The sequence below is a fragment of the Antennarius striatus genome, chromosome 9 (genome assembly GCF_040054535.1).
Source record: "Antennarius striatus isolate MH-2024 chromosome 9, ASM4005453v1, whole genome shotgun sequence".
Classification (NCBI taxonomy): Eukaryota; Metazoa; Chordata; class Actinopteri; order Lophiiformes; family Antennariidae; genus Antennarius; species Antennarius striatus.
Window position 1 is genome coordinate 2,582,989 of NC_090784.1, and position 144,179 is coordinate 2,727,167.

A 144,179-nucleotide genomic window follows, 5' to 3' on the forward strand; every position below is an offset into this window, starting at 1 on the left:
AAAGTGAAATCATCATAAGGGGTCACTGAAGATGAACCACATCTGACCCATCAAATTTAGAAAAATATCAATCAACTTTCAATCAATCAGCTTTTATTTATATGGGACTTAGTCACATCTGCAGACATTTCAAAACGCTTAAGACAGAAAGCCAAAAGTGTCCTCCAGAGCAAGCACAAGCGACAGTGGCGGGGAAACACTCCCTCATTGAGGAAGAAACTCCGGCCAGGACCCAGACTCTAGGTCCTGCATATGAAATATAATTATAATCACAGCCAACCTGAAGTATCAGAGTTTAATAAAGACACTGAATCAAAAATCTACAATGTATCTATTTATTATTTCATCGCCCTACAGGTTTTGCATACCTACTGCTGGAGCATCGTACTCATCACCCAGTAGGATTTCCGGTGCAGAGTATGCCAGAGATCCACAACTGGTTGTCAGCTTTTTCCCTGGTTGAAATTTGTTACTGAATCCAAAGTCAGTAAGCTTGACCAATCCTTGCTTCTCAAAGAACACCACATTCTCTGGCTTGAGGTCTCTATGCACCACGTGGAGCTGATGGCAGTAGGAGATAGCATGAACAATCTGAGCAAAATATTTCTTTGCCAGCTCTTCATTCAGACCTTCCTCATGTTTCATGATGTAGTCAAACATATCCCCTCCATCACCTAGCTCCAGTATGAGGTAAAGTTTGGTCTGGGTGTCGATCACCTCATACAGGCGCACAATGTTGGGGTGCTGAACCAGCTTCATGCAGCGGACTTCCTGGAACAGGTGACCCGTCGCCACCGTGTCCAACTTAGTCTTGTCGATCACCTTCACCGCCACTTTCTCCCCAGTGAAGACGTGGCGTGCCAGCTTGACGACAGCAAAGTGGCCACGGCCCAGCGTCTTGTCCAGGTCGTACAAGCCAGCGATCTTGCCATCGTAGCCACGCTTGAAACCTGCCATAGCTTGAAGGGGCAGGTCGGTAGAGTCGTGAGTTTCCACCTTAGTTTAGTTCATCAAAGGCTCAAGCAAAAACCCATGGCTCCAGCTTCCTAAATGAAAATGAAGCAGAAAAAGATAGAAACAAAACATGATTTCCATGATCGTTACACATGAGAGTTGATGAAGAGTCACACATCAAATAAAACAAACATTTCCCATCTTCACTTCTTTGACTAATCTGACAGAAATTTCCTAATACCATTACCCATTCCTAAATCAAAGTACAATTATGTTTCATTCAAGATATTGTAAATATAATAATGTATAGGTTATATGTATAAAATTTCATATTTATTGATAAATCCTGGGTTTGTTTCCTTTCAGAGGTGTTGGGCTTGTTTTGAAAGGATGACTGCTGTGCTCACGTTAGCTTATGTTTAATGTGCTGCCTCATGGCTCTAAGACGAAACGAGAGGAAAACAAACAATCCAACACCAAAAATGTTTTTCAATAGTCGTGTGTTTAAGAAGCTGTTCTTTTATTACGGCTAGGTTTAACAGACTGAGCCAGCAGTGGCTCGTCCGGGCCCAGGGGCAGCACCGCCGCGGTAGCCTCACGCCACCAGCGGCTAGCCGTCTCCATTGATCGACCCGCGTTAGCTCAGCGGCTCCGAGTATTTCCTGCTTTCCCGCTTTGACGTTTGCACATCGTCCTCTGTTTCATCCAGGGGCTTTCTCTAGACGGCCACGTTTCTCCATTTGACAGACTACCGGTGTGAGAAGCGCACAGGTGCCGCTTCGCCAGCGGTACGTGAGTTAGCATGTAGCAGGCTAAAGTTCTCCGGCTCGCTCCGCTCACCTCCCCGGGCTCCCTCCAGTCAACATACGGCCGCCAGTCCGCTCCGCTCCGGCTTCCTCCCGTTCTCTAATGAACCTTATAAAAAATTATTTGAGGAAACAAATATGTTGCTGCTTATTTGAGGTGGCACTCGCACGGTGCCTGTGCCCACTGTGCATTCGTACAGCTTGGCGCTGCATCGTTTGTTGGCAACGGGAGCGACTAATGGAAATCGCTGCGTCCTCCCAGCCGAGGCTGTGGGTCTGCGATGCTGCATTCACGGACCGACAAAAAGTCGACATTTTTACGACGTTTTCAATTTGCCTATGATTACCACACAAAATACATTAATCGCGCCCTTTGTTCAAGAGATATTAATTAAAGATATTTACTACGCTTAATGAAGTCACGACATTCAGCGTTAATATCAGTCATCCATAAACTCATTTTCAAAACCTTTACCAAGAATATAGAATAATTGTCATTTTTGAATACTATGTGTCTATGGATAATTATCTATGAGTCGATGTAACATATTCATAATGTAGGTTTTGTAAAAATCTAGCTCCTTCCGAAGGCCATTGAAGGCATCAAGAAGCATCACCAACCGCATTCGATTTAAACTTAGATATTTTTTTTACATTTGGAAATGTGTATAAACCTGTTCATACCTGATAAGAATGATTAAAAAAAAAGAAAATAAATGTGCAATACAATAAACAGAGGGCAGATGATGCCAAAGTATTAAGATCTTTATCGTAGGTTGTCTAATATTTCGCCTCACATGTCATAGAAGAGGCGATGATTGACAAAATAAAATATTTGTTCCATACTACGTGATGCAAACAAACTGCACAGTTGTGCGATGGACTCAGTCATTGTCCGTGTTGGTTTGTCTTCTGAAAGAACAGCATGCAGTGACACCTAGTGTGAACACAACAATAAGGGACTCACCTCTATGTTTATCTTAACCTTATGTTAAGATTAAAAAAAATGAAACCTGTGTTTAGAGAAACTGCAAGTTATCCGGCCGCAAAAGATTTAAATGGTTAAATCTCGGTCATTGCCCTGACATTGACTTTTTGTAATGCATGATATCTTATCAGCAAATACATTTTAATTTGGAATACATTGTGGTTACTGTGATTATGTTTGCAAACAGTAACAAAAAGATGAATAGAATATTGTCATTTTATTTACAAGCAGTAGAAGTACTGTCCACAGAAATTCATGTACTGATTCATTCCAATACTAGAAAGCATTCTAAGTGTGAGGGATTAACGAAAATAAAGCATGGAAATATATGTATTGATAGAAATACAAATGTACTCAGAAAAGGACAACATATGGACAATGACCATACATTTTGAAAAGGACAGCAGGAAAAGGACAGTTGTAATTAATAACAGCAGGGATTAAATTATGCCCATAAGCCACCTTGCACAATACCAGCATCAGTCACACATAATTGAATGCAAGCTTAACTAATTTTATTAGTCACTGAATGAGTACAGGAACACAAAGGTGCTTCCATGGAGTCACATTAACATACTTAATCAATTATTATCCTACCTGTCCTATCATCCTATCCTTCTGTGGCATCCTTAAAAGTAATACACAGATGAAATCAACTTGAATTTAAGATCAATACTGAAAAAGAAAATTTGGACAAAAGGAGTTCATCCTTCCTAAACATTAGGGGTCTTTAACAAAAGGCACTAAACTGCTCAGACTTTGCATCTATTCTTCAGTTTGTCACGGATCTTTTATGTGTTTATATTTTTTAAGTCAGAAGGATGAGGACAAAATGACCTGAGTTTTAGCTGTTCTAAATATGTAACGTTTGAAACATGAAATCAAATCCTGGCAGTAGTGGGCGCTTTTCTTTTTCCAAACTCAAGATGGGAGTGTTGCCTCGCATTTGATTTGACATCTCACCATACATTATGGTTGGAGGGCCCTCTCTGAATCTGGTGCCAGTGTGTTTATTTAATGCCTTCACTGAGATAATTTATAGGAAATCAGCATGGACAAGCGAGGGATAATTAGTAAACTGCACTCGGTATTCTAAACCTAGAGCACCCACACCCATTTATTGGGCGGCAGTGGCTCAGTGGTAAAGCGGGCGGTAGAGCGGGTCGTCCTATGATTTAAGATCGGCGGTTCGATTCCCGCTCCCGCCCCCCCAAAAATACCCGGAGGTGAGCTAACAGTGGGAGGTGTCAGCTCATCTCCGGAGCACTGCCGAGGCACCCTTGAGCAAGGTGCCGTTCCCTTTACAAATTGCTCATTTGAGGCGCACCAAGAAGGAGCTGCCTGCCACTCTACCTCCCCTGCATGCCTACAGGCCCCCTTGTGTGTGTGTGTGTGATACAGGGGCCTGTACTCACAAATATGTATGCATGCGTTTGTAATCAGTAGCTAGAGTGTGCTGTCTTAATTTCCCTTCGGGGATCAAACCAGTATATAAAATTAAATTAAAAAAAATTATCCTTACAGGAAAACCATGTGGGTTATAGCACAGACCAAGTGGACCATATAGAACAAATATAATATGTTTTATTGTTATACATTTTATTATTATGTTATTACTATTTTGGAGGGATCACTTTCTGTCACAGACACATGACTGTCACATAGTCATGATACTAGGATGTTGAGTATACCTCGCTAAGGGATTTAACAAGTAAAATCAGACATAAAGCTTTATAACAAAGAGACAGACATTCAAAGCGTGTGTGACACTGGTGTCACTGTGGGTCCTTTAGGGTTAAATTACATTATTTTAGTTTTTCACTCTGCTAACAGGTGTGGCCTGTGAAGACCGTATTTTTTGTTTGAAGAGCAAATGTTTCAACCAGAAGCTTCCATGATGTTTCCCTAATGCACATTTGTCAATCTCAAGGCCCAGGGGCCAAATGTGGCCCGCCACATCATTTCATGTGGCCCGCAAGAACATGATAGGTCTAAAAATAAATTGGTCAAAAGCGCACTCTGACCAAAAACCACATTTCCCTCAATGCAGTAATTAAGGCTATTTTAACTTTGACAAAAAACAAAACAAAATTTATGTCCTAACTTGTGTTTATTATTGTGTTATTTTCATTGGATAGTTTGATCCTTGATTGATGGAGTTCTGTGGGTTTAATAACCTGACAAATTAAAAGGATTTAAGTTATAACAGAGAAACAAGCAAGCATTATTTTTCTGTGCAACTGTAATGTTTGTAACTTGAATAAGCAATAAATTCAGTTACAGTAGTTAACATTAAGGAGTAGTTACATTTATTTTACATTTATCTTACATTATATTAAGTTACATTTAGTCAGCTTTATAAGTTACATTGGGCCCTTTGAGGACAGCCAATATGCTGATATGGCCCCTCGATGAAAATGAGTTTGACACCTCTGCCCTAATGACACAAGACAAACTGCCTGCTGTTGAAAATGTCCATGCTGATAAACTCTTTACTTAATAATAGATAAAATTTTCGTTTTAAAATGGAATTTACAATAATTTGACAATTTTTGACATATTCTTCTGGATTAATGTCACATCACTGATGTGACTTTGCTTGCCTTGATTCCTGAAACACAGACATAAACACGTTTCTACTCAAGTATAAGTGTGAAAATTAAATTCTGAATGCTCGCATTGCTCGTAACTTCAGGTAATGGACCCCAAAACCTCTTTATCGATCTCCGTGATTGACTATACAGTAATTGGCACTTGCACGTGTTAGCGGGTGTTCTCGCGAGATCTGCGCGCAGGATTTCGCTCAGCGGTGGGCGGAGCCTTGTCTCGGCGGACTGGAGTCGGTGGCCAGCAGCCTCTCCGTGTCGGGCTTACTGACCGCCCGGCTAGCCCGCAAACCACCGCAGGATGTCCCGGCTGTGTCCCGGAGGACGTAATGACTGAACGCGGCGTGTCTTTATGTTCCAGGCCGCCTATGCGCGGCTGTTCTTCCGTTCGTTGCCACTGCGTTCCCGTGGAGGAGCGTCTCCGCCACACGCTGCTGCTCCCCGGATGAGCTAACGTTACCCTCCCCGCTGTCTCCAGAGACAAAGCAGCGCTCCCCCCGTCCCGAGGTAAGAGCTGTCCTCCAGATGATGGCTGGGCTGGGCTGTGGAGCTCTGTGGTCACTGGGTTATCTGTGCAGGTGGGGGCACATGAGTGGGCTCTGCTCCTGCCTCCCCCCAGGCTGTCAGATTCATTCATTTACCATTTACATAAACGTACAGATGTGTGTGAGGACACACTGAGCCTGGATCTGCACTTAAACTGATGGCGTGTTTTAATACAGTAATCTAAAAGAGTTCCATGTAAATACGTGTGAGCTAGTAAGTGAATACACCTGCTTAGATAAATATAATAAATACAAATAGATTACAATTGATTGCATTTTCAGAGCTGCCTGAAGACATTCAATGTGCTTTTGCCCCACTGGTGTAAAAAGTTGTGAGGTGGGAATAAATGGGTGTGATAGCAGCATCTGTCCCCCAGGCTTCATCACTATCTTATGTCAAGAACTAAGTGTGCTTTAATTGTCTTACCCACATAACCTTAAAAAGGATGTTTCAGTATGATCTTGCCTCAAATCAAACTTTGTATATCAGTAAAATTCCCTGGTTTAGGACACATCTAGGAATAAGAAGCTGTATCTTGTAAGTGTGTTTGCTGGTTCCATAATAATTACACTAGCGCTGTGGAAATGAAACACCAGGCTGATTCCAGCCCAGTATTTAATGTTAACTCCTGGATCAACATCCATTCATGCACCTAGTATTTTATTTCTTTTCAGTTTGTTTTCTGACTCTTAAGATCCATAAGTTGTAGAAAATTAATTTAGATCTAATTAAAATAGAACTATTCCAGTCCTCTGCTAGTCTTCCTGAATTAAGAATGATGTTTTGGTTTGATATTTGCTCAAAGTTCCTTTGAAATATTGTCCAAAGCATACTAACTCTTGTGATTTGATATAATTTGACAATTTCTTCTGTTTCCCTTGCACTCTTTTATTCTTGAATTGATTTGAGATGTTCAGCAGAGTCTTGAGTTTCAGACCTGGAGTTCACCTCATTATGCCGGCACTTTGATGTGTATTTTTCTTGTCTTGTCTGGAAAAAAATCAAACTTTCTATGCATCTGAAATGCTGACTTGGGTAGTAAAAGTTGAGTTTGGATTACCCTCAATGAATACTCTTGCATTTTGAAGGGGGAATTTGATGGAAATCTCTCAAATAACAGATTTTCATGTTTTTCAACAATGCACTTATTGCTCAGTAGATTTGACTTTCATGGTTTTTCGAAGACGGCAGTGTGGATATATTCAGTGTGGGGGTCAGTGAAATACTGTATGTAGAAAAAGGCTCATACATTAGAAGAAGTCGACAAAAGTTTTTCTGCAAGGTTGTACATAAACATTCTGCAGAGATTTGCAGTGGAGGAGCTGATGCACACACCGACACTGTCGTCACTCCTGTAGGCTGGATTTGTCACACAATGACCTCAATGAGCAGTTGGAAGTGGCTCATTTAACAAAAAAACGTTTCTTTCAAAGATGTGTGTTCTGTGTGGAAATCTACAATACAGCAAGAGAGTTTATTTGAATTTATTTTCTAAGTCTAACATTGCTTTTTGTAATGTACATACAGGTGTCCTGGGCTCAGTTGAAACAGTCCTGGATCAGATCCAGAGAAAGGCTGTGGGTTCATCTGAAGCTGAGATGGGGAAGTTGACCAGATGTGAATATTTGCAAAACAAATCAGACCTACTCTGCTTCTCTTGGCGTTTTTGGGTGACGTTGGATTTGGTGCACAATGAAACAAAGATATTGCACAGGAAAAGCTAAGTGACACAAAAGGGATTCATGATTCATCTGATTTCATTTTTCATTTGTGCCATCTGATGTCTCAGGGACACCAAAACTGAGTCAGAAGTGTTATCCAGATGAGGAAAAGACAAGTGAAGAAGAAAATAATCACACTCACATTTTACACTGGTGTGTGGCTGTTATCTTTTTAACCTCCTTAAACTTCGCTGGTGCTCTGGTTGTGTTAAAGACACCAACCTGTTTTATTTGTAATTTGTATCCAGCACTGAATTGCCTCAGTACCTGTAACAAATGCTTCATTGTCCCACATTCATCTGCCTTTGAGGATCGATGGGATTAAAGTTTGGTCAAAAAGTCTGAGCCGTTTTGCTGCTCACAAGCGACCAGCATTACTGCAGTTTATGCCCACAATCAATTCATTCTAGATGAATCTGTTGTTAGTTTTCAGGATAAAATGATAGTTCAGAAAATGTAATAATAATAATATTAATAATAATAATAATAATATTTTAAAAAAAACAAAGAGCCCAAAGTGACATCCTAAAATTGTTTCTTTTGTTCAAGCACAGGTCAAAACCAAGTCATTTGATAATTTCAGCAAATCCTTATAAAAAAAACACTGAGAAATAGTTCACTTTTTCTTAATAACTGAAATTTAATAACTGAAATTCCTTTTTTTAATGAAAATGGTTCTCCACTAGTTTACTTTAGGTCATCGTTTTCAGTGGCGGCATTATCAGTACCTCTACTGTTGCATGCAAACAGCAAACAACCGGTGAGTAGTTGGCAAAATGTCCGTATATCAACTTGTGGCTGATGTGAGGATTTTAGAGGGACTTTGTCGCTTTTAGGTGAACTGTGAGTTTAATGTCCTGACATGTTTCCTCCATATTAACGCTAGCAGATTGGTGCTAACAGAAAGGAGGCCATAGTAAACCATCAGACATGCCATCAGAGATAGACTAGACCCTATGAGAATCCAAATCAACAAGGATTGTTTTTTTAATTAAAAAAGTGTATTTTTGAAAATACAAAATGTTACTTGTGTATGCTAATTAACTTTTTTATTAATTGCTAATTGTTTAATTATTTGAAAATAAATGTTCCTGGTAAGATTAGGATAATGATCTGCATTTTCCTGCTGTTTTTTTTTTCCCTCTTTAATCCTCTGGTGTTGATGTCACATTGAGAAAGTCAGGTCTTGTCTCGTTAAATCTGTTCATATTGTCTGTGCTGTCAGGGAATTATACACAGTGGTGTTAAAAGCTGTCCACACATCTTGCTGGCCCTTAAGGATTCTAATATACTGAAATCTGTAAAAGATTATATAGAGCTTGAATGTAGGGCTTTTGCTTTTGACACCATGTCCCTTTAACAAAATTAAAATTCTAAGGTTACATCCAAAATTAGCAGGAGCACTGATTTAAGATCCCAAAAACCTGCAGGCATTGTCTTCCATCCAGCTTTGGTGTTCTATTTCTGTCCTTTTCTAGAATAATGTCTGTTGTCCTGGGGCAGTGCTGAAGTGCTGCGCTGTGGTGTTCTTGGAGGACATCCATTTCATCTGTTTGTTCATTGTCTGCGTGTCATTTCTACACAAACACAGTCTGCAGAAAGTCCAGATCAGCCTCTGTTCCTCTGATGTCCCTTGGGAGGCGAGGCAGCACAATGTGATGCACAGCCACTAGTTTATATCGTCTGCACTTCAGCCAACGTAGTCGGTCACTGCTCGTGAATGATTCAGAGAAGGACACCAGTGTGATGCTAATTGGAAGTCTATCCATCAGACAGGTAATCAGTTTGGAGTAGGTGATAGTCAGACGTGATGTGCCCGACGCTGACACTCACTGTCAGTTATTATGAAGCAGACATGCACCACATGATGGATGGCATTGAATTTATAGAACAAACATCTTTATGTGTGTGCCTGTCTGTCAGTGAGCTGCTAGCAGTTTGATCCAACCTCACATGTCACACCTGGTCCTGAATTAATGACGACAGTGAATAAGGATGCATCGCTGCAGGTAGTGAAGAGAAGACCAAGTTGCTAAGGTGAAGGAGCAGCTGGGGGAGGGAAGAGGAAAAAGAACCAAAGTGACACTGGCAAGTCTCTTCTTCAATTCTTTTGAAGAAATACAACGTTTTTGAGTCTAAATGGGATGAAATGCAGATGAAGAGGGAGGATTAGCACCAAAGATGGGGGTTGGTGAGTTTAAAGGACTGATGAACACCAGGGGCTGAATAAGCTGCCACAACGCAGGGCTACTCCCACAGCAACTCAGCTCTGGCTTTCCAGGATTCTCATTAAAATACATTAGACTTCCCAGACTGCCCCACTCCACCTTCCATATCATCGCCAGGGTGTTATCAGCCCACAGCAAACAAATGCTAGCCAGGAGCACCACGGATTACTGAGAGAATGTGAATGACAGACAGATGGACCAGTTTTATGAAGATGGTGAGGTGGATGCATCCTGATGAAGGCACACACTCCAAATAGCTGGAAGGGATAATCAGACATCAGAGTAAAAGTATTACTGCCTCAACTTTTGCATCAGTTTAATGTATTTTTGAACATGTGTATGCAGTTTATAATTTCAAAAATAAATTGGGGCGTAGTTGTTTTTTGAATTGAATTCTTGCATCTGCTGCCCTCATCTACTGTGGCATTAACTGTGCAAAGCCAAATATACTCTTTTAAGTCTGATTTTTTTACCAGGAGACATTGCTGAAAGTTGCCTAATCCCAGAACCATTTACATGAGGACTCAAGTCACCCAGCTACCGTATTTTTGGCTTCTAGATTCAAAAATCATTATGGACGATTTCCTGAAATGTATTTCAGCTCTGACCTTGAACTCATCTTATTGACTCAATGTGTGGGATTTATGGTGCTAAGTTAGCAGACATGGGCAAAATAAATATCACAATTGTATTTTTAGTAGTGTAAAGAAGTGTGAAAAGAAGAATGGTGTTTTTGTTACCTTTACATCCACAGAGAGTGCCCTCTTTCATGGACTTCATTATGTTTTCCACAGAAGTCCTGAACAAAAGAGGCACCGGCTCCACAGAGACCTTGTTCTTTTTTTTTTGTTGCATTTTTTAAAAAATTCATAGTCCAATAGGGGAGGGTGAAACCAGGGGTATTGGTGCTAATCTGTAGTTTTTGAGCTTTAATAAGAGCTTGTATAGTTCACAATTTCTTTTTCTGATAAGAGATAACGGTCCCATTTCTTGCAACAATGTTTTGTGGCACATCATTCGTTTGCCGTTGTACAAATAAGTAAACTTGAGTAATTCCCAGGCTATTTTCTCAGTACAGAGTCTTTACCTGATATCTTTCCATGACCTCATGGCGTTTCCATCAAGATCAAGTGTCTAAAAGAATGTAGGACATCATTGACTGCAGCAATGGTCTCCTCAGATTTATTTTTTAGTTGATTTCATTGGCTGATGTTATCAGAATATTGGGCTTTTATTGTTTAATAAAAAACCTGAAACAAACATAAATGGCAAGTGTGAGCAGTGTTTTGTCCCACTAGGAAAGGGTTGATGCTCGGGCAAAGGATGGGACCTTTTTGCTTGTGTGTTGGTTTGTATGCCTTCCAAAATGGACCTGTCTTTACAGAAACGTACAGTGGGTTTGTGTTGGCTATTGGGCAACAATGCAGTCTCATCTGACTGGAGAGAATTAAGCTGCACTGTTACCTACTCACATAAAGGACTGGGATTAGGACAGACAAAGGTGTCAATGTCTCATGAAAGCTTTTTTCAGTTTTGTTCTAGTGACACAACCCTGTAGATAGATAGATAGATAGATAGATAGATAGATAGATAGATAGATAGATATATACTTTAATGATCCCAAGGGAAATTCAGGTGACATCTGCTCGCAAGAGATACAATAAATACAATAAATACACACATGACAAAGTATAAGTAACATTATATACATGCTGTTACATAATTATAGCAACAGGAAAAAGAATAGCCTAAAATAAAAGGAAGGAAGCATAGGCACATGGGAGAAGAAGAGAAGAAAGAGCATTGGATGTAGATGAAGTGTGATGAGTAACACGTGGATGAACCGAGCTGTGAACTGATTAAGGACCCCCACAAAGTGTCCCACAGTGCATCCACAGTGCGTCCCAGGCCCCCCACGTCTATCCCTTCTCACCTGACCTTGATGACCCTGCGGCTTCAGACCCCCTCCTCCTGAGAGAGTGGTTGTGCCCTCTGATGGCACGAGGCACAAAGGAGGTCCTGAGTCTCTCAGTGGAGGAGCTTGGTGACAGCAGTCTGCCACTGAAGGAGCTCCTCTGCTGGGTGATGGTGGTGTGCAGGGGGTGGGTGGTGTTACCCAGGATCGACCTAAACCTGGACATAGTCCTCCTCTCTAGGACAGTCTGTATCGAGTCCAGATCCTGACCGATCACAGAGGTAGCCCTCCGGATGAGCCTGTCGAGTCTCTCTGTGTCCCGTTTCCTGGCACCACCACCCCAACACACAATGGCGTGAAACAGCACACTGGACACAATGGACTGATAAAATAGTCTGAGCAGATTAGAGCTGACGTTGAAGGAGGGCCAGCCTCCTCAAGAAGTACAACCTGCTCTGACCCTTCTTGTATACACAGTCCAGGTTGTGCGACCAGTCCAGTCTACTGTCCAGCTGCAGCCCCAGGTACTTATAAGTCCCCACTACCTCCACTTCCTTACCCCCGATGACTACTGGCTGTGGGGAGGGTGGTGCCCGCCGGAAATCCAGCACCATCTCCTTGGTTTTGGAGATGTTCAGCTGAAGCTCGTTCCGCTGACACCACCCCACAAAGTCCGTCACCACTCTCCTGTACTCCCTCTCATCACCCCCCCTGATACATGCCACAATTGCAGTGTCATCAGAGAACTTCTGCAAGTGGCACGTACCCGAGTTGTGTTGGAAGTCTGTTGTGTAGAGGGTGAAGAGAAGGGGGGAGAGTACCGTTCCCTGCGGGGCCCCGGTGCTGCTGGTCACCACTGATGACAGACAGTTCCCCATACGGACGTACTGTGGTCTGTCTGTTAGATAGTCCGTGATCCAGCTCACGAGGTAGGGATCCACAGCCATGGATGACAGTTTCTCCCGCAGGAGCCGGGGCTGGATGGTGGTGAAGGCGCTCGAGAAGTCGAAAAAGAGCACCCTCACTGCACAACTCCCGACATCCAGGTAGGAGAGGGCCCGGTGGAGGAGGTACAGGACTGCATCATCAGCCCCAACTTGTGTCCGGTAGGCGAACTGGAGAGGGTCCATCGCGCCCTGCACCAGGGGACGCATGAGCTCCAGGACCAGTCGCTCTAGGGTCTTCATCACGTGCGACGTGAGAGCGACTGGTCGATAGTCGTTGAGCTCAGTGGGGCGTCTCCGCTTGGGTACAGGGACGATGCAGGATGTCTTCCACAAGGACGGGACCCTCCCCAGCCGGAGACTGAGGTCGAAGACCTGGTGTAGGGGTCCGCCCAGTTCGGCAGCACAGGCCTTGAGGAGTCTAGGGGGGACCTGGTCTGGTCCGGCCGCCTTCCTTGGGCGAAGCCTCCGCAACGCAGACGTCACCTGTTCCACGGTGATGGCCGTGAGTGGGGGCGTGGCACGTTGATCCCTCCGGCCGGGGGGTCCGGCAGTTGGGGTGGGGGAAGGATCTGGGATCTGTAGTGTCAGACTGTAACTCCGTTCCAAGCTGGGAAGAGGTAGATTTATACCATGGACAAGGTCAGCACCTTCACTGTTCCATGGTCCAAATTTGAAACACAAGTTGATCTGCATGTTAAGTTTTAGACCCAAAAGTAACTTTGTTGAGCTTAATGCCTACACACACACACAAGTAATTTTGCAGCAATACAATGCAACCTCAAAGAATACATTTTATTCCTTACTACATGTAATTCATGCAAGCCTTCAGGCAGTTGGAAAAAATGTGTTCTACATGTAGGCGGACTGCTCAAGGTTTGCAGAGTGGAGGAATCCAACTGCTAATATACAAAAAGTTTGTGTGCTTTGTAGCTCAGCTCGTAGTCATGGTGGTGCTCAGATCGCCAGTGCATGAGGCAAAGGTGTGTGAGGCAGAGGTGTGCTCAGCTGTGGATCGAGACTCTTGGAGTGTTGCTGAATTAACTGAATGCTTATGTGGTTCGTACTTGTGAAGTTCATCGTTATCCTGTTTTTATACCATTTGTACGTGCCGAGAAGCGCTTCATTATTTGCAGCATATGATTGACTGACAACAGGAAAACCGGTATGCTGATGTCTCTTCGTGGACATCTTTGTTTCTTTTTCACATAGAATAGTTTATAATGCAGTGGTAGCTTGTGGTTGTAGAAGACACGTAATAAAGTGGAGGTAGCTTGGTGTTAGGGTGTATGGAACGCATTGTAACGGGCCATTGGAACAACAGCAATGAAATCACAAGGTAGTAGCATCTGCATTTATTGTCTTTTATATATGGGAGTTGATGTTGTCTTCTTCTTAGAGGGTAAGGAACACCTGGGCTGTGGTGTCTTCCCTTGGATAAGGCAGTACCCCATTTACACAGCCTATTCAAGGAAGGACTATCTGTTATCATTCACCATTCTGTGTAAAAGTTATCAAGGCAGTTTGAGTTCATTGTTTTCCCACCTCTGAGGCGACAGCAGAGATGGTACCGAATTGATCTCTGCCTAAAAGGAGTAATTTGACAAGAGGGCAGGATAGGATGAGAGTGTGACATTTTGACAATTTGTGCAGCGTACAACCTGGAGATGAGCTCAGTAAAGACAAAAATCAACCCACAACAGCTTCCAGGTGGGAGACCATATAGGGTCCGATAGTTCCCCACCTTCAGAGCAGAAGCTGGCACATTTTTACTGTTAGTCATTCATGAAGCACTGCCCATTGCATATGTAAGCTGTAGTTGGTAACACTGTGGTGCCGAACGATCTCAAAGATGTAGAAGCCCTGGGACATAGATGTGGTCAGAGCAAAAAAAATCACTGTCTCTGAAAAGGGACTTGTTTTCATTTGCTTGTTTTTGAATCTTGAACACCTCAGCGGTGGGTGAGACACAACACATTATCAGCGCGTCTTTGTCCTGCCATCCTTTACTTTTTACAACACTTTTGCTCTGTAAGTATACGGTGCGCCCTCACGCATTGACACCTATGTTCACAACTTCACCTCATCGCGGATTTCTAGTAGGCAGTCACGTGATACCGTACGCGCTTTCTATTGGCTGACGGCATCCGGAAGTGCGCTACATTTCGTGAGTCTCAGACTTATGTGAGACACAAAAGTGCTTTAAACAGTCTATTAGAGTGTGAGAAAAGTTAACACAGGTAGAGGTAGTTTAATATTGGTATGGGGAGGGTCATAAACGTTTACATTACCGTAAATAATAAGATAAATAGTTTGTCGCTCTGTCTCGGAATTCGTTAATCGCGTGTGGTTCCTGGAACGAGGGCGCCCTGTATTTTCTTGCATTGTTCATGAATTTCTACTATATAGTGTTGGCTCAGATTGCATACTGCCACAGTGTGTGTACACAATCAACATACATCATAAGACATGCTAAGAACTTAATGTTACTTGTTGTTGGGCCTTTCCACTACTAACCATTGTGTAAAATTCATCCACAAATTATTTTTTTTTCCTTTCAGTATAGAGCCCATTCCATGGAGGCATCTTCTATCACTAACAGACTTTAAATATACAGTATCTGCATTATTGCTTAGGATAGGGGAGTAATATGATCTGCTGCTGCATGTAAGTTTGCAGTAATGACTCAAACGTCATTATATCCCTTAACATGATTGCCCCAAATAGCCTGATTCTGTTTGTGCAGAGAGAGAGAACATTCACTTAAATTTTAAGGTCAGTTGCATGATGGAAGTAGAGTATTGCTGCTGCATACCTCAGTACTGTTGCAGAGCCTGTGCACTTTCAGTGGTGATGGAGGATAAACATGCAGTAACCGTGGGCTCAAACTTCGCTCTATTAAACTGTTAGACTGTAAAATGCATTAGCACTGGATGACGTCAACACACTTTAGAGCTCAGAGGATAATTTGCTTCATTATTCACAAGACGATACAAGCAAGAAGTGTGTGGATTGCTGAAAAGTGTGACACAGTGTGAAGTGTGAAGCCCTCTCCAGTGTTTGTGTATAGCTCAGGAGATGGATCCCATTTAACATCTGATTATATTTGGAACTGCTCTGACCTTTACCTAATTTGAGCATTTTTATTCTTGGGCTTGTTCCTTCACTCGTCTTCAAGGTCAATTTAAATGATTGCACACACACACACGTACGCACGCACACACACACACACACACACACACACACACACACACACACACACACACTGCATTGAAACCCCTTCTGATTAGGTGTTCTGAGGTTTGATTCAACCTGTGTTTTAAATAACTCCACCATCAACGTCTCCCTGTCACTGTCCAGATCTTGCTTTTATCCGGTGATGTGGGATGGAATAAATGAGGGTGTGTTATGCATTCCATGGTGTCTTGTAGGGGCTTTGACATTTCCAAGTTTTCTGTTGCTTGGGTCGGACAAATTGCTGAGGGTTTTCACGTGCAGCCCTGTGAGAGCCAGCGAGGGGGATTTAGCAGCACTGTTTGCTTCTCACTGCCCTCGTCCTTGTGGAGTGAAGGAAGACGCCGGATGGCTGATGTTAATCTCACCAGCAGCCTCATCTTTACACTTAATTCCATGTTATTTTGGTTGCTCCAACAGTATCAGGGTGCTGCTGTTAATGGTGACAGTGGCATTGTGATACATTTACTGTCCATGACATTGTGTCCGAGAAAACCAATGAGCTTTCTGTATTGGTTCATTATGCAGGGAATGAAGACAAATCCTTTCTCGGTGGTCTACACAACCTGCAACGCTTTCTCCTTTCTGAGTTTGCCGCATTTATTTGCATACAAATATTTAATCTTTTCAGTAGGTGTTTGATACTGAATCAAATTCGATCCTATTTTTTGATCTTGATGTTGTCACACTACTTACCAAACAACATTTTTTTCATTAACAGTAACAATTGTTTCTTGCAGGAGGTGTGTGATTTTGACAGGAAAGATATATAAATAAAAAATAAACATAAAACAATTATATGTATACAATTACTGTATATAACATCCTCCCTTCTCAGGGAAAGCTTGTTGTGTTAAAATTTATCAAGCATGTTTTTTTCATTTATTTAATGACAGAATTTCTTTTGTTTTGCCATCTGTTTAAGTTCTGCTGAATCTATTTGGCAAACTTTTCTGAATGTGATTTTTGTGCTGGTAGCTTGGCTGTTTCTTTTCCTGTCACAGCTGACTCCAGAAGCTTTTCATATTTGGACCTGTGGTTTGTTCAAAGACGGTGAAACAAGTTGGTCATGGAGCTGTCGTTAAACCCCACAGATCTTTAGATCAACAGCCGCCTTTTCAAACTTGGGACTAAGGAAGATCACTGTGTTGGAAGTGAATGCTGATAGTGGTTAATCAATAAAAAGTAGATCCAGTCCAGTTTGAGAGATCACATTAGTCAGTGGCCATGTACTTCCATGCGTGTCTTGTGCTGGCATTGATGATGAGCAATGAAGAGTCACAGGATTCCACTACAAGTATAAATGTCCAAATAGTGATTCTTCAATGTACACACTCACAACACTGTGCTTTCATTGGTGTTTGCTGCCTGAGTGACATGCTCAAAAATGTGTACTCACACAGCATCAAAACACAAAACAATTTTTTTAATATCTTTTTTTTTTAATTTACTCTTCTGATCCCCTTTGGGAAATTATTAATCCACTATATTATGCAAGGGTAATTTTATATATATATATATATATATATATATATATATATATATATATATATATAATATAGTGTTTGTACAGGCTCCTAACACACACACACACACACACACACACACACACACACACACACACACACACACACACACACACACACACACACACAAGGAGCCTGTAGGAAATAGATCCGCTGATCCTGCGATCATTGGATGACCTGCTCGACCAACTGAGCCACTTCTGCCAAACAACAAAAAACAACAAACAGTACGATATACTGTAGTTGTAGATGGTGATCATTGCTCACCCCACCTTCCCTTCCATTGTCAAGTCAAGGTCATTGAGTGTTCATTCACTTGACCTCTGCATGCAGCTTTGACCCTGATCTGACTGTACCTGCCATGCAGAAAGATGTCAAAGACTATGTGGGACACGGGGGAAAATGGCTGCTGTTGGCATCTTTTTTATGTTGGTGTCATATCACAAAAAGGGGAAATGAAAAAAATATTAGAATTTTGTTGTGCTTTACTCAGGAGTTTTCATCAACACAATATAGTAACAGACATTGTGCACACCACACATTTTACTTGTCACAGTAGCTGCAGTGCTGGACTCTGTATCCCCCATGTGACTTCTTCTGGCTGGGGCTCACTGTGATAGCAAGAGAGGCACAGGCAAAGTTCCCTTCCTTTCACTCAGTTCAACCAGTTCACCTCCCATGGATCATACTAATGTGAATATATTGAACATCTCTTCTGTCACACCCTTTCTTGATCCTGTTGCAGCACAACTCTCCACTTCTCTTGTAAGACTACCAAACCATAAAACTGGCTTTCAACAATCCGCCCTCCAAAAGTATAAAGTTTCTATCATGACCATTTCTATTTTGCAAACAGCAGTTGTTGGTCATTAGTGACTCAGATACTTAAACATTCACACTGTTTTTGTGTCCAATCCTGAAGTCTGTTCATGTCAGATTAAAAACTAAGTTACATTTCAGACACAACCTTCTGGTTTTTGTGTCCGGTTTAGATACAATGCTGCTAATATTGTTTTAATCATGACCGTTGCTTTTTCAATGTTTGTCAATCTGCCTAGAGAGGCAAGACTTGGCCGTGTTGGGATCATTAATAGTCTGCCTGTGTGTTTGATCACAGAGTAGTCCTCTTGATAGCAACACATTGTGCTTACAGGGATGTTGAAAACAGCCTAGAGCCTCTGCTCAGCTTCTGCAGAATGGGCAGTATGCAAGAGAATGAAGGAGTGGAAAGAGAGGGCATGACAGCCAAAGGCCAAAGAAGCATTGGTGCAAATAAAATCAGTGTCAGTGTGTGTTCACCAAGGCTTATGTCTTCATTTAGTCTGACCTGATTTACGCTGCTGTCTGCAAAATCATTGAGAGAGGGAAAGAGTGGATTCCTAAATCCTCTTTTGTCACATATTCATTGTCAAACCTGAGCACAAACTTAGCTGTGTAAAGGTGCATGTCAATATGTGCAATCATTTTACGCATTTGCAAAAGAGAGGAATAAAATTGCTAATCATTAAATGGTCGGACACTTTTGTTTAAAGGCAGCGAGGCTAGCCCTCACTTGGGTATGGTATTTAGCATGCAAGTTGCCTCGTATTTGCAGGCAGCAGTTGGTTTGATTTAGACTCTCTCAATGACTCACTTGTTCTCTCAATATGCAGATGAGCAGAGTTGAGGGCAACGGTCTTTTTCATTTCTCTGTGCCACCTCAGTGCAATTTGTCTCAGCATATCCAGGGGTTTGACAGGAGGAGACGAAGGTTAGGAAAACGTCTCATTTGTTCACTCAACCTAAACAACAACTGTTTCAAAAGGGGAAAATTGAAACCTGCTCAGATAAATCACTTGGATTCTATCACAGAAGGATCTCTGTAGCATTATTAACTTTGCTACACATTAGGTCATTGTAACTGTTTGTTTCTCTTCTGCTTATGTCTTTACATTTTTCATTCTATAAGATTACTTTGTTCCTAAACTTGTCCTTTCTTTTTTATCCTCACCACCCTTCTCATCTCCCCTGTCTTATCCTCCCCCTTCCCCCCTGTGACAAAACCATTCCTCACCCTTTTCTCCCCGACTTTAAGTGATTTCCTGGTGTTGGATGTCTCCTTGCCTGCCTCTGAGGTCGGAGGCCTGTTGGAGTTGGGAGGTGGGTCCCTGGATGCAGCAGTGATGCGGGCTTCGTTAGCTGCCTGCAGGATGAGCGTGGGCGCGCTGCTCAATGGATTGCTCGTTTCTGTTGTTGCAGCTCTGCTTTGGAAATACTCCAAGCTGAGTGAGCATGCTGCCCTGCTGGAGGAAGAGCTGCACATGACACGACAATCCCAAGAGCTGTCACAGGCCCGCATCGACTACCATGTAGCCCTACAGGCGCTTCAGGAACACGGCACACGCATGGTCTGCACGGGCAAGATGCACACCGATCGCATCTGTCGCTTTGACTACTTATGCTACAGCTCTGAGGCAGAAGAGTTTGTTTTTTTCCACTCCAATTCCTCTGTCATGTTGCCCAACCTGGGGTCTAGGCGCTTTCAGCCTGCCCTGCTGGACTTGTCGTCAGTAGAGGATCACAACACCCAATACTTCAACTTTTTAGAACTCCCAGCTGCTACTTTAAAGTTTATGCCAAAACCTGTGTTTGTACCAGATGTGACACTGATACTGAACAGGTTTAACCCAGACAATCTAATGCATGTGTTCCATGATGATCTGCTCCCAGCCTTTTATACTATGAGACAATATTCAGACTTGGATGATGAAGCACGTTTGGTTTTTATGGAGGGATGGGGTGAAGGCCCACATTTTGACCTCTACAAACTTCTGAGCAGCAAACAGCCACTGCTCAAAGAACAGCTGAGGAACTTCGGCAAGCTCATGTGTTTTACGAAGTCATACGTTGGCCTGTCTAAGATGACAACCTGGTACCAGTATGGCTTTGTCCAGCCACAGGGCCCCAAAGCCAACATTCTGGTCTCAGGTAATGAGATTCGTCAGTTTGCCAAAGCTCTGATGGAGAAAATGAACCTAACAAGGGTGGAGGAGGTGGAGAAAGGTGACGGCAGTTCTGAAGGTAAGAAGGACAAAGAGAAAAAGGATGAGTACATTGTTGTGTTCAGTCGGTCAACAACAAGACTGATACTGAACGAAGCAGAGCTAATTATGGCATTGGCCCAGGAGTTTCAAATGAGAGTGGTGACATTGTCCCTGGAGGAACAGTCCTTCTCTAGTATTGTCCAGATGATTAGCAGTGCTACCATATTAGTGAGTATGCATGGAGCTCAACTCATTACCTCACTCTTCCTACCCAGAGGAGCTGTTGTGGTGGAGTTGTTCCCTTTTGCTGTGAACCCAGAACACTACACCCCATATAAAACCCTTGCCTCCCTTCCAGGCATGGACCTTCATTATATCTCATGGAGGAACAATAACGAGGACAACAGCATCACCCACCCAGACAGACCCTGGGAACAAGGGGGTATTGCTCATTTGGAAAAAGAGGAGCAAGAACGTATAAAGATGAGTAAAGACGTCCCCAGGCATCTCTGCTGCCGAAACCCCGAGTGGCTCTTCCGGATCTACCAGGACACGTTGGTGGACATCCCCTCCTTCCTGGAAGTTCTCAAAGATGGCATGAAGACAAAGCCCAGCCTGAGAAAGTCAAAGCCGTCTGGTACACTCCACCCGGGCAGGGTCCGAGAACCTCAGTGTCAAACTTCAGTTCAAACCAGCAATGAGGCTAAACTCATAGTCTCCTGGCAGATACCATGGAATCTGAAGTACCTGAAGGTCAGAGAGGTGAAGTACGAGGTGTGGATCCAGGAGCAGGGAGAGAACACCTATATGCCTTATATTCTTCCCCAGCAGAACTACACTTTCTCAGAGAATATTAAGCCCTTCACCACTTACCTTGTGTGGGTCAGGTGTATCTTCAACAAAAACATCCTGGGCCCGTTTGCAGATGTACTTACGTGTCGGACTTAACTCAAACACCTCGCCAGTTTGTGACGGTGCAGGATAAGGTGTGTTTGTTCCAGACAATCAAATTGGAAATGTGTAATGTTTGATGACAAATGTGATGTGGCTCGTGTCTACGGTTCTTTGAACAAGCTGTTGAACTTCTAGAGATTGATGCATCCTTGACCAGCATCAAGTAGATGAAAGAGTCCTCTGAATGAACTGCATTGGACTTGACCTATGTAGTCAGAGCTGTAAATGAATGAGAAAGTATATTTCCTGTACTTAGGAAAAAAGGGAAGTGTTAAAATCCAACACTACTGATGATACATTAATTCAAATCAGCAGATTTATTTATGTAGAAAGTACTGTATTGGTAAAAACACTGGTTCTTTACCTTTTATAGTGTGCAATGTAGCTTGTCTGTGGAGAGCAAAAGAGATTTTGGAGTAGCAGGATTTTTTATGTTTTCTGACTTAATGTCTTCTGAGCGTATGATACCTGTGTGACGTCATTCACCCACCAGTTGTTATTTACATCCACTGTTATTTGCAGAACTTTGCCCAAACCAAAGCGACATCATCCACATAGGATCAGCCAGTCATCATTCATGCAACATTACTTTTTCATGTTTTCTACCTCTCTGTATTTCAGTGCTTGAAGAGAGCTGAAAGTGTAAAAAAAGAAGTGTCACATAAATTCTCTTTTGATTCTGAAAGCAAAGATATGTGTGGTAAAGTACTGAAGGGTGCATTCTGTTATGAAAGACACTTCAACAACACTGCTTTGAAATTGATCTTTTAAATGTTCTAAATATAGGAGCACTCAAGTGCTTTCTGGCTACCCAGCCAGAAATAATTTACATTTATTTTCCTTCGTGAATAAATTATATCCCTTTAATTGGCACAAATTTCAGCAGTAATAATCCTAATTTCCTGTGGAGAGCGAACCTATTGCTGCAGTTGATATGCTGTTGGACAGTCCATTCTACTACTTTGTGCAAAAGTATTCTCATTGCAGGGCAAAACTCCACTGTCTTGTGTAAAGCTCTTAATTAAGATAAAATTCCCAGTCATGTCTGTTAGCTTTCCTCAGAGGCTTTCTAGTGGATAAGAAATCCAATATTGGATTTTATATCCAAAGCTGGTAAAGTTGTTTTTGTGTATTTGGCTAATTAAGTGTTTGTTGATGGTTACATTGCAAAAAGTTTATTTTTTAGACATGTGAAATGGAAGTGTTAAAATGTAGTACTGTGTGCTATGCAGAGAGAGGTATACAAGGCTTATGGGACAGTGCAAAGTTAACAAAACACTGTCAACAACATTTTTATCTTGTTTTTTGTTGCCACTATTAAATGACCTCATGTAAACATTACACCAGCCTCTCGGTAATATTTTGTTCTGAAGCTGCTTTTATTTCACACAAGATCCTAATGTTGACTGATATTTTTTTTTATCCTTCACTGAACATTTGTTTTTTAGGTTCTATGATGCAGTTTTGTTTGTCAGTGCATGTTAAAGAGATTTTTTAAAGTCATTGTTGTGTATGCAGGATACAATGGTTTACATATCTGTCTTGTTAGATTTCTTTGTGGCCCTGCCATCATGCTGTATGTGCTGACTGAAATAAGAGTGGGCAGATTTAGTTTTTCTACATTAGCAATATCGCAAATAGCAGTTTTTTCCCAGTGTCTGTGTTTGAATAAAGTTTTTTTTTTCTTATGGTATCTGTTGTGTGTTAACAGGTTTTATAAATACAAGAAAAAATGCTGAACCCCAGGTCATATATCATGGAACAGAGCAATAAGACCGAGGAAACAGACAATGTAATGGGTAAATGGGAAAAGGCTTTGATCAGATCCTGTTTCTGCCTTCTTTCCCTCAGCCTGAAGAGCTGATGGACCATCTCTACTCTGCTCACCACATCAGACAATGCAAGCAACATTAATGTATTGATTTTGATGAATGACAGGTGGGCCAGTGACCTTTGCATGCTATCAGTGTGACATCACTGCACAGATCTATTCATGCTGATGTAAATATGAACCATATACAGTGCGCCCTCATGCATTCGTGCATCAACGATTGCAACTCCACCTCATCGCGGATTTTTAGTAGGCAGTCACGTGATACCGTACGTGCATTCTATTGGCTGACGGCATCCGGAAGTGCGCTCTGTTCCGTCAGTCTCGGACTTTCGTGAGACACAAAAGTGCTTTAAACAGTCTATCAGAGTGTGGGAAAAGGTAATACAGGTATAAGGTGGTTTAATATCAGTATGGGGAGGGTTCAAAAATGTTTAAATTACTGTAAATAATAAGAAATAGATTGCGATCTCGATTGCAGCTTCCTGCACTGTACAGTATACCATCCATCCATCCATCATCTACCGCTAATCCGGGGCCGGGTCGAGGGGGCAACAGTCTCAGGAGGGATGCCCATACTTCCCTCTCCCCAGACACCACCTCCAGCTCTTCCGGGGGGGGTCCCAAGGCGTTCCCATGCCAGCTGACATAGTCCCTCCAGCGTGTCCTAGGACTTTCTTTAGGTCTCCTCCCGGTTGGACATGCCCAGAACACCTCCCCAGGGAGGCGTCCAGGAGGCATCCGGAAAAGATGCCCAAACCGCCTCAGCTGGCTCTGGTCGAGGTGGATGAGCAGCGGCTCTACTCCGAGCTCCTCCCTGGTGAATGAGCTCCTCACCCTATCTCTAAGAGTGCATGTCCAGCCACTCTACGGAGGAAACTCATTTCAGCTGCTTGTATTCGGGATCTTGTCCTTTCAGTCATGACCCAAAGCTCATGACCATGGGTGAGAGTAGGAACGTAGATTGACCGGTAAATCGAGAGCTTCGTCTTACGACTCAGCTCCTTCTTCACCACGACAGACCGATACAACGACCACATCACTGCTGCACCGATTTGTCTTTCAATCTCACGTTCCATCCTTCCCTCACTTGTGAACAAGACCCCAAGATACTTAAACTCTTCCACTTGGGGCAGACTCTCCATCAACTTGGAGAGGGCACGCCACCCTCTATAACCAGAAACGTGACACTGGCCATCTTTTTTATGGCAATTGATCCTTCATCTCCCTGATTTTTGAACACATTCATGATTGTTTTTTCCTTTCCTGTGAGTTAGCTCCTACTGGCTGTGCCTTTTGTTGGTCACACATATAAGACATTGTAAGAACATCTGGTACCAAAGATGAAGCTCTTCAAATGACTTCAAATTTCCAACCTCGTCAGAGGTGTTTTTAATAGTCTTACAGGCCTCACTGTGACAGGATGGAGACATGTACTTCGCATACCAATACCATTTAACGATGTCAGACAGTCTTCACAGGAAGTCAGTGATGGTGGGTGTGTTCAACTGGCAAATGGAATTACTGCAATGGAGAACTGTTCAGTGTATGAGCACCAGTACAGCATGTGGTTGTTCCGCTTATGAGTCAGGCTTTTTTAATATGTTGAGAAAAAATTGTCTCACACCTGGGCTCAGTATGACACCTCTATTTTATTAAATGCCAGCTGGGAGCCTCCAGAATCCCTTCCTACTGAGGAGTGCTCTTCTTTCTAGTTGCTCATTCTAAAGAGACCGAGTTGTTTTCATACAGGTCATGTTCACTAACAATAAAGAGAAAAAACTGTGAGATAACCATTTTAATTACAATTATCACTCCTCATACACCTACAACCTGATATTATGTGCTTTCAATGGTTCAGTAGTGATGTTAAAATTCCAATATTTGTGGTGAAAGTGACATAATCAATAATTTCTCTTGGTTGCTCGTTGTTATTCAAGATCACTGGACCTGAAGCAGTCTCCAGTCCAGCTCACCTTTATATAATTAGACCGTAGGCACAAGCATTCAGGGGTTACACGTCAGAGATCACCTGTCTCTGAAGTAATTACTGAGATCTGGAAACGTTCTAAATCAAGACGCTTGTGTTCTCACATCGCAGCATGATACGTGATCGCAGAGGAAGACCCCAGCCTTCAGCCTGAATGATAAAACAGCAGCGAATTTTCATTTCAAACTGTTATCACAGGAGCTTTTAAAATCAGAGCTCAATTACTCTCAGATGTTGGGCTCGAGCCGTTTACTTATAAATGTGAGGTTCTTTTCTGAGAACATCAATTTTTCTCATGTTGATCAATCAGTTATTTTTAGTAGCTTTGGAGACCTAATTTCCTTAGGATATATTTTCCATTAACTCTTACTGTTTGCATTTGTTTCTGCAAAATCACACAAAAGTTTAAAATATGATCATTGCTAGAGAGGCTTCAGCCTATGAGGGTGTGTAGATAGGGTGACTCAAGTGAGCAGAAGTTTATTAAAGAGGTTAAACAATAACTAACTATAAATTGGGTGTGGGAGCCAGTGGCAGTGGTGTATCAATGTGTTGGGTAATGTATGCCTGATGTCAGGCAAAACAAAAAGACAAAAACTCAAAAGCAAGCGGTAGCATGGCTTTAGGAGGGCAACAACATCTGCAACCACTGCTGCAACTGGGAGTGCCACACCCCAGTGATGATACCTCAACTCCAGCCAGCTGAGGGCCTGCAGGAGTCAGAGCAAACACAGTCCCGACAAAAATGAGATCCAGTCAAAGAACGAGATCTGGTCTCAGCTGACGTAGCCATCCGCCAACACGTGATAAAGAACAAGATCCAGTTTCAGTTGATGTTTCTGACAACCTTTTGTCTTTGGTAGATATTTGATAATTTTCATACAGTAGCTATAACACAATCCTTTTTTAGTGTGTGTATATTTAAAAAGTGATCAGCGTAGCTATAACATGGTGCACACATCCTGGCGGCTGTGTGTGTCAACAGTCAAAGTCTCCTAAAAAGCATCACTGTTTAGAGCTGTGGGCTTAATGGGATCTATTTTTGTTGCTTTCATTTCAAAGGAAGAACGGTGTCTCTTTCAGAATTGGCAGACTAGTGCTGAAATATTGGAAATTGCTGTTTTGAGAAGAGCTCACTATGGATGTGAGATGATATCTTGGCAAAATGAATCTTCTAGGTGCGTTTTGAAAATGATGAAGTCTGATTTCCCTGTCACAGTAGATGTGGAAGGTGAGATTAGCACACAGTGATTGTCAAGTATTTGAAAGGATTTTGCTTTTTCTATTAAAATAAAAGAAGTTTATTAACCCTGCGTACTGACATTGTGTCTGCATTGTGTTTGCTGGCAGATTTCACTTTAGCCTCACATTACACGTAGGATTAGAGACACTATACAAGAAAAGAGGATGATTAGAGTACTGTTAGAAAGAAAATATTAGCGTTATAGCAAGACTTCACATTCTCTCTGTGAAAATTTGTAAACCAAAAAATATATATATATATATATATATATATATATATATATATATATATATATATATATATATATATTGTGTTACCTCTACTTACGACATTAATTGGTTCTGGAAGAAATTTTATTAAGTAGAAAATTTTGTAAGTACGGACGTGTCTTCCATGCAAATGCCCTAATCCGTTCCAAGCCCCCCAAAATTCAGACAAAAATGTTTTATAAAGCATAAAAATGCAGCACAACAGGTAACAAATACATGTTACAATTATATTATTACACAATAAATGAGTTGTGCATAATTTAAAAAACAGAATACAGTAAAGAATAAAAATGATGGTCATTTACCTTTTAACTGCTGTCCTCATTGTTTTTTGCCCTCTTTGGTTCATGCCCTCTTGCCTCACCATGAACAACAGATTAAATTCCAGTCCTCCTTTTGAACTTCTCCAACCACCCACGCGACGCCTTAAACTCCTTAAACTTCCTTTTGTTTTAATAACGTGGTGATTGTAGATGCATTACGGCCATATTCTTTGGTGAGATCAACCAAACGCATCCCTTTTTCATGCTTTTCTGTAATGTCTTGCTTTGTTTGTACGGACAAAAAAACTCTTTTCTTCTTCCTCTTTTCTCTGTCACTTTCTTGGAGTCCATAGTGAATACTCAAAAAAGGTAATATATTTACGTAAAACAATCAGAACACCTCATGAGTCGATGGCCGAATGACGAGGACGCTGCATAGACACCTACTGTATCTAGCTCCACACACAGGTCCCTCTTAGCCAGTGGAATGCCAGGAAGACTCTAGGTAATAGCCAATGGCATAGCAGCTATAAGAATATTGCGTTCAGGAACCTTTGCGAGCTGCGAGTAGCAGCCCATACTGTATTTTTGCTAGTGCTGTCAGGCGATTAAAAAAACGAATCTAATTAATTACAGGATTTGTAATTACAGTGATACCTCTGTACTTGACTGCCTCTATACTCGACCAAATCGGTGCTCGACCAAAAAATTCGAGTAGAAAATGTATCGGACCCCGAACAGATTTTCGGTACTCGACTAGCCGAGTCGACCCGAACGCGCTCCTCGGCCGCGCTCCTCGGCCAGCGGGTAAGCGTCAGTTCGACTCAGACCGCCAGCGGAGTAACACGTACGCAAATTACGTACGCAAAGACGTACGGAAATTATAGCAAAATATGAAAGTGGTGTACGAGTGTCCGACCTCGCGTCGCACTACGAAATGGCAAAGTCAACCATTTCCACTATCTTGAAGCAGAAGCAACTGACAATGGACAGGTTCCTTCTTAAGGAGAAGAGGAAGGCTACTGCCCAGCCAGATTCACCTCTACGGAAGAGAGAAGGGAGAAAACCCCTGAAGGCGCGTTACCTAGCGTCATCATGGAGGGGATTCCCCTTCCATGATGACGCTAGTGCCATCAACCACTCTCGAAAACGTAAGTAAATTATACAAAATGGTTTATAATGCTTTATCTTTGTCATGTACTGCTTGTGCACATTTACGTCTTCATTGTTGTTTAGATACACGTTCTTATAATATTTTAGGTATTTTTCTAAATGGTAAGAACGGGTTAAAATACTTTTCATTATTTCTTATGGGAAAATTGGTTTCGGTGTTCGAACAAATCGGTGCTCAACCACCACCTCAGAACGGATTATGGTCGAGTACAGAGGTATTACTGTAATCGAATTAATTTGCATTTTAATCGCATACCTGCTAAAGGCCCCTAAAATAAAGAATTTGAATTTTAAGACATCACAAAATTGTAGTGCATGGCTAGTCAACAGAATACACCAAGAAGAGAAGATTTGAAATCCACATTTTTATGGGTTAAGTGTTGCTTTATAAATGAAATTCAAAAGAGTAAAGGCCGAGCACATCAGCAAACCAATTAGGCCAGGTGCATTTCTCAAAAATGCAATACAAATACAGTTAAATAAAATAAGCAAAATTCAGAAATGAAATAAGGCTGAGTCTCAAATAGGCATATAAGCAGACTGTCAATCAAAATGAATACTAAAGCTGACTCAATACAGCAATTCAAAATGAATAGTATAACATGCCTCTATATAAGGCAACATCAATAGCAAGATGCCAACAGGCCAGTGGTTCTTAACCTTGTTGGAGGTGCAAAGTCTGTTTCTGTTGTTTTCCATCAGCTTAAGGAAGTGTTCCTTTATTTTTGCCAGTGCGAGACTAGAGTTGCTCAACTTGACATTGTAAATCATGCAGAACGCTGACTCCCATCACATTCCGATATACAGTACATGTAAATTCATGTTGCACATATTCGTCCGACCACTTTCTTATTTTGCTCAACAAAGTTACTATGAATTAATAAAAATATTAAAGCAATCAGATGATGTACCATCATGACAGGCATAAATCGACTACTGAGTACGCAAAATCCCATGTAGCACAGGTAGGCTAATCGATGTAGCATGATCACCTGCAGCCAGTGATGGCTAAGGGGGGGCGGGCGTGTCATCACGAATTGACACGACGTGTCAAACGTGCACAGTGATTTGTGTATGTTCGGCAAAAACACCCAAGTGGGCTTACCTCGCTCTCCTGTGTCGCGTCCCTCTCTGTTGTCAGCCTAACCCTGCTTTTAACTAGTGGCGCAGGAACGAAGTGACGTGCCACTGCAGCCTACGGGTCCCTCAATGGGCCAAATTTAAAATGGACATTGACTCGCCACTGGCGATTAATTGCCTTAATTTTTATAGCGCATTGATTTGCAGCGTAATTAATTTATCTAATTAACACGTTAAACTGGCAGTCCTAATATACATATATTTATTTATTTTATTTTATTTATTTATTTATTTTCAAGTTACGAAACGCGTCAACAGGAAAATATTGCCTCGTTACGAAAGAAATTTCAGGATACGAAAGGTAAAAACTAGGGAACACTTCCTTAAGCTGCATGGAAAACAAAAGAAACAGACTTTGCTGTGAAAATGACATAAGAGTAGCACTTGCCAAGGTGAAGCCACGCATATCTGAACTGGTCTCTCAATAACAACAGCAGAAGTCACACTGATTTGCAGGCAGGTCATTTCATATGAATTCATGCACTGTCTTGGTTTTGTTCTTTGAAAAAGGTGACATTAATGCACAATTCATTAAATACACCAGTAAAACATATACCGGTACTTATGTCTTGAATTTGAAATTTTATTATTTTTTTACTAAAGAAGGGTTTGGTGAGTGAGCATATGAAACGTTCGGCACCTCCAACAAGGTTAAGAACCACAGGCCTGTTGGCATCTTACTTTTGATGTTGCCTTATTTAGAGGCAATTCATTTTGAATTGCTGTATTGAGTCAGCTTTAGTATTCATTTTGATTAGGAGTCTGCTTATGTGCATATTTGAGACTCAGCCTTATTTTATTTTATTTTATTTATTTTATTTAACTGTATTTGTATTGCATTTTTGAGAAATGCACCTGGCCTAATTGGTTTGTTGATGTGCTCGGCCTTTTTAAAAAATTTCATTTATAAAACACACTTAACCGATAAAAAAGTGGATTTCAAATCTTCTTTTCTTGGTGTATTCTATTGATTAGCCATGCACTACAATTTTGTGATGTCCTAGAATTCAAATTCTTTAGCAGATATTAGATTAAAATGTGATTAATTAGATTAATTACAAGTCCTGTAATTAATTAGGTTAATTTTTTTAATCATGTGACAGCACTAATATATATATATATATAATGTGTGTATATATGTCTTCGGTCTACATGTTGGTGAACGTCCCCATGAGCATAAATACATCGTGGGTTCGTTTCCTGCTCAGACGTTCACAGAGATGTGGAGAAAAGAAGGAGGAAACGCTGCAGATGACGCCAGCAGGAAAGAAGAAAAGACCACATGAAGTCTGACATCAGAGCAAACTGTTCACTGTCTGAGGTTTGATGAGTCATTTTAACATGACGTGACATCTAAACCTTTGGAGAGTTAAGGTTATGTTTTACTGACTTATGATCAGGCCAAATCCTCTTGCTATGTTGGTGTGATCGGACCTTAATCAAGGTCCTGAAGCCTAATTTGGACATTTTCATCATCTTCATCTTCCACATTGTGGCTGGCACAGAAAATTAAATGTTTCAAGTCTTTTTTACCTTTGTATTAATTTTAAAGTAATTTTAAAGTAATTTTATTGTAAAATGAAACAAAATAAGCTGGAATTACTCTTTGTGGATCCATGCTAAAATCCATCATGCTCTTTTCTGTCTGATTCCACATCCTTCCACATGTCTTTGTAGAAACCCACCTGGCCTTACGGTTTGGCCGTAAGCAAGACAGAAACAAATGAATAAATGTGAATAAATGGCGCAAGAAATGATGTTAGCACCTAATGAAGATGGATGATGGATTTCATCTTTGTCTAAAGCAGCGCTTCCTAAATAGTGGGAAGCACTGCAACAAACCACCGCGTTACAGAGGACCTGAAACATTGAGCAGGAGCTGAGAGTTCAATATCATGCTTCAAACCTCGCTTTGAAAAGCTGTGACTGAATGAGTTCATTGTAGATTAATCCTTATTTGTATTTTTTTTAAAATCACAAATTGTTTTACTCAATTTTTGTTTTGTAGGTTAAGGTGTTTTGTACATTGTCCTCCTCAGTTAATCTTGCTGAACTGAATTTGATTTTTTCTTGATTTTTTCTTGATTTTATTCAATTTTATTTTTCAGTATCAAATGGTGCAATAAGTTGATCAAAAATGTTTACAGGTTAAACAAGGTTTTTTTTTATTTCATGCAAATTGATGCACTTAAAATTTTTCTGTTATAGACTAAAAAATTGTAAATTGTTAATAAAAATTATTCTGTGTTATAAATTTATATATTTTTTCCTTTTTTACTTTAATGTTAATAAGAATACATTGTTATGCAGAGGTGTACTTAAAACAAATTTAGACAACTGATATTACAGTCGTGGCGGAGCGCGACTTTCTTCTTGCCTGGGGGGGCGCAACAGAAAATAATTGAGAAGCACTGGTCTAAAGCAAGAAAAAGAGGAGAGCAAATCCCTTTACCTGTTTAACCTCATCTCAGTCTCATCAGCAGTTTAGGATCTAGCAACCCCCGTGACCCTCAAATTAGAAAAAGCAGCTGTAGGTGAGATGACAATTATGCCATCTGCAAGTGGATGGATGGACGGATGGATGGATGGACGGATGGATGGATGGCTCACACAGGTGATTGGTGCTTTGATAGAAAGACAGTGACAGGCAGACGATGGATAGAAGCACTGTGGTGAACGCCTGTCATTAGTGTCCATCCTCTTCATGCCCTGATGCCTCCACAGAGGAGCTGATGGTATTTTATGGAGGTCAGTATTTTGTTCAGCAAACAGGTGAAGCACTAATTAAAGCTGAAGCGTTCCCAGCAGCGCAGTGAGCCGTCGGGTCTCAAGGACGATGGGCCGATTTGCTCGGTCTGAGCTGATGCCCGCTCCTGCCTAGCTGCTCTCCTCATTTCCCAGAGTGCACTCTGTTCCCAGTGCTATTTTCTACCAGCTTTACCACAGTGATGTGACGCTGCCTGACAGGTGCAGATGGGCGGTGCTCTGCTAAACGACAGCGGCCTTCCCCGGAGCCATAGACGACAGAGGCCACAGCAGTACAGAGCCGTGGAAAGTAGTGTAATAGACTGTGAGTGTGGAGGCAGTAAAGGGAATAAAACCGGTGCATTTTGCACTTGGATTGCAAGCAGGGGTGGACAGTAACAGAGTAAATTTACTTAGGTACTGTACTTTTGTACAGATTCTGAGGATTTTTACTTTACTCAAATACTAGAATTCTTTCATACTTATTACTCATACTTGAATACATTTCCAAGGCAAAGATTTTTACTCTTACTCGAGTTAATTTCTGAGAAGGCTCATGAATACTCGTTACTTTTAGGTTTGCCTGTTGTTGTTTTGACGCCACCCCCCCCCCCCCCCCCGAAAGTGCAATTGGCCACACGCAGTGTTCATCAAAGAAGGAAACCTATCACAGTACACGTTGTCAACTGGGACTTACCTAAAAGCGGAAATACGTCATCCCCTACCCAATCAGCTCAAAACAAGACCTCGGTGGCGACTGCCGAAGAAGCCTCCGTTGAATCTGATGAACACGATGAGCCTGAGTTTTATGAGGCGGAGGAAGAAACCCATGGCCTCATCTTAAAGATATGTTTGAGTTTGTAGAAATGAAAAAGGACAACGCGGACTCAGACAAGAAAAAGTACATTTTCAAATGCTTATTGTGTTCGCCGAAGAAAAACTGACAAAAGTCTCACCTAGAGACCTCTGGTCACTTAATTTTACAGAACTACAGACTGACAGAGACTGGAGGACACAGGGCCACAGAGACACACAGACTGGGGGAGGAGACAGAAAGACAGACAGACAGGTGGGGGGAGACAGACAGTCTTGGGGAGACAAATATTGTAGTACTGGGATATGTCCTTCCTGTAAACATTGAGTTGTTGAAAGCAGAGATTTAGTTTGTTGTAAAGCAGTGGTTCTCAACCAGTAGTCCACCAGGCTGTCCTTTAAGGGTTGCAGTTGGTCCCCAGTTAAACGGGTTGGTTGGGCCTGTATGGCTCCATTTGGTCTTGTGTGTGTATGGAAGGGGGGAATTGTTTAATAAAATGTGAAAATGACATAATTGTCCTCTGTGATGATTCCATTAATTTTATTTCCATTTTTATAGATGTTGGCGAAGGCTTGGTTCAGTATAACATAATGGTTCTACAGGCAAGCACATCAGTGCAGGTGGTTTCAAAGAGTTTTTTCTGAAATAAGAGATACAAGGTACTATATATAAAATTGTAAAATGACAGTAATTCAGTCAGGTCCATTCTCATCAAAGATAAAAAAATAGGAATTTACTCTTACTCTTACTTTTACTTTAAGTACATTTAAAAGCAAGTACTTTTTTACTCTTACTCAAGTAATGTACTGACTGGGCTACTCTTACTTGTCACAGAGTAAATTTTGACCAGAAGTATTTGTACTCTTACTCAAGTACTGGGGTCAAGTACTCTGTCCATCTCTGATGGCGAGAGTTATTGACCTCAACTGACTGACAGTCAGCGAGGGCAGCAGTGGGAGGTTGAGCGTATTGTGGGCCTCAAATGAATTGAAAGCTTGTTTTTGCACCTGACAGGAATAACAGTGTGTTTCCATGAGCCTTTCATGGGTGTTTCACAGGAGCTGCATATTTGATTAGCTCCCAAGAGTACGTTTATCATCATTAGGGATGTAAATACATGAAACCAACCTTCCAAGAATGTGTTTTCCAGCCTCCACTCTTCATCAATGTTTTATGGGCTTTGGTGAGAACACAGTGGGTCCAATGAGCAACGATTGACTATCTGGCATTCTTTTATTTTGTATTATTTCTATATAAAGCTACTCATAAAGAAACACAAGGAGAAATTTGCATAAATAATTGTTGCATAATTTTGCAAAAGGTTCAGGAGAACAGCTATAGGAATTAGATTGTCTTTCAATCCACAATCAAAATGAAAATCTTTTGTGACTAATTCACACAGATCCTTTTATTCTGAAGATCTCGTGATAAGAATTACTGCCTTCATTTGCTTCAAACATCAGTTTTTCTTGCTTCCATCCTTTGAATCTCCTCTCACAGTCCTCTAAAGGTTCTTTACATTTACATTAGAGATGGCTCAGACTCCTGGTGCCTGGGTCAGGGTAGTCCCTGTTGCTCAATCTAGGATGTGAGGCAGACCTGAAGGATGGTGAAGTCTGTCTGGAAGAGTTCCTGACTTTATTATTTTTATATACTTTGTCATAGTGTATGGATCCCCACACATATCCACAGCAGCACAAACACACACATACAGTGAGTGGTGGTAGAGTGGAGGGCATGCATGAGGCGGGGGGGCTATGACCTTGCTCAATGACATCTTTGCATTGATACTGTGGTCCATTATGGAGCATGAACCAGTCCCCAAGCCAAGACCCTTTGGAATGAGCCACTCCTGCCACAACCTGATTGTGTAGTGTTGATTTTGTTCTTCTGTTTCTGTCCACTGCCCTGACACTCATATTGTACGTGAGGACTGTTTCAGAAACCTTACCACGAAAATGCAGGTATGTGCAAAGAAAACCAGCAAAATGTTTCAGTGTAAGAAAGACCAGAGTTGCTTTATAGTGTCAAGCATTGAGGTGACTGCTGCAAAAGCACACATCACAATGTTCACAGTGAAGCTACACGGTGCAGCCTGTTGTATATTCTAGTACATCTCAAGCCAAGGAAAGCTAACGTAGGAATCTCCTGTACCATTAGTTGTAGCAGATAGATAGATGGATATAAACATTATTAAACCCCTAGAGGAAATTGCACAGTACATTGTCAAAGTAGTACATTGTCAGATGAACATGAATTCTCCTGCATGTTCTCGCATTCTTTAACAGTGCAATGTCCACACCCGTCACTAAGAACACAGTAGGAACAGAGCCTGTCTCGTGACACTACATCATTAAACCCTTGCTTTCGACTAGGGTTTTCAATTTGATGCCTCCACTTATCTTGTTACTGAGTAGATGGTACAGTACTCTCAGCCTCCTCCTGGTCATGAACCTCCAAAAGAGAGCCTGGACTCACTTATGGCTTTCTGGATTTTCACTGAAACAGTGAGCAGCAGTGAGGAGGGGTGGAAGGTTAATCTCTCTGTGTTTGAAGTCAGGGTTGTGCCTCATTGACTCTCCTTCTCTTGTCCTCACCCCCTCTCCCCCTTCGCTGCAGCTCTAACTCACACACCAGTGCTTTGAACTGAACTAAAGCTTTGTGGCGTCTCACTCGGTAGTTTTGCTTTGCCCCTCTTTGATCTGTGTTAAGAGGTTAAGGTGACTTTGGGGGATTAGATGGGGTAGGGAGTGTGTAAAGTTCATGTTTGAGAGTTTCTGTCCGTGCCACCAGGTGAACAATAAAGGTTTTCATCTCATTAGCATAGACTAGAAACACTTTCATATCTTGTATGGCTATTTTAAAACCTCAATAATGAAGACTTCACTAGTTTTCTCACACATGCTGCAGGTGTCAAGCAGCCTGAGATCCTGACCAGAAGCATTTGTATTTCACAGAATCTGGTGTGATTGTGTTCAAGAGGAGCAAAATAACACAATACGACACAAGCAGCAATGTTCACATGTGTGGTGTCCAAATTTTGTGTAACTGATTAAACTAAATTTCTGTTCAGAAGAAGAAGAATACTTTATTGATCCCTGCAAGGGGAAATTACATGGTCACTCAGGTTAGCTGACAGTATACAGGGCTCCTGAATACAGCACACAAGGGGGCCTGTAAGCATGCAGTTAATATATTCACATCAAACTACACACACATTGGGAGGCAGAGTGATGGGCAGCGGCTTCGGAAAGCGCCCCAAATTGAGCATCTTGTAGGAGGGACAGCACCTTGCTCAAGGGTGCCTCGGCAGTGGCTGGGATGTGAGCTGACACCTCCCACCGTCAGCTCATACTCCTGGTGACATCATGGCGGGAGCGGGATTCGATCCACCGATGGCTGGGGCGATCTGTCTACGAAACATCTGCTCATAGATAAATTTGTTTTAGTATGTGTTCAAGGGCATTTCCCCTGATGGAGAAAAATCCATCTACCCGACAGAATTAGCGCATGAAGATGCTGATCGAAGATTACACAAGTGTGCATTGGGAAAGTCACAATAAAAGATTTCTAAAAATGTACATTTTTATCACACACACAATGCCAGAGGTGTAACAGATTCTCCAGGTGGCATACAATTGTTAGGAACTGGAATAGGAACCAGAGCGTTTGCTGGTGGTCTGAATATCCAGTTCTCTACAATAACCCATCTTCAACATTTCCATGAAAATGCCAAGACACCCAAACTTTGTGAAGGCTGTGACCTAGATCACTCCAGACCTGAGAGATCCTCGCAGACTATCCATCCATAACTGACGTCAGTGGACAAAGACTCATCTTCACTTCACAATTCAACCCAGGGCTCCACTGCACGGGTGGACGGGTTCTGTAGACCAGTGGTTTGCAGCTGGTGGTGGTGGGGTGATGACAGCGATGTGGTTAGGGTATGGGCAGGCAATGAGCTATGAACCAAGAACACAGATGCCCTCCGTCAGTACTTATTTGAGTGCTCTGCAGTACTGTCACAAATGTCTGAAATGTTTATCCACCACCTTCGCCCTGTGTTGCAGCATGATGATGAACATCCCCATGTGGAACGATCTGTATCCCTGTGTTAGCTTTCTTCCTGACACTTTGAAGCCTTCAACAACCGTACTTTATTATATCTTAAGGAGCTCATTGAACCATATTGGCCCACTAGAACTCTGTGGTCCCAAAGCTCCGGTCTGCTGGTGGTTCCAAAACCTTCCTACAGCAGGCTGCTGGTCAGAACTTTCAGTTCTCGACTCCTTTTTTCTGGAATCAGCTCCCTGGTTGGATCAGTGGATCACTGATTGGAATGATCTCCACGTTCAAGAGTTGACTGAAGACTTTCCTCTTCAATAAAACCTATAGTTAATCCACCCAGTAGCTGTGCTGTCATTGGTCTAGACAGCTGTGGGAACCACCCTCTACATCTGTTTATTTATAATCCATCAATACATGTCACCAGGACAGCACAGTGGTGCAGTGGGTAGCACTGTTGCCGCACAGCAAGGTGGTTCTGGGTTTGCGTCCCACTATATGTGGAATTTGCATGTTCTCCCGGGGTCTGCATAGGTTCTCTCCGGGTTCTCCGGCTTCCTCCCATCTCCAGAAGCATGCACTTCAGGTCAATTGGCCGGTCCCAAATTGACCGTAGGTGTGAGTGTGTGTGTTCGTGGTTGTATGTGTCTCAATGTGGTGTTGCGGCCGGAGTTTCCCTCACCCCATGGCCTCACTCAGCTGGGATAGGCTCCAGCACCCCGCGACCTGCAACAGCGAATGAAGCGGTTGAAGCTGATGATGAATGAATACACGTAACCAACTTGTTGTCTTCCCTTCCCTTACTTTATATGACTAACATTGTTTTAACTTGTATTTCTAGCCCCAATTAACCATTGCAGTTTTTTTATTTTGTGGTGACTTTGAAGGTTGATCATCTTCTTTATAGCATAAATCCACAACAGACAGGGCTCCACTACTGAATGCCACAGTCATCTATGGATAAAAATGTTAGTTTTCTTTTTTTGCCAGGTGACACTTGTAAAACTAGCCACAATCTTGTCTTTCCGTGAAGCTCCAGAAACGATTTGAGAACTGAGAAGTTTCACCCAACTTTCTATCAATAACAAGCCATTGTCTGAATCTTGTGTTTAATGAACAACTGCTGCAATCTTTTTGCAATTTTTATGCAATTTTCTTGTCTGCTTCCACCAGCAGCAGACAGACTCTGCTTACATAAACAGACATACTGTATATGCTATCTGATGCATCAAGTGAGATAACTTCAGATAAGACCCACAATTCAAAGACTCACCAGGAATCTTAAGCTTCGCAGTAGCATCATTCCCACTGCTTATCATGGGAAGGAGACAACACATCGTTCACTCCGAGTGTGGCAGAGCCCACCTGTGTAGATGTGGTGACACGCTGCTCATCATTGTTACTGAGATGCACCTTCAGGAGGACCTGTATATTCAGTTTGGTTAATGAGATGCTCCCCAAGAGCTCCACTATCGTCTCTCCTTCATAAGGATGGATTACTGCGGAGAGATGCTCCCGCCTCCTCCACTGTTATTCCTGCGCTCTGCCTCTTTGTCGGTGTGGCTCTCTTGGTTTCTTCCTCATAGCTTCCTCATCATCACTTTTCACTCATGATGTATTCTTCTATTTTCTCCTCTGACTTCTATCAATCCACTCCCATCAATCTCCACATTGTACCTTCTGAAAGGGGGGAGCCAGTGAGGAGACATCAGCATAAATAAGGCATGAGGTGGTGCACCATTACCACATATGCAAACACACACACACACACACACACACACACACACACACACACACACACACACACACACACACACACACACACACACACACACACACACACACACACACACACACACACACACCATCAGAATAAGGAGAGTGCACAACAACGGCTCCCAGGAGATGTTTTTCTTCAAGGAGGGAGATGCCAAATAAAAGAAAACATTTTTATGGGAGTGGGATTTCATTCAGCTGTCTGAGGGGTGCTGCAGCCCCTTTTAAATAGATCATTACAATAAATCAATCCTTACTGATATAAGAATACTTTTTTAGTAAAGAGCGCATTGAAATATTTTATATAAAATATATACAGTATATATATACTGTATATATTTAATATAAATTATTATATTATATTATAATATAATATAATATAATTTTTATCCTTATTTATTGTACAGTAATATGGTATGTGCTTTTAATGGTTGACTACTGATTTTATAATTACAATAATATTGGTAGACAGATGTAAAGTTAAATAAAATAAAGTAAACTTCATTTAAATTTTTCTGTATATTCTTTTTTTTTTAAACTAACATATAATTGAGAACAACATAAATCAGAACAATGTAAGGTCTACCTGTAAGGAATGTACAGATGTCCCATCTTTTCATATGAAACATCACACAGTTTTCTTCATTTCAGGCTCCATGGCTTCATTTAATATCATTTCAAAATGCATGAACACAAAAATGGATTTGTTTTCTCAATTTTCTTATTCAAAAGTAGATCATGACTTAACTGATAATTGTTGCTGTTTCTAATTTCAAGGAAGAAATCCTAAGTATGCTTAATTTAATCCCGCAGCTGAACCACACAGAGAGTCATTTCCCGAACTCAGTTAATGTTAGTCCATCTCAAATTGATGAGTTTGGTTTGTTGACAATGCAACAGGCTCTGTAAAAAAAAAAAATTTTAATTGTTCCACTAAAAAAGACTATAAAACAGGGGATGCGAGCTTCCTGGTTTAATTCTCATACCAACCAATTAAAGCAGCAATCCCAAAAACTTGAGAGGAAATGGCGTTCTACTAAACTAGGAGAACACCATTAATACTCTGTGTGGCAAGATAGTTTACATAAATACAGGAAGGCACTTGGTCCCGCTTGAGCAGCCTATTATTCGTCATTAATAGAGGACAATAAAAGTGCTGTTGACCTACAGGGTGCCAGTGGAAATTGGACTACTGTTGGTCGGGCGAGAAGAGGAGGAATGTGTGTTCGTAGGAAGAGAGAGAAGAGGAACGCCAAGAGTATAGGACTGAGAGTAGGGACGTTGAATGTTGGAACTATGACAGGAAAAGGTAGAGAGTTGGTTGACATGATGCAGAGGAGGAAGACAGACATACTGTGTGTCCAAGAGACCAGGTGGAAAGGTAACAAGGCTAGAAGTTTAGAAACAGGGTTCAAGTTGTTCTATCATGGTGTAGATAGGAAGAGAAATGGAGTAGGAGTTACCTTGAAGGAGGGATTTTTTAGGAATGTCCTGGAGGTAAAAAGAGTGTCAGAGTGATGAGTCTGAAGCTAGAAATAGAAGGTGTGATGTTCAATGTTGTTAGTGGGTATGCTCCACAGGTAGGATGTTAGCTAGAGGAGAAGGAGAAATTCTGGTTGGACTTTCACTTCTAGGTATGCAGAACATACCTAGAAGTGAGAGAGTTGTCAGTGGAGCAGACTTCAATGGACATGTTGTAGCAGGAAACAGAGGTGATGAGGAGGTGATGGGCAGGTTTGGTATCCAGAAGAGGAACGCAGAAGGACTGATGATGGTTGACTTTGCAAAAAGGATGGAAATGGCTTTAGTGAATACTTTCTTCCAGAAGAGGCAGGAACATAGGGTGACCTATAAGAGTGGAGGTAGGAGCACACAGGTAGACTATGTGGTTGAATGTTTTAAATACAATAAAATAATACAATAAAATAATATAATAAAATAATATCATTTCATAGAACTAAAGATCTGGATGTTGTGTGTTTCTCAAATCATTCAGTGCTCGTGAAAATGGCACCAGGCTGTCTCGAGGTCATGAAGGCCCTGCATGAATATAATCTACTGTTTGACCATGTTAGGAAATGCTTGCATGACTGTCAGTATCTGTGAATAATTTTGTCTGCAATAGATGTGTCCTCGCGGGGTTCGCGTGACTGATTATGTTGCACCATCAGATAGTTTTATGAAACTGTCGACTTGACATTTTTGTTAACGTCTGGAGCTCATGATGTATCAACTGAAAACCGGTAGAGAACTGGTTGAAACCAGATGTGTCGAGGTTAAAACCTCCCCTAGCCATGCCTTTTAGAGTATAAATGATGTGTGATCTTTTCATATCTTTGTACTTGAACACTGCTGCAGCTTTCGTCTGTAAGTTTTCCTGTACACAGAATATTCTGTAATAAAACGTCGAAGGACTGTCCAGAGATCTCATTATAATAAGATAAGTATTTGTTGAACTTGTCTGTCTGTTTATATCATCGATGATATTATTGTACTGCTACTCAACCTATGCATGATTTGAATTGACAAATAAATATCTTGTATTTATACACCGTGTCCTGTCCTAAAAAAAACGAAACCCCACCACAACTACATCTTATGTAGACGGTGTAACCTGAAGGAGATCAGTGACTGCAAAGTAGTGTTAGGCGAAAGTGTAGCCAAACAGCATAGGATGGTGGTGCGTAGGATGACTCTGGTGGTGAGGAAGATGAACAGGGCAAAGGCAGAGCAGAGGACGAAATGGTGGACACTGAAAAAGGAAGAGTGTTGCAGGACTTTTAGGAAGGAGTTAAGACAGGCTCTGGGTGGTCAGGAGGTGCTTCCAGATGACTGGACAACTACAGCTAATGTGATCAGAGAGACAGGTAGGAGAGTACTTGGTGTGTCACCTGGAAGGAAAGTAGATAAAGAGACTTGGTGGTGGAATGAGGAGGTACAGGAGTGTATACAGAGAAAGAGGTTAGTTAAGAAGAAGTGGGATACTGAGAGGACTGAGGAGAGTAGACAGGAGTACAGGGAGAGGCAGCGTAAGGTGAAAGTAGAGGTAGCAAAGGCCAAACAAGGGGCTTATGATGACTTGTATATTAGGTTGGACAGTAAGGAGGGAGAGACCTATACAGAGATCTATACAGGCTGGCAAGACAGAGAGACAGAGATGGGAAGGACGTGCAGCAGTGATTAAGGATAGGGATGGAAGTCTATTGACAGGTGCCAGTAGTGTGATGGGAAGACGGAAAGAGTACTTTGAAGAGTAGATGCACATGGAAAATGAGAAAGAACAAAGGCTAGAAGAGATGACTTGTGGACCAGGAAGTACCAAAGATTAGTCAGGATGAAGTGAGGAGGGCATTGAAGAGGATGAAGAGTAGAAAGGCAGTCGGTCCTGATGATATACCTGTAGAGGTTTGGAAGTGCGTAGGAGAAGTGGCAGAGTTTCTGCAACAACTGGGTTGTTCAACAGGATATAGATAGTGAGAAGATGCCTGAGGAATGGAGGAGAAGCATGCTGGTGCACAAGGGAGATGTGCAGAGTTGTGGCAGAGTGTGAGAAAGAGGTGTAGAAGCGTGTACAGGCAGGGTGGAACGTGTGGAGAAAAGTGTCAGGTGTGATGTGTGATTGAAGAGTTTCAGCTAAACTGAAAGGAAAGGTGTACAAAACTGTGGTGAGACCAGCGATGTGGTTTGGTCTAGAGACAGTGTCACTGAGGAAAAGACAGGAGACAGTGCTGGAGGTAGCAGAGATGAAGATGCTGAGGTTCTCTTTGGGAGTGAGCAGGATAGATAGGATAATGTTGATAATGACAGGCTAATTATATTAAGGAAGTGGCTACTAAGTAAAGGTAATGCTCCTTTGATGAGCTTTGATGGAATTGGATTTAACAGACAGGAGGATGGTTTAGCTGAGGAGACTATTTTAATCATCTGACTGATCTGTATTGGAGAAAAGACATCCATTGAACCAACAGCTTCAGGAGTCAGATGTGTGCTTTCCAGATCTAAGGAGGACTAGAGTTGGAGGAGGACAGGACGCCATTATTTTTGTCTCTGATGATCATTGCTGTGGAGACTTGATGGAATACTAGGCTCACATGCATTGTGGTTCTTTGCTAGTTTGGATACAATAATTTGTGGTTGTTTTTATTGTCCTCTATTCTTCTTCTAACTGTTTATTGGAGGTACTGATCCATTCTCATTGGAAACGCAGCTGATGCCAGCAGAAGACTGGACTCTGGTTTATGTGCTGTCACGTTTGACAGTGTGAGAAGTCGTGACCCTGCACTCACCTTTACCAGCAAACATCATCATTCATCTTCTTTTCCTTTCGGCTTTTCCCTTCAGGAGTCGCCAGAGCGAATCAATTGCCTCCATCTAACCCTGTCTTCTGTATCCTCTTCTCTCGCGCCAACTACCTTCATGTCCTCTTTTTGGGCTTGCACTAGGAAGTAGTATGACCAAGCCACTGTGGGTCAGTGTAAAAGAATTGAGTAAGCCACAAAAAGCCACATTCTGTACACAAGACAGCGGCGCAGCGCGCTGACGACCAATGCTTGTCGCAGAGGGCGGGGGGGGGGGGGGGGGGCGTAGGGGGGATACCCCCCACAGGGCGGGCACGGGGTGCCTCCCCCGGGAAATTTTTATAGAAAATGGGGTTGTTTTCCTGCATTCTGTGGGCAAAATCTTCTGTTCAGTTTACCTACAAAAATACACTAAAGGCAACAGTTCAAGCTAAACTATCTTTATTTCTATCCTACTTTATGCGGGTATAAATGTGAGATTCAACAATTGAAAACTTGCATTCACTATGTGAAGATACAGTCATACAAAATATTACTCAATGTTTACTTGTAAGTTTTACTTAGACTAGAAGACATTTTAACTTTGACCACCACCAAAACCATTGGTATGCCATAGTTTAGTTTTTTTTAATTCGATAACATGATTTTTCATTTCAATTTAAAAAGGCATGAAAAATAGCAAACGAGGTGAATACACCTCATATATGTGAAAAAGTCGTATCACGAAATAACGTGATACTTTCAAGTTATAACGTGAAAAAGTCATATCACGAAATAACGTGATACTTTCACGTTATAACGTGAAAAAAATCATATCATGAAATAACGCTATAATTTCACGTTATAACATGAAAAGATATTGTTCTAACAATAAACCTTTCACGTAATTACGTGATACTGAGCCTCCTGGTTTTTATTTTTTTGGTCTGGCAGCTCTGCGCTGCCGTACATTTACATACATCGCTGGTTATTCCTGCTGGTCATAGGGATTAAAAGTCTAAGACTACAAAAACGTATTGATAATATCTTTCATTTACCTTCTGATCGGTCTGTCACCACTCCTACCCCCTCTCAGCATTCACCATTTGTTGTTCAATTAGGATTTTAACACAAACTCTACTATATAACACTGGATTCTTAATTTCTTTTGATCGATCGTCCTCTCCTTGTCTTACACCAATTTGCGGGTTTAGCTTGTATCTCCAAAACCTCTAACATGTGCTGTCCCTCTGATGTACTCATTACTGAACACTGTACTCATTCCTGCTCATTGTACTCATCCTGCTCTGAGACTTTAAAAATGACCTGTTGCTAATTAAATGGTGAATAAGCTAAACTGTTGGTTCATATTTTTGTAAACCTGATTATGATTAAATCAGTGCCTCACCAGCCATGAAACTCACCGCATGTCACTGGCACAGACTACAAGCTCCTCTCCAACGTCTTGGTCGACAGGCTGCAAAAGTGATAGAGCAGGTTATTCACGTTGACCAGACTTACTGTGTAATGCGTAGGCTAGTCACGGATAACGTATATTTAATTTGTAATGTTATGGAACTCTCAAGTTCTTCGGGCTCAAGACTTGTTCTTATTTCCATAGAGCAGGAAAGGCTTTTGATAGAGTTGAGCAATCACTCACTGGCACACGCTACAAGGTTTTGGTTTCAGCTCCAACTTTATTGCCAAGATTTGGACCTTGTATGGAGACATTGAGAGCGTACTTAAGGTTAACGGTGGCTTAAGTGCTCCTTTTAAGGTCCAAAGGGTCATGAGAGAGGACAAGCCCCTTGTCAGGGATGCTCTACTCTCTGGCACTAGTCTTTTTTAAACCCACTGAGGGCAGGTCTCTATAGTTTTACAATTTCCTGGTTCTTGTAGTTTTAAGATGTCTGCATATGCTTATGATATTGTTTTTGCAATCAAGAACTGGCATGATGTGGGCTTTTTGGAACGCACTGTACAACTTTTTAGTGAGATCTCCACCAAAGTCAAGACTCCCATGATGAAGCGTTGTCTGCAACACCCGTTGCTTCATCAATCAGGGCAGTGATTACAGCGCAATATGATCAATGAAGAGCTTATGGTGGGAGGTGGGCTAAAGTAGATCGTGCTCCCAGATAGACTCCAATGGAAAACAAACAGCTTGAAATACCTTTGAGTGTATCTGGGAGGCCAGACTATTATGGAAAAGAACTGGGAAAATGTTTCAGAGTAAGTGGAAGGGAGGATAAAAAGCTAGAAAGGGATTTTATCAAAACTGTCTTTTAGAGGTCGAGTTTTAATTATACATAATTTGGTTTCATCAACGTTGTGGCACTGGCTGTCCTGCGCTGAACCCCCATCAATGTTGCTGGCACGTATCCTGGTGGTACCAAGGAGGAAGGAGGGCAGGGACTCATCCATCTGACCAGCACAGGTGCTGTGTTCCAGCTGCAATTCATTCAGCGGTTCCTGACTGGCCCTGAGGACATGGTGTGGCGGCTCACAACACAGGTAGTACTGCCCCAGTGCTGGGGTCTGGGACTTGATCTGTCGTTGTTGTTAATGGACCTGAGAAACAACAGACTGAGAGATCTTCTATGTTTTTATCAGAGTGTTTTTTTGGAATCTGGAAACTTTTGTCCAAGAGGAGACCACAGGATTTTAAAACATTCTATTGGATTTTAAAGGAACCTGTTTTCAGAGGGGGCGGCACGGTGGCGCAGTGGTTAGCGCTGCCACCTCACAACACGGCGGACCCAGGTTCGAGTCCCGCTCTGTGCGGAGTTCGCATGCTCTCCCCGTGTCTATGTGGGTTTTCTCCGGGTTCTCCGGCTTCCTCCCACCTCCAAAAGCGTGCGCTTCAGTTTGATTGGCCGGTCCCAAATTGACCGTAGGCGTGAGTGTGTGTGTGAATGATTGTTTGTCTCTATGTGGCTCCGCGGTACACTGGCGTCGTGCCCGGAGTGTCCCCCGCCTCACGCCCTAAGACTGCCGGGATAGGCACCGGCTCCCCCACGACCTGCGTTAGCAGATTAAGCGGGTTAGAAAATGACTGACTGACTGTTATCAGAGGAGGACTTTTTAATGTGAGAACTATTGCAGGAGAATCAGTGGAGTCCAAATTCATCACAGCTAAAATCTCCAGTTCGATGTGTGGTAGAGATTTGTGGACCCACCCTGGATGATACTGCTGTTCTGTCTTCTGCTGTGGGTGTGACTTCAGTGAGGCTCACCGGAAGTCTGTTGAGGAGCTAGAAGAACCGCACAGCAACTGATTTTGATCGATTTTTATTGTACAGGCCTTTTAAATCCAAATCATGCTGATCCTTTCCCCGTAAAGTTTGTCTCCTTGCTCTAACGACTCCATATCAAACCCGATCAGCCTCAGTGACAGTACTGGCAAAAACATGTAGAAATTGACACACCATGGAGGGTTCACCTTGGTCTGGCGACGGGTATGAGCACTTCATGGGAGTCCTTCTAAAAGCCGCCGTTAACAAAGAAGGTTGGGGATCTCCAATGGAGGGTTTTACACGGCGCTGTGGCTGTCAAGTTTTATTTCGAGTTTGAATCCAAATATGTCAGAAAACCGCCGGTTCTGTTCTCACAGAGAAACTGTTTTTCACTGCTTCCTAGACTGTCAGAGACTCGACAATCTGTTCCTGTTTCTAGAAAGTATCCTCCTCTCATTCGTTGATGTTTTCGACAAACAGGTATGTGGGTCTGAGAGGACTGTAATTTCATCTGTGCTGTATGTCGTGCATATATGGTACATTTGACAATAATGTTGACTATAACTATGACTATACATTAATGGTTTGAAACATAGGAAGAATCAAAATAAGGATTGGCAGATTCTAAACTTTCTTCTGGGCCAAGCAAAGATGGCGATTTATCTAAGCAGGAGGAAAAAGGTTGAAGGTTCGTCTGCAGTACAGAAGCCATTTTAAGAAGAATGTGTCAAGCAACAATCGATTTTAATTATTTCAGACCTATGAATGATTTAGACACTTTTGCAAACCTATGGTGTGTCTAAGGTGTCTTATGTTCCGTGTTGAGTGAGGAACTTGTGTTCAGTCAGTGGTTGGTTTAATTCACATATATTTTACTTACGTTCCTACATTTCATATAATTTGCTTTTGAAATGTAAGTTCCTGTTTGCATGAATCTCTTTTGGATTTTGTGTCAACATGCCTATCTCGTATTCTTCTTCTTCCCTCACTACATCCATCCACTTCTTTGGTCTTCCTCTTGCCCTCTTCCCTGGTAGCCCCATCCTCATAACCCTTTTACCAACATATTCACATGAGTTCAAGAAAATAACAACCAATTGATCTCTACTGAATCCATTAAAGGGATAGTAAACGTATTTTAAAGTAATTTATATTTTGTTTAACATTATCAAACAAATTTTTTCCAGATGTTGGCATCATCCCTGGTGTCAGGAAACCTTAAAATCTGCGCTGCAGCAGCTTCCGTATCCAGAGGTTACGTGGGGTCATACATCATCTGCGACACCCGTTGCTTCATCAGTCAGGGCAGCCATTACAGCACAATACGATCAATGAAGCGATACATCTGATAAAATCATGGTGAATGGTTGTTCCAACACCACAGGATTTAAACAAAAAGATAAGAACCTATCTTTATTCAGAATACCTTCTGGAAAGAAAGAAGAGCAATGGAAAGCAAGGACAAACAGTCAAAATGACCCAAGATCCAAGAATCTGCCGTGAGGACTTCACCCCAGATGATTTTGAAAGAGATTTGAAGGTAAGATCATTTTCAGACAACCCATAGTATTTATTCAGAATTCCCAAGGTTTAGTGGATAATTAATTCATGCCTGGAGCGGAGATATTATATAAATGTTTTTATGAACAGACCACCACGTGGTTATGGCACTCGCAAAAAGTAAACAATATCAAAAGTGATAGACAGCTCAATTTACTGAGAAGATCTGTGACACTGAAATAAAACATACAAAAACAGCATGTCAGGTCCTGATCCTTATACATTCGTAAATACAAGACATATTAATATAAAGTAGAGTTGTTATTAACTCCACACAGCCCAACAGTAACGAATGGCGGTTAGCTCAATGCTAACATAATATGGAAAATCCCATTGAAGGCCTAGCACGTTAGCATCGGTAGCGCAATTAACTTTTACATACAGGAAACCAAAACGGGACATTATAACTAGTAAGTCACCCGAACAATGTGTGCATTCACTCACAGACTGATGAGCCTTCTAGGTCCAGCAGGAAGACAAAGAACGGTGAGTGGAAACAGCTGACATGAGGCTGAACTACAGCCAAGAACTACAGGAGCCTGCAGGACCAACAGCAGCAGCTCAAACAATCCACTGAAACTCCTAGAGGGTCAGCACAACACGATTTGAGATGATTTCTTGATAAATAAGTGTGATAATGTTGGCTTACTATGTTGTCGCTTGCTGTATATTTATATAACATCGCTGACATCGATTCACCGTGATAGCTACGATTGCGTCACTTCCGCTGTGAGTGCATCGTGACTTATAATTTGTTTTGTTTGTGCAAGGTCGCCATTGATCATTAAAAAAAAATAATGCCACCAAAACATTTGTTTAATCATGTACTTCAAATAATACCTCGGGTTCATTTTGAGTTTATTGTCCCTTTAAGGATTATAAGGGGACAGCAGATTGATGGATCAACATGTCACCATCACAGCAGAAGCACATTATGCAAAACTAGACAGTTGAGATGAAGGCTGTGGTCAAATGTATCCTCACCAAACAGACTGCATCCTCCTGTCATGTGAAACAAACACACCACCAGCCTTGTCCCTGTTGTAATGTAGCTTTGTAGCTTTGTCTACTTTAGCCTAAAGAGCCAATCTGTGTTACGCAAACACTCCAAAGCAGACGTATGAAAGGATGGAACAGCATCAGCAGTTTGGGTGCTTTTTGAGTATTTTACTGGAGAACGTTCTAAATCTTTTAGCTAACAATGCAACAGGTTGAACCATCTATTATCTAATTAGTGACACAACTGGTCGTCTTTAAGTGTCTATTTGCACACATGCTGATACGTATCACTCGTAAATACTGCCAGTGTAAAAACTGACTGTTCATGAGCAACCAAGCTTGGAGATTCTTTTTTTATCCACACGTCAATATTGATGTAAAATTACTGGCCAAATTGCTGTCCAAAGACTGCCTCACACCTCAGGATGGCTCGAGGTTGTTGGGGTTTTTTTTGTGATATTTGTGAAACGACTGAATGAAAATTCTGTGTAACCTGAAAATTAAATACACCACAATGACACAAATGCTCCTGCTGTGTAAATGCGAACATAGCCATTAGTGTCAAAATGTTCTATTGCTTTGTTCCTATCTTGTTACACTGCCGCCTAGTGGTCAATAAAGATACTTATAAATTTAACAAAGGATCCAGGGAAAGACAAACCAGCGTGAGCCTCTGTGGAGGCTGAAGTCAGCGTCTGCTGCTTGTCCTGCAGGCATGTGGTTAATGTTTGTCTGGCGGGGGCTAATGTGCCGCTCCTGTCATGTCGCTCACCTGGAAAGAAGTGACAGCAGGCTGCAAAGCCAGAGCGGCAGTCACCTCCACATGAATCTTCACAGTGGCAGCGTCAAAATGAATGACCACATGGTGTGAACATGATGGTAGAGGGAACTGTGTCTGCCACTGGGTGACATTTACTATACACATATTTCTAAACCGTTCATATTTTACGGTTGGTGATGTTACACAGTTTAAAATAAAACATTGTAATCTCTGTTGTGGATCCACGTCTTCTTTCTGTGTTTATCTTGTTTTACATTCTACTTTGGTGGCTCTTTTACAGATTTATCACATCTACCAGCCGAACCTCATCCGCATGCTGCATCATGTTGAGCAGTGTTCTCAATAAACCACCAGTGAAAAGGATTTTACCTGTTGTCTGATTTCCAAGTGCCACATTAGTCAACATGAAGTGAGGAGGGCATTGAAGAGGATGAAGAGTGGAGAAGGAGATGTGCAGAGTTGTGGCAACTACAGAGGAATAAAGCTGATGAGCCATACAATGAAGATATGGGAAAGAGAAGTTGAAGCTAGACTAAGGGCAGAAGTGAGCAGCAGTATGGTTTCATGCCAAAAAAGAGTACTACAGATGCAGTATTTGCTTTGAGGATGTTGTTAGAGAAGTACAGAGAAGGCCAGAGGGAGCTGCATTGTGTTTTTGTAGATCTGGAGAAAGTTGATGACAGGGTGCCCAGAGAGGAACTGTGGTATTGTATGAGGAAGTCTGGAGTGGCAGAGAAGTATGTTAGAGCGGTGCAGGACATGTATGAGGACTGTAAGACAGTGGTGAGGTGTGATGTAGGTGTGACAGAGGAGTTCAAGGTGGAGGTGGGACCGCATCAGGGATCAGCTCTGATCCCCTTCTTGTTCGCTATGGTGATGGACAGGCTGACAGACGAGGTTAGACAGGAATCTCCATGGACTATGATGTTTGCAGATGACATTGTGATCTGCAGTGAGAGCAGGGAACAGGTGGAGGAGAATCTAGAGAGGTGGAGGTTTGTCCTGGAAAGAAGAGGAATGAAGGTTAGCCGCAGTAAGACAGAGTACATGTGTGTGAATGAGAGGGACCCAAGTGGAAGAGTGAGGTTACAGGGAGAAGAGATCAAGAAGGTGGAGGATTTTAAGTACTTAGGCTCAACAGTCCAGAGCAATGGAGAGTGTGGAAAAGAGGTGAAGAAGCGTGTCCAGGCAGGATGGAACGGGTGGAGGAAAGTGTCAGGTGTGATGTGTGATAGTAGAGTTTCAGCTCAAATCAAAGGAAAGGTGTACAAAACTGTGGTGAGACCAGCGATGTTGTTTGGCCTAGAGACAGTGTCACTGAGGACAAGACAGGAGACAGAGCTGGAGGTAGATGAAGATGCTGAGGTGAGATGAAGATGCTGAGGTTCTCTCTGGGAGTGACCAGGATGGATAGGATCAGGAATGAGTACATCAGAGGGACAGCACATGTTAGAGGTTTTGGAGATAAAGTCAAGAGAGGCCAGACTGAGATGGTTTGGACATGTCCAGAGGAGAGATAGTGAATATATTGGTAGAAGGATGCTCAGTTTTGAACTGCCAGGCAGGAGGCCTAGAGGAAGACCAAAGAGGAGGTTTATGGATGTAGTGAAAGAGGACATGAAGGTAGTTGGTGTGAGAGAAGAGGATGCAGAAGACAGGGTTAGATAGAGGCATTTGATTTGCTGTGGCAACCCCTGAGGGTGACCCCGGAAGCAGAGGAGATGCTGAGGAACTGCTTCCAGACCACCGACTGGGATTTTATTGTGGGCTCACATGGGGAGGACATTCAGGTGGCAGCTCAGTGTTTTACAGACTACATGAACTTCTGTGTGGACACTGTGGCCCCTGTCAGGACAATCAGTTGTTACCCCAACAACAAACCATGGGTAACCAAGGAAGTCAAGGCTGTCCTGAACAGGAAGAAGCGGGCGTTCAGGAGCAAGAACGAGGAGGAGATGAGGAAGACCCAGCAGGAAGTGAGACTCTGCCTGAGGGAAGCCAAGGAGGCGTACAGGAGGAAGCTGGAGAAGCAGCTGGGACGCAACCAGGTGCGTGAGGTCTGGAATGGGATGAGAACCATCACCGGACACGGGAAAGGGCGCAGCACTGTGGAGGGAAATATTGAACGAGCGAATGAACTAAACAGCTTTTTCAATCGGTTCAGCTCCCCCACCACTCCCGGCTCCTCGTCCCGGGCCTCTTCCTGTCCTGCAAACTGCTCCACTTATGCTCCCTCCTCCTGTGCTTCCTCTCCTTCCACCCCTGCCACTTCTCCCGAGCCCACTCCAAGAACTGCGAAGCTCAACGGCCCCACCTCAACCACTGGACTTCCAACCTCGCCACAACCTCCTGCCCCCACCATGACGGAGACCATCATCACTGCAGACCTGGTGACGACAACGCTGAGGAGGCTCCGTCCCTACAAGGCGGCTGGACCAGATGAGGTCTCCCCAAGACTCCTCCGAGCCTGTGCTTGGGAACTAGGGGACCCCCTGCAACAATTGTTCAACCTCAGTCAACACCATCCAGCCCCGGCTCCTGCAGGATAAACTGACCTCCATGGCTGTGGACCCCTACCTCGTGAGCTGGATTACGGACTACCTAACGGACAGACCCCAGTACGTCCGTATGGGGGACTGTTTGTCTTCTACGGTGACCAGCAGCACGGGGGCGCCACAGGGGACCATTCTATCCCCCATTCTCTTCACCCTCTACACATCAGACTTCAAGCACAACTCTGATACATGCCACATACAGAAGTACTCCGATGACACCGCGATAGTGGCATGTATCCGGGAGGGTGATGAGGGGGGGTACAGGGCATTGGTGGCTTACTTCGTGGAGTGGTGCCAACAGAACCAGCTCCAGCTCAACGTCTCCAAGACAAAGGAGATGGTTCTGGATTTCCGGCGGGCACCTCCCTCTCCACAGCCGGTGATCATCAAAGGCAGTGAGGTGGAGGTGGTAGGAAACTATAAGTACCTTCAGCGGCAGACTGCTGTCACACAGCGCCTCCACAGAGAGGCTGAGGTCCTCCTTCGTGCCCCGTGCCATCAGGGGGTACAATGACTCTCTCAGGAGGAGCGGAGGGAGGTGGCGAGGTCAGCACGGGGTTGAAAATGGATTTAATTTAATTTAATTTTAATGTAATTTTATACTGTTTACATATATATACACAACGTACACAAAATGCAGAAAGGGGCGTGGTCTGGAATGCAGGAGGGCGTGGTCTGGAATGCAGGAGGGTGTGGGCGTGGCTTCGAACCCCAGACATGGCGGGCACTATCCAGTGAGGGTCCTTAGGCAAGACCCTTAATGCTATACGAGCCTACCTCAAAAAAAAATATGAGTGAACACAATAATGACTATAATGAATGGCTGACTGAAGGCAGGACAGTCCTGATCATGAAAGACCCACAGAAGGAATCTACCGGCCAATAACCTGTCTCAGTACAACATGGAAGGTCCTGTCAGGCATCATGGCAGCTAAGATGAGTAGGCACATGGATCAATATATGAGTGGGGCACAGAAAGGAGTTGGTAATAACACCAGGGGAGCCAAGCACCAGCTACTGGTGGACAGAGCAGTACACAGAGACTGTAAGAATAGGCAGACCAACTTGTGCACCGCCTGGATTGACTACCAGAAAGCCTACAACTCAATGCCACACACGTGGATACTGGAATGTCTGGAACTGTACAAGATCAACAGGACACTAAGAGCCTTCATCAAGAACTCAATGGGGAAGTGGAAGACAACCCTGGAGACTAACTCCAAGCCAATTGCCCAAGTTAACATCAAGTGCGGCATATACCAAGGGGATGCACTATCACCACTGCTGTTTTGAATAGGCCTGAACCCCCTCAGTCACATCATCACAAAGAGTGGCTACGGATACCAATTCCGAAGCGGGACAACAATCAGCCATCTCCTCTACATGGATGACATCAAGCTGTATGCCAGGAATGAGCGAGAAATTGACTCACTGATCCACACCACCAGGATCTACAGCGACGACATAGGGATGTCATTCGGATTAGACAAATGTGGCCGGATGGTATCAAGACGAGGCAAGATGATCAGAACTGAAGGGGTCAACCTACCAGGAGGCAGGATAGAAGACATCAAGGACAGCTACAAATACCTTGGAATCCCACAGGCTAATGGCAACCATGAGGAGGCCGCAAGGAAGTCATCCACAGCCAAATACCTCCAGAGAGTAAGGCAAGTCCTGAGAAGTCAACTGAATGGCAAGAACAAGGTCCGAGCCATCAACATGTATTCACTGCCGGTCATCAGATACCCCGCTGGGATCATAAGCTGGCCAAAGGAGGAGATAGAAGCCACAGATATCAAGACTAGAAAGCTCCTCACCATGCATGGAGGGTTTCACCCCAAGTCCAGCATCCTGAGGCTGTACACTAAGCGGAAAGAGGGAGGCCGAGGACTAGTGAGCATCAGGGCCACTGTCCAGGATGAGACATCAAAAATCCAAGAGTACATCAGGAAGATGGCCCCAACGGATGAACTGCTCAGTGAATGCCTTAGACAGCAGAAGCCTGAGGAGGAAAAGGAGGAGGAGGAGACAACATGGAGGGACAAGCCCCTACACGGCATGTACCACCGTCAGATAGAGGAAGTGGCTGATATCAAGAAGACCTACCAATGTCTGAATAAAGCTGGACTGACAGACAGCACAGAGGCACTGATCATGGCAGCACAAGAACAGGCCCTAAGTACAAGGGCAATAGAGGCCAATATCTACCACAGTAGATCTGACCCAAGGTGCAGGCTATGTAAAGAAGCCCCAGAGTCAGTCCAGCATGTGGTAGCAGGGTGTAAGATGCTCGCCAGCTCAGCATACATGGAAAGGCACAACCAAGTAGCTGTGATAGTGTACAGAATCATCTGTACCCGGTATGGACTAGAAGTACCCAAATCCCAATGGGACATACCACCGAAGGTGGTTGAGAACGGCAAGGCTAAAATCCTGTGGGACTTCAGCTTCCAGACCGACAAACAGCTACTGGCTAACAAACCGGACATAGTGGTGATGGACAAAGAGCAGAAGAGAGCAGTGGTGATAGATGTGGCGATTCCAGCTGATGCCAACATCAGGAAGAAGGAACATGAAAAGATTGAGAAGTACCAAGGGTTGAAAGAACAGCTGGAACCAATGTGGAAGGTCAAGGTTAATGTGGTCCCCGTGGTAGTAGGAGCACTTGGGGCAGTGACCCCCAAACTGGAAGAGTGGCTCCAGCAGATTCCTGGAACAACATCTGAAGCCTCAGTCCAGAAGAGCGCAGTCCTAGGAACAGCTAAGATACTGCGCAGAACCCTCAGACTCCCAGGCCTCTGGTAGAGGACCTGAGCTTGAGGATGACACACAGATACCACCCTGAAAGGGTGAGAGGGACATTTTTTAAAAATTATATATATATATATATATATATATATATATATATATATATATATATATATATATATATATATATATATATATATATAATACTGTTTTATATTTTAATTTTATATTTTAATTCAATTTTATACTGTTTATATTTTATTTATAGTTTAGTATATAAGTCCTGTTAGTGCTGCATGTGTCTGTCTGTTAGTGTAATGTATGTCTTGTGGTATGTCCTGTGATGTCAGTGTTTCTTTTTCTTCTGGTGTTTATCCAGTATTATTTGTTATGTAATGCCTGAGCAGTGGATATATGCAATTTCCTCCGGGATTAATAAAGTATCTATCTATCTATCTATCTATCTATCTATCTATCTATCTATCTATCTATCTATCTATCTATCTATCTATCTATCTATCTATCTATCTATCTATCTATCTATCTATCTATCTATCTATCTATCTATCTATCTATCTATCTATCTATCTATCTATCTATCTATCTATCTATCTATCTATCTATCTATCTATCTATCTATCTATCTATCTATCTATCTATCTATCTATCTATCTATCTATGAAGTGAAAGCGTCAGCTGCAGGAGAAAACTCCACCTAATCCAGACAGTTCAGCAGCTGGCATCTTCATCTTGATATAACCCCCTCCCTACTACGCGCACACACATCCACACACCCATAATTCTATGATCATTGCTTTATTTATGCATCACATTTTCAGCTGTAGTGATGACTGCTGCAGGCCGTGAGCGATTAAGAGAATATTTACACACTCTGTGCTGGCGCATGTCAGCTAATAATGATGCTCTCACAACAGGCAGCAGTGAGTCATAAATAAAGACTGCAGCAGAGAGATCAGCTGCTCTGAGCTTCTCACCACGCAGCAGGGAAACTGGGTGACGGATCCTCTGCTGTTCTGTTTTTGCTACATCCTCATTTTATTCCCTTTCTAATTTGTGTCCGTTCTACTCTTTAAGCACTAAATGCAGATCATGAACATGGCAGCTCTTCTGATGGATGGGTATATGACTGAAGATATGCTAACACAGTGGTCCCCAACCCTCGGGTAATGGACCGGTACGGTTCTGTGGCTCAATCAGCACTGGGTCACAGAAAGAATACAGAACTCTTATTGTTTCTGTTTCATTTCTGATCTGATTCTGAACAATGTTTTTTTTTAAATGACCGGATTCTCTCTTCCACATATGTCTAGTCAATCTTGATGCTTGACAAGATGCTTGCCTTGGTCAAATGACTACCTTTTTAAAGGGGCCGCTCCGGTCGTGGAACACAGAAGAAGAAATGGAGTGTCTTGTACTGGAGGTTTTTGCTACACACCAACTTCATTGATGCTTTGGAAAAAATTCTGAATGATTAGTCACTGGGCAGAAGGTCAGAAACGGTTCAGGTTGACCTGTGAGGGGTCGCAGTCACCTTTTGTGACCGGAGGGAATTGGCTGCAGGATAAATGTGTTCTAAACTCAGGGAGTCTGTCTGCAGAAGCTGAATTAAACTTCCAGACAGGCAAGACTTTTTCATTTTCTGCTAACTATTATCCTGTGTCAAGTGGGGCTGCAACTTATTCCAGCCGACGTTTTGTGGAAAATTTCAAGAGACACTGCAACACAAAGTTTATATTATTAGGCCAGAGGTGAGATTTCATAACAAGGATTCTACTTAGACAGGGGAAAATTCAAAAATTCGCACTCCTGGTGTTCTGTATAGTGGGCCAGACATGAACCGATGTTTTCACATGTTGTTTAATGTAGCATCATGTAGCATTAATTCGCTGATTTTGGGATTAGTACATTTATTCAATTAAAATGTAATGTAATGGAACTGGACACAGTTATTTTTATTATTAGGATTTATTATATTGGAAATTTGGCAGTAATTTGTTAATGGAAGATTAAAGTGTGAGAGGAGCAGCTTCTTCTTCTTCTTTTTCTTCTTTTTGAAAACCAGCCATTGTTAGAGGAGTTCTGTGCAGAGCTACCTCAGGTCTCCACGGAGACAAATTCACAACTCGACCGGCCACTGGAGTTAGAGGAACTCCACACTGCCCTGCAGAACATGCAGGGACGACGATCTCCGGGTATCGATGGTCTGATGGCCGGATTTTATAAAGCCTTTTGAGACATTCAGGCACTTGAAATGCTAGAAGTGTTTAATGATAGTCTGGCCTCAGGCTCTTTGCCACTGTCCTGCCAGAGGGCGGTCATTGCCCGCCTGTCTAAAAAAGGCAATCTGCAGGACATCAAGAACTGGCGCCCTGTTTCACTGCTCTGCATGGATTACAAGATTCTGTCCAAGGCTTTGGCTACCAGGCTGAGGGACGCTATGGAGCAGGTCATCCACCGGGATCAGACATACTGTGTGCCTGGCAGGTCCATGGCAGACAATGTCTACCTAGTTCGAGATATTTTGGAGGTTTCCAGATCATTGGGTATACATGCTGGTCTTGTTTCATTAGATCAGGAAAAGGCATTTGACCGTGTTGAGCACAGCTTCCTCTGGAAAACTATGGAGAAGTTTGGGTTCAGCACCGAGTTTATTGCCAAGATCTGGGTGTTATACAGTGACGTTGAGAGTATACTGAAGTTTAACGGCAGTTTGTGTGCCCCCTTCAGGGTGCACCGGGGCATCTGGCAGGGCTGTGCTCTGTCTGGGATGCTCTATGCACTCTCTCTGGAACCCCTCCTCTGTAAAATCCGCAAAAGCATCGACGGTTTGATTTTACCTGGTGTTAGAGAGAGCATTCTTTTATCTGCCTATGCTGATGATGTTGTTGCTCTTATCAACAACCAAAGGGATGTTGATGTTTTGGTGGGTTTGACAAACTCATTCAATGTTTTAACTGCTGCAAAAGTAAACTGGAGCAAAAGTGAAGCCCTTGCTGTTGGTGAGTGGCATGGCAACCTCCTGGTTCTTCCTCAAAACTTGTGTTGGAAGACTGATTGTCTCAAATATCTCGGTGTGTACCTGGGAAATGAGACAACAACCAGGAAGAACTGGGAGGCGTCATTGAGAAAACAGAAGGGAAACTTAAGAAATGGAAATGGTTACTCCCCAGAGTGTCGTACAGAGGTCGAGTTTTAGTGATAAACAACCTGGTGGCCTCACAGCTGTGGCACCGCTTGGCCTGTATGGACCCCCCATCAGGGTTTCTAGCCCAGATCCAGACCAAACTTGTTAACTTTTCTGGGATGGGCTGCATTGGGTGCCTCAAGGAGTGATGTTTTTATCAAGAGAGGAGGGGGGACAGGGCCTCATCCACCTGAATAGCAGAACAGCCACGTTCAGATTACAGTTCATCCAGCGGTTTCTGACCGGACCAGCAGATCTGACGTGGAGAGAGGTGGACAGCTGCATATTCAGACGTGTGAGTAACTTGGACCTGGATGCTTCACTGTTTTTAATGGATACTAAGTTTCTAAAGTTAAACAGTTTGTCTCCGTTTTATCAGGGTGTTTTTAAAGTCATGGGCTATATTTAAAAGCAGCCCAGGAAAAAGCTCTGACTGTTCTGGTTACTGAAGGAACCACTAGTGCATGGAGCCAGGCTGGACGTCTGCAGTGGAGCCACGCCTGGGCTGTCTGCAGCGCTTTGCAGAACCAGGACCGTGACCCTCCAGCAGCTGGTGGACAACGCCGGGCCAGCGTTGGTGGATGTCCAGGCTGTGAGCTCCCTGCTGAACATCCAGTCCACGAGGGTGGCTCAGAGGGGGCTACAACTGTGGAGGCAAAGACTCTCCGGGAAGGAGAGAAGCCTCCTCCTGGACTATAGTACACGGACTGTGCCGGACAGCAAAGATCCTTTCCCTGAGGTCCACATCAGTCCTATGTTTGGAGAACTGGAGGGTCCTCTCCTCGGAGATGAACGACAAATCAGCCTGCACACGGCCAACAAAAAAATACTGTACAAACAATGTGTAAAAGTAATCAACAAGAAAAACCTGTGTGACAGAGCACCCGCTACCTGGGCCAACAAGATGACGGGAAGTGGACCTGACCCACAGTGGAGACTTCTGTACAAACCTCTCCTCAAGAAAAAACCAGCCGACCTCCAGTGGAGGATTTTACATGGTGCATCGGTTCCAATGCTTTATCTCTGTTTTTATCCCTGCGGTGTCCAGCCAGTGTCCCTTCTGTCCCCTTCGTGAAACAGTCTTTCATGCTTTCAGTGAGTGTGGAAGACTTGCAGTGCTCTTCACTCTTCTAACGAATGTTTTTAGTTTGTTCAGTGAAAATTTTAGTATCAGGAAATTCATCTACGGTGCTAGGTACAATAGATCGAATCAGAGAAAGTGGCAGCTTTTAAATTTTATTTCTGGAGAGGCAAAACTTGCAATTTATGTGACCAGGAAGAGGACAATTGAAAACAATACTGTTCAAGAAGCAGCTACTGATTTTTGCTGTAACATCAGATGTCGCTTAAAACTAGAATTTGGGTTCTATAAATTGACAAAAGACCTGAATAACTTTAGGAACATCTGGTGTTACAAAAATGTCCTATGCACTTTAGTTGATGACCACCTCACTTTTGCAAACTTCCTGTTATAATGTATTAATTTATATATTGTATTTCCCTTTGTTTATTGGTGTTTAGTGTTTTTGAGTGTTTAGTGTTTTTGAAGTTTCATCTAATGAAAAATTGTAAAGTGTTCTAAATGTTCTAAATGTGATTGAAGTTTTGTTTTTGCAAAAATTCTTCTTCTGAGGCACTTTAGTGCTTCATCTAATGTAAAATTGCAAAATGTTTGAATGTGATTAAAGTGTTTTTGCAAAAATAAAAAAAAATCTCTTCTCTTCTAATAACCATGAAAATGAGGTTTATTTGAAATCTGCTGTGATTCTAATAAGGGAGGAGAAGCACCCCTCATAACCTGATGACCTACATTCCCTGGCGAACTGGCCTCTGATTGGTATTACCCCTCCCAGCCTGGAGGGAGCAGTAGCAGACCTGTCCCTCGGCTCTGGCCCCCATAATGCCTCATTGTTTCTGCAGCAGATAGCGACCTTCACCACACTGCTTCTGATGATCACCAGTATGGATGAGTGACATGTGTTTGTTTGTGTCTCCTTTCCCTCTCTGACGTACATAGGCATTAACGAATGCATATGAAACAGCAATAACATGAATTTAATGGACACAAACACTGAAGGAGCTCAAGGAGTAGAAGAAATGTGTAATTATTCAAAAACATTGAAAGGAAACCTTTTTGGCAAAGATAGGCCTGGATGGTTCCACTGGACTTTAGATGTCTGTACTAACTCTAAAGCCTGGTGAGAACAATGGGAGCAACTGGGTGAAAAATTCCCCCATGCAGACAATCTACACACCCCCACCCCCTGTAGTCAGCCAGAGTTTGAAAACAGGAGATGCCCAAAACATTCTGTCTCAGTTTTTTGGCTTCTTATTTTTTGTTTATCCCATTTGTCGTCTTCTTGCTTCCCTCGAGCACACATCTGCAAATCCTCTCCCTTTCTTTTTCCTAACTCTCCCGAGCACCTCCCTAAACTCCAGTGTTAGTGCACCTCCCTAAACTCCAGTGTTGGTGCACCTCTGTAAACTCCAGTGTTGGTGCACCTCTGTAAACTCCAGTGTTGGTGCACTTCTGTAAACTCCAGTGTTGGTGCACCTCCCTAAACTCCAGTGTTAGTGCACCTCCCTAAACTCCAGTGTTGGTGCACCTCGCTAAACTCCAGTGTTGGTGCACCTCTGTAAACTCCAGTGTTGGTGCACCTCGCTAAACTCCAGTGTTGGTGCACCTCGCTAAACTCCAGTGCTTCAGCATGGAGCGCTATGGTACAGCATGAGTACAAACTTATCAGTTGTGTTTCCATTTGTCTTCAAGTCAAAGTAGAACAACTAACATTCTCGCAGCTGGCCACAGCTACCAAGCTACACATTCATAAGCACGCCGTCAGTCTTGACCAAAGACAGAGCCTCTGCTCCAGCTCAGCTAAAGTGTTGCTTCTCAACACGCCCAACAAACGAGCAACCGCCTAACTGAGTCGAAAAGGGACAGAAGGATCTTCCTGCCAGTGACCGCCATGAAGTAATGTCAGATGTCAGGGCGGGACAGATCAGTGATGTGTTGGCCTGATCAATGACTTGTGTAGTGTTTATTACTGTGAGCTGTCAGCGCTGTACAAACACTGGTCAATTCACTTCTCTGTCTCCTCTGCCCTTCTTCTTCTCTCTTTCTCTCTCTCTCTCTCTCTCTCTCTCTCTCTCACACACACACACACACACACACACACACACACACACACACACACACACACACACACACACACACACACACACACACACACACACACACACACACACACACACACTTTTATATAGTCAATAACGCTAGCTTAGATGTAAGTTTATGAATTGAGGTATTTTAAATGCTAAGTGATATTGTCATTGTTAATAAAATTTGTTGTACTTTTAAGAAGCTGTTTGTGTCACTGTTCAGAGTAACTTGGAAGGGCTGGTTGAGAGGGTCAGTGCTGGTGCTTCAGCTTCACCGCTGACTGCAGCTGACTGCAGCTGACTGCAGCTGACTGCAGCTGACTGCAGATGACTGCAGCTGACTGCAGCTGACTGCAGTTGACTGTAGCTGACTGCAGCTGGCAATTTATTCCTTATTTCCAGGGTGGTGCGCTGTGTCAATGGTTAAAGGTAATAATATTGTAAGTTGCTAAATTATTAATAATTAATGTCTTTCATATATATTAATCATTCATTAACCTTCATTTTTAATTTTACATGACTAATTATTAAATTCATTCATTCAATAATGAATATTTCATTAATCATATGTAAATCACCACTCTGCCCCAATAGATCCAATATATTCCTAAACCCTTAACCTTTTCCACATTTTGTTATGAACACAAATATTAATATATTTTATTGAAAATTTATGTGAAACACCAACAGAAAGCAGCAAACAATTGTGAAGCACAAAAAAATTAAACATGATTTAGAATTTATTTTTTGTTTTCACAAATAAAAAAGGCTGAATCACTGTTTGCTGCAGTTTCAGCTGGGACTCTTTTGGGCTATGTCTCTACCAGCTTTACACATTTACGGACTGAAACGTTTGTCCATTCATTGCAAAGCAGCTTTAATTAACAAACATTTGAGGGATCAACCCCTGGGGGCATCCAGGTCAGATCTGATTGGTCATTTGTATTGTTTGTGTTTGCTTGAGCCTCAAACACATCTTGTAACTTTAAAGTAATGCAGGACGGAAGCTGACTTCTGAATGATCATCCATCCACCCTTCTTCTTGTCAACGAGACAATTAGGATTAGTTTTTCTCGTTAGGGTTGTTTCTTCTACAGCGATCCACCTTGCAGGTCATGAATCTGCTGGAACCAATCCCAGCCAGCTATCTTTAAGCAGTGCAGCATGCTCCCTTTACTATGCACTCTATCCATAACATATGTCGGCTGTCATTTCTAACAACGGTGGTGGTTGGTAGATGACGCCAAACCCTTAATGTGACAGATGAAGTGGGGATAAAGACAGGATCACACGTTTCTTTTTCCAGGCATTTATGCAGTGAGGAAAGATGGAGACACAGAAAATGTCCTTAATCCATGACCTACCAACACAACTGGAACTGCAGTTCAGGACGTGAAAGTCAGAAAAGTGATCTCATTATTTCAACAGAGCCAAATACCAAGAGAATGTTTTGTGACAACTGAGCTACCCTCAGACAGAAAAGCCCCAGCTCTCTTCCTCCTCTAATGATGCTTTATTTCCAACCAATTTCCATCTGTTTTCTTTCATTTTTTACTTCTATACACTGCTGTGAATTTTAACAGCCTGTAGACGGACACATTAAAAAAAGTCTAGACAGAATTCTAGACATATTTGCTCCTTTTTTCATCAGAAGGCTCCCTGGATCCAGTCCAGAAGCTATTTGTTGACAGCCATTTTTTAATCCCTTGATTAAAAGCAGAAAAGCTTATCTCATAAAAGCAGACATCCAAATCACTCAATCAGCTGCTGGCTCCCTGTAAAATATTAAAACAATAAAAGACAGAGAATGCTTGTTTTCACTGAAGTGCTTACAGAAGTCATTACTTGCTGTTGGGGGGAGCAGGATGACAAATACTGAGTGCTTGGATTTAATTTCTTTCTCTATTTAGAAATTTCAATTAAACATACAAACATATAAAATATTGATGTTCATACATCTGTTTTCTTCTTCTTCTGATTTAGTAAGAGGGGCAGCAGGATCGGGGGGATATCCCAGATATCCCTCACCATCCTGAGGACATCCCAGATAAGCTGAGACACGTCCTCTACTGGGAGAAGTCCACCACACGTCCAACAGCTTAGCTACCTTTAGTGTGAAGCAGCAGCCCACAGGTGATAATATACCTGTGTTTGTCATGAACCAGCGCTAGCAAAGTCGCGGCTAACAAGCGTCAGCACAAAAACACCGCTAACCATTGTTAGCACATAGTGAAAGCTAAGTACTGATAGCGCAGTGCTAAACCTTTCTGTTTGACTTCATCAGCTGTGTCACAGGTCTTTCTTGAGCTGTAATTTCCTGTCCCTGATGTGCTGAAGGAGAATCTTCCCTCTGCTCTCCACAGTGTGGATGAGAGGCCTGAGACCGCTGGCCCCGCCCTGGCTGTCCCAGAATTCCTTGTCTGTGTAAAGGGAGCGCAGAAGAAGACTCTCCAAACATCCGGACTGGAGCACTGACACTGCTGTCTCTGGAAACCTGGCAACAGAAACAGGATTAATAATGTTAATGTGTTACTTCACCACTATTGATGTGTAAAAGCCTCCAGAAACTGAATTTTCTCCGACCGCTACCATGTACAACCTCTTTCAAACAAATGGGGGGACACGTTGTGTTATTTTAAATGGTTTGCAGTGAGCAAAGGATGTGTGACGTTCATCACAGCCGCACTGAAGTCTGACAGGCATCTAGCAACACTTTGGAAAAACTGAAGTGGAGGACAAGGAGTTCCTGAAAGTTGTGCCATCTGTCTTTCTTTTTTCTTGGAGTTTTCTTTTAGTTTCTCAGTCTGTTTAGTAAGTCTGGTCATTTGCACTGCATGTATACATGTAGTTCGTAACGAAAGTGTTACAGCTCCATCCCACCTTCCTGTCTTGTGTGTGCAGAGATGTGGAATGACTCCCTTCACTGATGCCACAGAGGTGGAACTAAACAGGTAGGTACCGCTCCTGCCCTGAAAAGGCAGTGCCATAGTTCATGAGACTCCAACAGCCCACTACACTGGTATTTAGGAAAGCAGGCGTCCCACCTCGCTCAGAAGGGTCAAGGTTCAAAGAGTTTGAAGTCGAGGTCAGCTGATAACAAGCTAGTTGGTTTGAAATGAGTCACATCTGAAACCCATGTCTGTGAGAGGGAGTGTACTTTAATTTGAAATGGTGACTTCACTGGCCATTAGTAGAGAGACCCTCAATAAGAAGTTGCCCTGAGTGGGTTGCTTGGATAAATAAATGTTAATAAATAAAAAATGCTAACAGGAAACCTGGATTTATTTAAAAAACTCTTGTCAAGGAGGACGGATCACATCTCATGGTCCCACATGAAAGAGGATGAAGGACATGAGGTCAAAGCAAGAGGTTTCATTTTGACAACAAAATTAACGTTAACACTTGAAATTGGTCTGTCAGTCTACACACATTTGTCTGATCACAAATTTCAAATTACTATATTAATATTGGAAATGTGTGGGTCAGTCAGTACCCGGTCACACAGAAAACCCCCCAGAACTGTTTTATTTATAATCTAATTCTGAACACTTTTTTGTTTTAAATGAGTGGATTCTCTCCTCCACATCTGTCTATGAGTCACTCTTGATGCTTGTCTAGATGATTGCCTCGGTCGTATGACTACCTTCTTCAAGCGGCTGCTTCGGCCGCTAACACAGAATACATTACTGCTAAATTGAAACTTCCAAGCTAACAGAATGAACAAAACACAAACGTCTTTGGAAAGTTTCTTTGTGCAGAAGAAACTACGACTACAAAGAAGGAGAAAGCTGCTAAATAATAGTCCACACCTTAAAAGCCGGTCCATGAAAATATTGTCTGACATTAAACTTGTTTGTGGCACAACAAAGTTTGGAGATAGCTGCCATTAAGTCTGAGTTCAACTTGTAGTCTGGGTTCAACTTGTAGAAAGTGATAAACCTGCCTCTATATTGTGTTGCAGAAACTTTATGCTGAGCAAATCAAAGGCTTAGTATTGACCTTCTGGATGTGCAGCAAAATGCGAAGGCTTCCTGACTGACTCATGATCAAACCCTCTGCATTGTTTTATGGGAAACCACTTGGTGCAATTACAGAAAATATCCCCCAAATTGTCCCATATTATTGTGATGTAAAAGACTAAAGACTAAAAGACCATGGCCTTTCTCTGATTACAAACAAACAGAGAGGGAATCATACCTCGGCAGGCTACACAAATACTAAAAAAAATAGGAAAGCTCCAAGACATTGAAGCCATTAAAATGAATCACACCTCCAGAAAATAACCAATTTGTCTGTGTTTGGCTCCATATTACCCAGTGATGAGAAATAATACTAGACTTTAAATTCTATTGCCATTCAGCTTCACTTAGTTAAAGAAATCACCATTTTATAGAGAAGCTTTGTAAGCTTAGCTGACAGGCAAAGGAGAATTTCTATCAGACTTGATTCATGCAGCATATTGAATAGGAAACTAATTGAATGTGGACTAATCTAATCAGACTGACACAGAAACAAAATCCTAACAAGCTTCCAGTGGATGTTTCTGTGCTGCCGAGCTGAGCATTGTTCACCAGAGAACTGTGCTGTTGGCTGTTATTGGGGTTTATTTCTGTTGGGTTTTATTTCTCCTTACATTGGCACGGGCCAAGGAAGTGTCAGAGTCTGGGAGGCGTCGCCTGTCGAACTGAGGTGCCCAAAGAAGCAAGGAGTGTGAGTGTTGCTGCTTAAGATGCTGGTGACCACTCACTGATCTATGCCGTCAAGCAGCCTGAAGTTGAGGTTGTCGATGGACTGATGGGGTCTACCGGCGTTGTCTATGAACACCAGCCTGGAGGGATCGGCCTTCTTCACCTGAACACACGCGCACGCGCGCACGCGCGCACACACACACACACACACACACACACACACACACACACACACACACACACACACACACACACACACACACCCTGTGTAAGAGGGTGAGTGTCTCACATTTAAGATTTCTTTGTGACTTTAGTAAAGGTTGCCTCTTGGAAAACCTTGATGTCCACCAGGATCCTCCCATCCTCCCCTTCAGGGATCCACAGACCCTAAAAGAATGAGAACCCACACAGATTCCAGAACAACAAACAGACTCGACGTACAACATGGAGATGAGATGGGATAATACTATATTGATCAGTGTGAGGAAATTAGGTTTGCACAGTGAGGAACACTGGTTCACTTCACTTCTTGGTTAGCTGCCTCTTAAAGAGGGGGGGACAAAAGAGAGGGGAAGGGAGGATGGGTCAGTGGGGGAGGGAGGGGTGAGACAAAAACAACTCTTCACCATGCTTCCTATAAGGAAGAAAAAAAAACAACCTTATTGCTATGAAACACCAATCACACGACAAGTAAAGCAAAGAGCAAATGTGTCTGTAAGTTATGTCTTAAGTGCAATGTTTATATGTTCTGTTGGAAATCTTGGTCCAGGTGACACTGTGAAAGAGTCAACAACAGGTGTCAGGGAAGGGTCCTTATACTTGCTCTGGAGGGTCTTGTTTGGTCCGTACAGGCCCCTGTAATACACACAAACACACACAAGGAGGCCTGTAAGCATGCACTGGGAGGTAGATTGGCGGGCAGCTCCTTCTTGGTGTATCCAAATGAGAAACTTGTAAAGAACGATGGGGCCTTGCTCAAGGACGCCTCGGCAGTGCTTGGGAGGTGAGCTGACACCTCCCACTGTCAGCTCAAACTCCGGGCGGCTGGGCAGGAGCGGAAATCGAACCCCCAATCTTGGAAGCATTGGACGACCCGCTCTACCACTGAGCCACTGAAATGGTGGCTCAAAGCGCTTTGAAATGTCTGCTGGTGTGATAAAGTGCTATAGAAAACAATACATCAGCGCTTTGAAGCGTGATGTAATAAAGGTTGATTGATAAATTATTGTACCTGAACATTTATGCAGTGAATGGACTTCCTGTTCACATCAGCAGCCTCATAATGTGAAGGAGCATTGGTGAGAATATGGGTGCCGTCTATGCAGCAAATTACATAGGGAAATCCTTAAGGAAATTAAAGTTACTCACCTAAGTCCGAGGTTGCAGCACAATGTCATTAAGAGAATATAATTTCAAATTAATTTATTAGATTTCTAAATCATTCACCTATAATCCTGTGGAACTCCTCCTTGATGATTGTGGCGGGTTTATCTCCAGGGAAATTGAAAAACTGGGGTAAAATCCATTTCAAGGCGAGGCGCACTGAGCATCTCCCACGTTGTATAGAAAACTACCGCTTGCAAGGAAAAATGTGTGGGATGTGTGGGCATGACTACAATTTGTTACGCTACAGATGTGAAGATGAATTAGGTCGTGGATGTGTGCGATGGATCAGGACGTGAACTAGTACTGATCCTAAAGATAACTGTCTGGATATGATGGGACGTTTGAATGCGACACAAAAATATTTAATTTTCTGGGAATTAATGCTTCACATCAATCAATGGGATCCACATCAAACAGACTTGCCATGTTTGCATCTAAAATACCTCTAAAATACAGTTTTTAAAAAAATCGAACAACGGTAAGACTCCCCATCTGACAAAACAAGAACATGAAACGGTGTGAGCGACTTTGAAAGATGGCGTAGTCAGAGGAAACCTCCTCTGGATTTATGGAGGAAAACCTGCTCCCGACCAGGTTAGGTCCAGAGACTTTGTTACTATGGTAACAAACTCAGAAAGTTTTAGGAAGGCTCTTGATGGTTTTATAAAGTATCTAATCTGAAAACAATTCATAAAATAGGTTTATTAGACATTGAAGATATACTGAAGGGTAAGCCTTCCTGTTCCCATCAGGCGGCACAACTACCTATCACATTTCTGCGAGGTGTTCCTTGCACGTCTAGCTGGGAAGAAACCCCAGGGCAGACCCAGGACCATGTGGAGGGATTATATATCAACACTAGCCTGGAAATGCTTTGGGATCCCCCAGTTAGAGCTGTTGGACGTGGCCAGGGAAAGGGAATTTTGGGGTTCAATCTTAAGCAGAAGATGGATGGATTTTTGCAACTGAAATGTATGGGGGAAATTATGTGACAATTATTAGACCTGTAATCATAAGTATGGGGAATAACAGTGTGTGGCGTGTGTTTTGTGCATGGGAACAAGATGGTACCCTAGTCACAAAGTCAACAAAGCCACAAATTCAGTTGTACCATAAAGACATGGAGTTTTTCCTTTTATCCCTTAATCTTTATTGGATAAAAGCTGATCCTGGGCTGGGTTCCAGACATTCTGTCCTTCTAGTCTTGTTCCTGCTGTCAGTCAACCATTTTTACAACTGTCCCTGTTGACACCTGGCACTTTTGACAAACATTGCAGAAATGTCAAGAAGACGAGTGAACTATGAAGACACGAACACTACAAGGACGGACACAGTCTATGTTGACATTGACGAGAAGGAGCTGCTGTTGTTTCTCAATACGAAACAGAGGAAAAGGATGGAGACTGTTGAGAAACACCTCAGATGTAAACTGGATGACGACTCAGTGAGTCTCGCCCAAGGCAGAGATCTGGGGAGGGTCAGCCTCCAGCTTGAGGAGAAACTGCTGCAAGCTTTCCTGGAGAAGCTTCATGCAAAGAAAAACGGCCACCCATGGAGCACGGAGAGGGACCTGCTGAAGCAGAAGGTCAAGCACCTCAAAGAGGAGCTGGCTGAGGTCCAAAAGAATCACACCTCAGACAACGACCAATGTCTGGAGGCACAGATGACAGCCCACTGTAAGGTGACGCAGAACCCTCAGTCGTCTGACTGTGATGGCCTTCAAGAACAACTGATGGAGTTGCATTCAGAGAAGGAGCAGCTGAAATGTGCGCTGGGTCGCCATAGGGCTGCACTCCAGAATCTGAGCAAGTCCATCAGGGAGACAGACAAAGAGAACCTGAGGAAAAAACACAATCGTGAAGCGGCCGTGAAGAAAATGTGGGCCGACCATCAAGCCCAGCTTCATGAAGGCAGAGCAAAAGTCACTCAGTTGGAGGCTGATCTGAAGGCTTCTCAGCAGACGTGTCTCCAACTCCTGAAAGACAACAAGTTCCTGTCCCAGGAAATGGAGACATCCAGAGTTCAACACACGAAGCATATTCTGGAGCAGACTCAGAATCTGAAGGAGCTGGAGCGTCGCCTGGAGGAGCAGGAGAAGAAGTTCCCTCCTCTTCAGGAGATAAACATTCAGCTGGTGAAGGAGCAGGAGGAAGAGGAGGCCTCCAGATCCACACTGAACTGCAAGGAGAGCTCTTCAGCTTCAAATGAGGCTCATCTTCAGGAGAATAGGGATGAGAACTCTCTGAAAGAGGGGGAGCTGACGCTGCAACCACTGCAGGATGAAGAGGAGGTGGAGGACAAAAACATGACCAGCATTCTGGAAGATCTTCAAAGCCCATTAAACCAGAACGAGATGAAACGGTTCGGGGATGGCTGGCCCAATCGAGAGAGAGTCCAACATCAAACAGCACTCCGTAAAATTCATTAATTTATTCATTGTCAAATACCACTTCATCTGCTTTTGCGGGTGAAGGGCTAGGAGCCCATCCCAGCCGACTGGGGGCGTGAGGCAGGGAACACTCCGGGAACAATGCCAGTGTACCGCGGAGCCACATATACACAGACAAACACGCATGCACACACGCACAGCGACGGTCAATTTGGGTCCAGTCAATTAATCTGAAGTGCATGTTTTTGGGAGGTGGGGGGAAGCCGGAGAACCCGGAGAGAACCCACGCAGACACGGGGAGAACATGCAAACTCCACACAGAGCGAGACTCAAACCCGTGCGGCGACAACGCTACCAAACGCGCCACCGTGTCGCCTGACTCTGCAAAATTACTTCAGTTCAGTATAAATAAACACATACTCACTGACTTACTGCTGCTGTAACACACACACACATGCACACATACACGCGCACACACACACACACACACACACACACACACACACACACACACACACACACACACAAACACACACACACACACAATGTATCCTGATAATGCGTTTTCTATTATTTGTATATACAGTGCGGCCTTAAAACTCCTCTGAGGCAGCGGAATCCACATCTTCTTCTGCAGAAGAGGAAGACGAGCTGGAAGAAGCGTCCACATCCGAGCCGCCATCCTAGGCTGGTCCGGATGCAGACGGTGAAAGTCTGCGATGAGCCGAGGGTCCACGATAAACCAGGCTGGTACCCAGGAACGATCCACCGGACCGTAACCTTCCCAGTCCACCAGATACTACATACCACGTCCACGGTGGCGAGAGCACAGGAGGCGCTTGACAGCACACACAGGATCACCATCGACAAGCTGAGGAGGTGGAGGGGGTGGTGTAGGGGGAACAAGAGGACTCTCCCGGACAGGCTTGATCTTGGAGACGTGGAATGTTGGGTGGATCTTCATGGACCCTGGAAGCTGCAGGTGGACCGCTTCCCGGTTTATGATGCGAGTGATGGGGAAGGGCCCCACAAACCTGGGAGCCAGCTTGCGACTCTCCACCTTGAGGGGCAGGTCACGGGAGGAGAGCCAGACCGTCTGGCTGACCTGGTAGGCAGGAGCAGGCTTGCGGCGCTTGTTGGCGACGGCAGCGTAGTGGTCAGCAGACTTCAGGAGGGCAGTAATGATCGTTCCCAGGTGCGCCGGCAACGGCGGACAAAGACTTGAGCCGACGGGCAGGCAGCCTCCCTCTCCTGGTTGGCAAAGAGCGGCGGCTGATACCCATCGGCACACTGGAAGGGGGAAAGACCCGTGGAGGAGCAGGTGAGGGTGTGTGGACATATTCCACCCAGATGAGCTTCTCACACCAGGAAGCAGGATTGTCAGCAGTGAGGCAGCAAAGCGTGGTTTCCAGGTCCTGGTTAGGAAAACCAGGAGCGGACTGTGACATCGGGAAGCTTTTATCTTGTCAAACTCCTTAGTTTTTCCCATTTCCTCTTGTCATTTTAGAGAGTGTTTGAACAAGAAAACAGGAGACAGAAGAAATGAATGGCTCTAAAAATAACGCAGAATAATGCACAAACATGGCTATTGTCCCTGCTCACAGCTGCAGCATTAAGCTAGCATGTTAGCATTAGTGCATTTTAAATGTATTTCCTAAGTAGCTCAACGACAATCTTCAGGATTTACGTTTCTTCTTCTTTTCCTTTGGGCTTTTCCCTTCAGGGGTCTCCACAGCGAATCAGTGTCCTCCATCTAACCCTGTCTTCTGCATCCTCTTCTCTCACACCAACTACCTTCATGTCCTCTTTCACTACATCCATAAACCTCCTCTTTGGTCTTCCTCTAGGCCTCCTGCCTGGCAGTTCAAAACTCAGCATCCTACTACCAATATATTCACTATCTCCCCTCTGGACATGTCCAAACCATCTCAGTCTGACCTCTCTGACTTTATCTCCAGAACCTCTAACATGTGCTGTCCCTCTGATGTACTCATTCCTGATCTTATCCATCCTGGTCACTCCCAGAGAGAACAAAAACACAATGCAGCTCCGTTTGGCCTTCTCTGTACTTCTCTATCAACATCCTCAAAGCAAATACTGCATCTGTAGTACTCTTCGGATTTATGTTTCTATTTTTATTTATGGAAGTGGACTCCAATCAACGGTTGTTGTTTACCACATCTCATGTTGAATTATTATTTCCTGTTGTTTTATTTCTATTTTATTGCTGGAATATGGGAATGAAGTTTTCATGTCATTTCAATGTTGTACATTGCTTTTGCATAATTTTTCGTTTTTCCAAATCTTCCTGCAACTACATACAGTGCATTCTAGTGCATTCTAGTGCATTCGCGCATAAACGCTCGCGACTCCACCTCAGCCCGGATTTTTGGTAGGCAGTCACGTGATACCGTACATGCGCTCTGTTCCGTGATTCTCGGACTTACGTGAGACACAAAAGTGCTTTAAAAAGGCGATAACAGTGTGGGAAAAGGACAGAAGGTGGTTTAATATCAATATGGGGAGGGTTCATAAAGGTTTAAATTACTGTAAATAATTTTGTTGATTGCGTGTGGTTCCTGTAACGTATTACCCACGAGGAACACGGGCGCACTATATTTTAATGATACTTCCTTTATTATTGCGTTAGTAATTTATATGCACTTCTATATATTTTGCTCTTTTGTCATTTACAAAATGTTCTTTTTTGATTGAATGCTTCATGCGATCATTATCTGACTTCAGTGAGATCTTCATTCATTCATCTTCATGACCGCTTATTGCGCTTTTGTGGGTCACGGAGCTTGCTGGAGCCCATCCCAGGGTGAAAGGCGGGGTACACTCCGAGTGCGATGCCAGTGCACCACGAAGCCACACAAAAGACCAACAACCACTCACGGTCATACTCATACCTACAAGCAATTTAGAGTGATCAATTCACTTAAACTGCATGTTTGTGGAGGTGGCAGGAAGCCTAAGAGCCCAGAGAGAACCCTCGCAGAGAACATAAAAATTCAGCATTAGAAAGGATTAGAACCCAGAACCTTCTAGGTGTGAAGCGAGAACGCTACCCACTGCATAACCATGCCACCCTCAATGAGATATTTTCCTCTGTATATTACCACATTTTAATCAAATCATTTGGGGTTGTTTGTTTTGCTTAGGGACAATATCTATTAATTTGAACTTTGTTTATTTATTATTCCCATAATTGCCAGGATGTGATTATTTTTCAGAGTGGTTTGAAGAGGTTGATTAAAAACCTCCATGAATTTTGAGCCCACAAAGTGCTAAATGTGTGCACTAAGTAGAGACTAGAGAACACATATTAGTGGTTTGACTGCATTAATTATTTATCTGAGAGAATGCTTTTTAATATGCACACACATCATGTCTCGCTAGGCGTTGCTATCACAAACAGAGAGGTCTCTAAGTGTTGGTGAATGAATTCACTTGAAAGACCTTTTCTCAGGACGATGCTTCCACATCTCACAGCAGAGACTCTTCTGATGATGGAATTCACTGCTTCATTTCCAGCATTCTTGTTTTTTTTCATGCTGCCTCTCTGTCACACTGTCATGACTAAGAGCACAAGAATAGAGTGGAGATGACGGCTTGTACTATCCTGTGGTTTGATGATGAAGTGCATGACAACATCATTTACAGCATATACTGTTTTTGTCTGTGTGTGTGTGTGTGCTGTCAATTTTAATAGCACCTGCTGTTATTTCCACACTAACTGTTATCTCTTTCTGTCTATAGCAGAAAACAGTTTCACCAACATGTGTTTAATCTCTGGTGTTGTTGTTTGACTGAAACAAACGTGGATCTGTCATTCTGCGTTACTGTGGAGACAAATTGTGACACACACACACACACACACACACACACACACACACACACACACACACACACACACACACACACACACACACACACACACACACACACACACACACACACACAGTATCACAAATCCACTATAGCAAACAGTGAAATAACAGAAAGATTATTTGTGCCACATTACAACACATGAATCAGATTAAAGATCAGGAAATGTCACACATACATATACATTTCACATAAAGAGAAAATACACAAATACACAGAATGCTTTCAGGACAGACCTAAAATAGAAATGGCACAAAGAAAAAAGAAGTCTTGCTTGCATTTATTTGAAAGAAAATGTTGATAAAAATATCCAAGGCCAACCTTTTCTCCATGACTAAGACAACATGATGACTCTTGTTTATGACTGTGTGAAGTGCAGTCCGCTACTCATGGTGAAGGAAGGTGGAGTATGAGCGTGCCCTAAACTAGGGCACTACACCTCAGGTGGGTACACTGAAGGAGATGGGACTCAGAGTTTCATCTGTTGAACCCAGTGATAGGGAACCTTGGGTGAACTATCTCAACCTGTTGTCAACTTTAGACGATTGGATGATCAACAAGCCAGTTGATTAAAGAGCCACATAGAAACACGAACCTGAGTCGCCTGGGGAGAGAAAACCTAACCTCCACACAAAAAAGCCCCGTCCCAATGGTTCAGAGTGAAACTTGTAATCATAACAGGTACAGTGTCTGGTTGATTCCTGTGGGACAAACATCGTCAGACAAGACACTTCATTCATCCTGTTTCTGATCAAACAAGATACAATTTATGTATAATACAATACAATATAATATAATGCAATAGAATATAATATTAGTATAATATAAGTATAATAAAATATAATACAATATTATGTAATATAATATAATATAATATAATATAATATAATATAATATAATATAATATAATATAATATAATATAATATTCATTCATCTTCCCACTGTAGTGGGTCACGGGAAGCTGGAGCCTATCCCAGCTGTCTTAGGGTGTGAGGCGGGGCAAATTCAGTCCCTTGGTTTTTGGAATGTGTAGATAGACCATAACTGGGATAGACAGACAGACTGACGGGTACTTGTATGTAGAGGGTCATAAACGACACATACCAGGATGTGAACAAGCAGCAGATCTTTGGTGTTGCCACACTTGGTGTGCAGGAGGTTCTCCACGCAGAGTTCTGCAGGATCAGGTGTGAAACCGCAGCAGTACCTGTCCAGCCGGTCATTCAGCTGCATCAACAGACAGAGGACACCAACATGTCACAGATACGAGATACGAGCTGTTCGAAATACGAGTTATTTGAGATAGGAGCCGTCAATATGTCCATATTTTTGTTTCACTTACAGTACGAGCAAAAATCTGAGATACAAGCTGTGCACCAGTGCTAGTTGGTGGTGTCCCAAAGTTGTTGTTTTTTTTCATAATTTAGGTGGTTTGGAGCTTTTTTTACAAAGCTGGAACAGATTAAAATGATTTTAATTATTTTAAATGGGAAAATGTCTGACTTATGAGTTCAGTCACAGAACAGATTAAACTTGCATCTCGAGGTTCTAGTGTTATTACAATTGTTACCAATCAGTTATTTTGAAGACAGATAAAGATGTTTCTCTTTCTTAAACTGCTTTTTAACTTTTCAATATTTAGTGCTCCTGTGGAAAAGAGCAGTCAGTGTTGGCTCATGATTCAGTCAGCGATTTGCTCCAGCTCCCAGTCTGACAGATGATCACTAAAACTTATCAGTATGAAATCAGATAAAACAAACTTTCAGCAGCCTTTCAGCGATGGCCTGTAATGTATGATAACATTCATGGCTTGAATCATCAGAGATAAAGGCCTACACGGCACTCTGTCCAACCAGTGCCAATAATTCATGATAAATTGTCTGGAGGGCCCCGAGCCATGCCTGTGGCTTAGAAAAAAATCTATCCTCTATGGCATCTGATTGAGATGAAGACTGAACCACTGTGTGTTGTGCTGCAGCATGTACTAATATACGTACACTTTAATACAGACTGCATACACGCTGTGCTGCTTCAATCTATACATAGTTATACATTACATATGTTACATTAAAAGAGCAAAGTGGAAAATATGATCCCTAAGCTCCTTTAATATAGGAGACAGTGTTTACTTTTTGCTGTACAAGGTATTGACCTTTAATTATTGGTTACATTAGCCAGTAGCTGATTGCAGTCAGAAGGGATGGTTCAGGGCCCGAGTTCCAGGGCCCAGATCAACTAGACCCTTCAGCATGGCAGTGAACACAGCGGGACATCAGGAAGTTGCCGACCACAGACTCTGAGACTGATTGAGGTCAGTTTGACACATGCTGGAAGGTAAAGTCCTCACATTTCTATGATGAATGTGAATGAGGGTGAGCACACAGCCGACAGGCCAGAGGCGAAGCACAGCTAGTTGTTGAGCACAGCTAGTTGAGTATGTTATCCCCAGTGTCTGAAACTCTGAATGTCTAAAACTAAACAATTGGTATTTTTAATATAATGTCATATTGGAGATTCTTTTCAGAGTGTATTGCCTGTTTAAGAACATCTCAATTCAAAAAGTGGATTCAGGGAACTAGCTATTATTTGAGTTATCAGTAGTGTGCTAAAAACATCGATCCATCCACCCACCCATCCATCCATCCATCCATCTTCAACTGCTTATCAGGAGCCAGGTCAAGGAGGCAACAGTATCAGGAGGGATGCCCATACTTCCCTCTCCCCAGACACCTCTTCCAGCTCCTCTGGATGGATCCCGAGGAGTTCCTAGGCCAACCAAGAGACATAGTCCCTTCAGCCTGTCCAAGGTCTTTCTTGAGGTCTCCTCCCTCTGAGGAGCTCTGGGCCTGGCAGTCAGGCTTTGTGGCATTGGGTGGGCTTGGTTCTGGCAGCAGATGAGTCCCGGTAGGCTTCAATCATCTCATCAACCTTTCTGACTGAGCTCCTCACCCTGTCTCTCAGGGTGCATCCAGCTACTCCACGGCAGAAACTCATTTCAAGGGTTTGTATCCAGGACCTTGTCTTTTTGGTCATGACCATAGGTGGGAGTAGGAACGTAGATTGACTGGTAAATCGAGAGCGTCATCTTACGACTCAGCTCCTTCTTCACCACGACAGACCTATACAGCTACCGCATCATTGCAGAAGCTGCACCAATCCCTCTGTCAATCTCATATTCCATTCTTCTTTCTTCTTCATTCTTCATTCTTCCCTCACTTGTGAACAAGACCCCAAGATACTTAAACTCCTCTAATTGGGGCAAAGACTCCCCACCGACCTGAAGAGGGCACACCTCTTAGTGGACCATGGCCTGGGATTTTTACTAAACTCTGCTGTCAGCTGACGGATTACCACTAAACTACTGAACAAATCATACCCGTAAGGAAAGAAAGTTCTCCACACTGCCTTAAAACTGAACAACAGTCGTTTAACACTGCTACTCTGTGTGACTGTAAATGAAAAGCCGATTTTCCACCAGAAAAAGAGGAGTAACATGCAACACAGCAGTGTATGGTAGCATCCTGCTAACCTGAAATAAAGTGGTAATGACATTACCATTTAACTACGCTGTCAAAATTTTGATTTTCCTCTACTTGTTTGATGCTTACTTGCAGCTTTTTAGCTGTTTTAGTTATGTGCACATAAAACATATTTTCATTCCCAGTCTTTTGACCTCCTTGCTTGCTCAAATGTTCCTACAAATGGTTGGTGGTAGATTTTCACAAACCAGTCAAAAAGATAAAGTGCAACAGGACTGCTTGTAAGGACAATGTCTATGTAGCTTCCTGGACCCATGTTTCATCCCTCGGTTTTTGTGTGATTATGTCAAAATGCAGTTAGTTTTGTTTGCTTGTTTGGTCTTTTGTGTTTTTCATCTCTTTAGTCCTGACAGATCAGGCAGTGTGGCATTGGGTGGGCTGGGTCCTGGCAGCAGATGAGGCACAGTAGGCTGCGGCCATCTCATCAACCTCTCTTCAAGAAGCAAGACCTCCTCTCATGGAGCCGCCAGTTTGTGTTTCTGGTCATCTCTCAGCTACCTGTCCTTAGGCCTTGTTTAGACTGGTCGCCTAGATATCAGATGTCTCTTTTGTAGTCTGAACAGTCCCATACCACATGAAGTCCAATTTTTGCAAGACAGATTGAAAACACATTCAGGAGGTAGCTTCATATTGGATATGTACAGATCTGAACAATCTGAACAGAGCAAGATCACATTAGGACACTTGCTAAAACAGTGTGAACAGTCATCCCTAAAAATCGGATAAGGAAGGAAATCTGATATGCCTGCAGTCTGAACGCAGCCTTAGTGACATCCGAATGGCACCTCATGGGGCCTCAAACTCTATGGGACAATTGCGTTGAAAACGGATTCATTAGTAGGAGCTTCATTCATTGTTAACGTGGGTGCCCTCTTTGGCAGGGTGGCTGTACTGCAGCCACACAACAGTTGGTGATCCCAGAAAGCAGTGCTTTGACGTTTCCTGTATTGTATACATTTTTTGAATAAAACTGAATTTAATTTAATGAGTTAGTTAATGGCTTGCTATATTGTAGCCATATATTATAGGAAATTGATTTATGATCAGTGATTCTTGCAGGATTCAATAAGGCAATAAGAGATATAGATTACATGTCCATGCATGTACATGTAATATAAATATATGCATATGTGTTTGTGTGTATTATTTTCATGACAGGATTAGGGCCACTGGGAAAAAAGCTAGGTCTATATTGTGATAAAAGTGAACATTCTGACTTTAATCTCAAAACTGACTTGTTTGTCATTATTATTTGTATGAGTATATTTATATTCTTATACAATCCAAACGGTAATCAAATTGGTACTGACCTGATAGACAGCGCACCGTGATGTTACATCCATTTTAACACATCAGGAACCAACCGGTGTTTCAAAGCCACACCCATTGATCTGAACCACCATAATGGTTCACCTGCTGGATGAACCACTTAAGTGTTTCAGATGTGAATGAACCACTAAACTGGTTCAAATGTCATCGGTCATGTGGTTTTCCATGTTTGAACAGGCTTTGAAGCAGTGGTTCAGAAAGAAAAAATCCCTACCGAGTCTAGGGCGAGGTTCGGAGCAAATGAAATGTTAGTTCACCATGTTAGTTCACCAAAACTGACCAAAAACCCAGTCGGTGGGGTGGGAGGTGATAATAAAAAACCAACATCCAAACCTTTGAGCAGGGACAGCATCATTCTGTGCAGCCAGAACACAAGCAGTGTGTGATGAGCGTATCGACCAGTATCCACTATCTGCAGTGAGCTCTTCCACTATGATAGAACACTGTCCTCTGGGTTCGAGTTTGCTTTCCAAGTATGTATGTATGCACGTATGTATGTATGTTTTGTCTGCTGCAGTTCACAAGTTTGCGTGACTCACAGACTTCTCGCACCAGCCGTGTTGATAGAACCATTGTGTGTATACATTTTTGTGCAGTTAGGTTGGATCTCAACATGTGTGCGGTGATTTTAAGAGTCTTCTTACCCTGCTGTTACATATCCATCCCACACTGGAATACATCGTTTTGAGTCTGTTCCAACAGTCTCAAGCAGTCTCAGCCAATATTGACTTATGCTGCCACTGAGCAGCAGCGAGCCTGAGGAAGACACAAGATGTGATGCTCTGCTGCGGTCAGAGTCAACATAAAATTAGATTGGAACAAACTTTAAAGTGTATGCAAGGCGTCTGAAATGCATTCTGAATAAAAGTCTGTGGACGGGGCTCAATAGTTAGATGCTCTGCAGGGCAGCATATCCTCAACCTCTCCTGTCCTTCTTTCACCTCATCTGTATGCTAACTGTGGTTTTACTGATTGGTGATACGTGTCTGTTGCTGTGCTGTTTGTCTACTAGATGTCTGATTATTCATTAGTCGGCAGTGTGGGAAATACGAATTTTTGAAGGTTTTACAGACCTTTGACTTTGTGAGGATGCTGCTCTTTACCGTCCATCCATTGGCAATTACAGTATAGTATCAAAGGCAAACAACTTAGTTCAGAGCTATTGAAAAATGTTACTGCTCAATAACCTTCAACAGAGCTGTTTGGACTATTCCACAAATAAATAGGTTCATCAGTGTAAGGTGGATAGTACTATGAAAAGCTCAGGTATGGCATTTTAACTACTGACAATCTCTATCTTCATTAATCCAACTTGTAGACAAGATAATCGTAACCCTCCTGTTTACACCTGCTTTTCCACCATGCAGGTCACGGGTGTCAGCGGCTACTCAATGGAAACACAATGATATTTGTGTTGTCTTTTCCATCCAGCTCTTTGACACAGTGGGTGGGCATCATCTAATTTAAAATCAGCTGGACTTCAGTTACTGAGCCCCACTTCTGCAAGATCACACTTTTAACAGAATCCACACCAAACTCGACCACAAACATGCTGTGTTTGGTCGATTTTACTCCCAGCTGCAGAAGGAATTGCTTGGTGGAAGTTTGAAGCAGTGTACCTTTCAGACTGAAAACGCACATTCACACTGTCGGCTCAGTTCCTACATCGTCCCTAGGCCATCCTTCACAGCCAGAGTGTGTGTGCATGTGTGTGTGTGTGTGTGTAAATGACTGAGGGTGTCCTTCACACTGCTCTTCTTGCACCTTTGGTGTCTGGTTCCCTGCTATCAGAGCCCAGGGAGGTGTTAAGGGAGAAGGTAGGAACAAGTGTTCAGAGGTGCACTCATCGGCTCTCAGCAGATCAATAGCAGGCTATTAGAGCTTGGTCCTGTTACAGGGAGGGGAAGAGCTGCTTCATGGGTTATTCATATTCTACCCCACACACACACGCACTGGATGGGTGTTAGATACACATTTTATCTCAGAGTGCAGACTGGAAAATGCACAAAAAAATACGTTTGCAGCAGGTTGTAAAATCTGTGACATGACACAGCCTCTGCTGCCAGTGGACGGAGTTCAACGCTGAGGAAGATGTGAAAATAACTGTGCAGTTACCAACACTCCTCCTGAAAGAAATACTGTATGTTCACTGCTTTGGCCTCATGTTTGACAACAGGACTGCAAACGTGTCTGCTGACACGCGGAGCAGAGGGGGAGATCAGCACCAGTTTGAAAGGGACAATGATCGATTACTGCAGTGTTCAGAAGCTGCTCCACATGTATGTAACATGACAGTCGGTGACAGTCACTGTGGTATGAAAAGCCTTTTCTTGTCCTGTACAGTGGTGGTATGTGATCAAAAATCACACACTGGGATTCTTAATGTAACATAACCCACATATTGGGGCTGACTGATAAAAAATATTTTAAAGTACTAGAATGTTCCTGAAATCGTCTATACGTCCTTCTCTTCTCTCTTCATCCCACAAGAAGTACTTTTTTTTCAGTCCACTGTGTTACACAAAATAGACCTCTATAAACAAGGTTATATCTTTCATCACCAAGTGATATGAACAGACGGTTCGGTGAGCCATGAGGAGAGCATGTTTTTTTAGATACACTATATGCGGTGGAGACTAATATTCACAACTGATTCAACAAGTGCGTGCATGTGTGTGTGTGTGTGTGTGTGTGTGTCTGTGTGTGTGTGTGTGTGTGTGTGTGTGTGTGTGTGTGTTTGTGTGCGTTTATGTGTGTGTGTGTTTGTGTGTGTTTATGTGTGTAAATCAAGGTGACTATTGTCTTTCATAGCATTTGTAAAAGCTAATAGTACTTCAATACTTGAATTCAACCTGTTTTAATTACCAAAACATCACAGGTGTATCACTGTGATGAATTAAAAGCATATGTGATTAAGATTTTATTGCTGCATTGGTTTTGTCTCCTGAACAGCTGCCTCCTGTTTCTGTGCCCCTATCATGGTTGTGTTGTGTGGGAAGGGGGGTTCCCTGCAGTGTTGTCATGGCACTGTGCCTCTGTGGAGAGCTGCTAAATCACAGTGGATGTGGGGGACTGTGGCATGCTTGTAAAACTGTTTGCCACTCATCCTCGCTGAATTCACAAAATCAAGAGTTTTTAGTCCTTTTTCTGGACTAAAAACTCTTGATTTCACTGTTAAGTTTATGAATTTGTTCAAGTTTGTCCAGGAGCTCAGAATCACGTTTGTTTCAAAAAAAACTACAGCAGTACCTTGAGATACAAGTGACACAGCATATGAGTTATTTGAGATACAAATAACTTTATTTGTTGAAATAAGTGTACAAAGTGTGGAAAGTGTCATTGCCAAAACCATTGTAATACCCAGCATCCATGCTGTGAAACTGCCTTTCTGTCTATTTGCCTGTCTGTCTGTCTATGCTACAGCCACCATTCTAAATGTAAATCCACAGACCAACACACACTGATGTCCAGACTGAGAGCTATATTGGATTTTTAATTGAACCTGCAGCAGCCGCCACACCGACTAACACATCAATACCTCATGCACACACACACACACACACACACACACACACACACACACACACACACACACACACACACACACACACACACACACACACACACACACACACACACACACACACACACACACACACACACACACACACACACACACTCTTGAAGCGCTCTAACTTCTGCAGGATTCATCACTTAGAAATAAATTTTGTGGCATTGGGTTCTGACAGTACCATTAACAGGGGTGTAGTTAGCTCTTGTGGCCTGATTTATTTTTTTGAACTTAATGATTCCTCCACTGACGCTAGGGTGAGGAGCAGTGGGCAGAACTTATAATGTGGGAGCAGCAAGTTTAGGTATTGTCCCCCCAGCACGTAGACTGGGGGACTGGGGCTGCAGCCACCAACCGTCTGTGATCCTCCTATCTCAGACGGAGCCAGAAAATTTTCCACAAAGAAAAGCATTAGTTCAAGGGCCAACTCTAAAGCTGTGATATATAAATGTTGCTAACTTGCTGACTGAGGGCTGTCACCTATTTGCTTGAGTAGTTGAGTAACTATAAAAAGTTAACATGGGTGTCTTGACTCCCTTCACATCACATAACGACGCACTACGCTACAAACTCATGTAGAATGTCATGGAGACGTTGGAATGTTTTATGCCATCATTTCATGCACATTTGGGCATGTTTTGAGAGAAAGTATGGATACAAATGACTGATTATGTTAAAAGCACATAATTTCACATTACTGTATAATAAATAAGAATCTTGTTTTCCTTTAGTCTTTTCCCTTCAGGGGTTGCCACAGCGAATCAGTTGCCTCCATCTAACCCTGTCTTCTGCATCCTTTTCTCTCACACCAACTACCTTCATGTCCTCTTTCACTACATCCATAAACCTCTTTGGTCTTCCTCTAGGCCTCCTGCCTGGCAGTTCAAAACTCAGCATCCTTCTACCAATATATTCACTATCTCTCCTCTGGACATGTCCAAACCATCTCAGTCTGGCCTCTCTGACTTTATCTCCAAAACTTCTAACATCTGCTGTCCCACTGATGTGCAGTATTTTCCGCACTATAAGGCGCACCTCTTCTTTTACTTTCGGCTTTTCCCTTCAGGGGTCGCCACAGCGAATCAATTGCCTCCATCTAACCCTGTCCTTTGCATCCTCTTCTCTCACACCAACTACCTTCATGTCCTCCCTCATTACATCCATAAACCTCCTCTTTGGTCTTCCTCTAGGCCTCCTGCCTGGCAGTTCAAAACTCAGCATTCTTCTACCAATATGTTCATATCTCTCCTCTGGACATGTCCAAATCATCTCAGTCTGGCCTCTCTGACTTCATCTCCAGAACCTCTAACGTGTACTGTCCCTCTGATGTACTCATTCCTGATCCTATCCATCCTGGTCACTCCCAGAGAGAACCTCAGCATCTTCATCTCTGCTACCTCCAGTTCTGTCTCCTGTCTTTTCCTCAGTGACACTGTCTCTAGACCAAACAACGTGGCTGATCTCACCACAGTTTTGTACACCTTTCCTTTCATTTTTGCTGTAAATTTTCTATCACACATTGCACCTGACACTTTTCTCTACCTGATCCATCCTGCCTGTACACACTTCTTCACCTCTTTTCCACACTCTCCATTGCTCAGGACTGTTGACCCTAAGTACTTGAAATCCTCCACCTTCTTGATCTCTTCTCCCTGTAACCTCACTCTTCCACTTGGGTCCCTCTCATTCACACACATGTACTCTGTCTTGCTGCGGCTAACCTTCATTCCTCTCCTTTCCAGGACAAACCTCCACCTCTCTAGCTTCTCCTCCACCTGTTCCCTGCTCTCACTGCAGATCACAATGTCATCTGCAAACATCATAGTCCATGGAGATTCCTGTCTAACCTCGTCTGATAGCCTGTCCATCACCATAGCGAACAAGAAGGGGCTCAGAGCTGATCCCTGATGCAGTCCCACCTCCACCTTGAACTCCTCTGTCACACCTACCTCACCACTGTCTTACAGTCCTCATACATGTCCTGCACCACTCTAACATACTTCTCTGCCACTCCAGACTTCCTCATACAATACCACAGTTCCTCTCTGGGCACCCTGTCATCAGCTTTCTCCAGATCTACAAAAACACAAATCAGCTCTGTCTGGCCTTCTCTGTACTTCTTTATCAACATCCTCAACGCAAATACTGCATCTGTAGTACTCTTTTTTGGCATGAAACCATACTGCTGCTCACAAACGCTCACTTCTGCCCTTAGTCTAGCTTCAACTACTCTTTCCCATAACTTCATTGTATGGCTCATCAGCTTTATTCTTCTGTAGTTGCCACAAGTCTGCACATCTCCCTTGTTCTTAAAAATGGGCACCAGCACACTTCTCCATTCCTCAGGCATCTTCTCATTATGTAAGATCCTGTTGAAGAAACCAGTCAGAAACTCTACTGCCACCCCTCCTAGACACACTTCAATACCTCCACAGGTATATCATCAGGACCGAGTGCCTTTCCACTCTTCATCCTCTTCAATTCCCTCCTCACTTCATCATGACTAATCTTTGCTACTTCCTGTTCCACAACAGTCACCTCTTCTAGTCTTTGCTCTCTCTCATTTTTCACGTTCTTTCTCTGTATACACTCCTGTACCTCGCCATTTCACCACCCAGTTTCCTTATCTGCTTTCCTCCCAGATGACACACCAAGTATCACCAGAGTCATCCTACACACCACCATCCTATGCTGTTTGGCCACACTCTCACCTACCACTACTTTGCAGTCACTGCTCTCCTTCAGATTGCACCGTCTACACAAGATGTAGTCTACCTGTGTGCTCCTACCTCCACTCTTATAGGTCACCCTATGTTCCTGACTCTTCTGGAAGAAAGTATTCACTACAGCCATTTCCATCCTTTTTGCAAAGTCAACCCCCATTTGTTCTCCTGCATTCCTGTCCCGGATACCAAACCTGCCCATTACCTCGTCACCACCTCTGTTTCCTGCACCAACATGTCCATTGTCTACACCAATGACAACTCTCTCACTTCTAGGTATGCTCTGCAACACTTCATCAAAGTCCAACCAGAATTTCTCCTTCTCCTCCAGCTCACATCCTACCTGTGGACCATACCCACAAAAAACATTGAACATCACTCCTTCTATTTCCAGCGTCAGACTCATCACTCTATCTGACACTCTATCTGACTTTTTACCTCCAGGAGATTCCTAACAAACTCCTCCTTCAAGATAACTCCTACTCCATTTCTCTTCCTATCTACACCATGATAGAAAAACTTGAACCCTGCTTCTAAACTTCTAGCCTTGCCACCTTTCCACCTGGTCTCTTGGACACACGGTATGTCTACCTTCCTCCTCTGCATCATGTCAACCAATTCTCTACCTTTTCCTGTCATAGTTCCAACAATCAACGTCCCTACTCTCAGTCCTTTTCTCTTGACGTTCCTCTTCTCAGTCTCCCTACGGACACACTTTCCTCCTCTCCTTCTTCGACCAACCAATTTCCACTGGCACACTGTAGGTCAACAGCACCGATGGCTGTCGTTGTTAATCCGGCCCTCGAACGATGGAAATCATAGGTTTGATTCGCATGTTTGATTTGGCAAATGTTTTACGTCGGATGCCCTTCCTCACACAATCCTCTGTATTTATCCAGGCTTGGGACCGGCACAATAAGATACTGGCTTGTGCCCTCTTGCGGCTACGTTTGTACAATAAATAAGAATAAACACATAAAATCATTGTAAACAAGGCAGTCAGAGACTGCAACATCCTGTGACACCCCTGAATTAAAATGTTTACCCTGACCTATAAATTTTTTTTCCTCTCGCTTCCTGAAAATGTTGCTTTTCGTTTTGTGATTTTATCATCAGGTTTCAGAGATGTGTACCTAAAAAGGTATAAAAGTGAAAATTTGACCTCGACCTAGTTTTCACAAGGTTAAAGTCATCATCTCATTTTCATCCTCTTTGCTGCCCGAGTAATGTGCTTTTTCTTTTATCTTTCTATCTGCAATGGTTGTGAAGATATTTGGTGGATGGACGGATGGACGGACGGACAGACGAACGGACGAACACACAAACACTGACAATTACAATTCATCACCACTTCGTGGGATGTACATATGTATGTATAGTTCCAATATCTACCATTAAGCGTTACTCATGATTCATGTGATTGTTCTGAATTCAGATTAGTTAACATTAAGAATTTTCTCCTTGACGCCTACCACTACCTGGGTGGCAGTGGCTCAGCACTAGAGCAGACGTCTTGGAGACCAGACATTGCCCAGCCATTGGCGGTTCAATTCCCACTGCCACCAAGACATTCTCTGGAGTGTGAGCTGACGGTGGGAGGAGTCATCTCACCTCCCAGCCACTGCCGAGGTGCCCTTGAGCAAGGTGCCCCCCACAAGCTGCTCATTTTGGGTGCGACCCTTCACTCTGCCTTTCCCAATATACACTGCTCACAAAAATTAAAAGAACACTTTTTTAACTGGGCCTGGCATGAAATCAGTTACACTTGTCTGGTAATTTTCTGTTTGGTTAAGCAGCTGAGGGCATTGTTGATCACTTTCACCTGTATTGGTTTTCATGGAATTAACAACAGGTGCACTACAGTGGCAACAATTAGAAAACCCTCAAAACAGGACTGGTTTCGCATGCGGAGGTCATCTCAAGTTTCTCCCTCTTCATCTTTTTTGGCTGGTTTTCCACTCGTGCCGGTTTTGGCTTGAGTAATTATCTCTGCTGGCAGTATGAGGTGATTCCTTAACCCTACAGAAGTTACACAGGTTGTCCAACTTCTCCAGGATGGCACATCCACACGTGCTGCAGCAAGATGGTTTAATGTGTCTCCCAGCACAATCTCCAGAACATGGAGGAGATTTCAGGAGACTGGTGGTTATTCTCAGAGAGCTGGGCAGGGCCGTAGAAGGTCCTCATCCCATTAGCAGAACCTATACCTGCTCCTTTGTGCAAGGCGGAACAGGCTGAGCACTGCTCGTGCCCTACAGAATGACCTCCAGAGGGCCACTGGTGTGAATGTCTCTACCCAAACAATCAGAAACAGGCTACATGAAGGTGGCCTGAGGGCCCGAGGTTCTGTAGTGGGCCCTGTGCTCACTGCCCAGAACCATGGAGCTCGACTGGCATTTGCTCAAGAACACCAGAATTGGCAAGTCCGCCACTGGCGCCCTGTACTTTTCACAGACGAGAGCAAGTTCACCCTGAGCATCTGTGACAGACGTGAAAGAGTCTGGAGAAGACTAGGGGAACATTATGCTGCCTGCAATGTCGTTCAACATGACAAGTTTGGTGGTGGGTCAGTGATGTTCTGGGGAGGCATATCCATGGAGGGACGCACAGACCTCTACTGCCTAGGAAATGGTGCTCTGACTACCATAAGGTAACAAGATGAAATCCTTGAACCCATTGTCAGACCCTATGCTGGTGCAGTAGGTCCTGGTTTCCTTCTAATGCACGACAATGCCCGGCCTCATGTGGCAAGAGTCTGCAGGCAGTACCTGGAGGATGAAGGAATTGAATTGAATGGCCTTCACAATCTGTGGGACATTATGTTTAAGTCCATTAGGCGCCGCCAGTTTGCCCCTCAGACTGTACAACAGCTCAGTGATGCCCTCATGCAGATCTGGGAGGAAACTCAACAAAACACCATCCGTCGTCTCATTATGAGCATGTCACGATGTTGTCAAGCATGCATACAAGCTGGTGGGGGCCACACAAGATAGTGAAAAGCATTTTGAGTCGCAGAAATTAAGTTTTTTTAAAAATGGACTAGGCTGCCACATCTTCATTTCACTCTGATTTTAGGGTGTCTACACAAATAAGCCTTCTGTAGGCTGAAAATTTTTATTTCCATTAAAAGATTGGCATCCTTTTGTTCCCCAGACATTGCTCTGTCGTTATTTGTATAGATATCCAACTTCATACTGAGATCTGATGGATCTAATGTGTTTCTTTTAAGTGTTCCTTTAATGTTTGTGAGCAGTATTCTAATTGCATTCCTACTGGTGTGTTGTGTTTGTTCTGGGGCCTGTGCCTCTTTCTCTTACCCTGTCCTTGTCTTCATTTTATTTCTTTTCCACCCAACAGGTCAAGGCGGATGGCCGCCCAAAAGAGTCTGGGTCCTGTCCAGAGTTTCTTCCTCAAGGAAGGAGTTTTTCCCCGCCACTGTTGCCTATGCTCTGGAGGATTCAGTTGGGTTTTTCTGTCTGTTAAAGCACTTTGAAATGTCTGTTGCCATGATTAAGCGCTATATAAATAAGTGATAATTGATTGTTTGATTGACTGACTGACTGACTGACTGACTGATTGATTGATTGATTGATTGATTGATTGATGGATTGATTGATTGTATACAACATATACAGTATATGTGCATGTCTAACTATTTGGAGCGTGTAAAGAGAATTTCCCATTTTGGGATAAATAAAGTATAATTCTTCTTCTTCTTCTATACATGATGGGCTCACAGACCACTCCTGTGAAGATCATTACCTCCACTTTGCCATTTTGTGCTTAGTGTGTTCATGATCACAACATAATTCGACTTATGAAATGTAACATTCACACTCAGAGATAGAGGATGTACAGAAGCAGGTAGGTTTGGATAGACAGATGAGTCCATTTGGGCCTTAATGATGCTGTTAGGGACAAGAGTTTGTGCAGGCTTCGAAGGGTGCCTTGTTTCACATCTCGGCTACTTATGAGAAAATAGTATAGTAATAGTTCCTGGCACATTGTCAAAGGCAATCAAAATGAATACAAACATAAACACATTAGCGTGGATTTGATTGAATTATTTATGAAATTCTACACAAATATTTAATGAGATTCATGATCAGCACTAAAAAACAAACCTGTGGACCTTTACGACTTCAGTAATCTGGAAACAATCTGATCAGCTCTGGTTCACATGCCTGAGATTTTAGACAGCCACAAATTACGCATCAGTCATGGATGGGAAGTTTAACGTTGACCCTGACAGCTGTGGTTGTGGTAATTAGGCTTGTGAGCATTAAGCTGCTAATGATTTGTTTGAATGACAAAATAACTTTTTGGTTAAACGCATTCCTGACTCTATTGGGTTACCTTTTAATCTCCAAAAACATTAAAATGTCAAAATATCAACCAGCTTTTACTAGAATTCTGATTCAGAGTTACCTAAAATTTGTAATTTAAAATAGATTATAAAAGAGATGTATTCCTGGCTAGCATGTTTTGGAGATAGATGGATCGATGGACAGATACTAAAGCAGGGGTGTCAAAACTAATTTTCACTAAGGGCCACATCAGTATAATAGCTGTCCTCAAAAGGCTAGATGTAACTAAAAAATTTAACTAAATGTAACTCAATGTAATGTAAAATAAATGTAACTACTCCTTAATGTTGAATAACTCGGAATTTACAGTATACCTATTCAAGTTACAAACGTTACAGTTGCACAGAAAAAATGTGTGTGCTTGTTACTTTGTTATAACTTTACATTTGTAGGGTTATTGAACCCACAGAACTCCATCACTCAATGGTAAAAACTATCCAAGTGAATAAAGACATATAACATCAAACACAAGTAAGGACATTAACCTTGTCCAAAAGGTTTTTGTCAGAGTTAGAGTTAGGGTTGGAATTGCTGCATTGTGGGTATTTTAGTTTTGGTTATAGCACAATTTAGACCCATTTATTTTATACACTGGGACCTTTTATGCTCTTGCGGGCCACATAAAATGATGTGGCGGGCTACATTTGGCCAACGGGCCTACAGTTTCTCCTAAGTCTTTCCTGAGGAAGCCATAGCATAATAAAGAAGCATCATCTTACCTGTAGTAAGAAGTCAAAGAGAGCCAGCCTCCCCCACTCTGAGTGGTGAATTCCTACACAGGGAGCTGACCTTAGATCCGCTTCACTCCCACAATGGGCTCCCAGCAGCTCCTGGTACTGCAGCCAGCTGAGGGGTACTGAGTTCTGGTCGTTATCTCGGTCAGTTAGGTGCTGGATGTCAGGATCCCACCACACTATTGGTCTAGGTGTTCCACTCAGGTATCGATAGGGTAAAACGGTACTGTGGAAAGTTCGGAGCACCGCTGGGAGACTTCTGTTGAGTCCCAGCACCCTGTCCAGGTGGAACGCGAACACCTCAAACCAGTCATCGGTGCGTTTGACCAGGGAGCACAGTCCTCGCTGGCAGCGCTCGCCGAGAGTCTCTGGATGTCTGTGTCCGGGTTCATGCTGAAATGAATCCTTCAGCAGTGATGGCTGATGGGATGTAAAAATAAATGTAACCCTCTCAGTTTTCATCTTTAAAGCATTTTATACTAGACAATATACCCAAATCATATCAAATAAAATATACTTAACTTACTATTACAGAGTGATCACCAATCAAAGGAATAATGTGTTAGCAATCATGTTATTAATGACACCAGTTCCGTGCTCGTCCAGCCAGAGTTCAGATATGCAGTTGTGGTGCTTAGAATAGAATGGACTGCATCGTGCCCCCCTTTAAAGAACCATATAACATGTTTCCTAGCAGTAGAGCACTAACTACAGCTCATGCATACTTAAACCCACCATCTATGAACATAAGTCAGAGATTCATATTGATTTCCTGTGCAGTATGGAAATCTACTGGCAGACCAATGACATGAGATTCAAGTACTGTCCACACAGCAATACACTAATAATATGCAGTTTTTTCAGCATTTGGTAGTGACGTTTAAAAGACAAAAGGAATCCATCTGCATTACTCCTGTCTGTTGACATCAGCCTGAAGTCTATTGGGTGAGATAGGAGCCTACAAACACGTACGTTTGTTCATAAAATAAAATGTTCATAGTTTTCTAAAAAAAAAAAAGTTACAACATGTACTGTTCATGAGACTTGAGTAAATGAGACCATTTGATGAGGACTGCAGGTTAGGTAACGCAGAGGGTTGACTGTAGAGGACTGACGTGTGCTGAACATAATGACAATGGAGCTCTGTGTAAAGGATGGATAAGATACATATGGCTTCAATATACACCCATAGAGGAAAGGTGTTATTTGTTGGGGGGAATGGGGGATCATCTCCCCCTCTGGTTTTTACATCTCGTCCTCTGTTGAATTAATTTTCTCTTGGGGGTGTAGAGGCTAAGCCATGCTTTAATCCACTGAGGTGTTCCACCACACTGATGTCATTTCCTGGTTATCAAAAATCTGACACGCCCCTTTATGTTTGATTACTCTGTTTTATTTTAGTAAGTTTCTCAGTTAACTCCACCAACAGTTAGCATCCAATAGCAAAACATTCAGAGTTTAGCGTTAGCGTCAGTTAGCGCTTCAGCAGAGAAACCTAACTCGGCCAGCATTAGTCCCAACTTATACTTGAGCACCAGCTATCCCCAGGAGACCCAATACATCATTAGTTCCCTAGAGGGAGACAACCCTGTCTATAATTACAGTCAGGGTGTTAATGTTATTGACCATTAGCATCAGACTAAATCTTCTTGCTATGTTGCCATCTCCATGGTCCTGCCGCCTAGGACACCTTCTTCACCTTCCATATTGTGGCGAGCACAGTAAATGAAATGTTTCATGAACGCTCAATTGTTCGGAATTTAGGCTCATAGGGTTTATCATTAACTTAAAAAAGAATTAGGCTTGTTGACAGCTTATTTTTCATGATTTAACGCCCCCCACCCCTCTGTATACAAGCAATACTCAATTTAAAATACATCGATAATTTTAGCCAGAAAAAAAATATGCATTTAATCCGTTAATCCTCGTAAAGAACTGAGTATCTAATGCTGGGCTCATGTTCCAGGGTTCTGTGTGATTTTTTTTATTGACTGTAAACAGAATATCTGTCTCAGGCCACATTTCTCCTCTTTATCAAATCCAGATTGCATCATTCCCAAAATTCTGTAGTTTGAGCCCAGAATGGGAGAGGAGTAGCAGAGCTGCAAATCTCTGCATCCAGCAATGATTTGTTGCTGTGCCAACGCACTGACTTTACTTTGTGAGGATGGTCCATATGCATGGCTGAGAGGACCAATGAAAAGACTTGTCCTGTCATGTTGTGCTACTTCATTAATGTGCCCTCACTGTGTAATGAATAGCAGCCAGACTGTACCTGGCGTGCAGGAGGATCCAGTGCCACCTGGAGCACCTGTCCATGTGCAGGCACCTTGTTCTTACTGACCACCTCACCCTCAGCCAGAAGCAGCATCTTGTGGATGTCGTCGTCGCTTAACCAAGGAAGACGATGGTGACGTGGAGTAATCCTGACTCTCCTGAGGTCACTTTCTGGGAAGTCTTGCTCTGTCAGGCTCACACACCAGCCGCTGTTGTGTTTCTTTATTGCCGCCTCAGGTTTGGACAAAGCCTTTCTGTCGTCCAGTGACCCAGGATTCTTCTTGGCTTCAGGGGGATCCTGTGAGAGATTATAGTGTTTTCTGAGATCCCTGAAGAACACTTTCACAGCCCGCTGCTCTTTAGCAATTCTGTCAGAGTTTACTGGGAACTGTCTGTGTTTTCCTGCAGTCTGGTGTTGTTCAGGTGGACTTGCACCTTCATTCAACCTTACTCCACGAAAGTTTATGTTTGCTTTCCTGTTTCTGTGTCTGTCCTTCCAGCTGCCGCCTCTTTCTGGAACTCTGCTTTCGAGACCTGCTGGAGCAGGGATATATGCTGCTGTGGATTTATTCCTTTCAGGATGAATATATGTTTGTACAGTGTGTTTTGCCGCAGCATTGTGGTTGCTTGTCTTAATTCTATGCCTTGGCGCTGCGATGTCGTCTGTGAACTCTGGGAGACTAAGACTGTGATGACTGGTTGGGTGCCGGATGGCGTCTACTGTCTCTTCTCTTGTGGAAGCAATGCCTTTGCCTTTGTGTTTATTTCTGTGCAGGCCTGCGTGTCTGCTCTCCCTGATGCTGTTTTTGTTAGCGCCAGCGGGTTTAGCGAGTGCTGAATGTTTAGAAGTCTCTTTCCAAGCGCTTGAGGTCCTGTGGTGGATGCGAGCCGGTGGCTGCTGAAAGGAAATGTCCAGAGAGAGCTCCACCACCCTGGGCCTGGATCTGAACTTGACAGCAGAGCTCAAGGCACGGGATGATCGTCGGTCAACTTCAGCAGGTGGCAAAGGAGGGGGGAGAGTCACCGTCATTAGAAAGATGGTGATGAAGAGCAGTAAGACAGGGGAGAGGAGGAGCAGCCATTTTTGACCACAGAAAAGTTTTGACCACAGTCGCCAAGCCTAGAAGACAAAACAGAAAGAAAAAGACAGAAAAAGGAGTCAAAGGGAAACCAACAGAACCATGATTATAATGCAGCGGTACTAAAAATTGCAAAGATAGCATTTGTCCTAAACACAAATGAGCGCTCACATTCCTACGGGGTTAACCAGAGGCTATGCTGAAATCTCTTGGCTCCAGGCATGTGGAAAGCAAATGTGTTCATGATTCACACTCTGCAAGTGGAAGGGAGAAGAAAAAAACAAGCTGTGCTCTTACAAGCTGTTCTGTCCTGTGATATCACAATGGTGCGACCTGACCTTTGAGTTGTTTAATGCCTAAAATGGAAAGAAGCAAGAAAAGCAGGAATCTGGAGACAAGAAGGAGCAGCAGTGGAACATCAAATTTACTCTGCACGAATGTGAATATGTCAGAGGCAGAATATGAAGCGTGTGTTCCAGCTCTGTTTCCTGTAGCTTTCAGCAGAATAGGATTTATCCAGCTGAGACCAATAGGATTGTTATGTGCCCATAATTCAATGCTGCCAACCACATGCAGCGCATAGGGACGGTATAAACCATATTTTATACAATACTCTGTCACATCCACAATTTGCTTTACTGTATGCTGTCTGAAGACTCTATAAATGTGATTTTGCTGCAGGGGTTCTTGCCTCTAGCACCAGCCTATTATTTATTGTGGAGTCAGGCTGTGTAGAAACTCAGACAAAGCTTTTAAATTTAGGCAGAAAATACACAGCTTTATGTAGCTGAAATTAAAATAATAACACAAAAATAAGACATTTGCATGATATATTGTTCAGTATCTGAAGGTTTTTTGTTGGGTGAAGCCTCCATCTCAACAAATTTTTAACTGAAGAGAAAATACAAATGAGGGGGGCTGGCAGCTCCCTGCAGACCTGGTGGCCTACACTTCATGTTGAGAGGAAAGGTAAACAGCAGAAGAGGTAGAGACCATTTATCCCAATAAAGAAGCTTTCTTTCATTCCCTCCAAAACTGGATTGTGTCCAAACAAGATGAGAATCTGAGAGCAGAACCAAACAGCATGCGTTTTGTATGAACACCCCTCTTTTTCATCTTCACCTATAAGTAGAGCCATAGGTGAAAGTCTGCTGCAGTCATATCTCACCAGGATGACCTAGATAGCTCCTCACTGTTCACTTATGCTCCATTTAGGTGAACACAGAGCAAAGGAATGTTTCAAATCTATGAGACATCCTCCCCTTCCTAAGAGCCGTTAACAACATTCCCAGATCCTTCCACCTGTGAAAGGATTCCATTATTCTTCCTCTAGACTGGACTGCCTTGCACTGAGCACTGAGGGAACCTGACACATTACGCACACTTATGCTATATACACTGTAGGGTCAAAACATCACCCAGGTGTCAGTGTTCGTGTGTTCGTCCGTTCGTTCGTCCGTCCGTCTGTTAGTATGTTCAGACCATTGCAGATTGAAAGATGAAAAACAAAACACATTACTCAGAAGGCAAAGGAGATGGAAATGAAGAAGTATACTCTATTTATCCCGCAAGGGATATTACATAGTCACTCAGGTTAGTATAGTATAAAGACCCCCTGAACACAGCACACAAGGGGGCCTGTAAGCATGCAGTTAGTACATACAGGTACACATCAAACTACACACATTAGGAGGCAGAGTGACGGGCAGCAGCTTCTGGAACGCAACCCAAATTGAGCAGCTTGTAGGGGGGACGGCGCCTTGCTCAAGGGCGCCTCGCTCAAGGGCGCCTCGCAGGTGAGCCGACACCTCCCACCGTTGACTCACACCTGGTTGGATGTTCTGGCAGCAGCGGGATTCGAACCCCCGATGGCTGGGCGATCCTGTCTTCAAGAGGATTGCTCTACCGCTGAGCCACTGCCGCCCCTAATAATGAGATGATTATCTTGACTTGAAAAAACTATGTTAAGGTCAAATTTTAACTTTTGTGCACCCAGGAACTGGAAACGATAGAAAGACGAGGGAGAAGGCCAGTGTAAGACCATAGATCAAAGCTAGTGCTTTGATCAATGACAGTAGGTCAGAGCTCTAGCTTTTGATTTTTAACCTATGGAAGTAGGCCAGGGTAAAATTTTGAATTCAGGGGTGTCACGGGATGTTGCAGTCTCTGACTGCCTTGTTTCATGTTGTCCCTGCTGTGCTGGTCTGTATTTAGTCCATGCACTCTTCCTCTCTCAGCAGTGAGTTTGTGAGCATCTGTTCCCCAGTCCTCCTCATACCAGGGTCTGTTTCTCCCTGTTCTCGAGCTCTGCTCCTCCTTTTGTTCCCATTCCGACTGTATATTTGTTGTGTTGATGGATCCCTTTTTGGGACTGAGATACCTGGACTTACAGTAACATTTATTTTATTTTTGCATTCTGTTTGTTCCCATAAGGCTGAACCCAGACCACAGGAGTTAAATCTTAATCATATACACGGTGCAAGCTCACAGGATGTAATGGTGCAACACACACCACACTGTATTATTACGATACACCACACATGACCTCATGAAGAAGCCTCATTTCGTACAAGACTGTTTATATTGGTTCGAACTAGGGCTGTCACTTTAATGCATTAATTAGATTAATTAATTACGCTGCAAATTAACGCGCTATAAAAATTAAAGCAATTAATCGTGAGTGGCAAGTCAATGAACAGTGGCATGTCACTTCGTACCTGCGCCACTAGTCAAAAGCAGGGTGACTGACAACAGAGATGGACTCGACAGGAGAGCGAGGCACGCCCACTCGGACCTTTGGGCGGAAAGTTTATTTATAAAAAGAACAAAGACTGGACTATCAACAAAAACGCAGTGATTCTGCGCTTCCAATCTACGCTGTAGACGCCTCCGTCAGTCTGCCCCAGGGCAGCTGTGGCTACACACGTAGCTTACCATCAAGTATGAAGGAGGAGTGAATGAATAATGGATCCGATGTAAAGAGTCTTTGAGAAAGTGCTATATAAATCTAATCCATTATTATTATTATTGTTATTATTATTATTATTATTATTATTATTATTATCATTATTATTATCATTATTATTATTATTATTATTATTATTTGTACCTTTTGTAGAAGAGAATTTTCATATCACCGAAACAGCTCCAGCCTAACGTATCATTTAAATGCCAAACATGTCAAGGACAGAGTTGAACGTTAGATTACCCTTTTAAAGGAAAGCTTATTGGCATCTTGCTATTGAGGTTGCCTTATTTAGAGGCATGTTATACTATTCATTTTGAATTGCTGTATTGAATCAGCTTTAGTATTCATTTTGATTGAGAGTCTGCTTATGTGCCTATTTGAGACTCAGCCTTATTTTATTTCTGAATTGTATTTATTTTATTTAACTGAATTTAATTGCATTTTTGAGAAATGCACCTGGCCTAATTGGTAATTGATTAGTCATGCACTACAATTTTGTAATGTCCTAGAATTCAAAGTCTTTATTTGGGAGCATTTAGCAGGTATGAGATTAAAATGCGATTAATTAGATTAATTAATTACAAATCCTGTAATTAATTAGATTAATTTTTCTAATCGTCTGACAGCACTAGTTCGAACAGATGAGATGTTTAGAGCAACCAAGTGGGTGTAAAGACAAGACAACTGATGTGGATACTTTTGTCTCACAGAGACACAGTGATCACTTGATTAAATTATTATTGACGTTATTAATATATTACAGAACAAATCATCTACTTATTATGAACGAATAAAAGCAGAGAATAAAAAGATAAGTGTAATAGTAATAACAAGGCAGTCAGAGACTGCAACATCCTACGACTTACCCTGACATACTCCCAGGGTAGGTCAGGGCACCCTGAAAGTGTTACCTGACTAGTGTACGCACTTGTCAGGTACACAACATCCTGTGACACCCCTGAATTAAAAATTTTACTCTGACCTACTTGCATAGGTCAAAGAGCGAAGCTAGACCTATTCTCATAGATCAAAGCACTAGCTTTGATCTATGGTCTTACTCACATCCCTCGTCTTTCTAACTTATCCGGTTCCTGTACAAAAGTTGAAATTTGACCTTGACCTCATTTTCTCGAGGTCAAGGTCATCATATCATTTTCATCCCCTTTGCTGCCCGAGTAATGTGCTTTTTGTTTCATCTTTCACGTGAACAATATGGCGTAAGCGAAAGTTTTTGTTGCGGTTACGCTTCATCCACACAACAACGCAGATATCTGGGACGACAATGCTGGCCAAAGTGAATTTTTGTGAAAACGGCTGGTCTGTGTTGTCGTGTGGACGCTGTAACCAAAACCTTTTCTATCCGGGGGGTGTCTCCCTGCGACAAAAGCCGCTGTGACGTTAGTGTGTGTGACCCGTGTCTACATGTACACACAGAATGGACAGAGTTAAAACCGGCTATTTTCTGACATATAACAGCTCCACGTCGAAGACGGATTGATAAACATGCTTGACAGTTGGATATTTGTTCGTCTGTTTCTTTCTTTATGAGTCATAAAGTTTATGTATTTATTTATTTATTCATTCATTCATTAATTCACATTCCCCGCCAAAGATGCCGACGCCAGTTCTGGGTCAGACCGGGATGCGCTGCTCCCTGGTGGAGAACTCTGTGATGGCTGTGCTTGGTTTATAATACCAATACATTTGTTTTCATATGTTTGGTATGGAATTGAGCGATACATCTTGAAAGAAGTCTCATTTCAATGGACAGAAAACGCAGCTGTGCCATACATGAATTTGAATTTATGCTGCCTTAAAATTACGGCTCTTGACCATCAATGATTCATTCTTTGAATGCCTATTGCCTTGACTTCTCTGTTGTTGGCTCCTGTGCTCTCAACTCAGGTGGCAAGAAGAGAGACACAAGAGGAGGGAGTGAAAAAAGTGAGAGACGAGTGGCAGCTCTCTCCGATAAGCCTTTATGAACTTTAACACAGCCACTCACGACTAGAGGACACAGATTTGTGGGTTTCTGTCTTTGTTGACATCCATAGCAGCAGTGGAGTAAGTGATTGCTCTCTTTTAGCAGTTATTAGATTACTTGTTGGATTAGAGATAGTGGTGAGGACAGCCATGATGGATGGATTACTGACAGTGGTGAGGACAGCCATGATGGATGCATTAGAGACAGTGGTGAGGCCATTGGTGGAAAAGAATGACAAGCTGTGGTGACCCCTAATGGGACATACCCAAAGGAGGAGGAGGCGGAGGTGCAGAAGGAGCAGGAGGGGGAGGAGGAGATGAAGAAGACGAAGAAAAAGATTTAATTTTGATTTTTAAAAATCCTGTTTATTCATAAAAGTTTAAATAGAGGATAGTCACGTTGATACACAATTCCAAAGAGATACACGCAAACAGGAACTCACATTTCAAGAACCAATAATGTAATACTAGTGGGAACCCATGGTAATTCCCAGTAAAACAATAATATCAGACTTCGTTTGTTTTCTTTTTTTCTTCGCCGTCACATGACAACAAAACCGCTGTGTCCGACAAAGCTGTGACGGCTCAATGTGTGTGGGACAGACGAACGAGAGACGAAGGTCGCATTGGCTTTACGGTCCGGCCATCCGGGTAGACGCCGGCTTCGTGAGTTCGGTCCTAGTGAATAAAGCATCGGGGTTCCCCACATGACAACGTGAGGTCTGTCATAATCAGAATATAAACCTCTATGTTTGACAAAGCCAAAACGGCTCTGTAAGTGAGAGACATGGACAAATTTGAAGACCGGAGCTAACTCGGCTGGCGGCCCCAACTTCCAGAGATGCCGGCCAAGAAAACAAATGTTTTCTTGTATACAGCGTGTCTGCATTATATGTCAGTGGACATTACACAGAATATAGAGTATTTTTTTGTGGTGACAACTGTTTATTTAATTCCACGATGCTCTCAGGAGGTCTTGTTCACATGATTCCTTCTGGTAGATGTGCTGTGATTGATTGGGAGCTTGATTGACAGGTAATGGGTGGAGTTAAAAGCGTGACAGCATGAGGTTTTCAAGTGAGCTTATTCAAATACATAGGTGGGGAGATATAGGAACATAAGCAAAATATATGTGAATTAAACCAACCACTGACTGAACCCTGACTGAGCAACCACTCAATTCCTTTTCTGCCATAGGTTCGTAAAAGTGTCTAAATCATTCATAGCTCTGAAATAGTTAAAATCGATTCTGATTCTTGCTTGGCACATTCTTCTTAAAATGGCTTCTGCACTGCAGTCAGACAAACCTTCAGCCTTTTTCCCCCTGCTTAGATAAATGGCCATCTTTGCTTGGCCAAGAAAAAAAGCTTACAATCTGACAAGAACAAGAAGATTGACACTTGTTCAGATGTCTAGTAGAAACAGATCAAAATGCTAGAGGGAGCAATGATGAAGACTACCTGGTACAAGCATAAACGACTAAAACATGACTCGGCGTATCTCAGTTAAGGCTGAACATATGTCTTACCTTGACTGGTCCCACCCCTCATAAAGTTTCAGTGCAAAGTTGAATAGTTACCTAAAATTAATCTTGTTAAATTAATTATTCTTGTTAAACAAAGGAAAAATGGTCTCTTGGATCTACTCCTTTATTCAGATTCTCAACATACACATTCCTGCCACCAGATTTCATGTAAATTCATCCTCCAACAAACACAGGTAAATACAGGACTGCACTGGTGGAGAAAATAAGCACATATCTCATTTTCTTTCTTTTTCTATCTTCTTTTTTAATCAAAAATTGAATATGATTATTGAAAAAAGAAGAACAGAAGGATGATATGAGAGAAAAGGAAGGCAAAACAGTGATTCAGAGGCTGAAATGGACTGTGTGTGTCTCAGCTGTCAACAATGGTCCATCAGCTCAGAGCAAACCTTAATGAAACCAGTCAGGTTGCCCCCCCCACCCACACACAGGAGTGAGGAGGACATAACAAAGATAAAAGAAATGCAAAAGCAACGTGACAGAAGCAAATGGATGAAGCACAATGGAGAACGCATTCAGCAACTACTTAATTCCTTTTCTGCTGGGGTCTGAGGATGATATGACAACACATGAAAGAAGAAAAACAAATGAATTGAGCTATCCAAACACATACCTGACAGATACCATTCAGTATTTCTACATAGAAAATAATGAGAGCAGCTGCCAAGAGAAGAGTAGATCAGGATTAAAGATCTTGCTTTGATTAATTTTCAGATGTCTCTATTTTTAATTTAGACATGACAATTCAGACAGAGAAGTCAATACTGGTGTTGTAGGCTTAAAAACTGGAGGGGAAGCCTTGTAGGAAGATGACATATAATGTTCCAACAGTGTAAGTCTGGTTTTAAATTCCATTTAAAGTGGTCTGAATTAGAAATTAGCAGCTGCTGTTAGCATCGTAGCCCTGGATGAACTAATAGTTATCACTGCATTGCTTTGAATAATGTGTTCTAATTTCTTTTCCTAATGTTTATTCATGATTGAGAAGTGAGTTTTCAAAATGCAGAAAGTCATCTCTGATTTATTTTATCTCATGTCTATCTTCAACTTGACACACATCTTATTCTGATTGCACCTTTGCTCTTCTTATGATTCTGTGGATTGTTGTTCATCTTACTGTCATAAACAAAGCCTCTTCAAAATGACTCGTTCATTAGTCAGTGTCAACGTTACACTCCCTCTTAGAGTGCTTGGTATGAGATGAACAAATGAGATTTCTGCCACTATTAGTCATTTGTTTATATCGAATTACATCTACATTGAGGAGTCACAGTGGTTAGTTCTGTAGCTTTGGATTCAACCTTCCCCTCACATCTTACTACTCAAATTAATATGATTTTTTTTTCTACTATATACTTTCTGCTATATATTTTCTACTACTAATTTTCAACTTACGAAACGCCTCAACAGGAAAATATTGCCTCTATTTATGAAAGAAATTTCGAGTTAAGAAAGGTAAAAATAACGGTATGGGCTGCTACCAAAGGTTCCTGAACGCAATATTCTTATAGTTGCTCTGCCATTGGCTATTACCTAGCATCCTGACATCCCGTTGGCTAAGAGGGACCTCTTAGCCAATGGGAAGGACCCTCATTGACTAAGGATGCTGCATGCGCATGTCCATGCACACGCTGCATAGGTGTCTATGCAACGTCCTCGTCATTTTGCCATCGACCCGTGACGTGTTCTGATAGTTTTCCGTAAATATATTAACTTTTTGAGTATTCACTATGGACCCCAAGAAAGTGACAGAGAAAAGAGCAAAAGAAAAGACCCTAACCCTAACCCTAACCCTAACCCATACAAATAAAGCAAGAGATAATAGAAAAGCCTGAAAAAGAGATGCGTTTAGTTGATCTCGCTAAAGAATAAGGCTGTAATGCATCTACAATCACCACGTTATTAAAGCAAAAGGAAGTTTAAGGAGTTTAAGGCATTGCGTGGGTGGTTGGAGAAGTTCAAAAGGAGGGCTGGAATTCACTCTGTTGTTCATGGTGAGGCAAGAACACATGAACCAAAGAGGGCAAAAAACAATGAAGACAGCAGTTAAAAGGTAAATGATCATCATTTTTATTCTTTACTCTAACCTTTATGTTATGCACAACTCTCATTTATTGTGTAATAATCCTATTGTAACATGTATTTGTGACATCTTCTAATGCATTTTTATGCTTTATGTTTTATGAAACATTTATGTCTGAATTTTGGGGGCTTGGAACGAATTAGGGCATTTGCATGGAAAACGCATCTCTACTTACAAAATTGTCTACTTACGAAATATCTTCCAGAACCAATTAATTTCGTAAGTAGAGGTACCACTGCATATATACGTATATACAGCGGTCCTCTAGGCATGCAATGTATACACAGCAGAGTGATGGGCAGCCTCCATCTTGGTGTGCAGCCTGGGCGGGGGCGGGGGGTGTCTTGCTCAGGGGCACCTCAGCAGTGCTCATGAGGTGGGTTGGAACCTCCCACTGTCAGCTCAAACGCCAAATATTTTAGCCTACCTGAGTCTCGAGATTCCATGTCTGCTGACTCAGCTCCCTATTGAACTCCAAGACCTTGTCCAACCTCACATCATTATGTACTTAACACATAGTACATCAAGTTATTTCATTTCAATCACAATCAAACTAAGATATGTTGGTAGAAATGGAACCTAATATTCATGATTATTTCATTAATATGCACAAAAGAGTTGCTTTTGTCACATTCATGTAGCCGAAAGAGGGCACAAGCCAGTGTTTCATTGTGCCAGTCCCAAGCCCGGATAAATACAGAGGGTTGTGTCAAGAAGGGCATCCGTGGGAAAAATTTGGCCAAATTGTAAATCAAATCTATGACTGCCATACCGGATCGGTCGAGGCCCGGGTTAACAACGACCGCCATTGGAACTGATGCCTTACACCACATTGTTCATGTGATTTCTTCTGGCAGATGCGCCATGACTAGTTGGGCGTGACTGTGTGTGTGTGTGTGTGTGTGTGTGTGTGTGTGTGTGTGTGTGTGTGTGTGTGTGTGTGTGTGTGTGTGTGTGTGTGTGTGTATATACAGTATGTATAGATATACACAAACCAAACTTTTCTTCAATTGCATTATGAAGGACTACATTCTAAGTCTGAGCTACTCGTTTTTCCCTTTGGTTATTTCCTGTTACAATCCAACTGGCTTTCCACTGCCACTGAGTCGTTCCAATTTTCCAAAGCTGCCTCAGAATAAATAAAATACAGCTGCAATAAAACAACTTTCTCTGTCCAATGTTGCTTTAATCTGACCATAAGAGGACGGGGTTAGTGTTGATTATGTTTTAAGTGAACTGACTTGCTACTTGTTCTGCTTTTGGTAAAAGAATAAAGGATGAACTACCTCATGTTCTTCACAGTGTACAGAAAGAAGCCTGACACCAGATCACTGCTCTGAAAGTAATTATTTTGTGAAACAAGAAACCCTCAATCGGTATGGCTGCAATGGGAGTGTACATGTGGTCAGATCTGTTCCCACAGCACATTCCATATTCCGAAGAAGAAGGTGTGGCATGAGAGGAAACTTTTACTAACTGATGTAGCAGCTAAAAGATAACCAAGGCATCATGCAAAATTTAATGCCACATCAGAAACAAATTAATCTGGCCTTGTCACAGCCAAAATTACATAATTACATGCTAGCATGCACAAAGCACCCCCCTGCTGCAACCCTCTGCATGTATGCTGGCTTGGGACTGACCCACAGTTGACCCTGGCTTTGGACCGGCCCACAGTTGACACTAGCTCTGAACCGGCCTACATGTGATCCTGGTTTGGGATTGGCCTACAGTTGACACTAGCTTTGAACCGGCCTACATTTGACCCTGGCTTGGGACTGGCCTACAGTTCACCCTGGCTTTGGACCGGCCTACAGTTGACACTGTCTTGGGACCTGCCCACAGTTGACCCTGGCTTGGGACCGGCCTACAGTTGACCCTGGCTTTGGACCAGCCTACAGTTGACACTGGCTTTGGACCAGCATACAGTTGACCCTGGCTTGGAACTGGCCTACAGTTGACCCTGTCTTGGGACCTGCCCACAGTTGACACTGTATGTATTTACAGTGTATGTATTTATTCAATCTCCTTTCTCTCTCTCTCTCTCTCTCTCTCTCTCTCTCTCTCTGTCTCTCTCTCTCTCTCTCTCTCTCTCTCTCTCTCTCTCTCTCTCTCTCTCTCTTGCTCTCTCTCTTTAAATGTTAAAAAGTTACATGTGTTCTTTGTTCAGGAAACACACAGTACTGTTTCTTTTTGAGATGTGAACTCCTCTTTGAGTGAATCTTTGGCTTTTATGAATAAACGTGATTTTTAAAATCAAAATCACTCTCTCTCTTCCTCTCTCTCTCTATATATACATATATAGCATAGATATTAACGTATATGGAGCACATAAAGACAAATAATTAATTTGGCCAGTTAGTATGCTTGGCCGGTGGACTTTTTCGTCTTGGCTGGTGAGTAACCCTGGGAAGTGGGTCAAGGAGAGAGAGTTAATAATTCCAAATGTTTTGTGTTCTTTCCTTCATACTTCAGAGTGCTGGACCTGGAGAGGCCTGACTACTGAGGATTGGACACATGACAAACATCTTCTAAAGCAGCTGCAAAACTGGCAGAGGTGTTGCATTTTAAAATAATATTTGTGTAAAAAAGATGGCTGTTACCTGGATGTGGACCGATCACTAAGAGATTCCCTAGAGTAAGCGGAGACACAATTGCAAGGCTGGTTCAGTGAGTCATTTGTAGATCGAGTCTTAAAGCTTAGGCTCTGCTTGTAGACTCAATGGGAGAGTCACTACCACCCTGTTTTTAACTGCTTGTGTAATGGAGTTTTTTCTTGTTAGTAGGCATGTCCATAAAACACAATATTTGATAACTTTGAATTAACAATGGCGATAAAGGACAAATCAGAGAACCAGTAAATATACACCAACACCAAGTGAAATGGTAATCCATTCCGAGTTCATATCTCACAAAGTGGCAGATGGGCATTATTAGGTATTAAGTGCTTGACCTGATGGTGAATTTATAGTGAAAAGTCACATGACATGGACATAATGATAAGGAGTCCAACCTGGTTACGTCATTTCCACAAACAATTTTCCTGCAGACCCACAGTCACGGAGAAGGACGAAAACAATTACATTCTTTGTCAGTACGGTTTTTACAAGTCTGCTTTCTACTTGTATAAATTTGAGCAGAATACTCTGTCTGTTCAATGAGCAGGCATTATAAAGCAAATTGCTTTTGGCACTAAGCTTTTATAACACCTCAATTACAAAGACCAGCACTGACTAAAAACTCTGCTGTGGTCGGACATCCCAGCCTTCAACTGTCATTATGTTTATTCTCTGTTAAAGGCCTGTGTCTGGCTTCCCCTCACCTCTGCCTTTCATTCTCTTTCTCCACTCATACTTGGTTTGCTTAAACAAAAATCCCACAGCAGTGTTCCACAATGCACCAGCCAAAAGAGTGATGAGTGGCAGATGGCTGTCTGGACAGACAATCTTCCTCCCTCTCACAGCGACTGAGAGGGAGGCAAAGCGCCTTTGAAATGAGTGCACTGAAATGCTCTATTTTTGTTCTCTGTCCAGTCTGCCTTTATTAGTGTACAAACCCAGAGCCGTAAAGATCCAGACAGCAGCAGTTAACCCACACCACGGGCAATAAAAAAACATGTGTTTCCATCTTCTCTCTGACTTTTTCTTTTGTGAAAGTCCTAGCTAATCATCTTTTAGTCACCCTGTTTTTTGTTTATTTGCTTGCATTCATCCATCCATCCATCTTCCAGCTGACTTTGGGGGAGAGGCAGGATACACCCTGAACATTCCGTTACAGGGCCAACAAATAGAAGAAACAATGCACACCCAGGTTCATAGCTCTGGGGAAATGTAGGTTTGTCTTCAATCCCGGAGTCTACTGTGAAAAGTCAGTGACTGCACCATGAGATGTTCTATGAAAATCGGTCTGCTACTTGATTTGTGGTCTTCTGCTCCTAATATTACTTTGATTTCATCACACTGAGGGCTTTATGGCAACCTGACATTAACTTCTAGTTGAGCAAATAGATGAAGGATGATCAACACTGGTAGTCTGGAAAAATTTTAATGTAGGTGATAATTAAATCACACAGACTGCAAACCTGAAAATTTTATGCAAAGTAGTTCCTTTGATACAAGCATTTGATATTATAGAAATAGCAAAACACTGCATGCAGAGGATACTAACAGTGGGAGTTACAACTACGTCACAAATTCCCATGACTCTCTCATATTCTGAGCATACTAGGGGTCAAATATGAGATTCCCAGCCAACAATCACACCTTTGACTTTAGCACTGATACTTGGACTGGCAGTGTTAGTACAAGGTTGCTCATCAGTTAAAAAACACTCACAAGCTGTCAATGTGTGCGCTTTCTCCACATCATTCACGTCAGGTTCCCAGTATTTTTCCACCTACCTTCTTCCTCCACACCTGTTTAAATTAAAAGTCACTCCTTCCTCAACTCCACTAATCTGTTGCAGCAGCAGCTTCTGGTCCACAATCATGTCTTCCCCTCTTAAACAATTCCCTATCACTCAGTCACTGTTTGATTGTTTCTTCATTCTTTGCATGACTTTACAGCAATTAACAGCTTTCCTGATTTGATTTGATTTGATTTGATTTGATAGGTAAATCAAGACCCAGGTCTCATTTACAAGGTTGACCTGGCCAAGAGACAGCATAAGAGGCATGAAGACAGTAAAAACAAAAACAAACAATTGACCACAATGCACAAAAAACCCATAGTGACACATAACGGTAAGTGCTAAAAGTATGTACAGTGCTCTAGGACAACTGTCTTTAAGGAGTTTTTAGATGCAGAGAGGAATGAATTAAGCCTTTAGTCCTGTTGCAAATAATTCCAGTCATTTACAGTGGAAAACTAATTTTGACCTTACCTGTTCTTGGATTAGATCATGTTCTACGGATTTTGACCCTGCCTATTCCCTGATACCCATTCAATCCCCGTCTTTGATTTTTCTTTGCCTTTCTGACCCCAATTAGGAGTTTGCTTTGCCTTTCCCGTATTCAGTCTGTTTCACATCTATTTTGTGTGCCATATTTCTCATGAGAGCCTGACTGAAGAAAATTTAGCACATACCCATCAGTGCTGTACTTGGATCCTACTGCCATATCCCTAACTTTACCATCTGGCCATCAAATACATCCAACATACTCCTCATCCACGCAGAACCGCTTTGAAATGGCATAAACACTCCTACACCATAAAGCTCTGCCCTCCCCTCTCATCACAAATGTCCAACTAGGAGTCGCTAATCACGAGCAATTCTTGGCTGCATTGGCTAATCAATTCCCTCTAGATAGTCACAAATGCCACACTCAGTGCCCAGGATCTGACACTTCCAGCTTCCATGTCCATTTCGATTCCCATTCCCCTTCCGCTATAGCCCCTACTGGAGCCCTGGGTGGGAACCCCTAAATGCTACCCTAGAAATCCGGTAGACTGTTACCCATTCATCCCAAATTGTTCCATTGTTCTTGCCCTGCAACTGCTCACCTTTGCCACGTGACACCTGAAAGATTATCCACCACCTGACGGGTCAAACTCACCTATGGGAAACAGTGGAATGGGAATGACACATGCCAGCCCATTTGTCTTTCCAAGCCTTCTCTGCAGATGTTCTGCAAGGTGTTAAGTGGCAGATTAATAGGTCTGGGCCAGGTGGGACGGAAAGTCAAGGAGTACGTCATTGATTTTTTCAGTCGGAGTAGGTGGAATATGGCAGAATATGACAGGCTTGGACAAGTATGTTCAGTAGGGAGTTGTTTATTTCGATCTACCCACTTCCTGGATAGGCTAACAGAGCTGACTTCCCAGATGGATCATTCATACAGCAAGGCAAAAAGAGAGACACACTTTGTTCCAGATCCTCCCTCTTCCTGTGAACACAGGGGCTGAGACTCATTTGCAGAGGAAGGAGGATGAGCCCATGCAGGTGGGTCACACCAGGCTCACGTCTGTGGAGAGGGAACAATGTCAACGAGGTGATTGCTGCCTCTACTGTGGCTATGGCAACCATTTTGTCACCTGGTGTCCAACAAAAGGTCAGACTCACAACTAGGTGGAGGGATACTGGTGAGTTTCATCTCCAAGCTCTCTACTTTCGCACACCAGTTGTGTCATGCCCATCTACTGCAGCCATCAGGATCCCACACTCTATCAACATGTTCATCATGTCCGGGCACCTCTCCAGAGGCTTGTTCAAAACTTGCTCTTTTTATAGGCCAAGAAATGTTTCATGTCTTTTCTGTGTCCTACCTGGTTACATCATCAGGAGGGGTAACATTAACAGGAACCCTGCCAAAGTTTCTGCCCCTTGACCCCCTTGTCCTCTTGTCCCACATCTTCCTGGAATTTGTCACCAGCTTGCCATGTGCCATAGTCACACTGTCATCTTCACCCTGGTCAATCAGTTCAGCAGGCTGGCCCATTTAGTGCCTCTGCTTAAGCTTCCTTCAGCCAAGGGCACCACCAAATTTGTTCTGTCCTTTCAATCTACAGGCTCCTGAAGTCCTAAAGTAGAGAAAGGGGCCTCCAATGTCCACTGGAAAAGGATATGGCCCTAAAAAATGAACAACATGCGACACAACATGGACAACAACAATCCTAATTACGATGAGGACACAGATGATGTTTCCTCTGCTGTGGAGGAGAAGTCATTATCAGGCACATTAACAGTGAAGTATTGGCTGCATGTCATCTTGTCTTTTCAGTGAACAGAGGGCATCTAAAGATTGTTCACAGTGTAATTCCTGTGTTGTGTATCCTATACTAATGACTTTAATCCTCTGTACTCCTTAACCACAGATCTTACAGCTCATTTAAAGACCAGTTGTAAGACTAGCAAAAAAAACCCAAACAGCTTATATTATGAGTTTTTCAAGCTATAGAAACCAAAGAAAGAAAGCAGCTTGAAGATGGAAAAAGGTTCCATGTAACAATGGTAAACATTGTTACTTTAAAAAGGATACATTATATTTCTTAACCTGCAGTATGTTAACTATTACATACAACCCTGGATATATTTAAAGCTAGCTTATCAGTGAGTGTCCTCGAGTCTCTGTTCATTTCTGCTGATAGAAAAAATAATGTGGTTTGACTCTGAGTAAATTGATATGTACCCATTTCATATAAAGCCCATGTCTTGTGGTGCAGCTCTGCAGTAAGAGTCTTGCTGTGATGGCTCAGATGACCTACCTCAATGCTGGTTAAGTCTTCTTATCAACTCTTTGATTGTCACAGACTTGTCAAATTAGAAAATAGAAGTAGATTAAAATCCTGCCGCTCGTTGAGATATTGGCAATACATCAAAGACAGCTCTTTCACGACTGGATCCAAAGCCAGTGGCTTTGAGATAAATGTACTTCAAATTCCCCTCTGGTCATCCAACAGAACATAGAAGATGTTCTGGTATGGGAGCCCATATTCAATGGGCAATTCAGAGAGTAACACAACACCAAATGCTACACTCTTTTCTATAAATCCACAACCTTTATTTATATAGCGCTTAATCTCATCATCATACATTTCAAAGCGCTTGAACAGAGAAACCCAGCTGAACCCTCGAGAGCATAAACGACAGTGGCGAGGGAAAAACTCCCTCATTGCAGAAGAAACTCCGGGCAAAACCCAGACTCTGGAGGGCGGTAATCCGCCTTGGCCGGTTTGGTCAATACACACTCTTTTGAGTGCGTGTTAGTAAGTGTAAAAGAGAGAGACGATCTGTGTATGGATATGAGTGTGTAAATACGAATATATTAGGGCTTGTGCTAATGTAATACCTCAAGCAAGAATGTTAAAAAATGTATAACAGAGGTTATACATTTCCTGTAAGCTAAAACTGCAGGCATGTTTGCTTTTGCACATGGTGACAGAGCAGCTGCTCTCAGAATGTTTGTATATTTTGTGTGTATGTATTTCCATTTTCTGAGACATACTGTCCAATGCAATATGAAAAAATATGGAGGAGTTTTCATCACATGATCTGAAACCTGTGAAAGCTGCTCATTTCTTCTTGTAGAAGGTTGCTAGGCAGGCTCATGTCTGACAAATAAAAATTCCACAAAATAGAAAGTAGTTTCACTGACCCATACAACAATAAAAGAAACAGTATTTTGTGGTAAAAAATACACATCATCAAATATAATTAATGCAGCATAATGTTGCAGTGGGTAGCGCTGTTGCATCACAGAAAGAAGATTCAAGGGTTGAGTCTTGTTCTGTACAGGGTTTGTATATTCTCTCCGGGTTCTCCGGCTTCCTCTCACCTCCAAAAATTGACCCGCAAAAGTGGAAGAAGTTGTAGATTACTAAATATAACCAATGTAAAACCTACAGAGCAAAATTATTTCCACTTTCCATCAGTGTATTAAATCAAACAACACACTCATTAAATATTTTTTCCATTCCCAAAGCAATTCCTTCCTGTTCAAGGTCTAGATAGAAGGAAGCCCCATCAAAAGTCTGAGCCAGGGTTTGATCCCTACAAAACATCAACTCAGTGAACTCTGGGGAAACTGAAACTCTGACTGAGGAATTCACCCATCAGCTTCTCTTAACACACCTGCCAGCTCAGAATATTTCTCTTTTTATTGTTAGCCAAAGTATGATAAGCTCTGCAACCACTATGAGCCTTTCCACAAGAAAATAAACCAATAAAACTGGTCTTAGAAACAAAATACAATTTAAAACATATCGTAAATCTACACAGTACTCAGACGACGCAAAACCTCCAGCATGGAGGGTCAATCTCCCCTTGACATTTCCAGTAAGAATCTCACATCTTATCTCAAATCATTTGTGGTCACACTTCACTCTCCCTGTGGAACACCTTTCTTTTCTAAACAAATTTGTAATGGAGCCCACATCCACATGCACCTCCTACCCTCTCCTGGTTGGAGAACTCCAAGTGCCATTTAATTGAACTGAAGAAATGTCTTCAAGTGTTTTCTACAAGTCCACTTGGCTTTATTTAACCGTGACCTGGATGACTGAGAATTTTCCAAAACAACACCTCTTCAGCAGATGTAACAAACAGTGAGTAATTTTCTTCTACAAATTATACCTGACTGGACTTAAAAAAATGCTCAGTACAATCTCAACGTTTTGATGATGAAAAGTTATCATAGATTTTTATGTACAGGTAACTTGAAAAATGTGGCCAATGAGGCAGAGCATATGTGAAAAACAGGAAGTTGTTTTTGTACATACAGCAACAGATGTAATCTCAAAGATGTCTACTTGCAAGTGTTTTGAGGGTGTCCGTTACTGCAGAGGTGAGGGGTGTGTTGCTATTTTTCATTCCATCACTGTCACTTAACTAATATGTACCTAACCTAACACCGGCTGAGCCCTTGTCAGATGTTAAGGGGAAGAGCCAGCGCACCAACCAGCACTTGAGGCTCTGACACAAACTCTACAACAATTAATCAACACACAAGAAGTCTACAATCTGAGGAAATAAATTTTTGTGATCTGTTATCAGACCCGTTACAGAAAATGAGAACATGAGAGTTTCCCTTAAATCAAGCATAAAAAAGGAGCAGCACAACATATGATATCTTTCATATGCAGTTGTTACTTGACGGCAATATGACTACTGCACATCCACACACTGATCTGTTAGATTGAAATGATAAATCATACAGCTAGTGCGTGTGTGTGTGTGTGTGTGTGTGTGTGTGTGTGTGTGTGTGTGTGTGTGTGTGTGTTTATGTCCAGAAAGAAAAACAGCAACAAGCAAAAAAACTGGCTTGAAGCGCAGTCCTCATTTTCAAACATCTAACGACATACACCTGATAGAGGCTCAATCTCTCCAATCAGAGAAAAATCTCCACCCTCTGTTATTCTTTCTCTCCCCACACTGGCAAAGAGGAGGAAGGAAGGAACAGGAAAGCACAGCTGAGAACACAATGAGTGGTAGCAGGGTTCAAGTCCTTGATATTTAACATGCAAAGACTGACTGACTGCTCAGCAATGAATTCCAGTAGAACTAACTGAAGAGCAGAGGTAGTAAGACCTGAGGTCTGTGGACGACTAGCTGGTTACATTTCAGCTTAGACAGCTTTAAAAACACAACTCACCCACATCAGGGTCAGTGTGTCACCACCATCGATGTTATTTATCTATGGAAATCAAAATTTTTTTTGCATGTGCTACAGTTCCACGTTCAAGAGGAACAAACTGATTGGCTATGCAATCAGAAATGTCCAACCATAGAAATGCAAGAAACAAGAAAAAAGAAAGAGAACAAAGCAGAATGGGTTCCTATGTGGCAGCTGAGACCAGGAGGCTGTCTGCTCGGCATATGGAACCAATTTGAAATGTTGAAATGTGAGACTATAGGGACAGTTTGACTGACAATCAGCTGACACCAGATCAGAAAACACTGGTTTGAACTGCCAGCCAAGTTAACCTCTTTATACAAACTTTGAATGAAAATCTCAGAAAACAATTATGTACTCATATAATATCATTGATTGCATTGAGTCACACTGGGAAGCATGTGCATTTGTTTATGTAATATGCATATGCAATGTTAAACATTACATTTGTCCAGTTTGTAGATTGTATTAACCATTAAACTGTTTTGTTTGTCGTCATATAAATAAGTTCTCAATACCTGTGTCCTTTAACTTATTTAGAGTTTGACTTTGAATGAATAATTTCATATCAGTGTCACATTTTTTTAAATCAGTTGAGTCCACCTTTCTCTCTGACTGCAGGATTAAAGCTGCAGTCAGAACCGGACTGGCCCTGGATCTGCTGACTCAGCACCGACTGTCACAGGTTCCGCTCCGGTTCGCTCTGACGCAGGAGAGCCGTCAGCGGTCTTACCATGGTTCACGTCCCGGTGGAGCGCATCCCTCCCCGGCCCCTCTGAGGCGTTTCACCGTGAAGACGTCCACGGAGGTTTCTGGAAGTTACTCCGGACAGCCGCTGGTCCTGAAGCTGCAGCGGCGCGCGAAAAGCTCCATAACTTTAGTTTAAATTAAATATTTAAAAAAAAATACGACGACAAATTACGAAACAGGAGTAGTTCTGTCAACACGTTATCTCAGCGGCACCGGTGACGTCACCACACTGCCGTTTGATCGGTGCAAATTTGACACTGGCAGACTCGCTGTCGCGAGCTCAGCCTCAATTCCCGGGGGCACGCGCTGCGACTCGCGCGCGTCTGGAAAAGCTGATTTCAAAGTAAAAGTCCACGTGTTCAAGGAGGAAGTGACAGAATGTCATCAGTGTGAGGTTTCTTTCCACCAACAGGAAACTTCGTTAGTCTTTGCATTGGAAAGCGGGCAACGTCCGTCTACCTAACACATAATTAGATTATAAATGTCTCATATGATCCAACCCAAGAGAAATACAAGTTTTGAAAAGTCCTTGTTAGATGTTCTTGGAGTTCTTGGATCATTTCGCGTCTAAAAGTAACTATCCACTAGAAACAAGTTAATTATCTTATGGCATGCAAAAGTGGACCTAAGTTGTACGCATATCATTCTTCAATATAATTATCGAACGACAATTAAAAAAAGAATACAAAAGGTAAAGATTTCACCTCGTGGAACTTAAAGGGCACGATTGCGTTGCTGTCATTCATTCATTCATTGTAAAAACACGCCAGGAACATCCACACACAGAATGTTTAATGGTGTTAAATAACTCAGTGTATGCATTGACAGGAAATATTAGCACAGAAATAAAATTCCTCTGCTCCCTTTTGTACAGTTCAATTGTCTGTTTAATTATTGTTATATTTTACTCTACTTCGGAGCTGTGACTTTGTGACTGAGTTGTGACACTACAAATATGTTATGAACTGAATGATGATATCAAAGGGGCCTTGAAATTTCTTAGTGCAAAATTATACTTTATATATTTATGTAATTTCCCCTCAGATAACTTCTATTTTTGTTTACATATGATTACATCATGGGACATATAGTTCATGCTCAATTACATACTTATTCCCATCTCTTAGTGTTCAAATTCATTCACCTTCTACAGCCACTTATGACTTATTAAGGGCCATACGTCACACTGGAGCCTATCCCAGCTGACTATGGGCAAGAGGTGGAGTACACCCCGGATGAGACGCCAATTCATCACAGGGCCTCACATAGCCAAATACCTGCGTACGCACACATTATGCATTCACAACTATGGTCAAATTTTGAGTGGCCAATCTAAATCTGGCAAACCTAGAAGGAACCTAGAGAGAAGTAGACGTACGGAGAACATGCAAACTCCACACAGAAACGCATCAGGTGGAATTCAACCCGGAACCTTCTTGCTCTGACGCAATAACCACGCGCAGTGGGTAGTGCTATTTACTGCATGATTAAATAGGGTCAGCTTCAGATTCATCAGCAGAAGCTTTAACATTAACCTTGGAGCATTCAGTGGCAGGACAGCGACATGGCTGTCCCCTCACGACACATAACAGCCGACTTTTAGGTCAGGATCTCCAGCGCCGTAAATACAGTCAGAAGCTGTCCTTTTCTGCCTCTTTAACCAGGCATTGTAATTCTGCGATTCAACATACTGGGAATTCTGAAGTTTAATGAATAAGTTTCATTTACATTAGTGAAAATGTACAGCACCAGACAAGGAATCATACAAGCACGACCTCTATCACTGTCTCAACTGATGTACTCGATTCATTTCCAAGGAAGATTTAGGGTGCTCTCTAGTGTTCAACCAGGGTCTTACCACACACATCTACATTTATGTACAGTCGCTGTCAAAACCAGCAGACAACACTTCCTCTAAGTACTTCGGTAACATAATTACCATTTAACAGGCTAAGAGGTTATAAAGTAACATGAACATCCATCTTAACCATCTTATCCATCTTAGTGTTTCCTTTGCATTGGAGATCTTGTTTACAATGCAAAATATGTCAAAATATATGAGAAATAATAAGGAGAAGATGTTCCATAGATATAAATTTGGAATTTTACTGTTTACAATTTACAAATTTACAGCAAATTTGCACTGGATGTTTGATGTGTGTGAATGTGGCCCTACTAGGAGTCATGCTGGTTGTAAAGTCTGACAGCTGCAGGACGGAGACTTGTGCTGTTGTTCCTTCAGGCTGTGGGTGAGGAAGCCTATCGCTGAAGGAGCTTTCCAGTGATGTTAAAATGTCCGGCAAGGGGTGGGAATCTCTCTTCATCATGGATGATGGCTAAGCCATTGTCTATGAGTTTGTCCAGTCTCTTTCCATCAGCTGCTGTTATGCTGCTCCCCCATCAGACAATTCCATAGAAAATGGTTGTGTCATAAAAGGTCTTCAATAGTTCCCCCAGCACTCAAAAAGACATCAGCCTCCTGATTAGATAGTCTTCTCTTTCCTTTTTCTATCTACGTATTTTAAAATTAGTACATATATCTATATTAAAGTTGCCACAAGAGGACACAAGCCAATATCTTATTGTGCCGGTCCCAAGCCCGGATAAATACAGAAGGTTGCATCAGGAAGGGCATCCGGTGTAAAACTTTTGCTAAATCAAACATGCAAATCAAACCTATGACTTCCATACCGGATCGGTCAAAGCCTGGGTTAACAACGACCGCCATTGGTTCTCCTACAGGGTGCCGGTGGAAATTGGACTACTGTTGGTAGAAGAAGGAGAGGAGGAAAGTGTGTTCATAGGAAGAGAGAGAAGAGGAACGCCAAGAGTATAGGACTGAGAGTAGGGACGTTGAATGTTGGAACTATGGTAGAGAGTTGGTTGACATGATGCGGAGAAGGAAGGTAGACATACTGTGTGTCCAGGAGACCAGGTGGAAAGGTAGCAAGGCTAGACGTTTAGGAGCTGGGTTCAAGTTGTTCTATCATGGTGTAGATAGGAAGAGAAATGGACTAGGAGTTATCTTGAAGGAGGAGTTTGTTAGGAATGTCCTAGAGGTACAAAGAGTGTCGGATAGAGTGATAAGTCTGAAGCTAGAAATAGAAGGTGTGATGTTCAATGTTGTTAGTGGGTATGGTCCACAGGTAGGATGTGAGCTGGAGGAGAAGGAGAAATTCTGGTTGGACTTCGATGAAGTGATGCAGAGCATACCTAGAAGTGAGAGAGTTGTCATTGGTGCAGACTTCAATGGACATGTTGGTGCAGGAAACAGGTGATGAGGAGGTGATGGGCAGGTTTGGTATCCAGGAGAGAAAAGCAGAAGGACAGATGATGGTTGACTTTGCAAAAAAGGATGGAAATGGCTATAGTGAATACTTTCTTCCAGAAGAGGCAGGAAGATAGGGTGACCTATACGAGTGGAGGTAGGAGCACACAGGCAGACTACATCTTGTGTAGATGGTGTAATCTGAAAGAGATCAGCGACTTCAAAGTAGTGGTAGGTGAGAGTGTAGCCAAACAGCATAGGATGGTGGTGTGTAGGATGACTCTGGTGGTGAGGAAGATGAAGAGGACAAAGGCAGAGCAGAAGACGAAATGGTGGAAGCTGAAAAACGAAGAGTGTTTCATGACTTTTAGGAAGGAGTTAAGACAGGCTCTGGGTGGTCAGGAGGTGCTTCCAGATGACTGGACAACTACAGCTAATGTGATCAGGGACACAGGTAGGAGAGTACTTGGTGTGTCATCTGGAAGGAAAGTAGATAAGGAGACTTGGTGGTGGAATGAGGAGGTACATCAGTGTATACAGAGAAAGAGGTTAGCTAACAGGAAGTAGGACACTGAGAGGACTGAGGAGAGTAGACAGGAGTACAGGGAGATGCAGCGTAAGGTGAAAGTAGAGGTGGCAAAAGCCAAACAAGGGGCTTATGATGACTTATTTGCTAGGTTAGACAGTAAGGAGGGAGACTGATCTATACAGGTTTGCAAAACAGAGAGGCAGAGTTGGGAAGGACGTGCAGCAGGTTAGGGTGATTAAGGATAGGGATGGAAGTCTATCGACAGGGGCCAGTAGTGTGATGGGAAGATGGAAAGAGTACTTTGAAAAGTTGATGAACGAGGAAAATGAGAGAGAACAAAGACTAGAAGAGGAGACTGTTGTGGACCAGGAAGTAGCAAAGATTAGTCAGGATGAAGTGACGAAGGCATTGAAGAGGATGAAGAGTGGAAAGGCAGTCGGTCCTGATGATATACCTGTAGAGGTTTGGAAGTGTCTAGGAGAGGTGGCAGTAGAGTTTCTCACTGGGTTATTCAACAGGATCTTAGATAGCGAGAAGATGCCTGAGGAATGGAGGAGAAGTATGATGGTGCCCATTTTTAAGAACAAGGGAGACGTGCAGAGTTGTGGCAAATACAGAGCAAGAAAGCTGATGAGCCATACAATGAAGTCATGGGAAAGATTAGTGGAAGCTAGACTAAGGGCAGAAGTGAGCATTTCTGAGCATCAGTATGGTTTCATGCCAAAAAAGAGTACTACAGATGCAGTATTTGCATTGAGGATGTTGATAGAGAAGTACAGAGAAGTCCAGACAGAACTGCATTGTGTTTTTATAGTTCTGAAGAAGGCTTATGACAGGGTGTCCAGAGAGGAACTGTGGTATTGTATGAGGAAATCTGGAGTGGCAGAGAAGTATGTGAGAGCTGTGTAGGATATGTATGAGGACTGTAAGACAGTGGTGAGGTGTGCTGTAGGTGTGACAGAGGAGTTCAAGGTGGAGGTGGGACTGCATCAGGGATCAGCTCTGAGCCCCTTCTTGTTGCTATGGTGATGGACAGGCTGACAGGTGAGGTTAGACAGGAATCCCCATGTACTTTGATGTTTGCAGATGACATTGTGATCTGTAGTGAGAGCAGGGAACAGGTGGAGGAGAAGCTAGAGAGGTGGAGGTTTGTCCTGGAAAGGAGAGGAATGAAGGTTAGCCGCAGTAAGACAGAGTACATGTGTGTGAATGAGAGGGACCCAAGTGGAAGAGTGAGGTTACAGGGAGAAGAGATCAAGAAGGTGGAGGATTTTAAGTACTTAGGGTCAACAGTCCAGAGCAATGGAGAGTGTTGAAAAAAGGTGAAGAAGTGTGTACAGGCAGGATGGAACGGGTGGAGGAAAGTGTCAGGAGTGATGTGTGATACAAGAGTTTCAGCTAAAATGAAAGGAAAGGTGTACAAAACTGTGGGGAGACCAGCGATGTTGTTTGGTCTAGAGCAGTGGTTCTTAACCTTGTTGGAGGTACCAAACCCTGACGGTTTCATATGCTCACTCATCGAACCCTTCTTTAGTAAAATTTAAAAAAAAATAATTTTAATTTAAGGCATAAGTATATGTTTTACTGGTGTATTTAATGAATTGTGCATTAATGTCACCTTTTTCAAGAACAAAACCAAGAAAGTGCATGAAATCACAAGAAATGACCTACCTGCAAATCAGTGTGACTTCTGCTGTTGTTATTGAGAGACCAGCTCAGATATGTGTGGCTTCACCTTGGCAAGTGCTACTCTGATGTCAATTTCACAGCAAAGTCTGTTTCTGTTGTTTTCCGTGCAGCTTAAGTTTTCCTTTATTTTTGCCAGTGCGAGACTAGAGTTGCTCAACTTGACATTGCCAATCATGCAGACAGCTGACTCCCATCAAGTTCTGTTTAACAGTACATGTAAATTCACGTTAATAATAATTATAATAATGTTTAGATTTATATAGCGCTTTTCTGGACACTCAAAGACGCTTTGCATTGGATCCATTATTCATTCACTCCTCATTCATACTTGGTGATGGTAGACTACGTGTGTAGCCACAGCTGCCCTGGGGCAGACTAACGGAGGCGTGGCTGCCAATCTGTGCCTATGGCCCCTCCGACCACCAATCACACACATTCACACACAAGCGAGTGCCCCACTGCAGGCAAGGAGGGTAAAGTGTCTTGCCCAAGGACACAACGACAAATGCCTCGGCAGGAGCGGGAATCGAACCACCGATCTTGAATCATTGATCCGCGATACCACTGAGCCACGGCCGCTGTTGCACATATTCGTCCGACCACTTTCTTTTTTTGCTCAACATAGTTACTATAAATTAAATTAAGCAATCAGAAGGCGTACCATCATGACAGGCATAAATTGACTACTAAGTGTGAAAAATCCCATGCAGCACAGGTAGGATACACAGTGGTTCGTGTATGTTTGGCCTCTGTCTCCGCCGAACCCCTGAGAGCGACTCACCGAACCCCTATTGTTCGATGGAACCCAGGTTAAGAACCATTGGTCTAGAGACAGTGTCGCTGAGGAAAAGACAGGAGAAAGAGCTGGAGGCAGCAGAGATGAAGATGCTGAGGTTCTCTGTGTGAGTGACCATCAATGATAGGATCGAGAATGAGTACATCAGGGGGACAGCACATGTTAGAGGTTTTGGAGACAAAGTCAGAGAGGTCAGACTGAGATGGTGAATGTATTGGTAGAAGGATGCTGAGTTCTGAACTGCCAGGCAGGAGCCCTAGAGGAAGACCAAAGAGGAGGTTTATGGATGTAGTGAAAGAGGACATGAAGGTAGTTGGTGTGAGAGAAGAGGATGCAGAAGACAGGGTTAGATGGAGGCAACTGATTCGCTGTGGCGACCCCTGAAGGGAAAAGAAGAACAAATATGTCAGAATGCTAAACAATACACAACATTAGAAATACAAAAACCATAGAATATTTCTCTTAAAAAATAACAGTTGGCCCTCCAGCCCAGTGATGAACTACCAACCTGTCCAGGGTGTGAGCTGTCGGCTGGGATAGGCTCCAGCTCTCTGTCAACTCTGCAAAGGTCTAAAACCAGATGGATGCATTTTATTGCATGCTTTTTAGAGGTGTCGTCCATACTGTCATTTTGTTTGGTGCTGTCATGATTGACATAAACATTGAGCCCTAGTATAATAGGGCATACGATGAAAACTATCTAGACTGTAGTCTAATACTGTATCACCTTTGTAGATGATATTAGGATGTGTTTTATAATAAGAAAACACAGAACACTGGCTGTTTTTTATTGCCAACCCCCTCGTCGGATCTGTCTGCCTGGTTTTTGTTTGCTTTGTGCCTGACCCTGCCTGATTATTGGATTCTGCCTATTTGCCTGCCGTCTGTGTGATATACCTGCTTTTTGGACTGATTCCCTGGTACCAGAACCCTCCCTGTCTTATTAAAACTGTTTTGAGACTCTTGACCCCCACGCTTGTCTGTCGTGCCTTTAGGTTCTCCACCAGTCTTGTTCGAGTCATGATACAGGTTGCATCTTTGTCTCTAGTTTATTCTGTATCTCATAGAAAATATGTCGTTACGCTGCATTTATAACAATACATTATCAAAGGCAAATTCTTCGTTCTCTGAGAGAGTGATCAGATAGTGGATTCCATTTTAAACTTATGCAGGCAATATAAACATATATGGAACATAAACCTTTGTATTTAGAAGCATTAAACCATACATGAACATTAAAACATTAAACCATACAGACAGACCCAAGTATGTCTATATGGGGGACTGTTTGTCTTCTATGGTGACCAGCAGCACGAGGGCTCCACAGGGGACCATGCTCTCCCCCCTTCTCTTCATCCTGTATCAGTGAGTGAGTGTATAGGTAAGGGGAGGGGCGGGGAGTACAGGGTTGTATAAGTAAGGCCCCGTCCACACCATGACGGATTTTTTTGAAAACGCAACCATTTAAAAACGCATGGAAAACGATTTGCGTTCACACGACAGCGTTTTCAAAAAAATCTCCGTCCACACGTAAACGCACCAGTGCATTTTTGAAGACGGATATAAGCATGCCAAACCATGTGGTGGCAGTATTGAGTCAATTTTATCCAATAGGAATCCTCCGTGTTTTGTTGTCACAACACACGGGCCCATAAATATGACGTCAGAGAGGTTTTCATCGCAGGCAAGACGTCAGCGTTTTTAAAAAGTTGCGGGTACACCGTCCACACGACAACGCAGACCCAGTGTTTTTAAAAAAGTTGTGTTTTCGTTCCGGATATCTGCGTTGTCGTGTGGACGGAAGGCGTAAACGCAACAAAAAAGTTGCGTTTTCAAAAAGTTCCGGCATTGTGTGGACGGGGCTTCAGGGGAGGGAAGGTGAGTACAGGGCTGTGGTAGATGACTTTGTGGAGTGAGCTGGAGCCAATCACCTGAGCTTTAACTTTAGCAAGACCAGAGGGATGATGATTGACTTCAGGAAGAAGAGGAGCACGCCACTACCAATACAGATCCTGGGAGAGGCTGTAGTGTAGGTGGAAGAGTACAAGTACCTGGGTGTTAAGATCAACAGCAGACTAGACTGGAAATCCAATGTCGATGCTGTCTACAAAAAGGGGATGAGTAGACTCTATTTCCTGAGGAAGCTGATATCTTTCAATGTATGCAGCAAGATGTTGGAGATTTTCTATCAGTCTGTTGTGGCCAGCGTACTTTTCTTTTCCACGGTCTGCTGGGGGAGCAGCATCAGAGCCAGCTATACAAACAGACATAACAAGCTAATTAGGAAGGCTGGCTCTGATTGGCTGTAGTCTGGACACTGTGGAGGTTGTGGTGGAGAGGAGGACTCTATCTATCTATCTATCTATCTATCTATCTATCTATCTATCTATCTATCTATCTATCTATCTATCTATCTATCTATCTATCTATCTATCTATCTATCTATCTATCTATCTATCTATCTATCTATCTATCTATCTATCTATCTATCTATCTATCTATCTATCTATCTATCTATCTATCTATCTATCTATCTTACTATCTATCTATCTATCTATCTATCTATCTATCTATCTATCTATCTATCTATCTATCTATCTATCTATCTATCTATCTATCTATCTATCTATCCATCCATCCATCCATCCATCCATCCATCCATCCATCCATCCATCCATCCATCCATCCATCCATCCATCTATCCTCTACACATCGCACTTTAAGCACAACTCGGATGCATGCCACATACAGAAGTACTGCGATGACACAGAGATCGTGGCATGTATCAAGGAGGGTGATGAGGGGGGGTACAGGGCATTGGTGGCAGACTTCCTGGATTGTTGCCAACAGAACCAGCTCCAGCTCAACGTCTCCAAGACGAAGGAGATGGTGCGGGATTTCCGGCGGGCACCCCCTTCTCCACAGCCAGTGGTCATCGAGGGCAGTGAGGTGGAGGTGGTTACAGTTAGACGGGGCAGAGTACAATGTACTTCCTAAGGAGGCTGGCCTCCTTCAATATGTGTCCTGAGTTTATTGTCATATTCCATCAGTCCATCGTTTCCAGTGTGCTGTCATACATCATTGTGTGTTGGGGTGGTGGGGCCAGGAAAAGAGGCATGGGGTGTCTTATCAGACTCATGCGCAGAGCGGGCTCAGTGGTCGGGCTGAGCCTGGATTCTGTGGAGATGCTTCTGGAAAGCAGGACCCTGTCCAAAGTCAGGGCTATCATGGATAACACCAGTCACCCCCTACACACCACCTTCTCCCAGCAGAGAAGCACCTTCAGCAACAGACTGCTGTCACTCAGCGCCTCCACAGAGAGGCTGAGGTCCTCCTTCGTGCTCCGTGCCATCAGGGGGTACAATGAGTCTCTCAGGAGGAGCGGGGGGGAGGTGGCAAGGTCAGCACGCGGTTGAAATGGGGGGGGGGGTCGGATGTTAGCCTGTGCTGCAGTGTAGTGGGGCCAAGGAGTTGTGCAAACAGAGACATTGGGATAATGACGTGTCTTAATATGTAAGTAGACTGTACCTTACCCACCAGTGCATGTCTTGTGGTATGTCTTGTCCTGTGTTGTCAGTGTTTCTATGTCTCCTGGTGTTCATCCAGGATTAATTTATTATGTGTGTCTTGAGCAGTGGATATGTGCAATTCTCTATCTATTTATCTATCTGAAATTATAGAGTATAACAAAAAACTTTATAGAGGAAGATTTTCACAAAAATATTCACAGTCTGTAAAATCACACTTGTAGATGTACCCACATTTATAACAGGTAAAAGACGTGTAGTCAACTTGTGTAGAAAACTAGGGCATGGTGTGTTCACAGAGATTTCATAACACCAGTACTAATCAGACACATAAAAATAAATGCGTAACTGACACAACTGTCTTGAATTGAATGGAAGACAAATCAAATTAAATAAAGCCAGCATGACTTTTAAGTGCTTTTCACAATAGTTACTCCTGTTACCTCTCAGGTTTTCCCTGTCAGTTTTCCTCCTGAATGCAGGTACCAATCAGCACCAGCAGGAGGCGTCATTGTTCAAGTTAGATAGCATTACAGTCTTTCTCGATTGCTTACACACGTTTTCTGAAAGCATGCGTCATACTCTCAGGACTCTACACACAAATCCAAAAACATATGCGCAAAGGTCAAAACCGCTCACTTCTCCTGAAAAATGAAACTTTACTTGCAAAACAATGTTATCTCTTCTCAAAAGGGTGTCTTGTTGTCAAATGACAAACACAAACCATCAAATGAGTAGACATTTATAAGAACCATTTGAACACTGATGTGCTCAATGTAAAACACTGTGATGAATGGAAAACACTTCTTCTCCTTTCATCATAAGGACTTGGGCCTTTTTTGTTCAGTGTTACACTTACTACAGACAGTACAGAAAAAAGTGTCAAATATTGTAGAATATTTTTTTTATACTCAGAACAGACAAATACACTGTAACAAATATATTTTATTTTTCCCAACAAAACCAATGTGCACAGTGTACATCCAAACCAACACAATATTGCAAATACAAAATAGAAAAATGCAGTTACAGTAAGAAAAAAAAAGAAAAAGAAACTATGCTGCATCCTGTCTTCTGTTTGGATTTGGCCACAACACCTCGTCCACATCACAGGCAAAGTTTTCCTCTGGTTCTGCCTCTGTTGGCATCCATTGTTCCAAAACAGACAAGCTCACCTGTTGCCCTTTAATGCAAAAGTTGTGATTGCTAATTGTAAAACTCTGTGGCAAGTGTTTGCTGATGTGGTGAGTCAGTGCACATAGTAGGGCAATTAAGTTTACAATTTTGAATGACAGTGTGTTCCTTGTGAAAAAAGGAGATTTTCTTCATGAAAATTGTGTGTAATGCAGAGAATTGTGTGTAATGTTTTGAAAAAAGTGTGTTTTACAATCGAAATTTGAGTGTAAAGCAGAAATTGTGTTTGTAGTTTAGCAGAAATGGTTCAGGGGCCTGGTGCCTCAGTTACATGTTGTGGTCATTGTGTCTCAAGTACCAGAAAATGTGTGTAAGCAATCGAGAATGACTAAAACATGAACCTCACACCAACTCACTTACTGAGATTGTGTGTGTGTGTGTGTGTGTGTGTGTGTGTGTGTGTGTGTGTGTGTGTGTGTGTGTGTGTGTGTGTGTGTGTTTGTGTGTGTGTGTGTGTGTGTGTGTGTGCTAAATGCCTCACTGTAAATGTTTTGCTTTTTTGCTATTGGCGTAAACTATTGGTGGAGTTAACTGAGAAACTTAGTGGAATAAAACAGAGTAATCAAACTTAAAGGGGCGTGTCTAACTTATGATGACCAGGAAGTGCAGCAGCGCGTCATTCAGGTCAGTGTAATGGAATACCTTAGTGGATTAAAGCTGGGTTTAGCCTCCACACCCCCCAGGAGAAAATTCATTGAGCAGAGATACAGATGAAAAAGCCAGATGGGGGATGACCCTCCCCCCAACAAATCTTACTCTGTGTATGTGTATGTATACTCACGCACACACACACGCACGCACGCACGCACACACACACACACACACACACACACACACACACACACACACACACACACACACGTATATGTATATATATCCCAAATATATACAGTGTGCCCTTGTGCGATCGCGCATCAGGAAATGCGACTCCACCTCATCGCAGATTTTTGTTTGTTAGTCACTTGATACCATACGTGCATTCTATTGGCTGACGGCATCCGGAAGTGCGCTCGTTCCGTCAATCTCGGACTTTCATGAGACACAAAAGTGCTTTAAACAGTCTATCAGAGTTTGGGAAAAGGTAATACAGATAAAAGGTGGTTTAATATCAGTATGGGGGGGGGGTCATAAATGTTTAAATTACCGTAAATATTAATAAGATAAATAGATCGCGATCTCAGATTCCTCAATCGCGTGTGGTTCCTGGAATGGATTGACTGCAAAGACCGAGGGCGCACTGTATTTGAATAAACTCACTTGAAAAGCTCACGTCACGCTTTAACTCCACCCACTACCTCTCAATCAAGCGTCTGACCAATCACGGTGCTCAACCAATCACGGCCCATGTGCCAGAAGGAATCACGTGAACAATATGTCGTAAGGCATCGGACAGCAAGACTTTTTGTTGTGGTTATGCCTTTCTTCCACACGACAACGCAGATATCCGGGACGAAAACGCTGGCCAAAGTGAAGATTTTTGAAAACGCCGGGTCTGCGTTGTCATGTGGACGCTGTAACCGAAACTTTTTCTATCCCGGGTGCGTCTCCCTGCGATGAAAACCGCTGTGATATTAGTGTGTGTGACCTGCATCTACATGTAAAACTGGCCAATTTGTGATGTATAACAGCTCCATGTCGAAGACGCATTGATAAACATGCTGATATTTGTTAGTGTTTTTCTTTCTTTATGAGTCATAAAGTTTATATATTTATTCATTCATTCATTCATTCATTCATTCATTCATTCACATTTCCTCGCCAAAGACGCCAGTTCTTGGTCAGATCAGGGTGCACTGCTTGCTGATGGGAGAACTCTGTGATGGAGGTCATCCACCAGGAGGAACAACATGAATTTCCACACGTCCCGGTCCCACTCTTGGAGTTGTTCAGCTTATAAACGTGTTGATCAACGCACTTATGTGGCTACGTGTGGACATGGCCTGATTCAGGTAGTGGTTCAGTTTGTGCCCTGAGTTTTTACAGCGATATAAGGTGGGTGCTTTCTATAGCAGGGGAAATATTCATTCATTCATTCATTCATTCATTCATTTTCTTACCCGCTGGATCCGCTTGAATGGGTCACGGGAGCTGGAGCCTAACCCAACTGGCATTGAGCGTGAGGCGGGGCAAACTCCGAGCGCGACGCCAGTGCAGTGCAGTGTAGCGCCAGAGCTACACAAAGACACACAAACACTCACCCACACACTTACTCCTACGGGCAATTTAGGATTAACCTGAAGCGCGCGTCTTCGGAGGTGGTAGGAAGCTGAAGAACCTAGAGAGAACCCACGCAGATACGGGGAGAACATGCAAACTCTGTATAGAGCGGGACTCAAACCCATAACCGCCTTGTTGTGCAGCAACAGCGCCACCGTGCCGCTAGGGTCAATATTGTAAAACAAAAAAATGAAATTACCTACGACCTGCCACGGTGGACAAAAATGTTGCTTTTAAATAAAAACCAATGATATGACCCACTACTAGAGACAAAAGAAGCCTCATGAAGCTTTGAACCGCAGTGAACCGATTGGGATGAAAAGCTTCAATGCTTCATGGGGCTTCATCTGCCCATCACTAACTATACATGGACTTCCCAGTTAACATCATTTTAGAGTGTCCTAACTGTTCCAACAATTTTCATGTTTTTGAGCAGAAACAGCAGGAACGACACAGAAAACGGTAACAATTTCTGAGTGAAACTAGCTGGCTAGTGCGAACAGTCTGTCCAGGTATGGTTTCTGTTTGGAATGGGACTATCGATGTAGTATCCAAAATGCTCCTGGGGCATCTGACAAAAACGCTCTTTAAGTAACTACACACAGTTGTGTTCATGTAGTCAGCTAACAGAACTATCACTTCTCTAACATTTCTTTTCCACTTGCTCTTTTGACAGGTGTCTTTTCCTTTAACGTTAGCTCCTGCAGTGGAGATAACGGCAGTGGCTCAGCGGCAGTGGCTCAGTGGTGGAGCAAAACGTCTTGAAGACAGGATCGCCCAGCCATCGGGGGTTCGAATCCCGTTCTCGCCAGAAGAACCATCGGAGTGTGAGCTGACGGTGGGAGGCATCAGCTCACCTCCCAGCCACTACCGAGGCACCCTTGAGCAAGGCGTCGTCCCCCCTACAAGATGCTCATTGGGGCGCGACCCTTGTGCGTGACCCAACACTCCACCTCCTTGTACCTCTGTATGTCCTCTCTATACTAACTACAAGCCTGCAGGCCCCTAGTGTGTGCTGTGTTCTGGGGCCTGTAACCGCTGCGTGTGTAATTAACACATATATGTACATGTGAAAGTGTGATGTGCAAAAAGAATTTCCCCAAGAGGGACAATGGAAGTAATGGTTATTTCCCAATCTCACCATTAGTTAGCTTTCTTTCTCCAGTTATCCTGCTAACATTCATCTATGGCTTCACAATGCCCACCCAGCCAATGCATGATTTGCCAACACAAAGTCGTTACGTCACCATGTTGACTTTTGACTATGTTTGGTGCGCTTGGTTTATAATATCATATAATATCATACATTTGTTTTCATATGTTTGGTACGAACTCTGATATTATTGTGTTATCGTGGAAGTTCCCGCCAGTATATAAACACACACACACACACATATACACGTTATCACTGCGCCCCCGTTCTTTGCGGTTAATGCTTTCCAGGAACCACATGTGAATCAGGAATTCCGCAATGTAGCGAGGAACTATTTATTATTATTTACTGTAATTTAAAAGTTTCTGGACCCTCCCCATACTGATATTAAACTACCTTCTATCTGTATTACCTTTTCCTACACTCTGATAGACTGTTTAAAGCGATTTGTGTCTCAGTCCGAGACTGACGGAACGTAGCACACTTCAGGATGCCATCATCCAATAGAATGCGTGTACGGTATCTCATGACTGCCGACTAAAACTCCGCAATGAGGTGGAGTTGCAATTGTTGATGAGTGAATTCATGAGGGCGCACTGTATACATATAAAATGTCCCTCTCACCCTTGTGGGGTGGTATCTGTGTGTCATCCTCAAGCTCGGGTCCTCTACCAGAGGTCTGGCAGTCTGAGGGTTCTGTCAGTATCTTGGCTGTTCCCAGGACTGCGCTCTTCTGGACTGAGGCTTCAGATGTTGTTCCAGGAATCTGCTGGAGCCACTCTTCCAGTTTGGGGGTCACTGCCCCAAGTGCTCCTACTACCACAGGGACCACATTAACCTTGACCTTCCACATCTGTTCCAGCTGTTCTTTCAACCCTTGGTACTTCTCAATCTTTTCATGTTCCTTCTTCCTGATGTTGGCGTCAGCTGGAATCGCCACATCTATCACCACTGCTCTCTTCTGCTCTTTGTCCATCACCACTATGTCCGGTTTGTTAGCCAGCAGCTGTTTGTCGGTCTGGAAGCTGAAGTCCCACCAGGTCTTAGCCTTGTCGTTCTCAACCACCTTCGGTGGTATGTCCCATTGGGACTTGGGTACTTCTAGTCCATACTGGGTACAGATGTTCCTGTACACTTTCACAGCTACTTGGTTATGCCTTTCCATGTATGCTGAGCTGGCGAGCATCTTACACCCTGCTACCACATGCTGGACTGATTCTGGGGCTTCTTTACATAGCCTGCACCTTGGGTCAGATCTACTGTGGTAGATATTGGCATCTATTGCTCTTGTACTTAGGGCCTGTTCTTGTGCTGCCATGATCAGTGCCTCTGTGCTGTCTGTCAGTCCAGCTTTATTCAGACATTGGTAGGTCTTCTTGATATCAGCCACTTCCTCTATCTAACGGTGGTACATGCCATGTAGGGGCTTGTCCCTCCATGTTGTCTCCTCGTCCTCCTCTTCCTCCTCAGGCTTCTGCTGTCTAAGGCATTCACTGAGCAGTTCATCTGTTGGGGCCATCTTCCTGATGTACTCGTGGATTTTTGATGTCTCATCCTGGACAGTGGCCCTGGTGCTCACTAGTCCTCGGCCTCCCTCTTTCCGCTTAGTGTACAGCCTCAGGATGCTGGACTTGGGATGAAACCCTCCATGCATGGTGAGGAGCTTTCTCGTCTTGATGTCTGTGGCTTCTATCTCCTCCTTTGGCCAGCTTATGATCCCAGCGGGGTATCTGATGACCGGCAGTGCATACATGTTGATGGCTCGGACCTTGTTCTTACCATTCAGCTGGCTTCTCAGGACTTGCCTTACTCTCTGGAGGTATTTGGCTGTGGATGACTTCCTTGCGGCCTCCTCATGGTTGCCATTAGCCTGTGGGATTCCAAGGTATTCAGTTCTGATCATCTTGCCTCTTCTTGATACCATCCAGCCACATTTGTCTAATCCGAATGACATCCCTATGCCATCGCTGTAGATCCTGGTGGTGTGGATCAGTGAGTCAATTTCTCGCTCATTCCTGGCATTCAGCTTGATGTCATCCATGTAGAGGAGTTTGCTGATTGTTGTCCCACTTCGGAATCTGTATCCGTAGCCACGTGTGTGGCATTAAGTCGTAGGCTTTCTGGTAGTCAATCCAGGCGGTGCACAAGTTGGTTTACACCATGGTTTAACGAGGAGACACGCGCTCTCAGACGGGCCTGTAGGAGTTTAGAGCACAGGTGGCGTAAATCTAAATCTAAATCATTCTACATCTCTTGGCACGAGTGTGTCTTAAATTACAAACGTGCTCTGTCCACCGCTAAAGCTGCCTATTTCTCCAGATTAATAAGTAAAAATAAACACATCCTTGATTTCTGTTTAATACTGTAGCCAGATTGACCCAGAAACAGCCAACGGCAAGCAGCTTGTTATTGGCGGCTGATGATTTCCAAGATTTTTTCTGCCGTAAAATTGATAACATTAGACATGAAATTACTTCTTCAGCTTCACCTGGATCAAAATTTGATGTGGTTCCTTCGCTGGGTGTTAAAACCCAACTTCTCTCTTTAACACACTTTGAGACTGTCTCTCTGGAAGAATTATCGAAGTTGGTCTCAATCTCCAAACCTACTACATGCCTCTTAGACCCTCTCCCTGCTAAATTAGTTAAAGAATTATGGCCATTGCTGGGCCCTACTATATTAAATGTAGTTAATCTTTCTCTTGCAACTGGTGTTGTTCCCATTAGCTTTAAAGCGGCCGTAGTTAAACCTCTGCTTAAAAAGCCACATCTCGACCAAGAGTCTTTAAATAATTATAGACCAGTTTCTAACCTTCCATTCTTATCTAAAATACTAGAAAGGGTAGTATCTCAACAGCTCTTAGATTATTTATCATTAAGCGGTCTTTTCGAACCATTCAAATCACCTATCGGGCCCGCCATTCCACTGAAACAGCACTTACCAAAGTTGTGAATGATCTCTTATTAAATCTGGACTCTGATACCACTTCTGTTCTCCTTCTTTTGGATCTTAGTGCAGCGTTTGATACTATAGATCACTGTATACTCCTTGACCGACTGGAGAGACAGTTTGGTGTCTGTGAGTTAGCTCTTGCTTGGTTAAAATCTTATCTATCTGATAGGACACAATGTGTCTCCTACAATAATAAAACTTCTGCCTTCTCCGACGTCAAATATGGCGTACCTCAGGGGTCTGTCCTTGGTCCTCTATTATTCTCCCTGTATGTTGCAGCTCTTGGTCAAGTTATACGCAGCTTTGGAATAAGTTTCCACTGTTATGCGGATGACACACAACTTTATATGCCCATAAAAGCAGATGATCGATCTGAATTAATTAAACTAGAGGCCTGTCTTTCTGCTGTGAATAGTTGGATGTCCAGTAATTTCTTGCTCCTAAACCCAGATAAAACTGAAATGTTAATCATTGGCCCTGCGCGACATATAAACCAATTTCAACACCTAACAATATCTGTAGATAACTGTCTTATAACCCATAGTTCAACAGTCAAGAACCTTGGAGTGACGTTAGATTCAACTCTTGCCTTTGACAAGCATATTAAAGAGGTGACAAAGATCGCCTTCTTTCATCTACGTAATATTTCCAAAATTAGGTCCTCTCTAGCCATGGCTGATGCAGAAATTTTGATTCATGCCTTTGTGTCCTCTAGACTTGACTATTGTAATGTTCTGTTATCAGGGTTGCCTCGGTCTAGAACTAGGGGCCTTCAGATGGTTCAGAACACAGCAGCAAGACTATTAACTAAAACTAGGAAATTTGACCATATCACCCCAGTTTTGGCTGCATTACACTGGCTCCCGATTCATGTTAGATCCGATTTTAAGGTACTCTTATTAACATACAAAAGCATTAATGGGCTTGCTCCAACCTATCTGTCTGATCTTGTTAAACCTTACACGCCGATTAGGGCTCTCCGCTCTCAGAATACAGGTCTCTTGTGTGTTCCTAGATTTAAAAAGAAGTCAGCTGGCCAGAGGGCCTTCTCCTATCGTGCCCCTTTCTTGTGGAATAACCTCCCTATAAGTATTAGACAGTCTGAATCTGTAAATGTCTTTAAATCTAGACTCAAAACATATCTGTTCGACCTAACATAGAAGTAATATCGGGGGTGGCAGTCTCAATGTTTAGGTTTAGCCTAGTCCTGCCGACGAGTCATAGGATTTCTTAGTTAGGCCCCTGCCTCCCATTAATCCTCTGCTATTCTGGTCCCTCTAGCACCACTCGCGCCCCTGCTCTCTCTGTCTCTCTCCCTTCTTCTGCTGTTCTCTCTCACAGGCCTTTGTGTGGTGGATCATCGGCAATCGGCCCTCTCTGTCTGCTTCCATGGCTGGCGATAGCACAAGCTGTACAGTGGTCCTGTTTCACCATACACTAGGGGAGTGCTGGTTCTGCCTCATTTGGTTCTGCTGTGGTTTTAGGGTTTTGCCAGAGTAACCTTGACTATAACTTTTTTGAGCTCAATGACTTAGGCACTGTTTGGTCTGTCCTCAGAGTGGTGGATCCTCGGCAATCGGTGACCTCTGTGTGCTTCATCGGCTGGTGGTGACTCGCTCTACTGGATGATCGGCGTGCCTTTGTTATACATTTATTGTTACTGTTATTGTTACTGTTATTGTGTTGTTAATCTGTACATGCGGTATCTATTGCTTCGTCTGTCCACTCCTGGAAGAGGGGTCCCTCCTCTGCAGTCTTCCTGAGGTTTCTCCCATCCATTTTTTCCCCTGTTAAAAGGGTTTTGGGGGGAGTTGTTCCTTATCCGATGCGAGGGTCGCACTGCTTGCAGTGCACAAAGGTCAGAGGGATATCGTCCATGTGCAGATTGTAAAGCCCTTTGAGACATTGTTTGTGAATCTGGGCTATATAAAAATAAATAAACTTGAAACTTGAAACTGGTTTGCCTATTCTTACAGTCTCTGTGTACTTCTCTGTCCACCAGTAGCTGGTCCTTGGCTCCCCTGGTGTTGCTACCAACTCCTTTCTGTGCCTCGCTCATATATTGATCCATATGCCTACTCATCTTAGCCGCCATGATGCCTGACAGGAGCTTCCATGTTGTATTGAGACAGCTTATTGGCCAGTATTTGGATGGGGTAGATTCCTTCTGTGGGTCTTTCATGATCAGGACTGTCCTGCCTTCAGTCAACCATTCTGGGTGCATCCCATCCCTTAGCAGCTGGTTCATCTGTGCTGCTAGACGCTCATGGAGTGCTGTCAGCTTCTTTAGCCAGTATGTATGGATCATATCCGGGCCCGGTGATGACCAACTCTTCATCTTTGACACTCTTTCTTGGATGTCTGCCATTGAGATGGTTACTGGTTCTTGTTCTGGGAGGCAGCTGTGGTCAGTCCTCAGGTCCACTCGCCACTGGGCATCGGTGTTGTGTGATGCTTCTTTTTCCCATATGCCCTTCCAGTATTTCTCCTCCTCAGCTCTTGGTGGGTCTGGCCAGATGCTATTTCCCTGCCACTGAGAGTACACCTTTGCTGGTTGAGTGGAGAAGGTCTTGTTTATTCTCCTGGCCTCAATCTCCTTGGTGTATCGCTTCAGTCGGGTAGCCAGAGCCGTTAGTCTCTGTTTGGCAGTTTCGAGTGCTTCAGGTATGGAGAGCTTGCTGTATTTCCTGGTTGCCCCTTTATTCACCATGTTCCCCTTCTGTAGCTCGGCTAGCTGGCTGACTTCTCTCCGTGTCGCCTTTATCTTAGCCTCTAACCGTCTTTTCCATGGAGGGTCTTGTTTGTTATGCCCTGTGTTGATCTTATATCCCAGCATCTCGAGGATTACTGTTGCTGTACTGTGGATCAGCTTGTTGGTCTCAGTTATGTTCCCTGTGGGGATGGTTGTTATTGCAGCATTCACATCTTCTAGCAGATCTTCTGAAGGTACTTGACAACTTAGCTTCGGTATTTGTCGGAGGCTCCAGGTTTCTATTTGGGTCACGATCTTCCTTCTCAGGTCAGCAGCTCTTGTATTGAGGCTGTGTATGTCTCTTGGGGCTTGGTACCCAATCTCAGATTGTGGGGAGGTGATATCCCCCTGCTGACCTGGCGTCCTGGCTCCCCCTTGCCGTAGCATTGTTGTAGTATTTCATATATATATACACACATATATATATATAACCTTTATATATACACACAGTGCGCCCTCGCAAATTCATGAGGGCCGAAAAAAGCAGATGTGAAGATTTTAAAAACATTAATGTGCTTTTAAATTTACAGTCTGCTTGTGCATCAAAACACATCCAAAAGATAAAAGTTCCAGATGTATACTTGTCTGAAAACAAGTAAAATCCATACAGTGCATTCACAAAGAAACATGGTTATGTGTGGAAACCCAGTGGAAGAAAGTGAACGGGTGTGTGTGTCCGTCTTAACACAAAGATCAGTTGATCACTCCCATCTTGGCGCTGACCTCTCTGCCTCCTCGCACATTCCTCATGTTCACAAGTACGGTCCTACTAGACAATCAACTGCTTCATCCGACTCCACTGACCCCTGACCTTTACCCCTGACCCCTCAGCCACACAACCCCTACGACTTAAACTATATGACATTTTCATTCCAAACAAAGAGCTGTTTAACAGAACACTGTGTGTATAGAGTATGTGTGCAGCGGTGAGTACTGTCCTAGACGACAGTACAGTACATATTTGTGCTCACTCGTACTGGATCATTCCAGCCTATGAGGCTGCGCAGGCTTTATTGACAACAGAAGGAGAATATTTCCGAACCGCAGAGGCACAGATATAGGAAAGATGTTTCAGTGCCACACAGTAAAAGCTTTGTTCAGTGGCAGCATTCCTCAGGCTTTACACTTCTGTACATTATTATACAAGAAGACTGCAGCATCATTCAAATGGCATTCATTTATAATGTTCTGTACTTAGGACATGTCTTGTAAAAGTAAAGTGAAGAGGGAATACCTCATCCGCCATGTCCTAGAAAACAAAGGCAAATGTGGAGAAATGTGCATCTTAGATACCAGACCTGGGAGACGTACATCAAACATTTCCTTGTCGACACTGCTGAGGTTATATCTTGCATCTATTTTGAGACGAGTTTCATTTGAATCTGCAGGAACTCCCAAAGCTGTCCGTTAGAGACAAGCACCTTAAAAACTACAAGGTCATGAGTCACAGTCAGAGATAACAACAGGGCCTGGCTTCACAAACACATACTTCCACCGTTATCAGATAAGCTCTGTTGTATTTTTATTCTGCTGGATAGAGATAATTTACTGCTTTCAGAGGTCTGGGGAAACACCAGCCAAGACTTTTACCACCATGACGCAATGTTTTTGTTCAACTTTCTTTACACTCCTTTTTCATTTTTATTGTTTCTATCGACCCAGTCTTCATGAATCCTACATTTTTCTGTTCTGAAGTCTGCTGTAGTGCTGATGTATGTGAAACTGTTGTGAAGTTTAGTTTAAGACTAAATGTTTAACTAAGGTATTTCCACTAAGGTTCCACCACGTTTGTAGTCTGGAACACTATCAAGGTAGATTGGATATTTTGTGCCCTCCCAACACTGTACAGTACCCTCACTTGACACTTAATATAGCTACAGGTCTTGTGAATGGGAGACAATCATCTTACAAGTACAAATAAATACAGAGAGATAAACTCAGCATCATGGACTCATTCCAGCGTGAGTGATGATAATACTCAGAAGACTGTTGTACTGTGGATGAGAAACAGAATCAACAGTACATCTGTGTGTGTGTGTGTGTGTGTGTGTGTGTGTGTGTGTGTGTGTGTGTGTGTGTGTGTGTGTGTGTGTCCGCATGAAGGCTCAGTCATGTGAGCTCTACAACAAAAAAACTTCCCAAAGTAGATGTCCCCTGCTTTAATCACCGTAGAGCATGGATGTCGAAGTCAAATACCCAAAGGACCGAAAAAACGAATTTGCTTCGAGCCGAGGGCCAGAGTATTTCAGTGTTTATTAAAACATATTGAATTGATTACACATTTACTATTAAACCAAGAGCTAACACAGAACAGACAAAAATGAACTTGCTTTAATGAAAAATCACATCCTTGTCTGTGTTTCTGAGACGTTTGACTGTGCCTGCTGAGATTATATTCTTTCATTATAGCCAAACTTTGTCTACACGGTAGAGACACAGGTTTGCCTTTTACCTCCGTGAACATGTTGTCTGACTCCCACCTGCCTTGAAACCCCGGATTTCTCAGCTCTCACCTTCCATTTAGCCATTTTTTCGGAGTGGGGTAGCTGAAAGTTAACCTCTGCTTTTACTGTTGATGAATAATAAAGCCGAGGCCCCCTTGCTGCAGTGACTTTGCAGGCTACCGTTGCATTGTGGGGAATGTAGTGTTGGTGCATGCAAAACACCAGCAGGCAGCTGTGACCTGCGGTCCGGTTCTAATAGTAATTAAATATCATCCATTAATCTGCGGGCCGGATTCGGCTGCTGGGCCTTGACTTTGACCTATGTGCTGTAGAGTGTTCAAAGCATCTGGGTACAATTGGTATGTTAAAGATATGTCTATTGGAAAATCTGGAACATAATTATTGATTTTTGGTCAGCTGGTCATATGGTATTTATTGTTGTGCAAAGAGGCTCTAGTTCATAGTAGAGAAATGTCTAGTTGAGTTTGTTTTTTTCTATAACCAAGACTAACATACAGTATGTCCTGGTAGGGTGGTATCTTTTGGGTGTAACCACTGTTGTAGGGTGGTATCTGTGTGTTGGGTCCTCTACCAGAGGCCTGGGAGTCTGTCAGTATCTTAGCTGTTCCTAGGACTGTGCTTCTTCTATACTGAGGCTTCAGATGTTGTTCCAGGAATCTGCTGGAGCTACTCTACCAGTTTGGGGGTCACTGCCTTAAGTGCTCCTACTACCATGCGGACCACATTAACCTTGACCTTCCACATACTGTATGTTCCAGCTGTTCTTTTAACCCTTGATACTTTCTCAATCTTTTTGTGTTCCTTCTTCCTGATGTTGGCGTCAGCTGGAATCGCCACATCTATTACCACTGCTCTCTTCTTCTCTTTGTCCACCACCACTATGTCCGGTTGGTTAGCCAAATCATGTTTGTCAGTCTGGAAGCTGAAGTCCCACAGGATCTTAGCCTTGTTGTTCTCAGCTACCTTTGGTGGTATGTACCATTTGGATATGGGTACTTCTAGTCCATACTGGGTACAGATGTTCCTGTACACTATCACAGCTACTTGGTTGTGCCTCTCCATGTATGCTGGATCCCCACTCATCAAGGTCTGTGAAAGAACAATACTGTCAGTGTTTGATCTGGGCCAAGGCGGAGGACTTTGTTACCTCCTGGCAAAGAGGTGCTACTCTGCACAGCAGGGTCATTTAAGGCTTTTGTCATCTGTAACCAGTGGAGGATGACAATGAAAAGAGATTCCCCTCGCTAGCAACAACACGGCAGGTCATGAGGTGCTCCCCGGAAGTGGAGGAGATGCTGAGGGACTGCTTTCAGACCACCAACTGGGATGTCATCGTGGGCTCACATGGGGAGGATATTGAGGGGCAGCTCAGTGTTTTACAGATTACATGAACTTCTGTGTGGACACCGTGGCCCGTCAGGACAGTCAGGTGTTACCCACAACAACAACAAACCATGGGTAACCAAGGAAGTCAAGGCTGTCCTGAACAGGAAGAAGCGGGCGTTCAGGAGCAAGAACGAGGAGATGAGGAAGTCCCAGCAGGAAATGAGACTCTGCCTGAGGGAGTCCAAGGAGGCGTACGGGAGGAAGCTGGAGAAGCAGCTGGGGTGCAACCAGGTGCGGGAAGTCTGGAATGGAATGAGAACTATCACGGGACACGGGAAAGGGCGCAGCACTGTGGAGGGGAATATTGAACGAGCGAATGAACTAAACACCTTTTTCAATCGGTTCAGCTCCCCCACCACTCCCGGCTCCTCGTCCCAGGCCTCTCCCGGCCCTGCAGACCACTCCACTGATGCTCCCTCCTCCTGTTCTTCCTCTCCTTCCACCCCTGCCACTTCTCCCGAGCCCACTCCAAGAACTGCGAAGCTCAACGGCCCCACCTCAACCACTGGACTTCCAACCTCGCCACAACCTCCTGCTCCGACCACGACCGAGACCGTCATCACTGCAGACCTGGTGACGACAACGCTGAGGAGGCTCCGTCCCTATAAGGCGGCTAGACCAGATAAGGTTTCCCCAAGACTCCTCCAAGCCTGTACTTCAGAGCTGGGGGACCCCCTGCAGCGATTGTTGAACCTCAGTCTGCTGCTGGGGAGGACGCCCTACTGAGCTCAACGACCATCGACTGGTCGCTCTTACCTCCCACCTAATGAAGACCCTAGAGCGACTGGTCCTGGAGCTCATGCTCACAGGTGCAGGGTGCAATGGACCCTCTCCAGTTCGCCTATCAGGCCAAGGTTGGGTTTGAGGACGCTGTCTTGTACCTTCTCCACCGCGTGCTCTCCTACCTGGACACCGGGGGCTGTGCTGTCAGGGTGCTCTTCTTTGACTTTTCGAGCGCCTTCAACACCATCCAGCCCCGGCTCCTGCAGTATAAACTGACCTCCATGGCTGTGGACCCCTACCTCATGAGCTGGATTACAGACTACCTAACGGACAGACCCCAGTACGTCCGTATGGGGGACTGTTTGTCTTCTATGGTGACCAACAGCACGGGGGCACCACAGGGGACCGTTCTCTCCCCCATTCTCTTCACCCTCTACATATCGCACTTCAAGCACAACTCGGATACATGCCACATACAGAAGTACTCCGATGACACTGCGATAGTGGCATGTATCCGGGAGGGTGATGAGGAGGCGTACAGGGCATTGGTCGCGGACTTCGTGGAGTGGTGCCAACAGAACCAGCTCCAGCTCAACGTCTCCAAGACGAAGGAGATGGTACTGGATTTGGCACCCCCTTCTCCACAGCCAGTGATCATTGAGGGCAGTGAGGTGGAGGTGGTAGAAAACTAAGTACCTGGGACTGCAGGTAGACAGCAGACTGGACTGATCACTCAACTCGGACTGCGTGTACAAGAAGGGGCAGAGCAGGATGTACTTCCTGAGGAGGCTGACCTCCTTCAACATATGTCCTAAGCTCCTTCTCATGTTCTATCAGTCCATAGTCTCCAGTGTGCTGTCATACGCCATTGTGTGTTGGGGTGGTGGGGCCAGGAAAAGAGGTATGGACCGTCTGAACAGACTCATCCGTAGAGCAGACTCAGTGGTCGGGCTGAGCCTGGACTCTGTGGAGACGCTTTTGGAGAGCAGGACCCTGTCCAAAGTCAGGGCTTTCATGGATAACACCAGTCACCCCCTGAACACCACCTTATCCCAGCAGAGAAGCACCTTCAGCGACAGACTGCTGTCACACAGCGCCTCCACAGAGAGGCTGAGGTCCTCCTTCGTGCTCCGTGCCATCAGGGGGTACAATGACTCTCTCAGCAGGAACGGGGGGGGGGGGTGAGGTCAGCACACGGTTGAATGGATTTAATTTAATTTTATACTGTTTATATTTTATATTTTTACTGTTTATATTTTAGTTATAGTTTAGTATATCAGTCCTGGTAATGCTGCATGTGTCTGTTAGTGTAGTGTATCTCTTGTGGTATGTCCTGTGGTGTCAGTGTTTCTTTTTCTCCTGGTGTTTATCCAGTATTTATTCGTTATGTAATGCCTGAGCAGTGGATATGTACAATTTCCTCCAGGATTAATAAAGCATCTATCTATCTATCTATCTATCTATCTATCTATCTATCTATCTATCTATCTATCTATCTATCTATCTATCTATCTATCTATCTATCTATCTATCTATCTATCTATCTATCTATCTATCTATCTATCTATCTATCTATCTATCTATCTATCTATCTATCTATCTATCTATCTTTTTTTACCATGTGGGTCTTCCTCACATTACTCTTGTCATCTTCTTCCTTGTCTCTCCGTTAATCATTCGCTGGTGTTTGGGGTATAGTTGTGGTCCATTTTTTTTCTGTTTATTGTAAGGAAATCAGAGGAATCCTCAGTGTGTTTTATATCTCCTCTATACATTGCAGTTCTGTATGTTCTTCCTCATGTGTTTCTAAAGATAACAAGAGCAACAGATTTGGATGAACTTTTCCAGACATATGTGCTTTTTGTAGCTATGTCTTGAGAGTGCCTTAGGTCTGGTCTCATTTCTCTCTCTCTCCTTCCCTGTCTGGCTTCATCTTGCTCTCATTGGTCTTCTTTTCCACTCTTTCTTTCCAGATATGTTTGCAAGCCCAGACATTGGTCTAAGGACCAACACTGGCTTCCATGGGGACAGACCAAACAACAGACATAAACAGTGATGTGAGGAGAAAGACAGAGAGAAGGATGAAAGAGAGTTGAGGTGAAAGGGCAAAAGAAGAGGGCCAAGGGGCAACAAAGAGAGGGAGTTGGAATCAATGTGGCTAGGAGGGAAGGGCCTGTGTGGATGGGCTACTTGCCTGAACAAAGACATCATTAAAGATGGACCTATGCAAGAGAGAAGTACTGTGTTTTCATTTACTACTTCACTGCACCAGTACAAGAAGAACAGCTAATAAACCTTGCAGTGCGTTGATACAAAAGACAGTAGATGAGGTCCCTTCAGCCTGTGTGTTTGCATTTATAATGGTTCATGACTGGACAGGATGTATCCAATCTGTCCATTTAGGTGACACATGTAAGTTCATATATCAGATTCCTAATGGATTGATTTCCACATATTCCCTGCTCTTCCCTGCTGATTACATGATCCTGAATCATATCCAATCACTGCTACATGGGAGGAAAAAAACAGCTTTTAATTCAAGTGAGTACTGATATTTGTAACTTCAGGTTGACTTGAGTCAGATCATGTGACTTAATCCCTCAACATCTGGTCCACGTGCACTTTTCTCCAACAATTCCATACACAAAGGAACTGGAGGAGAATGCACACAGCTGAGAATGTTTGACTGCATTAAAGTCAGTGATCAGAGTTTTAGAAAGACAAAAGAAGAGTAAACAGGATTCTATTATTTCATGCACAGATCTAAAAATGCTGGAAAATCAGGGCACTTTTTTTGGAGTGATCATATCAGACTAGGGTTGACTAAAAAAAAACTGAATCCAAACAGGCATTTTTAAATATTAGTTATGTTGAAGGATTTGAGACTGCCCACAGTCTGTTTAAGTCTGTCTCTGAGTAGACTGAAGAGGTTCTGGTGACTTGTCTCCTCCTGTAAAGATCCACACAGTAATGTGAGGCAGCCACGCGGGGACTGTGATGAGTAAAGAGAGGATGAGTAAAGCTATAACACACATCGGTCTACGCAACAACTGTTTGTTAATTCACAAAACAAGAGAGACAAACATGCATGTGTGTGTCTGTGCTTTTATTCCTGGACTGTAGACACTAGTCATTAATCAGTTTGGAGTAATCCCCAGCAGACACAACACAGTCAGTCCACAGTCAAAATGTGGATTTTGATTGGTATCAATCAAAGACCCGTCTGTTAGTAGTTACCTCCACATTCAGATCATCTATGCAGTTGTTCATACATTCATATAATGCAAGACATAAGATACTAATTAGTTCAGTGAGTAAATACATATTTATGACTTTGAACATATTTCTTTTCTTGTGCAGGTTTTCCCAAACTTTTAGCCCCTGAAATATTCCTACCTATGAATACCCCAATCTAGTAAAACTGACAATCATCAGCATGGTCTGCACTACTAGATCTCCTGAGGTCCATAACTGTCTCTTTTGTTGAAGTTTTCAGTATTGATGGTTTCATTCTAAAATAAGCAGCATTTTGAGTGTGTTGTATTGAGCACCCAATTTCCGAACATGTGGCATTAATCATGGAGTCACGGATGATATTCAGCTGGGTTGAAGCATGTTCTTTTATCCAGCTCTTAATCATGTCAATACCACTCCACCCAAATGGACCACCATGTCTGTGCCTAGATGCCCAAACCCAATTCCAGTATGATGATGAATACCATCTGTAGTCATCAAATTAATTATCCCCATCCGGATTTCAATGACAAATCCCCTGACCACCCAGTCACACTAACACCATAATCATTATATAATTACTTGATCAGGACTTGAAGACCTACCCCCGTCAATGTTAAAACACAATATGTTGCACTTCCCTTTGTGCTATATTCATTCTTCATATACACAAGTTTTCTTAGGGAAATGTTGGTTGATGCAGGTTAATAATGTGAGGCAATTCTGTTTGTTCCTTTATGATAACCAAGCAAGAAAACTGATATTTAACCTGTATTATCTTTTTTTTCTTTCTCCCCCTTGAGCTGCCATCTTATCGTGGTGCAGTTTGAGTAACTAAATGATCTCAAGAGGTACATTGCCGGGGCTTTACGATCCTGGTAGGATCTCCCATGACAAAAAGGTCCTAGGTGACGGGACAGACTAAGAGCGGTTCAAAAACCCCTATGAAAAGAAATAAATCAGCGGGCTGGTGTTGCTTGCTTATAGCCCCACAGGAGGCAAGCCCAAATGTGTTTTGTGGATCTGCTGGGAACATCTAGTGGTACCCTTTGTCAGCAAGGTTTTTAACTCCCATCTTCAATAGAGCTTCTACCTAATCCCTCAGAAGCTGGGGACATTGAGTCTGAGTGGTCCATGTTTTCCACCCATAGTATGGAAGCGTCTACTCGGAGCTGTGATCTCAACAGAATTATTGGGCGGTGGAAGGAATACTTTGAAGATATTCACAATCCCACTACAATGTCTAGAGGAAGCAGCGGCCAAAGGATCAGAGGTGGACTTGTCCATCACCCGAGCTGAAGTCACAGAGGTGGTTGCCAAGCTCCTCGGTGGCAGGGATCCTTGTTTACTTTCTGTGTAGCACTCAAACTTATGTAAATGAAAAGTGCATAATACAGTGCCGTGAAAAAGTATTTGCTCCCTTACTGACTTCTGTGGTATTTTTGCATATTCATCACTCGCAAAAGTTTCAGACCATCAAACCAAAGTTAATATCACACAGAGACAACCCAAGGAAATACAAAATGCCGTTTCTAAATGATGACTTTATTTACCAAGGGGGTAAAAAATACAGACCTATCTGACCCTATGTGAAAAAGTAATTGCCCCCCTGTGACTAATCACAGATTTGGAACAGGTGAGTTCAGCTTCACAGGCCACACCCAAACTTGATTGCTACCACTTATGTTGAATTAAGAAATTATGTAAATCTGTTAGACAAGTCAAGTAGGCTACAAAATCTCAAGAACAAACATATCATGAGAAAAAAAGTGATTGAAATCTTTCAGTCTGGAAAAGGTTACAGAGCCATTTCCAAGGCTGTGGGGCTCCAGCGAACCACTGTCAGAGCCATCATCCACAAACAGAGAAAACTGGGAACATTGGCAAACCTTCCCAGGAGTGGTCGACCAACAAAGATTACTCCAAGAGTGTGATGACAACTCATCCAAATAACTGCAGGCCTCGCTGGCCTCAGTTAAGGTCAGTGTTCAAGACTCCACTATGAGAAAGACACTGGCCAAAAATGGCATCCATGGGAGAGTTCCCAGGCAAAAACCACTGCTGTGTCACAAAAGAACACAAAGGCTCATCTCACATTTGCCAAAAAGCATCTTGATGATCCTCAAGACTTTTGGAGAAATATTCTGTGGACTGATGAGTCAAAAACTGAACTTTTTGGACGGTGTGCAGCCCGTTACATCTGGCGTAAAAATGGCACAGCATTTGATAAAAAGAACATCATGCCAACAGTAAAGCATGGTGGTGGCAGTGTGATGGTCTGGGGCTTCAGGACCGGGACAACTTGCTGTGATTGTTGGAAAAATGAATTCTGCTGTTTACCAGAAGATCCTGAAGGAGAATGTGTACCCTCAATGTTTGTACCCTCAAACTCAAGCACTCCTGAATCATGCAGCAGGACAATGATCCGAAACACACCAGCAAGTCCACCTCTGAATAGCTCAAAAAAAGCAAAATTAAGGTTTTGGAGTGGCCAAGTCAAAGTCCGGATTTAAATCCAATTGAGATGCTGTGGTGTGACCTCAAACGGGCAGTTCATGATAGAAAACCCTCCAATATGTAAGAGTTGAAACAATTCTGCAAAGAAGAGTGGGCCAAAATTTCTCCACAGCGGTGTGAAAGACTCATTACCAATTATCGGAAACTCTTGATTTCAGTTTTTGCCTCCAAAGGTGGCACAACACGCTATTAGGTTCAGGGTGCAATTAGTGCAATTAGCAACTTATAGGGTGGTTGAGGTGTAGCAAAATGAATAAACTGAAGAAAAATAGAAGATCCTGTTCAAATAAACATAAAGGCGCACCACTGTGTTGGTTAGAACTGGTGGTCTGATGAGAACATCTATGTATCTATGTTTGCAATGACAGTGGGACAGACAGAGCATGCTTAGGAGATGGGAATGAGAGGATGATGTAGAAATAGATGATGACCTCCATGTCTAGCCTTTTTGACTGAAACTGCTACACAACAGATTTTGTTACATATTTGAACTTAAAGAACTTAGAAAGTTTGTCCACATAGGCATGATGCATTCAGATTGAAACACTGGTTGGGAGTTTAACTATGACTGCAGGAGTATTAAGAGAAAACAGAACCTCTCATGCAAGAAATATTAACTAAATGTTGTATGCAGAAAAATGTGCTGCGTGATAGATCATGTAACAAACAAGCCTCACCCATTTAAACATGGAACTTATTACAGTTAATTTCAATAAACAATTTATGGAGAGCCGAGTTATCCATTAAAAATCATACAGAATGTATGGATGTCTGCCAAGAACACATTGTGCCTTATACAGTGTGATAGCTGGTAATTTCCCGTTCTTTAAAAAACATGTTTCTCTCAAGAGGGAGGAACCCTTGTCTGCACAGAAACCATCAAAATTCTGCCACATAAAAACTCAGTGAACCTACTGCAGAAGATTTTTTCTGTAGGAAAACATGAGAGCCGAATGTACTGGAAGTTGTCATTGTAAAAGTTATACATTACATATATAAAAACCATACTACCATAGAAACAAACATTGACAATAAATACAATGTATCTCTCACTTGTTATAAGCATTTGAGCCTTTACTTCAACC

General features: G+C 43.0%; 3 protein-coding genes across 6 annotated transcripts in view; 1 reads left to right on the forward strand and 2 right to left on the reverse strand.

The window, feature by feature from the left end:
* snrka (SNF related kinase a) overlaps window positions 1-2,004 on the reverse strand; it is a 50,395-nt gene extending 48,391 nt beyond the window's left edge. Inside the window, exons 1-2 of one of the 2 annotated variants that reach the window (XM_068323353.1) lie at window positions 1,795-2,004; window positions 369-1,042 (exon numbers count right to left, since the gene is read on the reverse strand). In XM_068323353.1, coding sequence (XP_068179454.1) covers window positions 369-957 — 589 coding nt within the window. In that variant the 5' untranslated portion in view covers window positions 958-1,042; window positions 1,795-2,004. Of the gene's footprint in view, window positions 1-368; window positions 1,047-1,794 lie in introns of both variants that reach the window. The other variant, XM_068323352.1, reaches the window with a different exon arrangement.
* A 3,586-nt stretch (window positions 2,005-5,590) lies between these two features.
* Window positions 5,591-23,113, forward strand: pomgnt2 (protein O-linked mannose N-acetylglucosaminyltransferase 2 (beta 1,4-)). Of its 3 annotated transcripts, XM_068324617.1 has the most exons (3): window positions 8,290-8,381; window positions 9,213-9,397; window positions 19,543-23,113. In XM_068324617.1, the coding sequence occupies exon 3, from the start codon at window positions 19,631-19,633 to the stop codon at window positions 21,437-21,439; it is 1,809 nt and encodes a 602-aa protein (XP_068180718.1). In that variant the 5' UTR covers window positions 8,290-8,381; window positions 9,213-9,397; window positions 19,543-19,630; the 3' UTR covers window positions 21,440-23,113. The 3 variants fall into 3 exon arrangements, 2 of the variants coding, with proteins under 2 accessions (XP_068180717.1, XP_068180718.1); XM_068324616.1 differs by lacking the exons at window positions 8,290-8,381; window positions 9,213-9,397 and adding an exon at window positions 5,591-5,861; XR_011037124.1 differs by lacking the exons at window positions 8,290-8,381; window positions 19,543-23,113 and adding an exon at window positions 9,545-11,066 and having other exon boundaries at window positions 8,978-9,397.
* Window positions 23,114-62,573: 39,460 nt separating this feature from the next.
* gask1a (golgi associated kinase 1A) lies at window positions 62,574-113,028 on the reverse strand. Its single transcript, XM_068324720.1, has 6 exons — window positions 112,676-113,028; window positions 92,174-93,295; window positions 89,884-90,318; window positions 74,740-74,862; window positions 66,028-66,131; window positions 62,574-63,774 (listed from the first exon to the last, which is right to left on the reverse strand). The coding sequence occupies exons 1-6, from the start codon at window positions 112,676-112,678 to the stop codon at window positions 63,570-63,572; spliced, it is 1,992 nt and encodes a 663-aa protein (XP_068180821.1). The 5' UTR covers window positions 112,679-113,028; the 3' UTR covers window positions 62,574-63,569.
* Window positions 113,029-144,179: the final 31,151 nt, after the last annotated feature.

What these genes read in the sequence shown, in the direction of transcription:
- pomgnt2 (XM_068324616.1), top strand. Translation starts at nt 19,631, where the DNA reads ATGCGGGCTTCGTTAGCTGCCTGCAGGATGAGCGTGGGCGCGCTGCTC.
- gask1a (XM_068324720.1), bottom strand. An exon ending in TCTTTGACTTCTTACTACAG is followed by an intron (nt 74,863 to 89,883) that starts GTAAGATGATGC and finishes CTGTTGATGCAG; the next exon opens with CTGAATGACCGGCTGGACAG. An exon ending in CTGCTTGACGGCATAGATCA is followed by an intron (nt 63,775 to 66,027) that starts GTGAGTGGTCAC and finishes TTCTGTTGCCAG; the next exon opens with GTTTCCAGAGACAGCAGTGT.